Raw genomic sequence first — 144,179 nt, forward strand, 5'->3', positions numbered from 1 at the left:
TATTCAAATTTAGCGCTATATGTTATCGTTTTGGTTTCTACAGTACTGGACTAAATAAGCCCACAATATTATTCATTTAGCCTCAGAAAACATTTGTTAACCCATCTGGGTTACTTTTTTAATAGATGTGTGTTTTATTGGAACTACATGTTGGGAGCTTTAAACATAAAGCTAAAAAAAATTCGGTTGCACATTATTTTACAGTACGTGTACCTTATACATGGTAAATAAGTTGTACTTACCGACAAATGTGTGGTACTTACTTTTAGGTATCTACATGGTAATTAATTGGTATCATTACTGTACTTACCAGTACATACTTGGTAGTTATTATGTAACTCTAGGTAAGTACTGGGTAATAACATATACATACTTATAGTGTAGGTATACTGTAACTAACAAGAAACATTACTGTACTTACAAATAAATGTACAATATAAGTATTTAGTATTTACAGGCGAGTTAGGATAAATGACAGGTACTCACAGTGTACATATATGGCAACCAATATCAAACACCACTGCACCCACAAATTGTATATACATGACAAGTGTGTGGTACCTGTAGGCCATAAATTAATGACCGTCACATATATACATATGTGACTAACAAGAAACACTACTGTACTTACAAATTGTATATACACGATAAATGTACCTACAGGCAAATGTAAGTTATACTTATACCATACATATATGATAACTAAGATCAAACATTACTGATGTGCCATTTTGGTACTCATTATCTTTGTCCTTAAAACCAAGCATTAAATAAACGTATGCATTAACTACTGGGTACATTCACTAGTACGTCTATGGTAACTGCATGGAAACAGGACTGTAAAATAAAGTGTTGCTTTTTAAAACAGTTATAACATAGGACCTACCACCTAAGATATAACATCATATACATGTCACTGTCCGGCAAACCCAACTATTGACTATCATACGCATTAACCACTGGGTACAGTCACCAGTACACACTTATTGTGTATATACAATTTGTAAGTACAGAAGTGTTTGATATTAGTTATCATCAGGGTGCGATTTGTGAAAAAAACAGAGTTTTAACTTTTTTGATTGTTTTCAGTGGTTATGAAGAGCAATATGAGAGACAAATTTGGTAATTATTGTCCGACCTAAACAAAAATCCATTATAATATTATTATTTTTTTAAATATTTTTCTAATTTAAATATTTCTAATATTCAGAAATGCGCTCTCCGCTCACGAGCTCTGATCGGAACAAACCCGAACCTCACTGTCTGCTGAACTTGCGCAGAAACATAAAAATATAACCAGCTTTTCAAAATAGTTTTAAAACTAAAGATTTATACTATTTTAGCACAAATTATGAGCTTATTGACGATTTTTTATCATTCTTGACATAATGCGTCTCTGTCCACAGCACATTTCAAAACATTTTAATTCATAAAATAAATCATGAGAACATGAACTCATCACTGCATTTGCAGGAATTGTAAAATCTTTTTTCTTATTAACTCATGAAGCAGCCTAACGCAATATTTTTACTTTAATAGCTTTTTTTTCCCCACACATATTAACTGTGATCATGCACAACGAAAAAACACGCAATAATTAAATCTTGAATGGCAAAACTATATGGCACAATGTAGTGTCAACTTAAACATAAATATGAACAATGTATTGATTGCAAAGTTAAACCATTACAGTAGAAACCGTTTTAATGCTGCTTTTAAAGTAATAACATTAACTTTACACCGCGATGCTTTACAGTGATTTACATTGAAATTATAGAAAAGTCAGATGCATTATGTGTTAGTCACTTAGCCTCATTTGCGCAAACTGGACGCGCCCGCGCCTCGCTAAACGCCACATCGGCATTTATCATGTGTGTAACTTCTGCCATTCTCAATGGTGTGACTGGGACACTAACTCTGCTTGTCATCATAAACAGATAATCAGATTGTGATCTTTATTCCCGCTTTATTAATATGCGGCTGAATATGCTGCATTTCATCTTTTCGACACACAGCTCCATAACCATCTCGCAAGTGTTGATAGGCTACTCGTGAGATGTAACCTGGTCTGTAACCAATCAGATAGCGCCGTGGGCGGGACATTGATCAAGTCTTCAGAGTGGTGAATACAGAGATGCTGCGCGGCAGCTGTATCAGAGCCAGCCAAAGTAGCGCATTTTAAAACAAAATTGACTTTAATCAAACCACGGATCCGTGATAAGTTTTGTGATCCGTCTCGCCACTAGTGTAGTAGCACTGATCATTTTGAGAGGGGGATAAATTTATCCCCACCGGGGATAAAAATAATTAAGCAGAGGCAGGGATACATTGACCAGAAAGGGGGAAATCCCACGCATCCCCCCCGGCAAATCGCACCCTGGTTATCATATATGTACACAATAAATACCTGTCATCAACCCTAACTTGCCTGTAAATACTAAATACTTAAATTGTACATTTATTGGAAGTACAGTAATGTTTCTCGTTAGTTACAGTATACCTACACTATAAGTATGTATCTGTTATTACCCAGTACTAATCTAGAGTTACATAATAACTACCAAGTATGTACCACTGGTTAGTACAGTAATGATACCAGTCAATTACCATGTTGATACCTAAAAGTAAGTACCACACATTTGTCGATAAGTACAACTTATTTACCATATATGTACAAGGTAAGTACACGTCCTGTAAAATAAAGTGCTACCATTCTCTTGTGTTTAGATGAAGACATTGAATGGGGTTGAGTAAATAATAAAGCCAGTAAGGAAAATGACCTAAATGTCCTTATGATGGCTCTATTCTATGGTTTGTCGAGCATAATGATGACTTTGTAGATACAGTGGTGGCCATCATAAGGAGATTTTGGTCATTCTCCTTTCTGGCCCCCTCAAAGTCCGGACCTTAACACGATTGAGAAAATTTGTGGCGAGTTGGAAAATAAACTTCATTTGTACATTGAAAGGATAGTCTTTGAGGGCTTGAGATGCAGAAGGTATGGGGTAACATTGCTGATGAAGTTCTGAGGATTTATATTGACAATATGCCAGAGAGATGCTGTTGTGCAGTGCTGTTGTTATTGCTAAGATTAAAAGTGGATATAAACAGTACAGCTTACTTCATTTGATATTTGTTGTGCTCAGAGCAACCATCATTATGAAATGAAAACATGTTTTGAGGGCAAAAAAAGTAAATCTTTTCAGGTGTTCTGATCATTTTGGCCACCACTGTATATTCAAAATAGTATCAAATCATATTATAGTACTACTGTTTTTTATATATACCATGGGTATTTCATGGTACAACAGTGCAAAAGTATTAAATGTAACACTTATTTTACAGTGAATTTGCTACACATGTAATTACTATAGTAATAACAGTAAATTATGCATAATTACAAGTAACCCTAAGCCTATAGTAAGTACATGTTGTAAATCATTATTACTCAATACTTAATGTATAATTACACTGCATCAGTGAAACTGTAAAATAAAGTGTAACCCAATTACAATATTATGGTATCTGATACATTACTAAATCATAATACACAATAATACTTCTCTGTAAGTATTATGGTGTATTATTATAGGCCTTATCATAGAGCTGTGTAAGTATATGATCAAACCATGATACTTTGATTTATACCATGATACAAATTGTTGTATTTGATGATACTCAAATGTATTTTGAAGAATACCTTGGTAGTACTGTGGTACTTTTGATATTTTGTAAGAATTTAGAAGGTAAAATTTGTACTAAGTACCATCTATACACGTCTAGTACTTATGAAATCATAGTTACGCGAGAAGTCTTAGAATGGCAGTGTTCAAAAAAGCATTTGTACATATAATGGACAATAATAATACATATTTATTCTCTGTACCGCATCTGCCCTTAAATTTTTGTTTTGATTAATGGTCCATTTCACAACTATCCCTGATACCTGCCACAACGAATAAGACACAAAAACGATGGGTTGTGGCAGAACTAACTTAATTCTTGTCATCCGCCCCTTTGCAAGGTATGGGAAAAATAGCGTGGTCTGAAGTTTTCGGGATGAGAGAAGCATTCTGAATGGGGAAAGAGAGAAAGGAACTGAAAGGAAAAGGAACTTAGTCAATGGAAAGGGGCCGGAATGGATGAATAAACCAATACCCCCATCCACAGTGTTGATATTTCCCTCAATGGCTCCTTCTAAAGTGAGCATTTTAAGCCACCCCGACACACTAAATTTGCCCATTGTGGCAGGAGAGGCCCCTGCCTCTCGAAAGACTAGGTGAGGAGGCACTGGGGGCAGATGGAACCTGCCTATCACCTCAATGGCGCCTTTCTACCCCTGAGTCTACCCCCTATGCCTCGCTGCCATTCACTAGACCCAGTGGGAATGTCCCTGGACCCGGCTCTTTGGTAGCGGTCCCATACAATGAGTCTCTCTAGTGAGGTTGAATGTGGCCCCATTGTTGCACCCAGGGCCATTAAACCACCTCCTGGGCAAACAAGAGCGTCCCTCTTCCTTTATGAGGGCCGAAGGAGCAACAAAGAGAGGAGTCATCGAGACAGAGAAGGGCTGGCCTTTGTTTGGTGTCTTTTCTGAAGGTCTTCAATAGCCGAACTGGGAAGGGGAGGCTTCTGTTTGGTCTTTAGCCTGCCCATATTGCTGGACACTGTTGTTTGGTAAAGCGGAGATGTGAAGTTAATTGACTGAATGGCCCCTAAACGCCATGCCACAGATAATTCGAGAGGGCAGAAAAAGTATTGTGCACCAATAAGTTCCCACTTCTCTCGCATAGGAGAAATTCTAGCAGGACTCCCTATGGGTAAAGAAACATTAATGGCTGTTCAATGTGTTGAGTAATCTCCTGAAGAGTAGTTTACAGGATAATAATACCACTGTGGCTATGAAAAAGGCACTGGGATGCTATTGAAGTTTTTGTATGACAAAAATATTCTTAAATTCATTTAATAGTTTTTCCCTGACATTGCTAATGCAACATTTGTTTAAAGTTTACCAAATATGTATGTTGGAATACATAGACAGAAACAACACAATTATTGGCATATGGACTACATAACCCAGTTTTTTTATTAAGATTTTAAAAGTTGAATAAATAAGTTTTCCATTGATGTATGGTATGTTAGAATAGGACAATATGTCAAGATATATTGGCCGAGATTCAACTATTTGAAAATCTGGAATCAAAGATAAAAAAAAATCTAAATATTGGGAAAATTGCTTTTAAATTTGTCCAAATGAAGTCCTTAGCAACCCATATTACTAATGATCAATAGATTTTTAAATATTTAGGGTAGGAAATTTACAAAAACCTTCATGGAACATGACTTTGACTAATCATCCTAATGATTTTTGGTATAAAAAATCAACAATTTAGACCTATTGTTGGCTTTTGCCACAAATTTACCCGTGTGACTTATGACCGGTTTTGTGGTTCAGGGTAACTTATACAGTAGTAAATATGCAGCCCAGTCTCATGAAATTTCATTATACAGACCGTTTCATCGGACGCACGTGATACACATCTGGATCTAAACTTTACTTACGGTTTCGTTTTTTTAATTGTCTGACTAGTTGCTAAACTGATCTCTTGAACAAATGCCTCCTCGAAAATAACAAATGTTTTGGTTTCCAAGGTAATTTATGTGTTGTTTTTTTGCTTGTTATATAAATATACGTTTAAAGAACTTTGATGTTATTTATTCTTAGCGGAGTTTACCGAAAGTTACGTGCGGACCGCGACAGCCGCTTGTTTATGTTGTTACTGCTGAAACAGTCTATAGTCCTTTTAACCACAACTTCTTGTCTTGCCTTGTGATGCACCAGCGTGACATATTACGTAATCACATCGAAAGGTGATACATGACCTATGCAAAACCACTCCAGTGTTTAAACGTTTTTCCTCAAAAAAATTTATTTCTTTTCAAATGAAGAAAGAAAGACATAAACATCTTGGATAAGATGGGGGTGAGAAAGGGGGCGCGGGGCACAAACTAGAGTTAATTGTAACACAGACCCATGGGCGAGGCTAGCCCCTTTTTAGGGGTGCTTCAGCACCCCTAAAAAAGAGCTCAGCACCCCTAAAACTTGGGGCAAGAAATTTAATTATTCTAAAATGTTCGTTCGTCTTTGACCAGGTTAAATAATGTCCAAAACATACTCCGTAGTTTGTGGTTTAAAATGTATAATAAGGTAGAAAATGAAAACCTCCCCGCTTAGCAAATGGTGTCATCCTCTTCTACTTCTCTGTACCTGAATCGCTTAGCCCGTCCGTCATTCAGCGCGAAACACGCAGAGTTAAAAGTGTTGTGATGCAACTTTTTTTGTTCAAATCTTACAAAATGTTTACGTTATGTTTATAATGAGCGAGTACATCACGAATCAATCTTTCAAGCCGTGTTTTTGTCTTATAATGAATCACCATGGTACACGTATAATAAGTGTTTATTTTCGGATTATTTTAGTCCGGCGGGTACCCGCGCGCTGCGGAGTAGCAAAGTACCTGGGTGACTCGTCCATAGACTTAAACGTAGAGAAGTAGCGCCGGTTACAATGTTCTTCCGCAAGACGCATGCAGTGCGTCTCAGTGGGTAGTTGCATACGTGTGTCTCCGTTGTTAAAGTTTATTGTATGATTTATCGTTAATTTGAGAATTATTTTAACAATCGGGAGTCATGTAAACATGACATCATGTGCGTCTTTTCTGGTCAGTCGTCATGAAAACATGGCGTTTGGAACAGAGTGAAAACAAACTACATATCACTGTATACCACCAGTAGACTACCGGTAAGTTATGTGTGAAATCACTAACTGTCTGACTATCAAACTAGACAATAAATATTTTTTTAGTTTGTCACATGTAGACTAATATGAAGGGGATAACGTTTTTAACCCTTAGTGCAGGAGTCACAAGTGTTTTGTTTTAGACATATAGTAAAGGTAATGGTTCAATTAAAGGACTGTTAAAAGAAAAGCTGCAAATTAACAAACTATTAATAAGCCTCCCATATGTTGTAGGCATAAAAGTTATAAATTAGGAGATTTGTCATTTTGACGACGGCTTAGAACGATACACTGTATATTCACATAAAACCATACCCACACTGCTGCTGTAGCCCACCTTTTGTCCTGAGACTTTAATATGGCATTAATGGCAAAAATGTGCTAGCTCACCATTAATTAGAAATAAAAAGGTTGGCAAAAAAATGCATCTGAAAACTCATCAGATTGATGCTTTAAAATATGTTATTTTAAAAAAAATTCTAAGGGGGAGCATGCTCCCGGACCCTAGATGGGTAATATTCTTCTCATCTTTTTCACCCCTGACCCATTTTCATGCCTGAAAGGTCTCCAAAAAAATCTTTATTTTGGAGTTGGTTGAACCAATGTTAAAATGATAGCTATTTTACAATAGACACATTATTGGTTTCTGTAGGAAAAAAGAGCGGGTGGTGGCAGCGGAGCTCATTGGGTGCTCAGCACCCCTAAAGCTCTAACCCTAGAATCGCCTCTGCACAGACCTTTAAAATTAGTTTGTCATAATTGTGCTGCTTTTTCTCACATATTTAGACATTATCCATTTATTGTATAATTCAACTATGGTTAGATGAGGAATGAATAGTGTAGATACCTGTCTATTATAGACAGATATATAAACAATATCCACTTCAAATATACAAACAAAATAGTATTGAAATATTTGCCTGCAGACTTAATTTTTAGCAAGTGTTACAACTAACTCCCTGCCTGTTACAATGAACCCCACCTATGGGGTAAATTGTAACATTTGCACTTCTGTCATGTTTGGTGTAATTGTCCAAGAACGGTAAGTACTAGAATCAAACTTCAAATGTTCATTTGTAGCAGAGATGTGTGTGTGTTGCTTGTGTAAAAATATAATAAATCAAACTCAAATATTTTTTAATGATTGAGCCAAAACCAAAAAGCGTTAGGTTTTTTGGATTTTTTTATGAAAGTGTAGTAATCCTTTAAATTCTTACATGCATATATGCATTTGAGCTCAGAAATAAAGATTAAGTTTTAATTGTTGCTTCAAGTAAATATGAGTAAAGCTTCATACACTGTTAAGATCTCTAAAGAGGAAACATTTGAGATTGAAGTCTTTTCTCGTGAGAAAAAAACTCTCAATGAATTTTTAACTTGCTTGCTAACTTTTTGCTGTGTAAGAGAAATCATATAAAATGTCTTTCCTATAGAAAGGCTGTCATCCAAAGGAGCAATTTATCTTAAAGCATCAGTTTTAAGGTTGCAGCTATGGGTAAGTAGAAATGGAAACAGTGTTCCCCATAGGAGCAGGAGTCTCCCCGCACTGGCTCTCTGCCACCATGCCATCAAGCCCGAGGCCTAATCGAGTTATCATAACTACAAATCTCTCATCAGGGGCCCACGCCTGACATCAACAGAAAGAAAGGCCAGTCGACGACTAATTTCCAGCAGCAGGATGCTGGAGCTCGCCTGCCAGGCGGGATGAAAAATACCTGCAGACCCCAGTCGAGCGGCCCTCACCATCCCGCTGGGAGAGCACTCACGCTGGGCACCATGCTGGGGCTGTTATTCGATTAGCTGCAGCGCTAAGTGGGAAGCTCCATTCTATATCCCGCAAGAGCAGCTAGCCTCCCACAGGGCTGACGCTTCTCTCTACTATGAGGGTGAAGGCAGAGACAAGGCAAATCAAAGGAAGTGTGCAACTATAATCTGAATAAAAAGGCCGTCTGGGACTCTGTAATGAACGGGTTCTTGACACCCCGGGCTGCTCGGATGCAGCTTTAGCAATGACAGCTATACAGCAACATTAAGCCAAGAACAAGCATGTCATTCAGGACTAGACCCTCAATGTTGACAACCACAGAATTTATATGCATGAAAAATATTCAATCAGTAAGAAAAAATGATATAAATGATGCAAAAGTGCAGAGAAATTATGACGTTTTGGGGTCTTGGTAAGTCTAAAAACCGTTTAAAATATTAGCGAAATTTCTTTAGAAACTCAAGATGAGACACGCTACATTACAAGGGTTAATAATCAATAAATGTATGCATTTATTCATTTGGCAAATGCTTCTATCCAAAGCAACTTACAGTGCATTCAAGATATTTTTTATCAGTATGCGTTACTTGGGAATCAAGCCCATGACCTTTGCATTGCCAACACAATGCTCTACCAACTGAACTACATGAATACTAGATGAATTCACATATATTTAACGCAAAAGAGTTAAGAACATGAATATTGTAGAAAATAGCTACATGATCCTTAAAGTTACAAAATGCATTGCACTGGATGACCTCTCAGATAAATCTCTCCGCTCTTTCACAGCATCGGAGTACAGGTCGGTTTCTCGAAGAATGAGTGTGCGGATGGGGTGGTAAGTGGGGGCCCTCGAGTTGACCTGACACTCTTCTGCTACCTGCTGTTTCGCACAAAGGGAGCCAATCCCAGAACCCTTCACAAGAAAGCCAAGCAGATAATGAGAGCGCCACGGCTCTTGCCTCTATTCGCCCAATGACCACTTTGTGTGCCATGAATAAGATTTATACTCCGGGAGCCATTATTTGCCAGACTATTTTTCTTACGCTCACTCTTTTTGTATTTCTTTTTCTTTTTTTTACAAGTTGAATCACGGAGATGCCCGTCAAGCATTGCAAATTGATTATAGTCCTAAACATTTATTAGATTACCACGGCCGGAGCAAACAATCAAAAGGGTGAGAGCTGTCAAGTGGCCTGGAATTCCACTATAGTCTTGTCACGAGGATCTTCGTGAATCTCAACGATCCTTCCTGGCTATAGAAATGGAGGACTCTGATGCAAATGCTAAATCTCGCAAAGGCAAAATTATTAATCTTGTCCAAATTTAGACAAGCCCAGAAGAAAACAATTGTGTAGCGGTTGCTCTTTATATGCCGTGGTGATCCCAGTTATGTATCAAATGTTGTTTTTTTTTCTTAAAAAAGATATACATAATCCAATTGTTAGCATACAGTATGTCCTACTACTGTATACCTCAGATATTGATGAGAAATCATTGCATTTGTGTTGATAATTTTGAACACAGTTTGAAATATTTTTACTGAAGGTCTACATGAGGCACCAATGAAAGTCCTGTACAGAAGCTTAAAGAGTTGCATTAGCTTTGCAAAGGTCAAAGGTTTAATCCCAGGGTACACACTAACTGATAAAGAAATGTAAAGATAGTATTCATGAATATCGGCTGACGTCACTCACATCTCAAACTTTTCTTCCGCCATTTTGAGTACCTGAAGTGGTCGCAAAAGAACTAGAAGCTTTGCCTTCAATATGTTGTGTGCTATTTCTACAACACTAAGAAGGGTCGACACAACATGATACTTCGCTTGAAGTATCACCTGTGTTTCTACACGTGAACTTGAGCATTAAGAACATTGTTTGTGTACACCGAGTTTACTAAAAGAAGGTTTTGAGCAACTGACTTTGGTTGTTTTGGCGTCCGCTCGCCACCATCTTCCCAGTCAATATGTATTGATCTCCAAATGCGACGTAAGGAGGGAGGAGAGTAAAGATGGCTCCTAAAGCATAGTTCCATATAAATGCACGGATAAATCGTTGTTTTGTCGCAAGTGAAAAACAATATTAACCTTCTAGTTGAAAAAGGAGCTTATATGAGATTCATCCGCATTCGGAAATCGATTCTCTATGTCTGGCAAAGACGGCGAGCGGACACCACAACAGCCAAAGTCAGCTGCCCAAAACCTTTCTTTTTAGTAAACTCTGTGTACACAAACAATGTTCTCAACGCTCGCGTTCATGTGTAGAAATCCAGGTGATACTTCGAGCAAAGTTTCATGTTGTGTTGTGTCGCCTTACGCTGGATTTCCACCGACTGCGGAACGGCTGCAGATCAATCGGTTTCCATTCAAGTCGATGTGTGTATTTCCATTGACTGCGTTCCGAATCCGTCACAGTTCCGGCCATCTGCAGCCTTCCGGAACAATAAGCAGAGCTTCTATTTTTGCAGGGCGGAGCCATGACTATATCACGTGATCATACCGGAATTTGTGAGATATCGTGTCATGATCTGGGCTGGTCCAGCAAAACGTCATTATTTAACATCATAATGGGCGGAGACAGAACTAGATGCCGCGCGATCATCACGTGAATTTGCGAGACCTCATGGGTCCTCGTCACTTTAGCACGCAATCGCTCTGCAACAAATTCGGAACTGGTGGGTATTGGCAGACGGCGGAGTGCGGAGCCATAATGCAGAGGAGCCGATCTGCAGCCGCTCCGCAGTTGGTGGAAATCCAGCGTTAGTGTTGTAAAAATAGTGGTAGTTCGATAGCAGCGGACAGCGACTGGAAGAACACATCAATGAACGAGTAGGCATCACACCCTAACCAAGATATTTTTTTAAGTAGCGTTTCTTTTCATGACAGTCAAGGTGCGAAATGTTGTCTTTCGTAGCCATTCCCCCTTTCCGTAAAAATCATAGACAGTAAAAGATAAGAAATCCGTAAATCGTAGCAAGCTAGCCAATGCTTGTCAGTAGCCTACTGGTACTCTGTAGGTACTCAAGATGGCAGCAGGCAATTGGAATGATGTAAAAGGTCACATGACTGATATTCATGAATACACTGTAAGTCGCTTTGAATAAAAACATCTGCAAATGCATAAATCTGAGACATCTGTAAACCAGAAGACTTTTAACATGTGCCAATTGACCTCTGTTTCGTGTCATCCAGGAGCTACAAATGAGAAGAACAAACTAAGGCACAAAAAGGAGAATACAACAATAAACAAATGTAAGAGAAACAGCTCACTTGAAACCTTATACAATCAATCTCTTCCACCCAAGACCTCAAACATTTTCCTCATGCATGCCAGTGTAGCCATAGCTCTCAGCGGATTGCAGGGTGAAAAAGATTTTTCTCCCTCCATTATCCACCATTTTAATCCCATTTTCATCTCTCTCCTGTCACACAAAGAGAGCTGGCATGGCAGGAGCGTGGAGTTCAGCTCGGAGCGGGCACGCCATCAGGGTTATGATTAGAATGTCAGAGTGCCCGGGAGCAAGCCTGCTGTTTTTTGGGCGTACTAGCACACTCTGAATTTTTTTTAAACCTGCCATAAGGCGAGTACTCTAAAAGAGGCAACCATAATAAATATCTAAGAGGACCCCCACCTTACGCATTCAACCTGATTCTAAGAAACCGGGGAGCACTCAGATGTTCTCTTCTATTCAAATGTGATTCAATCACAGTCCAGGGATGCTGATGCTTGCAAATCTGCCACCTTGAAAAGGACCAAGGGAAATTGATGAAGGTCTGTTTGAAAGGAACTGCTCCATCAAAAGGTGGCACTGCCAAACCCGAGACAAGGCTCTTGGAGTTAATCCCTAATTAGCTGAATCAGCAACAAAACAAAAGCAAGCCAACAATTATTGGTTTAGAGAGTTTGTGGGAATGTGGAGCAAAGTCCAAAAAGACTCATTATACATTGACTTCGGCCCCAATGAGTCCGACATAGTTCAACGGCTTAGAAATGGAGGGACCAAAGATAATTAACCAAAGCAAACTATTAATTTAAAAAATGAGACAAGTGGGCAGACACATGAGTGATGAATGAATGGGGTGTGAATGTGAAGACTATCTGACCTGGAAAGAGTTTCCCTTTAGTTGATGGTGTACTGTGACAGTTCTTCAAGATTTACAAATCAAATTAATACAAATAAACAAAGATAGAAAAAGCAAAACATCCACAGACAGTGACTAAGTGATTGTAGTGGTGTCTGTTGAATGGCTGGGGAAAGGTTATTGTATTTGGTTTGTAGGTATGGGTAGTTTCATTAGCTAACTTTATAATAATGTTTAAACTCAATTTTGGCAACTCTAAAAATGTCAAAGATCTAATATATGTGTTAGCTGCAGAGCCAGAACAGTCAAATTGGCTTTACAAGTTACTATTTTACGTTTTTTACTTTAACACTTTATAATAAGGTTGTATTTGAAGAGTTTGGTTCCAAAACGCAATAAATCTATTTTGACTAATTTCGGTTAGAAAGTGACAAACTGTTACAAACGTTCACATAGCATCTTTAGGTAATAATAACATTAACAATTCATAATTACATAATTTGATTTTCAAAGATTTATTATAAAAACATATTATTATATTATTATATATTATGTTTTACGCAAAATGCAACAAATCCATGACAAATTTTTTTTTAAATGCTATACATTTATTTAATCAATATATAAATGTGCATTCATCTTTGCCATGTTATATTCATTTAGTATACACTGATTTAAAAAATAAACATTAATGGCATTAATCAAAACACTTAAGAACACTGTCATTGCTGCTGTCATCCTTGGGACTTCGTCGCTGAACTTTTTTGACAGCCATCCGCTGTAAAATGTTTTGGTTCTGCTCGATTTTCGTTGACTTCGAGTAAAATAATGGAAAGTTTTCCATAAGATCACCTGGAGTCAATGTGTTAGCATGACAGAAGCTTGATGCTGTCGTGTGAGAACAAGCAACAGCCAGCATTTTTCCGTCGCCCGAGGGGCTTACGTTTCTTCCCCGCCACAGAAAACCGTTTATCAATGCCATCAAAACTATTATTTTGTTTTTGTTTGTTTGTTGATCACGAAGTACAAGGTACATAAAGAAAACTAAGATTCCGTGTGTATTCAAAGCGCCGCCATTGTTGTTTACAATGCGTGGAATGGTGCGCTGTGATTTGTTGAGTGGATTTATTGCGTTTTGCAGAGAAGGAGGACAAAAAGAAAAAAGAAAGAAAAGATGACAGAATAACACGGCGGATATCGGATTTTGCGTAAAATTAAGTATTTACTTTTTAATACCGACCAGATACAATTTTGATTTTACATTAGTACATGCATTAGCTATAAACTAACAAACATCAATATAGTTTATCAGCATTTATTAATCTGTGTTAATGCCAGTACAATTGTTCATGTTAGTTGTGCGTTTACTAATATTAACAGCTTTTTTTTAAATGCATAAAATGCTGAAATTAATATGAACTAAAATGAATAAATGCTGTAAAGAAGTATTGCTCATTGTTAGTTCATGTTAACTAATGCATTAAAGGTGTAATGTGGGTTTTTTAGCGGCATCTAGTGGTGAGATTGCGAATTGCAAACCATGTCAATTTCAAAATGCAATGAGAAGCTACGATAGCTGCCACATGACAAACATGTCGTCGTCTGAGACAACGTAGGGACAAAACGCGCTCTATAAAACAGTTTGTCCATTTAGGACTACTGTAGAAACATGTAAGGAGACTCGCGGTGTATGTAGATAAATACGGCTCATTCTAAAGTAATAAAAACAATATAGTTCATTATGTTAGGTCTTTATACACCACTGATAATATAGTTACGTATATTATATTGCATTTCTTTCCAGAGATCCTTTTAAAGTTACACATTGCGCCTTTAACTAATGTCGATAAATGCAACCTTATTGTAAAGTGTTACCGTTTTACATTACTTTAACTCATCAAACACTATTTGTAATAAACCCCTGTAGCTTTCTGCATGATCATACCCTCAAACATACGTATCCATAATCAGGAAAGCATACGACACAAATACAACAGCAAACCCATCAAACACTTTTCAGACCACACGGCTGTCAACTCGAACACAAAGCTTGGAATGTGCCCTTGCCGAACGCCACTACATGGAAGGACTTCGCCCATCTCCTTCGCATTAGCGTATGTGGTAAACACGCTGGTCTGCTGCTGGTGGGAAAGCTATGCCTAGCTTGGCGTGGTGCAGGAGGGGTTGCGCGGGGGATCTTTGAGGTTTTGTATGGGAATGTGCGGTTACTCTGTGAGACTGCTTTGAATGTGAAAGAGCACCCACCTCGGAGAGACAGGCCGGGCGGCCGGCCCATGAAAGACGGCTTGGCAGCTGCACAGCACGGAACCGATGTGACTGTGAAGAGGCAGCACGGGGAGCGTGCGGTATGTGGCAGAACCCTCCTGGCACCTCACGCCAGCTCGGCTTTCCACGCCACTCACTCTCTACCCTGGGACCTCCACCAGCAACCCCCCAGACCCTGGCCCGCACCCCGAATAATCCCACAGGAAAATGGGGGCGATGCAGGTGGTCCCCTATGACAGCCCTGATTCCGACTACGCTGCGCGTCTTTAACTACCGCCACTCTATCCCGTACGGCTGAAGGGACGGTTAGATGACAGATAAAACGGTTCTTGAGAAAAGCCGTGAGGGAAACATGATGCACTACACCTCTGGGATTTCTCCTCCTCTTCAAGCTTCATTAGCACCTGATGCAGGGCTCTCTCTAAATTCGGTTGCCCTTTTGTCTCTCCAAGATCTTGTCTGAGTGGGTTTAGATGTTGAGGTTAAATAGCCATTATTCTCTCCATGCTCTCAAAGGCCTAATAAGGGTTCTCCTTTTCTGTGCAGGTCCCCCTGGTTGTAGTCTTGAGGGAATTTTAGAGCCATTGAGATCCTCTCAGCAGCCACTATCAACAAGCCCATCACACGTGATAATGTTTTTGTCACATGGCTTTAGGGATTTTTCTTCTATCCTTTTCAAAAAATTGTTGCTGATGCATATTTTTTTTCATATAACTATTACCCAAGACTTTTTAAGGCATGTTTAATGGAAATCATTTGAAGTAATTACATAAGCTCCATGGTTAAAAACCTGTTACACTGGCAACATGTTGGATAACCATGTTGTGCCACTATTGTCCAAAAAAGGAGGTGGGGAGGTGAGAGACAGTGCGCCTGCATTCAATCTTTTTTAAAGCTTCCTGTGTGAGAGACAAACTGCACGCTACAAGTGATGAAAGGGGTTCATTCTCCCAACTTAAGATCCACATGGATTCTTCGGGCTCACTTAAGCAGAACCATACACGCACATCCCTCTGTTCAACCTGACAAGATCACATTCACTAAACTGCCAGATTATCTCGCACCTGAAGCATCCACTCTAAACATCTCCCATATCTTATCCTCAGGTAGGCTGTCATCATGAACCTATGATTGCACACAAAATGGTGCAAGGGGGACATGCAAACACTGTTCATCTACACAGAAGATGCTTTAATGGTATATGTAGGTCTACACTACTTTTATTTTCTTCATTCAGAGATCTGAAGAGGCACTAAAAGCAGAGGAAGCAAACTCAATCTGTTCATGTTCCAGACTCACTTAAAGTATTATGTTAATTGTATGTACTGAAGCTAAATTGGTATACATTGGCAAAAAGTCATGGGTTCGATTCCCAGGGAACACATAAGGCATAGAGCTGGGCCGATACCACTTTTTCATGTCTGATACCGATGTTGATACCACAACCTTGAGTATCTCTATCGCCCTTTTAATCAATTAAGCTGCAAATAACACATTTGTTAGCCTTACAAACAGCTTAAACAGAGCTACAGAACTCAAACATTTTACTGTGCAACAAATGACTTTGCAAATTCAAGACTCGATGAAACAAGTCGCGCTTAACGCCAAGTTGCCATGAAAGGTCTGTGTTGGTATTGGACCAGATTGTTTTTTTTAGCTAATATCGGACTAATATCAATATTGAATATCATATCTGCCCACCCCAATATGGATATAAAACTTATAGACTGAATTCATTGTATTTGCTTTGGATTAAAGCGTCTGCCAAATACGTAAATGTAAAATGACTTATAGGCGTGTTGTTATAGACGGTTTCAGCAGTAAAATAAACAAGCAGCTTTCGTGGTCAACACGTAACTTCTGGTAAACTCTGCTAAGAATAAATAACAACAAAGTACTTTAAACGTAGTTTATTTATATAACAAGCTAAATAAGCAACACCTAGATTACCTAGGAAACCAAAACATTTGTTATTTTCGACTAGGTATTTGTTCAAGAGTTCAGTTTAGCAACTAGTCAGACCATAAAAAAACTGAAACCAGTAGTAAAGTTCGGACCAGACGCGTATCGCGTTACCACACGTGCGTCCGATGAAACCGTCTATATTTGCGCTGCCTACTGCTGTGACATCATACAAGTAAGAGCGTCATTGTACATTCCCATACATTCATTTATTTCTCAGTCCACCACAAAATTAAAATTGACCACCACAAATGCACATTGTGTTTATCACTACCTCTGTCTCACATGACAGTTTCTGTACAAACACCCGTGGCGTCGGTTGACACGCTCCGCTGAGCCTCATTTAAGTTGCATTTAAGCATATATGCGGACGTGCGCGTCACGAATGTGCCGCCATAAAATGCAAGCCTGGAAAAAACTGTTATGTGTTCCTGATTCACAACCTGTGGATGTTTTTCATCCCTAAAAGGGAGTTTGGGAACTTACAGCAGAGCACAGATGACAACATGTTTGGTCGAGACAGCACAAGCTAGCATGAAGGTAAAGCTAATCTTTTACATCATAGCGATGACGCTGGTAGGGAATAATTCTCGCAGACCAATCAGTGATCTGCAGTGTTTTCACGTCACGTTTTGGTATCAGCTCGGGTCCCTTGGAACCCTGATCGAGGTGGTACTAAAAAAGTATCGGGAACTACGTACTGCACCTATTGAAAAAGCTCTCAAAAGTAAGCTGCGTGACCCAAACTGTGGGGTATTATGCAATGGAAAAGCACCAATAGATGTACAATGTATGCTATAAGGGAGATAAGGGTATCGGCATCCAAACTATCTGACAAAAATCTAAACTTTGTAATCTGTTTGAAGAGGCCATTAAAAGACAACTGCCTGCTTGCTATTACTTTAAGATGTAGGTTACAAACCTTAAAAGCATTGATTTTTTATGAATCATTATTAAATCAAATATTATGAATTATAAAGGTTACCTCCTAAACTTAATTGCAATTGTTCTTTTTTTTATTAAAATATTAAAGGGATATTTCAGCCAAATATCAAAATGACCCCATGATTTACTCACCCTCACTCTATCGGAGATACATATGTCCACATTTGGAGTTATTTAAGTAAATGTCTTTGCTCTTCCAAGCTTTATAATGGTAATAAACATGGATCAGGAAACAACTTCTGACTTTAAACCCAAAAAAGACCATTCCTTATTCAAAGATGTGATCCACATGACTTTAATGCATTAATAATGGTCTTCTGTGGGTAATCGATGCGATTCTGTAAGAAAAATATCCATATATCGAACTTTATAATAAATAGCTTCCGGTAACAACGCCATCTTGGACTAGCACGATTCACAAGAGAGTTTTAAAGTAGTGAGTGTTAGTTGCCATAGTTAAGTTGCACATGAGTCCAAGATGACGTTGTTACCAGAAGCTAGTTTTTATAGCTTATAAAGTTTAAAATATGGATATATTTCATACTAAATTGCATTGATTATTAGCAAAAGAACTTTATGAACCCATTGGAGCCATGTGTATTACTTTGGAATAGATGGTTGCACTTTTCTGGGCTTCAAAGTCAGAAGTTGTTCCCTGATCCCTGTTTTCTACCGTTATAAGCTTGGAAGCGTTATAATGGTTGGAAGAGTATTGCTTTCATTTTCCAAAAGTGTGATGCATGACATCTAAATTCCTTTAAATATTAATTCCAGTGCATTTCTTATAGTAAGCCTGACTTTTGTCTGAGGAAAAACACTAGTATCGTACAAAAAGCAGATCTCCTTATACTCTATGTCCAAGATATCTGTGATATCTCCATTGGCCGAGACATAACATGTTCTCGTGAGTAGATCCGTCTGCAGTTATCTTCAGTTAAATGGAGGCCTGCAGAGTGAGGTCTTCAACTTGCTGAAAATGTTGTCCTTTTTTCCCAGGACATAAGAACTTGAAATATTTTTGTGCTTCCTAAGGAACAAGGCAGCAAATAACCCCTCGGGATCCTATCAGTGAAATCTACACCACAGAATGATTTCACATTCCCTCTGTGTTTTCACTGACCACCTGTTCCACTTTCTTCCGAGGTCCGACCCTTTTGTAGTACTTCAATATTCTTTACATCTATTACTGGCCAAGAAACTAAAGCCTTTTCCAATTTCCCCCAACGTTTGGTGGACCTTGACAATCATCTCACCATGGTTACATGTCTTTCTTCAACGTTCAACCAGACAAGCAGCGCAGAGGAGAGAGTCTTGTTAGATTTCTATAAGTCTGGTCTGCTGTCTCGTATAGCACAACATGCTGTCAAAAGGAGTTCTGGGAATTACAGGTTTGTTGCTGCCACGACAAAAGGTCAAGATTTACAGGGATTGTGGGGGGGTTCCACTGCAAAATGAACTGTTGCATTGAAGGGGGCTTCCGTTTTACCAGTGTGGCCTACAAGATTCCCCTAAATGAAGCAAGAAGGGTCTTTTTTATACAGCACATCTACATTTTTACTGCAGGCTGCATTGATATGCAGGACACCAGGCATACAGACAGTAGGATGTCAACAAGAGAACGTCTGTAGAGTCAAATCAATTAATTTATATAGGCAAAGAAACACTAAAAGACTGTAAAATAAAGTACACCCAAATCCTTGTACAATCTACAGTATAAGAGGATGCAACCTCTACAAATACGCAGATGTTTGTCATACTAACCTCCCAGCAGAGAAAATAGATTGAATGAATGAACATGACCACATGGTGACAAAAGGAAGTGATGAAACGCACGCATCTGTGAGCCAGTGACAGGGAAACAATCCTATCTCCCTCCATCCGAGTCAAATGACTTCTGCTTTCATCAGGCATCACGCAATTATTAGAGTTCAACGGAGATGGTAATACAACTTGACTATTATTAATATTCTCCAGAGCCTCATGCATAGAAAGCCCACCTAAATTATGTTAATAAAGGCAGATTTTGTAGACCTTAAAGGCTACCTTCTAGAGACAGGGCACCGCTCAAAGGAGGATTATAAAAACATTAGTCACAGAAACCGCAGTTCAATGACGCCACATATTTCAAGTCACTGCTTATTACTCTGACACCGTTTGTAGAGGGTTCTGGCTTTCAGGGCTAAATGGAAGCCGCGTTGCATTGAAGCACATGCATGGGAACAGGATACTCAGCCTCCCTCCGTCTGAAAACTCACCGTTTGATCATTTTTGATAATGGATATTTTTGTTTGTACCCATTTAATGTTTTGATCTATATGCACACTTTCAAAGTAAAAGCGCATATGTAGAGCAGCCTCTATAGGAATCTGAAGAATCTATTTTCAAAGACTTATTTATCCATATTGAATTATTATAAACTAGGAATGTTAATGCATTAATTAGATGAAATAATTATGGTGGTTGGTAAATAACGCATACTAATTTTTACCCCATTTAATGCACCTGATCGACCCAAAAATGTATCATTTCGCATGCTTTCAGGCCTTGCAAATGAATATTTAAGTCTATGAAGACATGAAACAGATCTAAATGCAGTACTCACACACTGTTTGAGAAGTTTTGTGTGTGCTAATGCAAATCTCGTGTACAGTATACACTGTAAAAAATGATTTGTGGGTTCAACTTAAAAAACAAACGATGTAATCATAGAGGAACCATTTCTAGCACCTATGAAGCACCTATGAAGAATCATACGGGGGTCATATAGCACCACATATGTTTCTACATAGCACATGGTTCTACACAGGTGCTAGACAGGTACTTCATCTGTGCTATATGGCACTTAAAATGGTTCCTCTATGATTACAAGCCAAGAACCACTTTTAGTGCTATTTAGCACTGTTTGTTTTTAGAGTGTACTTTTACCTGGTTGCCTTAAAACTTTGAGTTAATTCAACTTTTAAAATATTAGGTAACTCAAAAAATTGTGTAAATAAAGTCAACTAATATTTTTAAGTTGAATTAACTGTAAATAATAACTGTAATTATATTTAGTAAATTTAATCAAATTTAAGGGTAATTTTTCTATTTACATGCCAATATTTATGTGTGATTAGTTTTTGTGATATAGATGGGTGCACTTTTTTGGACTTTAAAGTCAGAAGTTGGACATTTATAAAATTATTATAAAAAGGACATTTATAACTCCAAATGTGCTCCTCTCAAAGATGATGGACATATGTATCTGAGATTGCTTGAAAGGGTAAATTTGATATTTGGCTGGAGTATTGCTTTAATTTTCCAAAGAATGTGATGCATAACATCTAAATTCCTTTATTTAATTATATTTACTAAATTTAATCAAATTTAAGGGTAATTTCTTCATGTGCATGCCAATATTTATGTAAGATGAAATGTGATTAGCTTTTGTGATAGATGGATGCACTTTGAGGTTAATTAATCGGCACATCCTGTAATTAATTAGATTTTAAAATTAATCGGTTTCTAGCCCTATATAAATATGTTTGGTCAAATCTTTTGATACATTGATTGTTTAGGATTAAAAAAAACAGCTGATGATTAGGGCCATCAAAATGGGTAGACAAACACATCAGAACTCATGCTATAAGGTTGTTTTCAGTTGGGTAACAATGACAACAGAATTGCAGTTTAGTCATTTAAAAGAGTAATAAAGCAAAACAGCATCTATCGGAAGACGCCATTCTAATCGTATGTAAGTACAGGCAAACAAATTTTGTATCAGTGCACCCCTAGTTATTTTAATAAAGTTATCTGCCCATATTTTTTCTTAAAAAAAAAAAAAACATTAACATCAACGTAACCTTTAAGTAGCACAAAGTGTTCTTCGTGCTTGAAGAGGGTTCACAAAATAAACATAAAGAGAAGATTTATTTCAGAACCCTTGAATGAAAGGTTCTCTGTGGACTCTCAGAAATAAAGGTACAAACGTTGTCACTGGGTCAGTACCCTTTCAAAAAGGTACACCTTTGTACCCAAAGAGTGCATATTAGTACTTCAAAGATACATATTGGCAGTTCAAATATACATATGTACCTAAATGGTACATATTAGTACCTTTTTTAAAGGGTACTGCCACAGTGACAGCTTTGTACCTTTACTTTTGACAGTGAAAACCCTTTATAGCACTTTATTTTTTAGTAAGTATGTAACCAATTTGACACTCTAAATCCTGTTAGCAGATATTTTTAACCCAATGCTGCTGAGTAAATATTAAACAGAACACATGTTGGGTTACAAAACAAAGCTATGCTGGGTTGTTGTTAACACAACCATGAGTTAAACCACAAACCCAGCATTGCATTAAAAAAACTCAGCATATACCCAACATGTGTTTTGTCCAATACCCAACATTGGGTTAAAAATAACCAAGCAGAATTTAGAGTGCATCTACTGTACACTATTAAAAATAGAGGTGCTTGAAAGGTTCTTCAGTTTGCTGCCATTCTTTAAAAAAATCATTTTAGTCAAAGGACCTTTAAGAAACATTTCTTTCTAATCTGAAGAACCTTTTTTACCATGCACAAAGAACCTTTGGTGAAACAGAAAGGTTTGTTTGATGTTAAAAGTGTGTAGTTGTATTTCTATGTCTATTATATATTTTAAATATAAAATACTGGGGTTTCTGTATGTCACATGACAGATTTTATACAAATAAATGTTATTGTTCTCATTTTATGTCATTTCATGAGGCACTGTAAAAAGTGAAACTTAAAAATGTACTTCAATTTGTTACACTTATAAATAAATAACAAGTTATTTCAACATAAAATTTTCACTTAAAGTGAAACTAAAGCATCGTTGTTACCAATTTAAGTAATTTATGTTAATTCTACTTTTCACAGAGTAAATAGGTATTTATTAAATAAAAATAAAGGTACAAAGCTGTCACTGGGGCAGTACCCTTTACAAAAGGTCCTAATATGTAGAATTTAGGTACAAATATGTATCTTTGAACTGCCAATATGTACCTTTGAAGTAATAATATGCACTTTTTGGGTACAAAGGTATACTTTTTTGAAAGGGGGTACTGTCCCAGTTACAACTTTTGTACCTTTATGTCTGAGAGTGTATGTTACTTGTGACTTTTTGCCCTCTGAATATTATTACAGTGATGTAGTCTGTCTTTACCCAGTTGAACTTCCATCTCAACTCAGGTGCTGAAGGTGTTCTGGAGGCCATCAAAGCTTGAGTTTCCCGTTACCCTCATACCACTGAAACAAAAACATATTTCAATAAAGACCAGGTGGGGAAGCTTGCAGTCAGAATTAGCATTTTGCACAAAAATATTCTGTAAATATATTGAACGTGTTGAAAAACTATGTATGCATGAACAGATTTACTTCAAACCCTGTCCACTAATAAGAACCATGTACAGTTTTTTTAAGTGCAGTGTGACTTGTAAGCCACCAGGGGGCATTAGTGGGAAAGAAAGAAAGAAAGAAAGAAAGAAAGAAAGAAAGAAAGAAAGAAAGAAAGAAAGAAAGAAAGAAAGAAAGAATGTAAACATTCAAATTTTGGCACATAGCATGCACACCCCCATCATAACATGCTGTCTAATGTCTGATGCAAAGAGCTGCAGTATAACAGCAGCAGTGGGTGTCACACCTTCTTGAAGTGATTGCTGGCAAGAATATAACTCTGTGGTGTATCTGAAAGACAAGAATGTAAATAAACACACAGACACTTTACACACAAAGATGGCTGTATGGCACTTTACAGGCTTGTCACACCGGTGCACTATCGCACTGCCCAGCAATGCAGCGGCCCCACCACTGGTTTTATACAAGAAAAGGGATTAAACAGTGGCCCTCGCAAGCATCGCCATGGCTTAAACGTGTGAGAGGCGGAGAGATAATGCCATTCACATCCCTGTTTAAGAAGCTCATTGAACCTTTACCATGATTGAAGCCTCTGTATGTGGTACTGAAAAGTCAATGACAATAGAGAAAAACAAATGAGATGGGGATGAAATTTCAAAATAGAGGTACCACTTATTAATTGGATATTTACCTAAAACTAACAAAATATAAACACATATTTTATGTTGTTTACTCCTAGCTTCATTACTAAACGTTGCTTTGTGTTCTGCTCATTGTAAATGTAATGCCGCAATATATTTAGTAACGTTTAGGAATAAAGTAGGAATAAAACAACAGCCACAAAACTGCAATCAACAGTTAATGACTTTCTGTCTGTCTGGATGTGTGTCAACAAACATTAGGAGCTTCCCATGACATATTTCACTCTGACCTCGAGGAAACATGTGTCCTCACACCTGCTTGAATTCTTTTATCTATTGACATTCATATCCGTCTTTCCTTGACCAAAATATAACATCTATAATGGATTCAGAATAAAGAGAAACGTGGCAGTAAATTTTGTCAGTATTCGCACAAATGCAAACCATCAGAGATGTGAAATATCCACAAAGGAAATAAGTGTTAACATTTATGCATTTCGCAGACACGTTATCCGAAGCGACATGTGTCTTTGAGCATGCAGTGTGTGTGCGAGTACTGAAACTGTTTATGTGTAAAGGCAAAAAACTTTACTGATGGATGAATCTAAACTTAATCTGTTGGTTCCTAAGCATTGTGGACTAAGTTAGCCAAAACATTAAATGACTTGCAATTAAGAAAAGTTAAGCATTACCACTTGAGAAACAAAGGTATCTGTTTTTCCGAAATATAAAGTATGTCTTTCTTGTACTCCTGTGATAAATCCCTGTGTCAGAATGATACTCACCATCTTTTCTTGGCGTAAACAATATCAGGATCATAATTTCTAACGCATTTAATCTACATCATGTTTATGTTTTCGTGCTTGCCTTTTAGCTTGTTGTGTTGCAAAGCTTTTGTTATTTCCGTCCTTCACTGTGCCAAATATGCCAGTTTGATTACTCATTGGCCACTCACATTAATCCTCATTTGCTCCTGTCAGTATGGAAATGCTTTACCGTTGGTGCTCCTGTCTGGGAACTAAAACAAGTTGTTTAGAGGCTCTCGGTGTCAAGCAAAGTTTAGCCAAATTGTAATGAACAAGACCAGTTTTAAAAAATGCAATTGGATGACAAACTTGGTAATACCACTTACTTTTGTAGTGATGCAAGACTACCAAATCTCAACTACTATACACTGTAAATAATAAAAGTTAGATCTGCTTAAAAAGATTAATTAAGTTGGTATTGGTAACACCTAAAAAATAAAAAATCGTCTCAAATCTTCTCAGTTTATGTGAAAAATTTAAGGTGAATTTTTTTTTTATTACTTCAATTGGTAACACTTAAGAAAGTGAGCTTTTATTGCAGGCAGCAATTTTTTTGGTGTCAAGCAAAGTTAAGCCTCATTGTAATGAATAAGACACATTTTAAAAATACAATTGGATGACAAACTTGGTAATATTGGGTACCACTTACTTTTGTAATGATGCAAGACTACCAAATCTTAACTACTTTACACCGTAAATAGTTAAAGTTGGATCTACTTAAAAAAGTTTACTTCAGTTGGTAACACTTAAAACAATTAATCTCAAATCTTCTCAGTTTATGTGAAAATTTTAAGGTGAAAAATGACTTCAATTGGTAACACTTAAAAAAAGTATGCTTTTTTGGAGGCGGCAATTTTTAGGTGTCACCAATTAAAGTAATTTTTAAAGGGGACATACCATTAAAATATGACTTTTTCCATGTTTAAGTGCTATAATTGGGTCCCCAGTGCTTTTAGCAACCTAGAAAATGTGATAAAGATCAACCCAGTAACTTAGTTTTGGTAAACCATTCTCCACAAGCATGTAAAAAAATAGGTCATTGAAATTTGGCTCCCTGGTGATACCACCCCTTAATCTGCACTATCCAACCACGCCACTGCCATTTAGTACAGAGACCAGCTCATTTGCATGTTAAAGGACACACCCAAAATGGCACATTTTTGCTCACACCTACAAAGTGACAATTTTAACATGTTATAATTAAAACTACACATGTGTACTCTGGGGACACCAAGGATTTATTTGACATCTTAAAAAAGTCTTGTGAAATGTCCCCTTTAAATTAATCCAACTTTCAATTTTTACAGAATCTTTCTTATCTTAACTGGCACATTAAATCCCATAAACCTCCTCACATCCACTAAAAGTTTTTAATTATAGTGTTTGTTAAAATGAGACTGTTGTATTCAAATAACTCAGTTATAAATTTAAATCTACAGTAAATTACCGACAACCCAGCTGCAATAACATTGTAATTTCTACTGAATTTTTTTAAAGTGTAGCTAAGTTCTTTGACTTTTATTTGAGTTTGTGGAACTCAAAGCAGTAAAATCTTTTAACACTGGTTTGAGGAAAGTTTATGCATTTTAAATGAGTACATTGTATGTTTGGGTTTACAGTGAATAGTTAGTTATATTATATTATAAGTTATAGAAGATCTGACAGCAACTTCAATTTTTTTTCTTTGGAAAAGAAAAAGTAAAGAGAGTGGGCACATATTTATGAATATTGTATTAAATGATACCACCTGTACCTTAAGGGCTTTGAACATGCATGAACATTATACCTGTATGACCTAACCCGTATCAAATTTCACCCCCCTCCTCATCTTGGCTAAATATATTTGCTTAACTGTTCTTTTTGTCACAGTTCAAATCTATCCCTCATCCCTGCCCTCATCCTAATGCCTTTGCTGTCTAACTACCCACATGCTGCCCCAATCAGCCCTGCTGTACCCCCCTCAGATGGGCCCTGTGTGTCAGCGCTTACTAGCAGGCAGGCGGTGGGGTGTTTGGGCAAGCAGCAGGAGAGTTGATGCGTGTGTCAGAGAGACGCTCTCCCACATTCCCCCGGCGGCTGGCAGTACGCCGGCTGTGCGAAGGGGGTTCGCCGCTTTCTCACGACCTCTCAGGTTCCTCAGCTCATCTGGGAGCTATTCATTTCCTGCCAGAAAACAGCCTTTCCCCTGCAACTGCAGGGCGAGAGAGAGAGAGAGAAGAGAAGTGAAAGAGAGAGAGAGAGAGAGACAAGGTTGGAGAGGAGAAGGGCTGCATAGGGAGTCCAGAGCTTGGTACAGCAATCCCTGTGCTTAAATCATAAATCCCAGGCTTGTCAAGGCTACAATCAAAGACAAGGCGGTAATGATGACGAGTTAAGAGAGAGAAAGCAGGAGAGAGAGCGAGAGATAGAAAGAGAAGAAGAGAAAGACACAGAGAGAGATCGCGCCATATGGTAACACTTAGGAGCCAAGAAGGAAGCAAAGAGGGGGCTTTCGTTTAGCCCTTTTGATTTTTCTCTCTTCTCAAGCCTCTTGCGTTTGCACCGAGTGTGGGAAAAGTTAAGTGACATGCATGGTGGCTAACCCCTGGTCATGTTGTGACATGTGCACGGGCGCCCCGGCACAGTGGTCAGTACGCCGGTAACCTGAGATGCTCGTAAAGCTGTCCTCCAGGAGTGGGTATGCAGCGAGGTGGGGAGGCGTGCCATTGTCGGTAGGCCCGAAGGGGGTCGGGGCGGTGACTGGATGTTGCCTGGGTTGCATGGCTCTGAATCCAGCTGTGACCCTGGAATAAACAGGAAATTATGCGTGGCCCGTCACAATATCAAGGAGCTGTTGAGATGACAGTGCTTAAAAATTTAGATGGCCAAGGCAAAAAACGTACCCCCCCACACACTGTACACTTTGTCTGCAATGCCCTCGCTTTCTTTCAACATGTGGTTTCAATCTCTATACCTTCGGCACCAGGAAAGGTGTGATGGAAATTCAAAATGATTGTACTTATCCACACTTGTGCCTCATGGCAGGTAATTGCAAACACCTGCGATGCCCCCTTCAAAGAACGGCCACACTTGAATAGCTTTAGGCAGCACACACCTGGAAAACACAGGGATGCATGAAGAAGGAAACGTTTCATCAAGTGTTTTCCCACGAAAAAAGTTATTAGAGTTGGATATAAACATTTCTGCACCCTTTGTGCTCCCACAAAGGGTCAGAGTGTATGTAACCAAAAATATAAGCATTATTATCAATAGGCTATATGTACATTTATTCATTTTGCAGACATTTCATCCAGCGATTTAGGAACGAGAGAGCATCAAGGAGACAAAAATAAACAGTATGCAAAGCTATGTTTACAAGTAGGAAAAAAGCTGATGCTGGGGAAAGATGAGGAGATTCCACTGTTTAACTTTTAAACAAAGGTAAACAGTGGGAAGTGGGTTAGTCAGCAAGCTCATTTTTGTCATTTATCAGCACACTTGGTTGACAATAATTAGATTTATGGGGTTATTTTATGTTTTAAAGTGATACTTTAATGACTGCTAAATGTCTAAATATATAATGTGAATTTCCACTGCACTTGTTTTACTAAACAAGACTAATTTACTCAAAATAGAGCGTTAACCTAGGTGGCTCTGTTGGTGTAGTTCACGCTTTGACTGCTAGAGGGCGCTAAATGGCTGTGTAATACAATTGGCAACTGTTGCCTTCGCAACTAAACTTTGCAACTGAAGCAAAACTCTTACATTCAGCTTTATTCTCTTTATAGACGTCTTTCTCGCATAACACACATACAGAGAACCGGTATAAATATGTATATTAAAATAGTTTATTTACTTTATTGTGATTAAAAACCTATCTTCTATTTTTATTGCAATATAGGCTTATGATAATGTATCAGCTATTTGTCAGATAGGAAGAAAAAGTTTCTGCCGCTAATAAAGCAAACTCTCATTTAATGATTTTGTTGTTTTAAAATAGTTTGAGGCATAGCAACTGCTAAAAGTAGGCTATAGCTTACTTTGTGGAGAATAATCAAATTGTAAAGTGTGCTTACAACGTTAATCTTACAGAGTTAAGTGTTCATCGTAAATAAGTCTAAAAGTTTGTATTACGAGTCGGCTACATGCACGAGTTAGGCAATATGACGTAACTGCAAATATGACTTGAATTGTTACCACTATCGTGATTTAACATCGGTTTCCTTACAAATTCGTATTTTCAAGATTATGTTTAAAAACGTAATACAACCAAGCTGCTTTTTAAACTACCACCATGTCATTTTGCTTATGGGCTAATCTTGCTCAGTTCTTTTTTAAGGTTACAAAATATTACCATGAAATGAAAAATTTATTACTAGAAAAAGGAATTATTAGAAAAAAACTAAACACTGAGTCGACCGTTTTGTTTTTCAATAAGTCATTTATTTGTCTTCCAAAAAGAAGAAACTTCAAAGCGCATTCAACATATCTTTGGCATCACAACGTAGAAAAGATACCGCAAATATAAAAATGCAATGAACGGAATTCAACAATTATACAAAACTTATTTCAATATGAACTTCTCTCCCTTTAGAGCTATACAAATATAGTGCATCATCTCTTTAAACACATTTTATACAAAAAGAACAAAGAAAACAAGTGTCGTTAGTCTGCAAGAGTCTTTTTAAGAGTTTTTAGTCTACCAAGGCCGCCAAACTGAGTCTGACGTAAGTGACGGCGCTCCCGGAGAAACGGCCATCGGAACCGGTGTATTGGAGTTGTTAGCATATACTGGAATAACAGGACCGTTAGAAGCAAAGGCAGCGTTTGGGATCAAAAAGGCGAATTGTCCGTCCGTTGCCGGCACGAGCTGGAAACCTCCGTATACTTTAGTGGCGTCAGAAGTCAAGTTTGAAGAAGAGCCGCTTTTGCAGGGGACTCCGTTTAGCGGCACAACGTTGCCTTGCTGAGGCGCGCTTGGGATTTGCACCATGGGCTGACTGAATGTCGGATGAGGTCCGGCGGCTATCTGGTGCTGTGTTGGATAATTCATGGCGTTGATCTGTGTCATGCAGCTGGCTAAGTGACCCAGCAGTCGGGTCCTGACCTCGGTGTTAACCCCTTCACAGGTGGACAGGAACCGGGTCACCTCGTTCATGCATTCGCTGAATCCAGCTCTGTATTTCCCAAGAACGGAGGGGTCTGTGTTTAGGGCAGCTGTTGATAAATAAAGATTTGATCAGATAACATGGAATCCCCAAACAGAATGTATCTAGTTTTCGCCGAGGAAATCTGGCGATGTATGAAAGATGTGTATTTCGGGTGCTTACCAGTCATTTGCGCCCGCTGCATGTTTCTGAGATGTTTCACTGTCATCTCCAGGATGTCTGCCTTCTCAAGTTTAGAGTGTCTGGAGCTCTGTGTTAAAATAGAGTTTGACTTAGACAGGAGTTCATATGATGCCTACATCAATATTTAACCCAGCTTTAAATGTAGGAATCGGAGTCGGATTTATAGCACTTACATCTTTTTTCAAGGCATCCAAGATCAACGTTTTCAGCTGTCCCAAGCTTTCGTTGATTCTTGCTCTTCTTCTTTTCTCCATAATGGGTTTAGAAGACTAAAAAGCAAAGAAACATGCGTCAAAATGTATCCTGCGTCTAAATACAATTCAATGGCAAGCAAAACGATGCAATGAGCGTTTGAGAATAAACGTCTCAGTCTAAATACATACCTTTCTGTGCTCGGAAGCAGTTTTGGGTTTATCGGGTGTAGTGTTCATGCTTGCCGGAGTCGCAGCCACCGGAGACGAGGAATTTTTTTCCATGATATCGGCAGGCATCTTCTCTTGGAATATCCTTAGAGGTGTTTTAAAGAAATCCTCCCTTGTAATGTCTTCTGCTATAAGTCTTAAGTACGCCGATACAGTTCCAGATATGAACGGAAATCCCGACGAAGTGTCCCGGGTTCAACTGTTGCGGCAATGATGTCACAGTCTCTGATTTCACCGTTCGCCAGCGGTCGTAGCAACTGCCTGCCTCAGCGTCGCGTTGCTCTTATTTATATCTCCGACTGCACGCGAACGGCTCGTGTGAAACTTCCCAAACTTTCTTTCCCACAGTAACTTTCTACCAATCAGCGTGAGGGACACGCGGCCCGAGGGGAGGATGGCTCGTGGTCGGCGCCCCTCCATTGGTTGTTTAGCGTTTGAGCGGGTGGCCAATGGCGCGCGGCCGGGTTTAGGGCACAACCGGGACTGCCTTCAATCATTCAGTTTACATATTAACACTTAAGAGCCAGTCTCCGGACAGAAACGGCAAACTTTGTCATTATAATTCAATACACATCTTATATCCACTAATACTAAAAAAACTAACAATAGACGGGCGTCCTAAATTAAAATTATATACAACATAAAACGTTTATATAGACATATTTCTAAATGAAAAACGTGTTAGTTGAGTTTTCAATGTAACCAAAATAAACAGTCTGGCATTAGGAATATACTATAATATAGCCTATGTGCTAAATTATAAATCATAGAAAAATTATTGTAATATATAATTTAATGTAAAATTGTATAAACGTCTGAACACATTCATAAGTTAATGTAGACAATGGATATTCATCATTTCAACTTCAAACATTTCCTTTATTAATATCAAAAAGTTTATTTGACAAGGCAGCACTGTATTTCTTTAAGCGCGTCGCTGCTGTTGGCATTTTGACATCTGTCGGCTCGCGAGTGCTATTGTGAATGTGGAGCACGTGCCAGGATGTTTTATTACCGCGGTGGTTGAGGTTTGGCTGGCGGGCTAGGGGTGGCGGTGGTGGTTTACATTAGAGGGAAGGTAAATAGCAGCTGCTGTTCTAAAAGCCTGGGAAAACCACGCCCACTGAGAGCTCGATCGGGCTTATCGGAATGCGAGCCAGTGTGAAGATATTTCAGACAGAGAGCGTGCGCGGCACGGATAGCGTCCTTGACTGCGTCTGACAGGAGCGGCTCGAATTTAGGTCATGATTTTATGATCCTTGGATTTGCCAACGGAGTGCGCAAATAAAATAATAAATAAATGTATACTTTTTTCTGCATGCACCCCGTCGTACATTTATGTAATGTTAGTAACAAAGTCGAATATTTAACACGTTTTGCATTACAAAGTGTGTTATCATTTTAGATTAAAAAAAACTATAGTAAACTGTAGTACAGTTCCAAAATATCATATAGTAATTATGAAAGTATACTACAGTAGTCTATTTACAAAAAGTGTAGCAATTACTATAAAATATTGTACACTAGGCTACAGTTTATTACTTCAGTATTTGTTCAAAGTAAACACGGGAATATACAATGCAGAATGTCGAAATGCAGTTTAGATAATCATGACAGTAAAACGATAATGTAAACATCTATTGCATATATTTACCGTCTATCATAACTAACAGACTTGTCAGTTGTTAACGGCCTGTCATAATCCACTCACAGGAAAGGCACTGGCTGGGCGTGAGTGGAATGGGTTGCCAACCCTCTGATGTGCGCATTTACAGGGGTGAGAGTCTCCAGCTGCTGCAGATCCCGCGACACGTGGCGCGCAAGCGGCGGGGGAAGGCGCTGCTGCTGCCGGCGTTAGCGCGCGCCTGCGGGACAGAGCGCCGGGGGTTCGGCTGCAGTTCACGAGCGTGATACATCATAATGACAGACTGCTGCACAATCTGCAATATTACGCGTGTGTTTTAATCACAGTTCTGTCTAATGTGGTGTAGAGTTTGCAGCACAGTAGTCCATGCATTATTTATGGTTAATTACTGTACCAGGTATAATAAAAATAATTAAAATGTATAATTGGAACAGACGATTATTATGCACATTATTGTAAAGTGACTACATTATTAAAAAGGAAGTTGATTTTAATGCTACTAAAACTACTCAGGGTCCCTATTTGTTTACACTGCGTAACCGATTCACCTTTCTCACACTTGTAAAGAGCTCGCAAAACAAATGTATTGATGTCAAGTGGACAAAGACCGGTAGATTCAGAAACCTTTCGTCTCCGCATGAGTAACTTTCTCATGCTCGTGTTGCACGAGGGATCTGGAGGGTGCATTGAATTACGGGCAGGTTACGTTGTTCCTCCCTTACCCCCCTGCGCACCTCAACGCTGCCAGTCCCGTGTGTGTTTTGCTGCAGTGTTACCTTTTGTGAGCTCATGCTTTTATTGTGTCTATGAGAAAGTAGGATCATTGTCTCTTGTGTGTAAATCACAGATGTATTGAACTTATTGATGCTTGCAGTATGAACGCAGTTATGACTCGTCATTACCATTTACATGTATGCATTTAAGCCACTTACAGTGCATTTAAGTTTTTATCATGTGTGTTCCCTAGGCATCGAACCCACAACATATGCGCCGCCAACACAATCCTAAACCAGCTGAGCTACAGAAACACCCATAAAAGTCCATAGTTTTTGCAGTACTATGTTAAAAATGGATATTTATTTCTCTCTCTCTCTCTCAAACACACTCTCTATCTCTCTCTATCTCTGTTTATCACGTAAGCACACACTTCCCTCAGCAGTCCCTTCCAGTGCAACTCCACCCCGCTGCTCTCTCCGTCAGAATCATATCTTTATCGAGGTCTCTCAACCATGGCTGTCCACACACAGCATTAATGTAATCAGGACTAAAGTACGTGAGAAAATGGGAGATAGCACGCTCCCAAACAAGCTGGACTGCAATCACAGAGCCAGTGTAAAGTTAATGTGTAAGCCACTGATGAACGCCAGCTGCCAAAAGAAATCTGCTGTTGACGGCTCATAGAGATCTCTTGAAGAGGTCGGGCGGCAGGCAGTGAGGATAACATAGTGTCAGCCTCACTTAAAGGGCTGCCGGTGTCTGAAATATGTAATATCAAAACATATATGAACCAAAAGTTGATTAACTTTGGCCTACTTAAAATACTTGCTTTTAGCATATTTACTTGTGTATCCGTGTGCCGTCTGCTTTTTTCCAGTATGAATAATATTGCCTGTAACCAAGATATTAGAAGATAACCATTTGCCGAAGCGAAAATGTGAGAGGGTGCCGAAGTTTGTTCCAGCACCAAGACCCTTCAAGTACATAGTGAGAGAGAAATGTTGAGAAATAAGAGGTGGGAGAGATGAGAGAGGGGAGTGAGAGCTGCATTGGAGACCCTCCAGCAGTCTTCCCACGAAGCAGACGTAGCAGCGCCCGCCTCCCCTAACAAGAGCAAGTGTTGGAACATAGCCGCCACAACTCGCACGCAGCATTACAGCTCTGTACAGTACAGCCTGGAGGGCCTGAGGGGATTAGAGGCAGGGGCGTGCTGAAGCGTCGATTCGTAGTGTACTTCGGGCACACACATTGCACACACCTATGTAAATTGCCTGAGATGAAAACACACCTTTAAACAGGCATGCATACACATGGATCACCCGGGGTCACCATGAGCCTCGCAGACATCGGCGCTCTGTGTTTTGTACTTAGCAGGGGCAGGGGAGGTTTTCAAACAGATGCCTGCCGCAGTGGTGATTCAAGCTTTTCCGGGCTCGCTTCGGCTCCTGCTGCTGATTCTGAGGCAGGGGAGAAGCGCGTGCCTTGGGGGGATCTTTACTAAAGCTTAGCCAAGTTCTCCATGCAGCGTTCTCCCATGGAGCAGCATACCAGGGGCTGTGGGATTGTGTGGAGGAGGCTGCAGAGTCTGGGTCATGGGTCATGACGTGAGTATGAGTATCTGGCTGCCAGGCCCAACTGGTTTGGGTGGTGAGTGAATTAAAAAGCCGGGGGCGCAATTGCTAATGACAAGCCTACCAGGAGAGACTATATCATTTTAAAATGCATCATGTAACTTTCGGTATATAATGGCATTTATTTTGTTTAGTCGTTTAACTGAGACTTTCCCAGACCACATGCATACTTTGTATTTTCACACAGTATGAAAACATTCTTTCAAGTTAAAGATAGCTGATAACTGATAGCTGTCTTTCAGTTTTGATGGTATCTACCGAACCCTGCAGATAAAGAAAAAATCTTCACACAATTGGTTTTTGTTTACGAAAAGGATCTTGATCTTGCCGCATTTGAATTAAAGGTGAAGAAACCTGCCTGTTTCCTCTTCAGTGAATCCTTTTGTTTACAGTAGATAAACTATTCAAGAGATGGGCAAACTTTAGTTGACAGTAATGTCTTGTATAATTGCCTTTAACAGGCACAGGAGGAGTGTAAATAAACAGCAGTCACTTCTGAAAAACTAACCTTTACCTTCACCTCTGATTTTACATATCAATACCTCAGTAATGATTTTATAGCCCTGTTTTGAAATCAAGGACAACGCTTTTATTAGCAATTATATTAGCTATAAAACATGCCCCACATGCGTCAAATTACCTGACCGGAAAAGTTTATTATAAAAAATCTTGTTTTAGTTTAAGGAAGATAGAATAAGAATGTGAAGACAAATGAAAGTTTAATATGTTAAATGCATTCAATGAAATGCTATCTGTCAGTATCAGCGTTTAGATACAACTCCACTAAAAAAGTTTTGTGTGGTTCACAAACTGTGTCATTTTGCGTTAAATTTCCAATCGCAAAGATGAAAACAATTGGCCAAATCTGCATAAATCATCTTTCCCATATCTAATCTCTTACTTAGCTTCTATTTTTAAACCAATACATAAATGTATCCTTTATGAAGCAGATGTTGATTTGTAAGGACCTCCGTTGCACCTCCACCTCGAGCAAGGCCAGGTCCCTAGATTATATCTCCCGGTTCATGAGCTTTGCTCCTGAAAAGCATTGTAGTTTGTCCCCCCCTTCCCTCCATCTTCATCCAGCCCAGCCACCTCCCCTCATTCCACCACCTTTCCCGTGGGAGTTTGCAAAGCCAGGATAACCTTGAGACCTCCGCTGGGTCTCTGCCAGGAACATTAAAGAGCTCTACCCCCCTCTAAACTTGCCCACTCAGTACACTTCTACCCCATTTCCAACATTAAATGCTTTTTTGTCTAGTTTTACCTTTTCTTGCACTTATTTTTAAGACTTCGAAACATCTCTTTCTTCCTCTCATGCTTACACACACACACAAATTCACACTCCCACACAAAATGCTCTCTCTCGCTCGCTTTCTCTCTCTCTCTCTCTCTCTCTCTCTCTCTCTCTCTCTCAAGTCATGAACAAAAAAGGGGGTAAAAACACTATTCACATGATCTCCTGTGTAGTGCACTATTATCTGTAGATTGTCGAGCTGCCAATTTCAATTTCGCCGCCCTATTATCAGACCTTGAAATAAACGCCTCATTTGAAAAGTAGAAATCAAACTGTCTCTACAGGAGGGATGACTGACATTGATTGCAAACTAACTATTTGGTGCCAGGCTGCACTTTGTGTGGCTTTTGTCTCTCTTTGCTTTTTCCCCCAGCTTCACGGCTGTCATATTCCTTTAGTACCAGAGAAGGTCAAGTGCCACTGTCTAAAAGATCTGAGGAACTGGAAACGACTCAGCCTCCCGCACAACGGCAACAATGCTCCTTGTGTCTCCGCCCATTTCTTGTCACAGCAAGTTTACATATTTGCTCTATTTATTTCTTTTTTTACTATATAAATCTGTTTATTAAATTTACTTTGTGGGCAATATTATAGTTACAGTTATTCTCATTTAGAGAATTGTTTGCATTGTACTTGTAGTATTTGCTCAATTTGTAGAGTATTGTGTTTAGCATAGCAACGTAAAAGTCATAGGTTCGATTCAATGCTGCATTCACACCAACCGCGGTAGAGGCTTCAAGCGCGAGTAATTTCAATGTTAAGTCAATGTGAAGACGCATTGACAGGCGTCTGGAGGCGTTAAGCGCAGCTCGGTAGACGCGATTCCGCCTCATTCGCGCAGCTAGTTCTCGTGATTGGCACGATTTGTGCGTTGCCGCGGCAATCGCGCGAGTTGAAAGATTAAATGTAAAACTTTGGCGGAAAAACACATCGCGTTAATCAATCAGGAGCTTGTTCTAGTAGTTAAGTGATTACAGGAGTCGCAGAAGCCTATGGAAGGCCCTCCCATGACGTGAATGTCTCGATGACTAGAATTTCACGCGCGGCTTTCACGCACGAATAAAGCGAGTAAACTCAAAATGTTCAAGCGGCAAACTAGATGCGGTAGACGCAATTTTGATGCCTCAAACACGGCTGGTGTGAACCCACGGTAATGCTGCGTTTACACCAGCCGCGGTAGAGGCGTCAAGCGCAAGTGATTTCAATGTTATGTCAATGAGCTTTAACCACATCTGGAGGTCTCACGGCGCGAATGAGGCGTTTAGCGCGGTACGGTAGCAGCGATTCTGCCTCATTCGCACGTCTAGTTTGCGCGATTGGTGCGAATTGAGCGGTGCCGCGGCAAATGCACGAGTTGAAAAATTTGAAAGTTGGCGGAAAACCGCGCCAGGTTAACCAATCAGGAGCTTGTTTTAGTTGTGACGTAATTACAGAAAGTGAGCCGAGTCGCAGAAGCCCCTCCCATGACATGAAATTCCACGTGAATGTCTCGATGACTAGAAGCGAGTCCATTCAAACTGTTCAAGCGGCAAACTAGGCGCGGTAGACGCGATTTTGACGCCTCAAACTTGGCTGGTGTAAACCCACGGTAAGGGGACATACATACACACATAATACATACATAACATACAAAATTATAATGCACTATAAGTCTCTTATGATACAAGCATCTGCCAAATGTGTAACTGTATCACAAAAGATCTCCAGTTTCAAATAAAGGGAAAAAGGTACTTAAATTCAGACTTCATGCTGATCTACTAACATGGATACAAAGTGTTTCAAAACATCTCCCTGTTGTCTCTCTACCCAGTAGCAACTTACAAGTTCCCATGACATCATATGCCGCCTTTGAGTTCCTGGCTTGTTGCTCATTGTAGCCTAGGCTATTCATTGCGGCCCGCAAAGAAACGCTCACACACACATGACCTCATCTCTGGCACATTCTCACCAGGTTTCACCTTGCACCTCCCAATCACATTCTCCTTTCCCTCTGGCCGTATTAACACCGAATCTGGCCTCTTGGTCTCACTCCACCCATTCATAGTCTATTGTCTCCCCCTGGACAAAGTGGGTTAGCCTCGCTGGAGCATCAACTTTCACCCTCACATTTTACAGTCTCATTCCTGGTACTAGACCCGGTGTCTGAAAGCTTACAATTGGTTTCAATTGAAGTTTCACTCTTAAGAGGAATTAAGACTAAACCGATCTGATTTACAAGCCTACAAATAATCAAAGGTACTGTGTTGTGAAATGTAATCTATGTCAATTTTATGCAAAGGCCTGTAAGACTTTCTATTACTTGCAACACAAATGTCATGGGTTTGATCCCAGGGAACACACACACAGATAAAAGCAATGTACAGTATCGATTTACTAAAGACGTGCAAAGGATTATTAGCGCTAAAAATGTGTGGTTTAGTTCTTTTTGCGACTGACCTTATTGCATATGCTTTTTTAGGAGTTTCCCTTTCAGAGGCAAAACTTTTGGGAGGAGATTATTAAAATGATTCATGCAAGAATTTTTTCGTACATTTTTTTCGATTTGCGCTTTTTAGTAAATAACCCACAGATATTACCACTCCCATTGCCGCTTTTTGGAATTGCGCTCTTATGCTAATTCGCCCTGTTTAGTTAATCTGGCTTTTGGTATGCTAACATTACAGTGGTTTCTTTACATCAGTAACTTACATACTCTTAAAAGCAGCTCTGCAGGTAAATAAAAAACTGCTTATGTTGCACAAAATATCCATCATAGTTTACAATAATGTCCAAAAACAAACCCACACACAGTGGAGTATAAAGATCCATCTCAATAACAATTTAAAAAAACAACAAAACAAAAAAATTACAAATAGCTAAAGCGTATAATAGGGTCAGAATGAGGTCAAGGGTTCAGTAGGTTGCCAGCCCAAAACTTTTGTTTTATCATCCTGTCCTGGGGCAAGACTTATAACCTATAACATTAAAGTGCATCTCTGACAGATCAGACTGGATAACAACATCTGTAACACTGGGTGCCTCTGTAGATAAGGAGATGTTCCCTATCTCAAAGACCATCACAAATCCTCTTTCCAGTCAAACACAGAACACACCCCTTGGCCTACAGGTTGCTATCGGCAATTTTCCTTTTATGTGGACTGACGTATTAAAAAAGGGTAGCATAACAGCTTTTGCAAAAAAAGTAGATGTGCTACTGGGGTTGATTTTTCCCACACATCAGCCAATTAGTCCCTTAAGGAATATAGATAATCCCGGTCCAATGTAGTCTGGTCGTCTCTTGCCAGACTGTGAAGGATTTCTTCATCCTTCCCTCCCTGTATCCATTGCTCTGTCTTTCTATCCCTCCTCACTCCTCAGCAAACCCCATCTTTTCTCCTAAGTAACTTTAATTGTCCTGGGAAAGTCATGGTTGGCCCCCCGGGCACAAAGCTCTGGTTTCTAATGAATGTTCCAGCTAGAGGATTATGAGCAGCTATTGGCAGCCTTGATGTAAGTGGTTGTGACAGAAAAGGCGTGATGCTCCTTTCTGAGTTGCGTGGTGGCGTAAAAAGCAAAGTTGAGCTCAATGTTTCAACATTTTACATTTGGTAAATGCTTTAACTAAAAGAAGTTACAGTGCTTTGAATGTAAAGGTTACATCAAGTACTCTAGGTATTACACCACTTTGGTGATGCCACTGTCCCTAACAATTCAGCTATAGGAACCCTGTGCATTTATCCATTTGGCAGACACTTTTATTTAAAGTGATTTACAGTGCATTCATGGTATTTTTTATCAGTGTGTGTAACCTGGGGCATTGAACCCACAACCTTTGCACTGCTATACCAACTAAGCGACAGTAACACTGTGCAAAAAATGTATTACCAGTCAACATGCCTTTATAATAAACATAGTATGCGTTCTATGAGCCATTTTGTTATTCTATAATGCAATAAGCTAAAGGATGTTTCATATTAAAAAAATGATCAAGCTCTACTAAGTACCCCATAATTAACTCATATAAGTTTATTAGCTTAATTGAAATGCCCTATTTTCATAAATACTTTAGTTAAAAAAGTCATTACATAGGTATTTAACAAATTTGACTGCCTTTCGCTGCAAAACCCTCTAAAATCTCCCCCTTGTAAAAAAAGTCTCCAGTAATTGTCCTTTCTGAAATCAGTGAAAAGGCTAAACAATTCTGCTCTCTTAGATAAAAGGTACAAGAAGGTACAAAAGCGGTCACTGGGGTGGTACCTTTTCAAAAAGTACACTTCTTTACCTAAAATGTGCATATTGGTACCTCATAGGTTAACATTGGTATCTTAGAGGTATATACTGGTTCCTCAAAGGTACATAGATATAGAAAGTTTGAGGCATTTCAGGTTATTTAAAGGTATTGCGGACGATTTGTCTTTTTCCGGTGGAACATCAAGACTATTGGTCCTCCTAGTTGTCAATCAGGAGTGTTGCTCAATTGCATTTTTTAAGGCGGTTCTTTTCTAGAATTCGTGAAAATCCTCCGCTAAACCTTTAACATACTGTAGTGAAATATTTAGTAATGTATACCCTGCAATGTAAATAATTCTTTGCTGATTAACAAGTCAATTTAACTTACTATTATTTCCCATGACTATAGATGAGTTGTTATAACTTATAAAATATAGTTGAAATAAGACAACTTTCTCTTAAATAAGCAACTCATCCCTTGTCAAGATAAATTACACTGAAAAAAATTATTCATTCAATTTACTCAATTTTTTAAGGTAAGTTGTCGCGATCAATTTATTTAAGCTACATTTAAACAAAAAATAGCTAAACAAAACAAAACAAAAAACTTTTGCGTAAATGTAGCTTAAAAAATTGACTAAATTGAATGAATAATTTTTTTCAGTGTAAGTTGAAATGATTAATTTAAAAAAATAAGGCAGCAAAGATTTTTTGCAGTGTATGAACTTAATGCAATCTGAATTCTTACATCCACTAAAATCAGATTGAAATCTTTCGTTTGAAATTAACTGAAAAAGTAAAAAAATTGAAGTTAAATCTGGAAAAAAAGGTTTAACATCATTTGTTTGCACATGCCATCTTTTGTTATCTATGCTATCTTCATCTGAAGCTATGATTTTACAAAGCAATTCTTTTAAATGCTTTCATTTGGTATTCAAGAGTTTTATAATGAAAAGAAAGTCCAAAACATGAAAGCAGTCATTTTCCAAACCGTCACAAGAGCTGAGCTGCACGGCCGGTCTCATCTGAATAAAAGTCTCTTTATGGCTTAACTTTAGCATCTGAATAAAAGTCTCTTTATGGCTTAACTTACGTTTAGCTTCACCTTGCCCTACTCTGAAAGTTTGAATCAAAAATCTCGAAAGCCCTGTCTGCAATTCAACACTAATCAATTTAAGCTTTACATCCACTTTGAGATAAGTGAGAAGGCCTGTTTGAAACTGATCCTGATCAGAAGTCATGTCATTGCATTGTGTTTCTATTTACATCACATGTCAGCTCTTTCAAAACATCGGATTCACGCGGCGTGCCGGTAATCTGTGATCGTTGTCGGTGCGCTTACAACATTTGTGTGTGTGCATGTGCGTTAAATGCCTTCGAGGGCAATGGAGGGATCAGATGAGGTTTGGGTTCAGGTTGGCTCTTGTCTGGTATGGAAAGAGTGCGAAACAAGTAAAAAATGAAAAGAAAGACAGACTGTCAGAGCAGAAGAAATAGTGTGGGAGAGAAACAGAGCAGAAGGAAAAGAGGGTTGTCTTGCTTCTGCAGCAAGTCAGATCAGAGATGAGATCAGCCGTGAGTAAAAGATCCTTCGTTCAATCCTGCTCTCTCCATCTTGTTCTGCGTTCAGCTTCAGACAGCCTGCAGGGTCCTTTACAAAGACAAGTAAGAGCACAACTTTATTTGTAGAAAGTATCTGCAGAAAAAGCAGACGCTTTTATACAAAATGACTTACAGTCCATACATTTTATCAAATGGGATCAAACCAATGACCTTTGCATTGCTAATACGCAATGATTTACCAGTTACGCTACATGAATATAAGCTTTGGCTTGAATGGCTGTAAATGGGTCTCTCTTTCTCTCTCTCTCTCTCTCTCTCTCTCCCCCCCTCTCGCTGTCTCTTGAATCTTGGTAATAGTCTCAATTTAGAAATTGGCCTGTTGTCACTTGACCAAGAAAAGGCTTTTGATCGAGATGGGCAAAATTATTTAAGGGATGTGTTAAAGCGGTTTGGCTTTAGTTCTGATTTTATTTCTATGGTCAAGGTTTTGTACAGTGACGTTGAGAGTGACTTTTAAAGTTTTTAGAGGTGGCAATTGAGCCATTTTTAAATAATCTAAGAACAGATTTGTATAGATTTCATATTCCACAATGTTCAAATATGTTTCAATTATCAGCATATGCTAATGATGTTGTACTTTTAATTAGCTGTCAGAAAGATGTTGATTTGCGGTTAAAATTGTTAAAAGATTTCCAAGTGTTTTCTTATAGGAAATTGGTCTAAAAATGAGGCAGTATTTTTATGTAATGAAACGATTGTACAGAGAAACTTTGAAGGGGCTGTTAAAAGAATTAAAGGTTGTGGTTAAATGGAAATGTGTGCTCAAGAAAATGTCATATAGGGGACGTTTATAAATTATAAACAATTTGCTAGCGTCCTATCCCTGGCATTGGTTGGTATGTGTGGATCCTCCACCAAACTTTAAAATTCAGTCAGTTTTGATTGATAGATTTTTTTGGGACAAACTGCACTGGGTTCCAAAAGTGGTTTTGTATTTACCCAAGGAGGAGGGTGGTCATGCACTTGCAGAGCAGGACAGCAGTCTTTCGGCTTCGATCTGTACAGAGACTTTTGAATGGACCAGCGGACTCGAATTGAAAATCCATCGTCTTCATAATTCTGCAGTCTTTTGGATGTTTGGGTCTTTGTTCTGGTTGGTCCTTAAAAAATGGACCAATTTTTATAGCATTGAGTTTTAATGGTGCAGGTACATAACTTGCTCAATTTTCTACCAATTTTCAAACGGTTTGGTTTCTTACAAACGTTATTAACGTGGCTATAATTCTGGATGCTTTAAAATGTTTCATGATTTTTTTTGTATAAGTATGCTGTGTCATAGGTACATCTTTGACGTTTATAACACACCAAACGTTTGAAAATTGGTAGAAAATTAAGCAAGTTATGGTCATTTAAAAGTACCTGCCCCATTAAAACTCAATGCTACGGGTGAGCGAGCTGCCTGTGGTAAGATGGCCGCCAAATGCGGACGTTCCACTCAATTGGCCAGCACCGTGGGCGAGACATCTAGCCTTTATACATATCTATGGACGTATTTCTGTGGGTGGAGTTTAGTCAAAAACTGTTCTACTGACGTCATTAAAGCAGGAAGTAAATGGGTCTGTATAGTCCTAACCGGCTGTTCGCTGTAGGCATTGAAAGGGGAATTCTGTTAAAGAAAATATATCGCCTGGCAGTGAACTTTGAGCTTTATAATTTTACAGATATTATTTATGCTATTATAGCATCATTACACCCTAACTAGGGTTTAAAAAATGAGATCAGAAAGAACGTGAGCTTTAAGGGCGCACTCACATTATCCAAACCAAACCAAACCATGCCCCAGCGCGATTGTCACCCCTCCCTACTCCCCCAGGTGCACGCACTCACACTGTACTTTTTATCGATCCGAGTCCAGGCGCGCTTTCGTCATTAAGATGCGATGGTTTTGAAAAAAGCAGGAAGTAAAGCTCTCTCTTAACACTGGAACCCACCGTAATAATAAGTCTGTGTTTTTCGAGTCATTTGGTGCGCAATTACAGACAGCCCTCTCACATGTCATCATAGTTGATCTGTCATGTGTGCAGCTCGGACATTCACGTAACCCTGTTGCTTGCATGAAAAGGTTTTAACGGAGGCAGATGAAGGTGAGTGGTCGCGCAACTGACGTCTTCACCTTTTGAATCGCGCTCAGGCGCGATTGCGCTCACACCACAGCCTTGAGCCCAAGTGAACTGCGCTCCGGCCCACCTCTGCAACCCGGCCGCGGCGCAATTAACCAACAGAACAGAGCGATCACACTAGTCAAACAAACCAGGCTTTGGGGGTCAAACGCGCCCGAGCGCGGTTTGGTTTGGATAGTGTATGTGCGCCCTAAGGTTTGGACCTTGTTCACTGTGCAAAGACCCTGCAGCACACGTTCTTTACACTGGTTGTGGTTCACTCATGGACATCATGGACTTGTGAGGGCCCTTGCCCTGTACTCAATGAAATCCTACTCTCTTCTAAAGTAACAACCCTCGGGCACCTACTGTACTACAGTCAGCTGGAAAAGGTTTTAAAAATGTTGACTTAGTTGCTGGTCTGCTGGGCATTCACTCAAAATGTACAGTGACTAAACTTCTTGAACAATGGAGTGCTGCTCTTACAGCTGAAGAACTCCATTTGCTGGAGGACTGTTTTGAGGGGTTAATTATTCCAAACTGCCATGATCCCTTTTCTGATTTATCGTTGGGTGTTTCTCAATATGCGTTCTTCAGCGATCTCGCGTTCTCGTGTCCTTGCTCTACGTCATCATTAACAGTCGAAGTTCATTCCAATTCTCAAGAACGCAAGTAAAGAGGACGCATAAAAATACCCGGATCTGTTCTTGATATCGAGGATGCATCGAGTGCAGACATGCGAGCTGAAATCGCTTCACGTCCCAGAAGTCATTGCCGCAAAAATATGGCGGAGGTCAGGTGACCAACAGGAAGATCGCACACATCTCAATTCTCATAAGTGCGTTCTGTGTTTTCGCAACCTTCTGAGTTTGTTCTTCCGAGGTCGCCTGGCAAGTTCGATCTACACAAGGACGCAAGTCCGTTCTTTGCGTTCTTGGAATTGAGAAACAGCCGTTATTTCCAATCTAGAAGATTGTAAGGTTGTGATGTTAATTTGGATTGAGACAGATTCTGGACAAAAAATGTAAATGCTTTAATTTCAGTTAAACCCTGATGTTGGTCATGATTGTCCATTGAGCATTTGTGTTTTGAGACTTTTTCTAATAGGATTTTTATTTGTGGTTTCAGATATGTTTGTGGAAAGCGTTTTAAATGTCAACTTGCAAACTTTTTATTAGGATAAGTTCTCTCTGTTTGTCATCTATTCATCCTCTTATGAAAATTAACCATGGTTTTACTACAGTTAAAACCAAAAACTATGGTTACTGTAGTAAAACCATGGTTACCACAAAATAACCATGGTTTTGACAACCATGGTTTTCAAAAACCATAGTTACACCATTGTTACTGTATAAAACCATGGTTTTGCTGATAGTAATCAATACACCAAAAACCATGGTTACTACACTTTTACCACAAAAAAAACATAGTTACTGTCCTGCAGCCCTTGCTACTCTTTACAAGATAACCTATCTTGTTTTTGAAGTAGTTCAGTACATGCTCAAGTACAGTTGTCGATACTGTGTAGTACATCAACACAAAGTTAAATTTCACTTTGAAAGCATGCAATTTGAACAAACTTGAATATGCACTTTACGTACTATACGTTAAAATTCAACAAGCCAAGCTTGAATGGAAAGATCCTTTTAGAGACGTTTACAGACTGATTCCCCTGCGGTGACACTTCACCATGCCACAATATTATAAAGCTTCCATTCTAAGAGAGAACTTTTGATCTCTCAGACGAGTCAGAAATATTTCTAAACTCCTCATTGATGGCAGTGGACCTAATCCTGTAAGATATGGAATTATATTCAGAAGCACAAGGAGGCGAAAAGCTGCTTTCCGGGAGAATAGGATGGAGGGGACGAACGGAGCGTTCGGAGTGGAGCTACCCTGTGGAGAGCAAAGTACACCGTATTGTGCATACAGATATGCTGTTTTGGAGAGAATGCGTATAGATGATTGAAGAGGTTTGGGTGTGGGGACTATGTCACGGCTGTCAAGTCCATGTAATGCTGACAGGCCGGGCCTTTTTCCCTCTTACCCCCATCCCCCCCCACCCTACATGCTTGACAGCGCAGCGTGCAGAGTGTGGGAAAGGGCGGCCCAGGCACGCGCCAGATAAGATCACACAACAAACTGCCGGGGCCCCTCCAGGGAGTGCCGCACATGCTTTCAGAAGCAAACAGGCTCCCGCTGGCACGCAGAGAGGGCCCCCCAGGGCCCGGACACACACACATACACACACACACACACACTGGCTCGCTGTTATAGGGGCCCTCAAAAAGAGGAACGAGTATGTCATCTCTCATTTCCCGTCCGCTCTCCCACCGTTTCCCCCCTTCACAGTGTGAGTCATTTGGGTTAGCAAGTCCAAGCATTTTTCATGTAGTGTTTCTCTTTGAATGGTTCTTTTGACTGTTACTATGTGTTGTTTTGTTGCCATTCACAGACCTCTCGTCCAACTTCCCCTCGTCTTAATCTTTTTAAATCGGTTGCCTTTTTCTTATGCCTTTGCTCTTTCTTTTTACAAAGCTTTCGGAATGACTGCAAAACAAATCGTGATGGGAAACACAGCCTTGTTTTATTGCTTACCTACTACACAGTTGGCATTTAAGTACTCAGGGTCTGTTTACTGTAATTGATGTAACTCGGTGCAGATAAGAGGCAGTGTTATGCGTAAAGTAAATTTTTAACCATGATATTGTGGTAATTTTTAACTTTATGTGATTGAATTATACTATTGTACATAACATATTATTGTGACTTCCAATACTTGTAACACTTAAAGGAATAGTCCACCCAAAATAAAAATTCTGTCATTATTTACTCACTTTCATGTTGTTACAAAGCTGTATAAATTTCTTTGTTCTGCTGAACACAAAGGAAGATATTTTGAGGAATGTTTATAACCAAATCAGAAACACCATTGACTTCCATAGTAGGAAAAAGAATACTATGGAAGTGAATGGTGCTTCTGATCGGTCGGGTTACAAACATTCCTCAAAATATCTCCATTTGTGATCATCAGAATAAAGAAATGTATACAGGTTTGTAACAACATGAGAGTAAACAATGACATGATTTTCATTTTTGGGTGACCTATGCCTTTAAATAGTTTAATCTACTAATTTCCCTGAGTTGTGTATACTTTTATATCCATGTGTGTGACATAGGGATGCATAACGATTAATCGCGATTAATCTATAGCAGAATAAATAGAATCGTGTGAACTTTGTATAATAACTTTGTATAGATAAATGTATATATTTCTATAAATATTTAAGAAATATTTACATGTGTATATACATTTGAATATTTACGTATAATTTATATTATATATAGATATAAATACTTAAAATATAAATATATATTTTTTCTTAAAATTATACATGAATGTGTGTGTATTTATATATACATAATTATTATACAAAGTTCACACACATATATGATGTAAACAAAAACTTTTATTCTGCTATAGATTAATTGCGATTAATCATTATGCATCCGACATATACAATTTTGAATTATGAATTAAAATTTTCCAAACACCATTTTGGTCCATTGCACCCACTTCCCAAATTAAAAGATCCTCATGTTGCATTGTAGCGAAGAAGATAAAACTCAAGGGGTGAAATGGATCCATCTGCCTATCCATTCTTCCATTTCTCCTCATCCACAGACTCACAACTCATATATTTTCACCCTCACATACTCACAAACGCCTTCTGCAGCTATGTGTTGTGTTACCCTGCCTCACCATCCTCCTCAAAACATGAACAGCACAGTTTGCTACATTTTACAAAACCAGATTTATGCAATTCATATTTGTGCATTTCAAACCGTATATTGTACCCCGAGTGTTTCTAGCCATCTATCTGAGAGGCAACCATAAAATGTGCATGCTGGCGAATTCGTCCCTGGCGAACGTCTAAATACTTCTCCGAAATAGAATTAGGAGGCAGAGGTCAAGAGAGATACACTTATCCCAGAGCTACACTATCTTTCTCGCTCACACTCGCTTTTCCTCTTTCATATTTTTGCGCACAGACAAGAAGCTCACTCATAAAAGAGAGTTTGAAAAGCAATTCTCCCAGGTACCCTCTCCTTACGGCAAACACTGCACACCCACACACACGCCTACTTGCGCGGATACACACAGGCCAAAATACAGACTAGCATGCACAGAGACTGACAGGCATATACCCTGGATATATATACAAGGAGTTTTGTATTATCAAATGTGAAAACTTATTCAGGGCAAACTCGCATACAATTTGAGCTTTCACACATTTGATTCTTACCGGCATATCGGAAAAGCGTTCCTTCCCTTTAACTAAATATTTACATAGGTTTGGACAGGGGTCAGATAGGTGATAAATATCTAGTTTTGTTTTTGTGAGACAGCTGCCCACATAGCCACATCGTTTAGGCATCCATATGCATCATTGACAATTACTTACTACTGTAGATTTCGAGTTATATGGTTACTACTGAACCATAAATGTGCATCTTGATGTAGAAACGGATTTAAAGGAATAGTTTACCCCCCCAAAAAAATTTCAAAACCGAACTGTTTGTGAGCCCCATTCGCTTCATCAAATCCATGTGACATCAGTGGGTCAGTTAGAATGTGTCGAAAGTACATTTTGGTCCAAAAATTAAGAAAAGTTACGACTTTGTTCAGCATTTTCTTTTCTTCTGCGTCTGCTGTGGAGCGCATGCGCGAGACTAAGGTCACGTGACTGCAGTGACGTGGATGACGTGTTATCTGGTGCGCCCCACTGATGTCACATGGACTACTTTGATGATGTTTTTATTACCTTTCTGTACATGGACACGACAGTATACCGTACGTGGATTTTCAATGAAGGGTCGGCGAGCTCTCGAACTAAATCTAAAAAGTCTTAAACTGTGTTTCGAGGATAAACGGAGGTCTTACGAGTTTGGAACGAGATGAAGGTGAGTCAATAATTACATTATTTTCATTTTAAGCTATCTCTTTAATGAAATAACAAATATCAATGTCAAATTAGTTTTAAATAAAAGACCAAAAAGCAAGACTTATCACCGACTGTCACAGTGTGGCTGGGTTTGAAAAACGTTGGGTCAGTGGAAGGTCTGCGCTAATAGGTGATCCTGTGCAGGGTAATTGGGGCCCTGCAGATCAAACAGGAACCTTCATTAGAAGAACTCAAGGGCCCACTAATCCACCATGTTCACACACACACCGGGGGAACAGAACGGATGGGGCTGATGAGGGTGTAAGTGAGCGTGTGTACATGAGAGCATGTGGAGGGGGTGCACCGCCTGGCGCCCGACTTGCCGAGCAAAACATCTCACCCATAGATCAAAGACCCTCAACATCTCTGAGCCATCCTGGGAGAAACAGGAGAAGAAAGCAGGAAGAGGAACTTGGGGATGTAATGCTTCTTGTATGACGGACACAGAGGTATCCACCTTGTGTTTAGACAAGCAATAGGGACATTAGACAGTAGCAGAAAGAGTTTCCCCATTCATGTTACTTGGTGCTTTAAAGAGGAAACTAAATAGTGGAGAAGGTCTCCTGAAACTAATGGACTATGATGACAGAAGGTCTGACTCCAAAATCAGCTCCTAATTATCCCACAAGTTACTGTGTCGGAGGTAAGAAAGGGCTCCGGCCTCTACCTCCATTTCCGGCCTTTGTTGCTGTTTAGGGGCACACAGAATAAGCACCAAGCTGATTACCAGCCCTCTATAACAATATACTCCCAGGGCCAGGCAGCCCGTTTATCTGGAGATGTTTTCATCTTGACCCTGACCGGGAGGGAGAGGAAAGTTCAGGAGCTTTCCTTAATTGCCAATTTGTGATTCGGTTGAGCCCCATTGCAGACGGGCACTCAAGTAAGAAATGATTTGGCCCCCTTTCATTAACCGCCCCACGCCGACCCGCCCTGCATTTTTCCACCCTTCCCAGTCGGGTGTCCCTTTCCAGTTACTCCTTTCCCCTCTCGCTCTTCCCTCGAGTCATCCCCTAACCCACGTTTTAAATCAAAGCTTACGGGTGGTCTGTCGTCTCCAGTTTTGCTTTCCCATGCCCTGCTTTTCCTCGCTGAGGTTCTAATTGCCAAGAGGGTGACCTCCTCGTTCCTTTAAAATCACACCATGCAGAACATTTATTTAGGAGGCACAGGGGAGAGTAAGAGGCAGGGCCACGTGGCCTTGGCCACTACTTCAAAGACCAGTCCCACAAAGGAGGAGGGAAATATGATGTACAAAGATTGAACCAGAAAAGACCAACACTGATTCAAGACAGGATCGGGTCTACTGCTTCACTGCACAACTTTCGTTTGTCTCTGAAACAAAGATGCCACAAACACATTATTAGTTTTGGTCTAAACGGTTTTGAGCAAGTGATGCTAATGATTGTGCCAGACAGCCACCTGTTTCATGGTCTTTCACAGTCAGAGAAGAGAGAAGACCGCCTTGATGTTCGTCCCAGATGAGCTTAACAGATGGAGGGGGGAAACAGCGCAGGATGTTGTAGTCACCGATCAATTGTCAAAAGGGGGTGTTACGTGACTCATTTTTGACTAAAAGAAATATTTTGTCTGTATAGGAGCTGGACGGAATATCTTGAATCCAGATCATCTATATTGCAGAAATTACATTGATTGGTGATTAAATACATAAATACAATTCAGTCGATTTCATTAGTTCCTGTAGCTCAAATTGTAAAGCATTGCATTTGCAGTGCAAAGCTTGTGGGTTCGATCCGAGGGAACACACATACTGATAAAAAGCCAAATGTGTAAAAATGTAACTGCACGTTTCTTGTAAGTACAAAGATGAATTCAAGAAGCTGAAAGAGGAATCCACAGTCATTTACTACATTTGAAGACACTTACTCAGTACAAATAAACAAGACAGCTTTAGTTTTCCTCCTACACAGGAGACAGACTTCATCCACATCATTGGATCTAAAAATACACACAGGCACGCCCGCACACACTCGGCCTGGTCTAGAGAGGGTTAAGATCACCACGTGAGTTACATACACACACATCCCTTCGTATCTCCACACCGGTGTGAGTGCCAAGGGCGGCACACTATATCCTAACACACACACTCACATCTCGTCCACCAGGCTGTGCTTCTGACACTCAGTACTGGCTCGGACCCCACCGGCCACAGGCTGTGGAATGTGTGAGAGCCATGTGTCAAATCCCCAGACTGTGGGAAAGTTCTGCTCTCTGCTGAACTCTCCCCCTCTCCTACCGCCCTCACTCTCTCTCTCTCTCGTTTTCTCCTCTGGCACTCTCCTGGCTACCGCCCTGCCCCGCGTCGGCCGCTCACAGGAAATGGAGGGGGCTGCCAAAAGCACGTCGCCTGGAACTATGACTTCCGAAGAACGTTTTCACGCCAATAACTCCCTCCCACCCGCCTTCCTCCTAAGTCTCCGTAGTGGGGACATGAACTATGCTGAGGCAGTCTCTATCGCTTTCTATTACAGTGAAATATATTCTTGTATTGTAAGATCTTTTATTGGCAACAGGAACTTGAGCACAGATATGGTGTGTGAAGTGACGGACTGTAGACTCTTCATAAAAATTGATTTAAAGAGACAGTGGAGCAGTGGCAGAGATGAGTAGTTTTATAGCGGTAATTTGTATGAAAAGTGAGCTCACAAGATTTATTGTGGTCTTTTAAGTTTCAGGCTGTGTTTAAGCTTGAGTTAGTGTCTTTTTAAAAAATCTCAATTGAAACCAAGTGGGAAACGCAACATTTCATACTTTTTCTTGTAACTCACATTTCAAAATGCTGTTGCAGGTTTGATAAAGAATTGTGGTACAGTTGTATACACTCCAAAAAAAAAATGCTTGGTTATTTTCAATTGAGCATTGGGTAAAAAAGGAACAAACCCAACCCGTTGGGTTGTAATTTAACCTGGGTTGTTTCAACCTAGAATTATGGGTTGTTTTAACCCTTTGTTGTGTCAAATATAAACATTCTATGGGTTAATTTAACCCAATGGCTGGACTTGTCCCTTTTTCACCAATTGTTTTTAGAGTGTAGTATGAAACAATGTGTTACATGCAGTGACAGGTTTCTTAGCAAAATACATAATAATCCTATAATGTTGAATTTTTAAAGAATGTTTTACATATGCTAAGTTTTAGCTCAAAATACCATATAGATAATTTATTATAACATATTAAAATTGCCACTTTGTAGGTGTGAGCAAAAATTTGCTGTTTTTGGGTGTGTCCTTTAAAATGCAAATGAGCTGATATCTGCACTAAATGGCAGCACCGTGGTTGGATAGTTCAGATAAAGGGGCGGTATTATCCCCTTCTGACATCACAAAGGGAGCTAAATTCTAATGACCTATACTTTTGCATGCTTTCAGAGAATGGTTTACCAAAACTAAGTTACTGGTTGATCTTTTCCATGTTTTCTAGGTTTATAGAAGCACCCGGGACCCAATTATAGCACTTAAACATGGAAAAAGTCAGATTTTGATGATAAAAAAGTAAGTTACCTGGTTGCCTTACAATTTTGATTTAATTCAACTTAAAATATATTAGTTAAAGGCGGAGTGCACAATGTTTGAAAAACGCTTTGGAAAAGGGAGTCGGGCCAATTACCAAAACACACTTGTAGCCAATCAGCAGTAAGGGCCGTGTCTACTAACCGACATCCTTGCCGGGGTTGCGTATGTGTGAGGCGGGTCTATCAAAAGAAAGTCCGGATTCTATTGGGGTAGGGGTGTGTATGTTTAGGTGATTTTAAATATCAACATTGGCTTTCAAACATTGTGCCCTCCGCCTTTAACTAAATAAAAAAGTTAAAATGTTGTGTCAACTAATATTTTTAAGTTGAATTAACTCAAAATTTTAAGGCAAACTTGCTTTTTACGTTTCAATGTGCCACAAACCTAACCAAAATATGTTGAAAAAGTTGAAAAAACTTAAAAAATTACTAAAAACACCAAAAGAAATGTAGATTTCTTTCAACTTTCTAAAAACGTCCACAAATATGTTTTACTTAAACATATAAGTTAAAAAACTGATTTTTTTAGGTGTTACTATTTGAAGTAACCTTTTAGGTTGATCCATTTAATCTATATATTTTTCTATATATTGCTTATGCAACAGTTCATCACATGCTGTACTTCTCAAGTCAATGAAATTAATCTAAAAAATAAGAACATTAACCCAGGCTTTAAAAATAATGTGAAAAAAGCTGTCCACTGCTCCGGGTGTGCGTTACTCATTGGATGGGTTAAATGAAGAGGTCACGTTTCGACAATCACGTCACTTTCACTTTTAATCTGTCTTTATATTCTGTCTCTTTGTATTTCGCACTTTGTATGTCATACTTTGTGCTGCGAGACGCAGTGGATCAACTTGTCAAATGCTATTCTGGATTTTGGGGTTCGCTTGTACGGCTCTGAATGACAAAACATCTCTCAAAATGCTTGCTACAAATGCAAAAAACTGAAAATTGAACATTATGACAAAAAAATATTTAGGAGGCAGCGTTTAAATGTTCTATAACGTGCAAAAATTTCAGACTGTGTGCCAAGATCTCTGTATTCCAAGAAAAAAGAAATTCTGAAAAGAAAATCATTTATATTGTTCCAACATACACACATAATTTTAACACATAATGAGTCATTTTGTCTTGATTTTGTGTTCAAGTATAACACATGTTGTGTTAAAAGTAACACAAAATGTGTTATTTCAATAATAACACAGAGATGGGTGGATTCCAGGACGACGCAGTTAGTGTGTTGTCCCAGAATCAACACTAATGTGTTGTTTTTAACACATTCGTTCTTAGAGTGTAGTGATAAATAAATGATGACAGGCATTTCATTTCAGGGGTAATTATAATGACTACTGTTTATAGATAGAAAATATGCAAAGTTTTTCTCAATGAAACCTGACTGGGACTACATGTCACACATGTGACAGTGTTTGCCTTTGTCCATTCAGAAAGCTCTGAAACCATTCTAAAAATACATCTGTACACCTGCCACAGGCCAGTCAGACCTCCCCACAATATTATACTGTCAGCTAATGACGTCAGCAGCTGCTGTATAAGCAAAGGATTTCCAAATGATTCTTCCAGTATATGTTTGTGAAGGAAAACGCACAAAACGAGTGGAGCCAACTGTTATCAATCAGTTGCAGACAAAAACAAGTGCATGCAAGTGACAAAGGTCATTTAAGGAACAAACTCTTTAAAAAGCTTTAGGTTGGAATTTGTTAAGTTTAGAAAGTTGGAGGATACTCTGATTAGACATGTCTAAGTGCTCATTATCTTTGAAAGCATTGCATGAAATAAATGTCTGAATGAACAGCAGTACTTGAATGTTGTCAATTATGAGGGAATTGTATAGCATGACAGTGAAGTATTCTGGATGGCATCCCTTCCTGTTTTGGCAGTGTGGCATTTGAAAAAGGCTTCTGAATTGGCACAATAAGAATAAACTCTCTGTATAATGTTTGAACACACAGCAGTCCAACATCAATCACTGGATTTTCTCACTGCAAAATTCAACCCCACATATTACCATGGGAAAATGCTCATACCTTTATCTACCTTTACTATTTTTTTACATGGGTCATTCTACAGAAAAGGTGGAATTCGGGTGATGGAAATCTGATTAAATGAACTTCTTTCAACATACCCAAAACGTCTTTTATAGCATTAATTAACTTGTCAAATCTATGAATCCGCAAAACGGGGAGCTTAATCTATGTTTAATTTTTAATAAATTTTAATAAAGAATCCATGAAGTTGTATCTTCAATACCTGAAAAAATGGGAATATAATAATAGGTAAGAATATGGGGCTGTTTACACTTGGTATTAAGATGTGTTTTCATCGATCGGATCACAAGTGGACGAGAGACACATTACGTTTACACCTGGTATTTAAATCCGTCTCTTTTGTCCACTTTCGAAGCGATCCGATGGACAGTGGTTTCGACCACCTCTGGATGTGGTTGAAAGTGGTCGAAAGTGGACGAGCTCAAAACGTTTTGAACACCCTTTACACCTGGCATTAACGTCGTCCACTTGTGATCCGATCGACAAAAAACACATGTTAATGCCAAGTGTAAACAGCCTCTATGATAAAACTTATAAACTGGAACATTTTCCATCTTGTTTTGTTTTTATGCTTTTATGTTGGTCAGTTAAAGGAATAGTGCTTAGAAAGTACTCATTTAGAGAAGTAACACCAATGACGGTAACACCAATGATGGTAACACCAATGACAATTTACAGGAAACATTTTTTTTAACAAAATGGCTGCCATGTGCTATTTCATCAGAGATGTAACAATCACATACTTATTCAGTATAATGTATTTTTATGTAAAGATCTTAACACTCCCAGCTATAAAAAAAGAGTAACACTAATGACATCCAAAAAATCTTATCTCAAAATTCTTAGATATATCATGATATTTTTGACAAATAAAGTAAGACATCTCACAAACCTTTTGCCTTCATCCACTGCACTTCTTCAACTGACCTTTTGACCCAGGAAAATTTTCAAAGAGCTGATGCATTGTTTTAAAATAAAAGTACTTTGGGTAGGGTAACACAAATGACATTAATTTGGGGGACAAATCTTTATTTGATATTATTCATATTAATAGTGTATTTTTACAATTTCAGTGTTGTAGTAAATGCATACAAGGTTAAATGTAAATGTAAATTAGATTTGTTTTATAAAAAACATGGTTTTAATAAGTACACAGTTCAACTATCATGTATGATCAAAGGGACAGGGCAATTTTCAGGACCAGACATTTAAAAATAAGTTTAAAAAAAGGAAAAAAAAGAAAATTAAATAAATAAACTCATCATTTGAAGGACAGTCTATATTTATTAAAGATATATCATTATTGGATTATTGGGTCAAATTAAGGGGTCTGCAAAAGCAAGGGACAAGCATTTCCACCTTTTTTGTAGAATGACCAACATATTACCTTGCCAGCTGGTTAGCTGGTTTTTTGTCCAAACACTGTCAGAAAAAATGGTCCCTAGCTTTTACTGGGGCAGTACCCTTTAAAAATGTCAGTGGCGGGTCGTGACTGCTCTTCCGAGAGGGGCAAATTCAAAATATGTGTTCGGAATGTCATGTGTGTTGCTCGTGTTTTCAAAATATGTGCTTGTTGCGCCATGTGCATCACGTGTTTGGTCAAAATAAGTGCCTGCTGCACACGCATCAAAACCGTTTATGATAAAAGAGACGCTCACGTTCACAAAATACACACAAGACACTCCCTTAACGGTAAACTCTGATTACGCATGAGATTATGCGAGTATCTGGCAAACATGAGCGTCTCTTTCATCATGAACCCTTTAGACACATCTGCAGCAGGCACTTATTTTGACAAACACGTGATGCACATAGGTTCCGAACACATATTTTAAAATGAAGAAACCACACACATGACGTGCTGCATACATGTTGTAATGAACTTCGCATCGTGCGCCCTCGAAAAAAGAAGTGACCACTAAATTGCTTAACTGTACATCATTTTAAAGCAAAGATTTGCCTGAAACCAAAACCTTTATTTATAAACCCAAATCAAAATATTGCCTATTCCATGAAATAATTATAAAAAAGCATTTTTCTCTAAAATGTACCTGTGTGGTAGTGTTTCAGGTGATTTGGGGTAAGCAGTCCCATGGTTCACTAATCCCCTGACCCTGTGATTTGTAATCCTTTTTTTTATTTAATTTAAGTTGATATAAGACATCATGTACAGTAATTGTCCCACTATTCGCTGTCAGCTTCACACTGAGGTGATTTGAAGAATTATGTTAAGGATTAGCTGACCACACTTGGATGGGCAGCGGGTCTAAGTGAAGATGATCCGCCTGTTGGAGGTCGGTCTCCAGGGTGGTAGTATTTAGGAGAAATCATAATCCAACAGGAAGCAGCTGTCCTAACCTCAAAAACATGCAATACAAATGTTCCCAATAGTTTCTGCCTTCTTGCGGCAAAGCCACTAAATGCAGGCCTGGTGTGCCATGTGGAAATCAAGCCTCTTCCATACAAACAACTGTCAATCCTTGTGGGATAGCACACAAGATGTTCGGAATATTTTGCAAAGCTGTAAAGCTTTAGATCATTTTTTTTTTTTTGGGGTGGGGTTATGTAGAGCCATGATACTATATACAGTATATATTGTAGGCTAATATTTGATTATTTAATTGATATGCACATATACTGTAAACAAGTTTTTTTCTTATTCAATTACCATTATTTTTAATCAATAAGTTAAAAAAGATTGTAAACATTCGGTGTGCCTTACTGCTTATCATTAAATATATAATACCTGACATGTAACAGTTACAAAATGTTGTTGCATTGAAACAATGGTTCTTTGGGAACCAAATCTATGACATTGAGTAGGTATACAAAAAGCAGTCCGTGAAAAAGCTATTGACCGCATCCTGTACCAAAATGCCAATGCTGGAAAACTGGCCACATTCTAATTCTAACCCCTAATCTATTCTTGCTCTTTGTTACCTGTGGCTACCATAGTTTTACTCCAAACTACCATCTGCTGTGCTAGGCTAGTGGCCAGTGAGAAGGAGGGTGAAGGGGTAACTTTGGGGCAGGCAGAGGCACAGCACGAACCCTCTTCTTGCACCCAAAAAGTTGAATAACCACCATATGCCCTGCATCGCCTGGCATCCTACCATTAGCTCTGGCCTCAGAGCTACGTGCCAACTTTCAGTTGATTTTCCCACACTCTCCCTCAGAAGAAAGGCCAGCGGGCTTTCCCACAGGTCGTCCGCCCGGCCTGCCACTGGACGTCTCCTCACCCCCGGCCTCTTGGCGTAATCCACCTTGGCACCCACAACCGGGTTCAATTCAGTCTTAGTGATTGGCTCACAATAAGGACCGGACTGGGCCGGAGACATTGGAGCGGGCGCCTGCACATTGAATCCTCTGTTGCCCAAATGCTCGCACTCGTCATACAATGGGTGAAAAAAGGAATGAAACGCTTGTCTGACGCCTTCAGTCTTCACTTTGTGAGACCTGCTGAGTATACAATGTGAGTGAATGTGTGTGTGTACGCATGCTGACAGTTTATCTGAAGCGGTGTGTCATCCGTGAGGGGACGCGCTGACCGAGCACGAGCTTGCTTCCACCTCAACCAATTTACCCATACACATATTAGCATTAGTTATATGAGTTAATAGGTGTTAAAGGAAAACACAACCATTTTTCAATATTTTACTATGTTCTTACCTCAACTTAGAAGATATTTAGAAGCCACCAAACACTTCCAGGTCAAAGTGCTACAAACTAAGTGCTCTTCTGCCATACAATATAGTTCTCATTTTTTATCCACTTAAAAATTGCCAAGTTTTATTTTGTGCCACCATACTTACTCATGTAACTACTAATGTAACAGTCTTTAAATAGGGAAAACATGGAAGTGTTTGGTGGCTTCTGGGTTCATCCCTGTTTGGATCCTATGGAATGAGTGGGGCTAGGCTAAATGCTAACACATTCACTATGTGCTGTACAAAGATTAAGTGCACGCATTAAAAAAGATAGGCATGTATAAATTAATCTAAGTTGAGGTAAGAAAACAGTGGTGTTTTCCTTTAAAATGCTCATAGTGTAAAAGTGTACTCAAGATTTTAAACTTGACTTCTAGATATGATAAATTACATCCCTACTGAAAAGTCCAGCTAAAACCAGCATACCAGCTTGCTACACCAGCAAAACCAGCTTCCTACACCAGCAAAACCAGCTTAAACCAAGCTGGGGACCAGCTAAAACCAGCTCACCAGCTTATGCTGGTCTTAGCTGGATTTTCCCTAATCTTGACATTGCTAGAATCTTGTCTTTTTACATGTTGTACATTTATCTTAAAATAATTAATTTTGTACAAGAAAACAGCCCATATTAATCATTTATTAGTAGCCTATTGTAGTGTCTCGGGAGATCGTGCTCATTGTTACATTGAGGCTACTGCACTGAAGCGGCAGATTAGGATATAAACCCAGAATTCAGCGAACGTCAAGAACAAGAAAACGGGAACAACACTCCGACCGAAACGCGGGATTTACATACACAGACCATGTTTAAATTTCGATGTGTCTGGCCCTGTTCACTTTGTCTAGTTTTAATAAGCTGCGGATTGAAGTGCTGGCTGCTCCCCGCGGTGCTGAAGACCCGCTCTCTGACGGAGTACTGGTGGCACATATGCACAGATATTTACGTGCAAAATTTGGAAAGCGTGGAGGAGTCGTTGGGTTAGTAAAATAACGAAATTATAGCTTTTAAATAGAAAAAAATATTTATGTAAAGAGATTAAAAAGTGCTTAAAAGTGCACAATTCTTCTTCAGTGGAAGTAATAAAGTAAAATAACGAATAATAATTATATAATAACGAATAATAACGAAAAATTAAAATACCCCCCACCTAACGATATCATCGTCCATCGCGATGGTTTACGTAACCATCGTCAACTGCCAATTTATGGGGACATCGCCCAACCCTAGTCAACAGCAAAATGTTCAAAACGCTACACCAATATACTAAGGCAAACCCTTGAGAGAGGGCTGTGTATCCTGGCATGATTGTCATGGGTGCTTTAAAGCCAATTAGACAATCAAAAGATTACAGTCTGTAATTACAAGTTCCTCAAAACATCCTGCTTTAAATGAACCTAAACGTCCCTACACTCACTAAAATTCTCCTAGAGAATTCTAATAAGAGTTCAAACCAAAAAAACGATCAAATATAAGTAATGTTAACCAATTTAAAAAAAAATCACTGTGACCTTTAAACTTCAGCCGAAGTGTATGCGGTTTCGGGCAAATCTATGCATCGCAACATTCTCCAACCACACGCTATACAAATCACCTGTAAAAATATGAGGAAACGTCGTGCTCTGTGTCAGGTGGCATGGGCCACTATATGTGGGATCGGTGGGCGTGGCAAGGCGCCAGGCGGCCCTTATCAGCCCCTACGGCCCAGTCGCTGCTCCCTAGAGACGGTCGGTGGGGAGAGAGGAGTCCCTTTGTTGTTCTCTCTGATCTACGACTGCTCTGTATGGCATGCTTCAGATCGCTATCACTGTGGGAAAGACAGAAACAAGGCCCAGGGAGGGCGTGCGTGTGTGTGTGTTTGTGTGTGTGCAAGATCAACCAAACAACCTCTGCCTTTGACTCACCGACAGCAATTGCAGGGCCTGCCGCCGCTGATATTGCTCATAAAGCAGCGCCCGGCCAGCTGCAGGGACGCAGGGAGACGATAAGAATGAACTTTGACCTCTTGGGCCACACTAACAACATACACGTCAATGAAGTCATGAGGTATGTTGACCCTTTAAGGGCTATACATGACAGAGTCAGGTAAAACTATGGCCGTCTTGTCATCCGAGTTGTGAAGATAATATAATAAAGCAGCAAGTGCAAATAAATGTGGACAATCAGTCAAATGAATGAAACTCTGGCTAGCTGTTGATCATCTACACTGACAGGCAATTAAGATGGTCATAAAAACAACATCGTTTCTGTGACCACCATCGCTGTTACTTGCTTAATATTTTCATCGCTGACGTACAAAAAAATTGCATTATACTGTGTATTCTATATATTTCAATTCACAAATTTGACAGGCATTTTATTCAAAGCAACTTACAGTGCATTGCAAGGTATCCATTTTTTATCTTTATGTGTGTTCCCTGGGAATCAAACCCATCACCTTTTGTGCTGCTAATGCAACGCTCTACCGACTAAGCCACAGTACCACTCACAGGAAATTATTTTTTCATATAAAAATATTGTATATTTTTCAAGTTTTTATATATATATATATATTCACTGTGCAACAATGCAAAAACTTTAATTAAATTAAAGCTGATATTGTCAACACTCATGGCAACTGGTAACTATTAAATGAAGTGGTTAATTCATATGAATTAATAAAATCTTATTTGCATGTTTAAGTATGATCTGCTTTCTGAGTATAATGGGGGGGTTAGGGGTGAGGCTTCATTTTTGCTTTTGTCTAACAATCAAACGTTTTGTACCATTCAATTTGTACAAATTCATAACCACCTTATTAAATAGTTACAAATTCACATAAGATTATAGCTTAAGCCAGGAGTATGTCTGTTTTTTACATGTATGCGAACATACGCGCACGGACGAACCCACAACCTTGCAAAGCATAGTTCATGTGACTAGTACGTGTGCACAGATGTTAGACGCAAGCATATTGCGACAAAATGCAATGCATCTCCTACTGTGGGTTCACACCAGACGCGAGTTCAACGGTTTGCGCGAGTAGATTACATACAAAGTCAATGCAAAGACGTGATCAGACGTGTCCTTGCGTGAGGCGATGCGAATGACGCAATATGGGTGGTGCGTTCGCCGCGAAAGCATGCACTATTCACTTCATACGCGTCTTCGCCCAAATTTAAAATATTCAACTCGATCGAAAAATTGGCATGACACGAAGTTAAATCCTGCGAGTAATCTATTATAGAGCGAGTAACGCGATGCCCCGCGTTTGATGTGTACGTAGCATTAGGCTTCATACTACATTCTCTTACACGCATACGCAACTTACGCGTATAAATATGTGTGGTTACAAATTATATTTATTATAAGTATTTTTATTATACCGATTTTTATGTTGACACTGGAAAAGAATGCCAGGTTATGTCCACATTACAGATAAAAATATCTAGCCATTTAGTGATGTTTTGGATTCCGCAGTCAACCTCTGACCTTTGATATGATCAATAACGCATTATTAACCTCGATATTCAAAGTTGCCTTTGGGAAATGAGACATTTAGAAGCAAATTGATTTTAATTTAAAATTTTGCTTTCCTTTGTAGAAATAAAAGCTGATGTGTCCAGACAGGAAGGCTGACCGCTCTCCTCCCAAACCATAAACATGAGCCGTCTACGGGCGTGAGGTCATCTCTTAATCTGTGGAAGGTTGGGCTGTTAGCTGAGTCATAAATGAGTTCATGCAGGTGGTGTCAGAGGGTGAGGGTAAATCACCCCTTGCTCAAATGACCCCAATACCTCCCGCACTTAATTAAAGACCTAATGAGTCACCCAGCCAACCAGGTTAGACATGCAGTAAATGAACAAGGCTGCACTGGCACCAGTGATGTCACTTGGATTTAAAAACAGATAGGGCTACAAAACAGTCAGGGCGCTGGAGACCAAGTGTAAGTAAGCTGAACTTTAACCTGCACAGAGTAGCTGATCTGGAGTTGCAGACAGGTTGTTGAAGGCTCTATTTTGATGTGTTATGGGGGTTGATGGCCACAGTCGTATGGTTGTTCATCGCCGTATTCAGACATTTAAACGATACTCGGGGGATCTTGGCTGGACCCATGAACAAAAATGATGTGTGAGTTGCGGTGGGAGGAAACAATAAGAAAATAAAAATGGTCTCATCCAACAGCAACAAAGAACTTGGTACTTTGAGTTTGTATTGGTCTTACATGCCCTGAGCAAGATGAAATGTAATTTTTATTTGGAAAGACTGCATACATTTTTATGTCAGAATGAATCATTTAAGTGTTCAAGGTTGTGGGTTCGATCCCCAGGAAACACATACAGTTAGCATAAAAACGCATTCAATAAATGCACTCCTAAGTCGCTTCGGATGAGTATGCAAATCAGGCAATCAGTTATTCAATGCATAAAAAACAAATAAATTAATAATCAATTAATAAATGTCTGAACGAACAAACAAACGTGACTATAGGGTGATGGATCTTCAGTGTGACACAATCCCCTCAGAAGCATTCAGAAACAACAACTCCCGTGTCAGCACATTCTAGTCAGCATTAGCATCAGTCTATACATTAAACTTTAACCAAAATGTCTTTCTTATATTACCCCATACAGGATGTCAGCTGTTGCATTTTGAAATTCTCGTTGAGGATGCACAAAACATACATACATTACAAAATAAGTGCTGTTGCTTAAGGCAGTGTATGGAGACCTCCCACCAGCTCAACCAGTTGCATGACAATAGCAGGACTGATCTGTCATGAGCTGCCCGTCAGGAGAGCTCACCTCCTGGGGCTCCCTCCAAATGTACGGTCGGGAGAGGCGCAGGCCCCGGGTGGACACACCCTGACCACAAAACTGCCAGCCGTTCCTCTGAACAAGGACCAAACTGTTCTTGCCTGTTGGCTGTGATCGTTAGCGATATGCTCAGAAGCAACCACAATCAAGTTTTTAAAATGGTAGGCAGTTAAAAACGCTTGATTTACTCGTTAAAAGATTGCTGGTGTGACCCAGAAAATGCATAAAAGCTGTCACTTGATTTTGTAAATGGTAAGTAAACCAGAACTAATGAGTCCCAAGTTTATACAAGTGTGCAATGAATCTACGTCCTAACTACTGACAGCATCCACTTTAGAGAGTGTTAATGTTTCACACCTTGAGGCCAAGAGCCTGTGATGAAACAGCTTCCGTTTGCAAACACTCACACCCTTCTCCCCTGGTGAGCGTTACTCAAGATTTTTTTTACTCGAGACCTGTGGCTTTCTTATTTCTCAAGCCTTTTCACACAGAGATTACGGAAAATACACGAAAAATGATTTTCCGGAATCTGTGCTTGCATTCACACACACACCGTAAAGATCCTGCACTTGGTAGTTTTTTTCCACATTGTCTGAAGTTTGCTAGTTATCTGTGACTTCTCTCAAGAAACCACACACGTGCATTTTTGTTTATGACAAGATTATAAGGTCATGTTCTCTTATGCTAGTGAATGATTTTAGCTTCAGCGCGGATAGTGCTGAGCTCCCTGATCTCTGCTTCAGTCCAGTTTCTTGTTGTGAATGTTGATCTGTGTTAAAATCCCTGTGTCAAAGAGCTGAACCATAACTTCTTGTTGTGATGAAATGCACATCCTCACTACGGCATGGCCCTTATGGGGCACAGAATGCTTTCAGTGAATGTTACAGTAAGGTCCTCTTTACGGTAGTGATCAAAGAACATTTATAGGATGTGTTTGTGTTTACACAGAAACCTCTCTGCCAATTTTATGGAAATTTTCTGGGATCAAAGTGCTGATGGGGTTTCACCAAGAAGAGCTTTAGGGCACACTCGTACTATCCAAACCAAACCGCACCCGGGTGCGTTTGACCACCAAAGCCTAGTTTGTTTGACTAGTGTGATCGCTCCATACCGTGGCAAGCGGGCGCGGTTTGGTAATCGCGCCCTGGCCGGCTTGCAGAGGTGGGCCTAAGTGCAGTTCACTAATGCTTAGGCGCGGTGATCGCAACTTTATCTACCTTCATAAAAAACATATGATGCGGGCAGGGTTACGTGAATGTCTGAGCTGCACAGGCGACAGATCAACTAAGCAATATGATAGGTATGTGAAAGGGCTGTGTGTTATTGCGCACCAAATGACTCAGATTAAAAAACGCAGACTTAACATTACAATGGGCTCCAGTGTTAAGATAATGCTTTACTTCCTGTTTTCTTCAAAACAATCGCATACTAATGACTAAAGCACGGGCTCAGACCGCTCAAAATACAGTGTGAGTGTGCAATTCTGGGGGAGTAGAGAGGGGGACAATAGGCTTTATACCCAGCTGCACTACTTCCTGAACTTCAGCCAGCTCCTTGTTTCCTGTCTGCCATTATTGGACAAACTGATTAATCCAGGTGTGTCTGATTATTGTTGTTGTGACTTCTGAGGTCAGGCTCCCCTGGATTAATCAGTTTGTCCAATAATGGCAGACAGGAAACAAGGAGCTGGCTGAAGTTCAGGAAGTAGTGCAGCTGGGCAAAAAGCCTATTGCGTTGGGGCACAGTTTGGGTGGGTTAGCCCTAGTGTAAGTGTGCTCTTAGGTGGTTGGCTGGTCCTTTGCTTAGCAATGCATCTATTTCTATTTACAGTGAATAGTAAAATTATTACACAGATAAGAAGAAATGTAAGCTAGATATTTTATAATATGTTTACACGAACAAAATCTTACTGAAAAGTGGTTATTGCAAAGAACAAATTCAGTGTTTGAGCTTACTGGATTGTCAAAATTGATGTTTATTGCCCATGGATGTGTTTCCCGAAAGCAACTATGGGCGCAGGTTCTGTTGTTACCAATAAAGTTCAATGATAACAACCATGCTTTTAAACGCACCCCATAGTCATTAAACTGAAAATGCTTTTTATGATTGTTTAAATTGGCATTTTTTAATCAAGTATTGTTTCTTGAATGACAATATTTTAATATACATGTTAAAAAATGTTTTAACAATTTTGCTAATTTTAACAATTTAACAGATTGATTATTTTGTTGATATTTCATCTTAAACATACAATACAAATGTTTGGAAACACATGACTGAAATTTTTACAAATAATTTAATCTGAATGTGTTTTTTGAAAAAAATTTAGACAAAAAATACTTGTGCCAAACATAATAATCTCTTTCAGAAAAATTTACATTTTATTTATAATTTTTTTTTTAAGTGAATGACCTAGAATGAATATTTAATTAGTGCCTTTATTTAGACACATTAGTGGAAAGTAGACAGGAAAGTGTTGGGTGAAGATTGGCAAAGGACTCCAGAGGTAAGAATCAATCTTAGGTCTCCATCAGCACACTGGTGCTATATCTGCGCACTAACAACTGGATTACAATATTGTTTAAAAGAAAAGTTCACCCAAAAATAAAAAATAAACTGTCATCATGTACTCACCTTTGTGTTGTTCTGATCCTCTTTATTCTGCTTAACACAAAAATGTTTTTTGAAAATTATATTTTGATGGTATTCCCTCAAATAGTAAAAAAAAAAAAAAAATACTATGGAAGTCAATATACCGTCAATTACCATCATTCATCAAAATATCTTATTTGGTATTCAACAGAATAAAGAAACTAATACAGATTTAAAACAATATGAGAGTGAGTAAATGATGACATAATTTTCACCTTTGGGTAAGCTATCAGTGATGCGCGGGTCAATGTATAAACAACAAAGTAGTAACTGTTTACAATAGTTAATTGGCATCTTTATTTCAAACGACCCTGACCGACCGTGACAAAATATCATTAAAAATATTTTTTGGATGACTCGTAACCATGGGTAACCGCGGGTGACCGCAGACACCCGCTCATTTTGGATCAACCCGTGCATTACTGTAAGCTATCCCTTTAAAACTCATCATAGGGTGAGACCTCAAGAAACTTGAAATGAAATGCCACGAGCATGACGCAAAGCTTCACTACACGAGAGATGATACAACATTTGAGTTTTGGTTTATTTTGAATGCTTTTAGTCACGTCATAATTCCCACAGTTACATTTGTGCCATTCCATAGATCAAAATGCTTTTAATATGTTGCAAATTCACTGCATTTTATAGATGCTAATCACCATTTCCAAACAACATTGCAACAGTCTTACAATGAAGTGCAGCCCACGTAAGAGACCAAAGCAGAGTACACATACAACTGATGAACAAACAGAAATCTTAAGTCAGATCTTGTGGAACAAGCCACACAGTCTTCATCGCCAACAAAGACATGTTGCGGTATCATTGTTGGTACGATAGAGAGAAATGGAGAGGTTTGTTGACCGAGGGGATCCGGACAGCAAACATACAGAGCAGCTTGGCCGCCGGCCCGCATCTGTCTCACGCGCTGTGTCTATTGGGCCGCAAGATTTGAGGGATTGGGCACTCTCGAGAGGGCTGAAGCCAGCCTTTATCTCCAGCGGACACAATGTGATAAAAGGTTGTAATTAGCTGTACAGCAAACATTAAAACCTGAGCTGAGGACAGTGAAACCCTGGCCATTTGGAGAATAACAGGCTTGTGTGTGTGTGTTCCATCAGCCCAGTGAGATCACTAAACTAATCCAAAATACAGAGACTTAGCATCCACAAATACCTTAAAATAGTGAGGTGTCTGTAAAGAAACCGGCCTCTGCCCCCATCCACCTCACCCTTTGATATTAGCATTTTAATGCTTTGTGTATCAATCAATAGCACTTCGTATAAGAAACAATCCTTTAGAAAACACCTGCCATCCTGCTCATAATAACTAGCTAAGCTTTTTACTGTACAACATTATTACGTAAAATCTCAAGAACAAAATTTTATTGTGGAAACATGATAAATAGCGATTCTATAGTTAGTAGATCATTACGTAAGCAGTGCAACAGGTTTAATTCCCAAGGAACAAACATTAAATTGACTTTAGATTACATTAAATATCTAATATCTATTTGAAGACACAAATTATAAAATGTATACCTTAAATTTGCTTTGGATAAAAGTCTGCCAACTTCATGAATGTAAATAACAATAAAAGTCACCAGCGGTTTCAGTGTCTACCCTTAGGTCTCTATACTGTATGTTAGGAGCTTTGTTCTTTATTTTGCTTTCTTATGTAGCCCCTTTTTAAAATGGAAATGTTGTCTTTGAAAACAACATCTAAGGTAAAAGATATCATCTAAGTAAGGTTCATGGTAAGGTTATATGTAATTCCAGCCACTGTTTTGCACTTGAATAAGATAATATCTTTGGGTATATACAGTATCATTCCTGGAGGAATATATCTGCATATTTCCTTACATGCTTTTTCTCATCTACACACTGTATGTTGAATTGTAAAAAAGCAAAACTCACAGGGAAAGAAGAACAAAAGATTACACAAAAGTGCATCCCTATACGAAATATCAAAGTTCAAAACTGTAGGTATGCTTATTTGTAAAAAAAAAAAGAAACCTGCTCACAATAGACTTTTGGTCATGTCTGAAATAACTACCCAGTCTCATGTAGATGCGTATAAATAGCACGAAGTGTGAAAATCGTGCAAAACATAAACCAAATTTCACGTATGCGTGCATATGATACGCCAGTCCTTCCCATTCACTTAAATGGTGCAACTTTTTTTGTTGTTTTATTGATTGGTTTCTCTATTTTTTTCTGTTTTTTACACCATTTTTGCTTGGGTTTAGGGTTAGATTTGAGATTTGTTTAAGGTGGTTATTTACTATACCTTTTTTTTGTCTATTTTTAAGTCATGGTCACTTGGAGTTGGGGTTAGAATTGGGGTTTGGATGTCATTTTTATATAACAAAAAGTTGTTCTAACCCTAAACCCAAGTGAAAATGGTAAAAAAAGCAAAAAAAATTGAGAAACCAATCAATAAAACGCCAAAAAAAGATGCGCTGTTTAAGTGAATGGGAAGGATTGGCCTATCATATGCACGTCAAAGTGGAATTTGGCGAATGTATTGCACGATTTTCACACTTCGCACTATTTATATGCAACTTCATGAGACTGTGTTCAAAATAATGTGGTCACTCAGAACTTTGCACATGGCAATAACCATGTCATGCCCTATATTTAAATACTACAAAAAAAAGTTCAACTCATTCTCTTATACGAGAAACAAATTGTCTTGTATTCTTTTTCTCAGGGTATATTTGCTCATTTTTGGTGCACTGAAGTGCTCACTCTCAATAGTTGGCCACTTCTTTGTAAAAAGAAGTAAAAGTGCTATCCTGAAATGAGTAAACGGCTGGAGTGGTACTCTAGCCCATGGAGGGTCCACTAGTGTACATGGCGTCTCATTGCTTTCTCTGAAGGTTTCTTGAGTAAAGGGACACCTCTTTGAAACCAACGTAACAAAAGCTTTTCTCTCTATTGCCTGATCGAAAAGTTGCCCCTTAATGGCACGCTACCACACCACAATAAACTCACATAGAAACATGGCTATTCTGGGCTAAATTAGCATTCGGACAATAGCGGGTCCACGTACATCTCAAGCTTCACACACTTTACAGTCTATCAGCCCAAACCCAAGTAGCACTCGCTTTCCCTAAAGACCCACCTCTTTACATCTCTATGGGGCAACTCATTAGCTAAGTAGAAACTCCTCTTTTCTTATTGCATCTCTGTCTTTTGTGATAATGTCGGCTTTTGTCTCCTTTAAATGATCTTAAACAAGGCCCATTTTCTGGTTAATACATATTTACAACCATGTAAGGTTTTTGTGGGCATCCTGTAGTTTTATGTCGGAGGGTGTCATTCCTTAAGCAATAAAATCATTAACAAGCTGTTGGAGGGGTAATTGTTTAGCCATTTCTAATTTTGTTTCTGCAAAGCTCAAAGAGTCTGTAACATCTGAGCAGACAGATGGCCAGACAACACTTGGGCCAACTTGAACACCCAATTATTTAACTTATAGGCTAAGAGATTTTATGAAAGCAATGACTTGACATTGGTAAGTGAAATGTAATGTTGGATTGCACAAGATTTATTGGAGATGCCCGAGTTACTATTTAGAAAATGTGACTATAAAGAGGATATGTACAGTATGTGGGTGAGATATGTGTGAGCCCAAATCTGTATCAGAAACATTGTACAGCATCCCACCAACATAAGCATATTGGAAAGGATATCACGAGTAACTTTCAGTTCACCAAGGGTCACATCAACATCTAGACACCAGCATTGTTTATGGTCGAATTAAATTGCCTTGTTATCTTCATGTTTCAGTTTCTAGCCCCCCTTACCTTTACAGTAAACTTACGGGTGAGGGGTCATCCACTGAAAGAAAAGGGCATCTGTGGTGATCCGTGAAAAGAGACGAGGAAAGAACAAAAGATGGAATCCCCTTGGTTACAAAGACAAAAGGGACAGACGCAAGGACAGAGAGATCGCCCAATCATCTCCTGTTGACAATGACAAGTTTCTAAGAACAAGCAAGGATGAGCAAGGATCGGTGGGAGATAAGCTCCGGTCCTGTGCGGAGATTTAAGCACGAGCCACTAATTCCACTACACTTAGCACGCAAATCATTTCTTTCTCCCAGCACAGCAACGCTCAGAGTTTCGGTCACAGCTTAAGTCATTAAACAGTGAAAATAAGTGTTGAACAGATGTCAGAAGAAAAAAAACTTGAATGATGGTGGGCCTACATGAAGGGACACAAGCTTCCGAAAATATTACAGATGAGATGAGATGAGAAGCATACACAATAAAGCATATTGGGTTGTTGTAACTCTTGGTTGGGTCAAATATGGACAAATCCAACAGTTGGGTTATAAATAAACCTATGCTGGGTTATTTCAACCCAAAGGGTGGAATGTTTCAACCCATGATTGGATAACAACAACCAGGGTTATTTATAACCTAACAGTTGCGTTTGACCATATTTGATCCAACCATGACTTGAAACAACTTAGTGTTTTTAGAGTGTGAAGTAGTGTATAACCAAGACCAGTTGAATTATTTTTAACCAATCTAAAAAGGGAGTCTAATTTTACAACATTTGTGTAAGATGTTTAAGCTCACTATCAGCACACCCTAATGAGCAAAATGGTAAGGCTTTACCAGCAAGTTGTTAACAAGTCTATACACTATATCCATGTAGCGTAATGATGTTACTTTTGTTGAAAATGTTTTGTTGACATGATTCGGATTTCCTGGGTCTAAATCCACGTATTGGGGCGAGGAGGAAATTCTTTCACACAAAAAGAGACAATATAGTTACCCATGCTGAAAACGATGCCCCTGCTGACTTCTACATGACAGTCAATGTAGCAAGAAGCTAATGCACCAATAGGCTTAGCCAGCAACAAAAGTATCCAACCTCTGAGAGAGTCAGACTGTATTCTTGGGCCTATTAAAGCACCTGCCGTTTGCCCCGGTAGTTCAGGAACTCCTCTTTTCCGACGGACAGCTCAGGGCCTTAGATTAGGCGCCTGCAGCGTAGACATCCTCCATGCTTCCCTTTTTTAAAAACCACCCCACAGGATATCATGTCCTGTATCTACAACCCTATAGCTACAATCAAAAACTAAGAAGATCAGTTCCTCCCCCTATTACCTCACTCTTTGGTATCTTTCGTGGGAGCTTGAAACTTAATCCTTTCTCATAAACTGACCATTAATGATTGAACAAGTGCAGAAAAATATCCTAAATTAAAGATTTAAGGATTTGGATCATCAAATTTCAACAAAACATTTAAATAAAATTGATCAGGAGCACCTAAAACCTAAAAATAGGTATTATAAACAATGGCTTACTGTCCCGTGTTCAAGACAGTGATCGGCCGCTCAGTGGCTTTTGAGTTATATTCCACAGCAAATCAATTGGCCACTGGGGTTCAGAGATAAGGGAGCGCTAGTTTGTGCCGGCCAACGCACATAACACTGCCTCCATCAATCTTTGTCCCCTGATTCTCTCACAAGGCTCTTGTTGCTTGATTCTGCTATCAAACGCTGCTCAACAAACAAAGACACCAGATGCTATCATCAGCATTCTACCAAAGACAGGTCAACTTAGGGCATAGTTCAGATCTTCAATATTAGCTTCAAACAAACACCTGAGCATTACGGTTCTAATGCAAACACTTAAATTGCCATACATAAATTTTAGGGAAAAACAATGAATCTTTTGTGTTATTTATAAAATAATATGAATACTGTGTTCCTGTAGCTCTATTGGTAGCACATTGCAGTATCCTACCCATTCTCACAAAGATGCGTACAAATAACACGCAGTGTGATTATCGTGCAATAGATACGCCAAATTCCGCTTTTGCGTGCATATGATAAGCCAGTCCTTCCCATTCACTTATATGGCGAATCGTTTCGTGTCGTTTTATTTTATTGTTTTCTCATTTGTTTTCTGTTTTTTAAACCATTTTCGCTTGGGTTTAGGGTTAGATTTCAGATTTGTTTAAGCAGCTAATTTAATTTACATGTTTTTGTCTATATTTAAGCCATGGTCGCTTGGAGTTTGGGTTAGATATGGGGTTTGGGTTAAAAAGCGGAATTTGGCATATCTATTGCACGATAATCACACTGCGTGCCATTTGTATGCTTTTTGGTGAGAAAGGGTTGCATTATTAGTGCAAAGGTCATGGCTTTGATCCCTAGGGAACACATATACATATAAAATGTATAGTTTGAATACACTATAAGTCGCTTTGGATAAAAGCATTACGTCAAATGCATAGAATGTCAATGATATTAATGCTATACATAATACACCAAATTAGAGAATTTATTTAAAAGTACATAAAAATGCATAAAAAAAAAACAAAAGCTCACAGATAAAGCATAGCTACATCAACTACAATTGAAGACTTTGGTTCCAAAATGCAATAAATACATTTTGACTAATTTTGGTAAAACAACAGCTGGAATTTTTCCTTTGCCCGAGTGCCTCTAATGTAAATTACAGTATTTGATTTTGCTGGCTTACGTTTCTTCCCTGCCACAGAAAACCACCACAGGTTTATCAATGTCAGGTTGATCACGAAGTACAAAGTAGATGAGGAAAAGTAGGATTCTTTGTTTATTCAAGGCACCGCCATTATTGTTTACAATGCGTAGAATGGTGCGTTGTGATTGGTTAAGGCAATCTTTTTAATATTTTTATGTGTTGTGTAATTTTTAAATCTCCTTCAATTCTTTTCAAAGCTGAGCTTTAGTTAATACTCCAAACATATGAATGCAACATGCATACAAAATGTTTAAAGCATCCACCTTTAATAAAATACTTATATAAAGAGAGATGTCAATTGTTATCACTGTTGGGCACCACAGTATATATAGATGGGTTGCTCGACGACGTCATAACTGCTTGCGCACGCAACCGAGAGGCAGAAAGAAGAGACGTGCCTTGTGTTGTAGGCTAGTAGCGGTGTCTGTAAGTCAAAATGCAAAGGAGTTGTTGCGTGGATAATAGTACCAACAGAGTCAGTGCTGGGTGCCTGATGTTAACATACCAGTAGATGCGACTATTAAGTTACTAGCCTAACATTATAATTCATGTATCAGAGTAACACTGCAAAAATAAAGACAAACAGAAAAACAGATCCAACTAAAATCATGTTTTATTTATATACAAACAATAAAGAACGCTTCAATAATTAAGGTTGTTGCGGTAGCGGACCAGCTAACCAATCAGGCTTTCTGCCTCCTGGATGCGCGCGCACCCTGTAATGTTTGTAAACCGGCAACCCGTCTATATAACTAACAAACTACTGTAAGTTAACAAAAACAATTTTTACTATAACTTAAACTGTTTTGCTACCCTAAAAACAAAACTCTTTCAGGTAGGTTTTGACTATTCCAACTCAAGGCTGTATGATGGACATGAAAATGTTACTGTAAAGTAACCAAAATGATTCTCAGTTATTGTTGTATAGATTCTTAGGAGGAAGAAACCTAAATTATGTGAAAATATATTATACCCAAGCAAGGCGCTGATTGTTAAACAAACAAACCCAACATCACTTCATGAATACTAATCATTGGATTCATTGTTCCCTGAGGTGTTCAGGTGTTGCATTTACATTTCCTCTGTTAACCTCATAGAGGGTGATTGTGATGTCATGGCAGGGGTTCCTCAGGTGGGTTTTGAGGGAAACACCTGCAATGATGACAGTCTCACACACACACACACACACACACACCTCAGGGCTAGAAGGTAGGGGGTGAACTGTATGGTGCCAGATTCCTGTTGGGCTATTCACAAACAGAGTAAGTTGGTAATTATGCTGCCAACCTGTAAAGCTTTTAACAACGCTCAACACTGCAGCTCATGAGTGAGGAGCACAATAGTGTTGAGCATTATCAGAGTGGTCAAATAGGCACAAATGGATTGTCTTTAGTCGACCTACTGTGAGAGAGGATTTGCTTAAATCTGTTGACATCTGTGATTGGGATTTTTGCAGAAAAAAATTACTCACTAAAGCCAAATATCAAAATTACCCCATGATGTACTCACCCTCAAATAATTTGAGATGGATATGTCCATCATCTTTCAGATGAACACAGTTGAAGTTATTTCAGTAAATGTCCTTGCTTTTCAAGCTTATAATGGGAGAAAACAGGGATCAGGGAACAACTTCTGACTTGAGGCCCAAAAAAGTGCATCCACCCTTCACAGAAGTAATCCACACGGCTCCAAGGGGTTATTAAAAGTCTTTTGCGGGTTATCAATGCAATATTGTAAGAAAATATTTTAAACTTCATAAACTATAATAACTAGCTTCCGGTAACAAAGCCAACGAACGCTAAAAATCATGCACAAATCACGTGAGTCCAAGATGGCGTCAAAGCTGGATATTACAGTTTATAAAGTTTAAAATATGGATATTTTTCTTACACAATCGCATCAATTACCAACAGAAGACCTTTATTAACCCATTAGAGACTTCTGTGAAGCATGAATGCACTTTTCTTGGGGTTTAAAGTCAGAAGTTGTTCCCTGATCCCTGTTTTCTACCATTATAAAGCTTGGAAAAGCTGGGGCCATTTACTAAAATAACTCCAAATGTGTTTGTCTGAAAGATGACGGACATATGTATATCGAATTGCATGAGGGTGAGTAAATCATGAGGTGATTTTGATATTTGGCTGGAGTATCCCTTTAACTACTCTAACGTTACACCTATTACTTAAATGTTACTTAAATTTAGTGTAAATTTTAAAATAATTTCCTATTCCTTTACTACATTTTGTTACAAAGCTTCTTCTTAAATCACCTGGAATTTTGCTGATGCGACTACCCAGTGTGAATTAGCACACATGTGCATTCAAATACAAAAGATTTTATCCTTGTGGCCTTCATGGTTAGAAAATCCCTTTAATCAATCACAAAAAATGAAACAGCAATGTGCATCATGGAAACAATAGTTTGATACAAAACCATCTCTATCTGCCAGGCTTTGGTTCGTAGATTGACCAGAGCGATGGTCAGCGTGGCAAATCCACAGCTTTCCATCATTCTGAAAGCTGTGTCCAATCGCATTCATCCAGAGCAGCAGGTAGCCCACATGCCACGGCCACCGCACTGACCATCTCCACCCATTGGCCAAAGCTCCCTGACCAGTTCATGGGTCACTGGCCTGGCCGGACACAAGCGATGCTCATGACAAATGTGAACTGGGTGGCTTGCAAAATGATTAATGACTGGTCAGATTACAGGCTGAACCTCACTACAGCACACCCGCCGGGCATCAACCTCTTAAACAGGCAAGGCCTTTGTCAAGACCCCATTCTCTCGGTTCCCCATTACACAATGTGTTATTGGCAGCCTGCATCATGATGCTCGAATTTTGCATTTCCTGCTCTTCTGTTTTGTGGATGAAAATATGGGAGAAATGTTCTGATGGTTTTTGTGGATTCCCTCGCATGCCTGTGTTAAAAGCTCAAGGCTTTCAATGCAACAAATTGTCTTTGATGTTCGAAAATCACATTTTCATTAGTTAGAGATGTTGTGACCATTTATCCAAATGCTAAATTAAGGAACAGCATCATGTCACTCATTTCTCTGGCAGTAATTCATCCGATGCCAAAACGGCTAAGTGAATCCATGGCATCTAGATACTTTAGAAGTAAAACTTTCCTTGCTCACTAAAAGAAGGCAGGGACATTTTATTGTCCTTTTGTTCATGTTACACGATTATGAACAGATGGACGTCTTTTACATCCGTTTCTTATTCTGGATGTAAATGTCAAAACTACGTGCAAACTACAAAGCAAATCTTTTTTAAATTATCTCACATAAAAACAAATTTCAAAAAATCCATTATTCCATTTGCGGTGCTGTATTGATTCGTTTTAGCTGCGTGCACGCGAAAAAACATTGTTGGCGCCTTTACGTGCTATCTTAGAGACCTATAACAACCCGGTTGTGTTGTAGATTATGTTAAATGAATATTAATAAATTGAAAACGCAGGAACTTAGTGAGTCACAGTATCGAATTGTGCAACCGATTCTAAGCTAAAGGCGCAGCTATGTGTCTTAGCGTGCTGAAAAGCTCCAGCAGCTGCCAGCTCGTGTGGGTGGACTGTTTGTCTGCTATGGACCAGGGAGACGGGGCTGGAAAGCTCCTCACCCTTTCAGCTAATTGGCCGTGGGTTGGCCCTGAAATTTATTGGCATTTGCGTGATAAACTGCCTGCATTGTATCCTTTTCCTATTGTGAATTGCAGGAAATAATGCTCTCCTTACCAGATATGAAGCCTGTTCTGGTCAAAGGACGAGGAAAGGCAGCATGGGTCCTGAGGTGACTGACCCTCACTGTGGGATGGATGTGTCCTCCTTGGCAATATCCCGCTGCTGGAAATTAGTCGTCAACAGGCCTCTCTTTCTGTTGGTGTCAGGCGTGAGCCCCTATTGAGAGATTTGTTGATATGATAACTCGATTAGACATCGGGCTCATTTAAAAGTACGGTAGTTGAGTATGGCAGCAAAACGCAAAGAGCAAATCAGTTACATTCTGTGCCAACACTTAAGGTCAAACCCCAGCCAAGCATTGATTGTCTAGATCAGGAGTTTTCAAACTTTATGATGGCAGGGACCACCACATAAATGAACATTTAGCGAGGGACCCCTTTCCTAAAATATATATGCATTTATCCATATTATACTGTGTTAGATAAATAGCTATGGTGATATTTTATACACATCAAATTGTTTATAAACTTTTTATTAAGAAATTGGCTGCACAGTACACTTTTTCTGTTTTTCATTTAGTCTTTTTTCTTTTGAATTTTTGTAGGGAAACCTTCTGGGGGACCCCTGTGGGTTCAAGGACCCCAGTTTGAAAACCCCTGGTCTAGATCATGGCTTTACATTTAAATGTAAATGGTGTGCAGGTAAACCTAAAAAATGTAAAGTTTTCTAGGAATCTGACAAATCAAATTTGTGTTGGTGGTATTCTGATGCGTGGCAATATAATGCTGCTTAAAAACACCCAGCAATGTGCTGCATAAGAACTGCATAAGATCATCATGTGCTGCAACCCTATATCACGAAATTATGTACCTATAGGCATGTATGGACCAACGTGACAATGTCCTGTTTCGCCGCGTTTGAGCGTGAGCATGTCACGCTTTTCTGTTTGTGTCACTGTCACGTATTGGTTACTCAACTTTTTTGTCCTATTTTCAAACCATTGTCGCTTCGGTTTAGAGGAAATATGATAATGTCGGTCTTGTCTACATCCCCAAATCCTAGAAAGCAAACTGTTGCCTACAATCCGTGTGTTTGTTGTAGTCCAAGATAAGAGATTTATGTTGGAGACGATAACTCGCGTCATCGTTTACTTTGGTATGTACCTTTTGCATATCATCAACATGTACTAATACACACCTACACACCAAAGGAAATGTAAAATCATAATTCGGAGCATTGGTGCTCTTTAAACAATTTACTGAATTATCAAATCTTGCAAGAAAACATATTTCATTTCTAGGTAGATATAAAACAAAGCTGTACTTGGAGATGTTGTTGGCATGCATTAGTGATATGATGGTGGTTTAGGTTTTATAAAAAGCCAATTGGAATGTAGTAATGATCTGAGTTTAAATACAAAGGTTCCAATTGGAAGTTAAAACTAAAACTAATATAAAACTGCCTTTGAAGAATTCTAATTAATTGACTAGTCTTGATCCCAGGTAGTGGAAGAGGTATTACTCAGTAAATCACAGTGGATAGCCTGTTAAGAGTTTAGATCTTCAGAGTAATTTATTTGTGTAAGTGTTGGGAATGAGTTGCATTCACCACTTTTATTCCACGTATTAAAGTGGAGTCTCAAGGTGGATTTATATCAAAAGACTGGATCCCCATAAAACGCACTGGTGCATTTAGATGGTTATTGCAGGGTCAATTGCAATTCACATGGGTATTAATTAAAGAGCAAAAACATCATGTCTGTCTCTTTACCACATCTCTAACTTTCCCATGTATTCAAACCATCATAAATAAGGCAGTCATGCTTCTCACATGACTATGGATTTAGTGTAATGTATAAATATGCAGTCTGATCAATGGGTTGTTGTCATGCTGTAGCTCAAATAGCAGAACACTGCAATAACAGCACAAAGGTCATGAGTTCAACTTCAAGTTGATACATAAAGTATATAATTGCAGATTTATTTTTTATAATTTTAATTAATAATCACAACAATCCTATCTTTTCATGTTGAACAAATTACAGGTTCAGTCTGTACATGCCTACACTGTAATTTTCTGTATTTGCTGTATTTTCTCTTTCTGAGGGTTGCTTCATTTCTTCAAAACTTTCCTCCGACCTGCGCTTTCATTTAGACAATCTGTAACGTCTGTCGTGTTTCTTGCAGCAAACCCAGGGCATTAGGCCACGTTCCAGCTGTCACAACACACGTACATGCTAACCCGACCCCACGGCCTCTAAATGTCCCAACTCGTGCATACGCCAAGGCCCAGCAGCTCCAGACAGGATGTAACACATGTACATCATATTCCAACCACCTTTTCCCACGACCCATGAGTAGGATTACATAAACAGCTGCCTTGTACAAAAGACTCGGTCTCCGTGTACTAATATTTCACACTTGTGTGGCACGCAGGCTGCAGGTGGGGATGATCGGAAGGACACTACAAGACAGTTGGTTTTCCCAAAGTGAGGTATTCAATGAGCTGATTGTTGTGCGGTCTCCCTGGTTCAGGGGATACAGGTCGACTGCCTGACCTAGGTAGGTTTATGTAGCCGGTTCAGCTTGCTCTGGGATTCAAACCCTGTATCAAGCCAGTCAACCACGCTAACAAAGACTGTGGGGGTAACACAGCTCATACCAGCTGGCATCTGTTACACTTATACAATATCACAAAATGTGTTTCTGTAGTTCAGGGAAAGAGCATTGCATAAGCAGCGCAAAAGGTTGTGGGTTCGATCCAAAGGAACAAACATAATGATAAAATGTACACCTGTAATGCACTGTAAGAGCTTTGGATAAAAGCGCAGAATGCATGAATGTAAATACACAAATCAGGGACATTTTAAGCTCTTTTAGAGATGCTTTAGATATTTAAATTAGAGAATTTGCAAGATCTTGGAAACATTGTAATCATAAATAATATTAAAGAGAGTGTTGATAAACATGAAAATCGTTCTTATGCCAACACATAAGACACACTGCTAGTCATTATTGGAAAGAGACTTAAACTGTGTAAACTGTAACTGTAACATTACGTAAATATTTAAAATCGTTTGTGTGCGAAAAATAGTCATCCAACATTAATAGTATGTTTGGAACATCAATATGCAAAAAAGTAGGCTATGTTAGGAATACCTGGATGGTCTACTGCCTCAGTCAAGATTTCTCAGGATGCAGAGAGACACTTATCGCGATGCCGCCAAATTCAAAGATTTAAAAAATGCCCGAAACTGTAAGCCTGGTGATGCTTTTCATGTTATAAGTGATCACAAATGAGACATTAGCGAGAATATAAAACGGTCTCATTCGCCAGGTGGCCGGTGACATCGTTATGAATTGTAGGCACAGCTGGTTTGTTCGACTTCCAGTTCCTGCAGCGCTGCACAGATCGATGGATATGACATCGCGAGAATGAGTCGGAAAGAGTTCTTACAACTCGCTCTCGCGGTACTTTGACGTCATAATCGTCACAACCCGTCTTCGGGAAGTCGAACTTCACCAAAACGTAAACATGATGCGCAAGCATTACAAATTCACGACGGTGCTCTGTGTTTAAAGGATTACAGAGATGAGAATGTGATACTGTACACAGACACGTGAAGAGGATAAGGTAAAATAGGAATGGGTGTGAAAAGAGACTGAAAGGCATAATATTAACCTAGCTAGCATGAATTTACAACGAACATATTTTTACAGCATTTATTCATATTTGTTAATGCAAATACAATTAGTCATTGTCTGCTCTAGTTAATTTATGGGCATAAAACCCTTAACTAAGGTAAATTGAGGTGAAATTTTTTAAAGCAGTTTAAATTTATATTAATAAATAAAAAATAATATAACATATTAATTTTATACATAAAATTCTAAAAATGTAAATATTTCACAAAAGAAATAATATAAACATGGAGCCATAAATCTTAAGTAGTTGTGATCCAAATTTCAATTTAAAATCACAAAAAAAATGAGTTTGAGTCACATGTTTTTGTTGTTTAACCAACCACGAGCCAATAGGTGTCAACGGTTTGCTGCATACTTTTGTCACAAATTAATAAATTACTGTCACTGCATTATTATTACTGCTAAAACTTTTTGAAATATGAAAACTACATTATTTGAGCTTTCCAATAATATATAGTTTGTCAACTTTTTTATAGATTTTTACTAGAATATATTGTTATTAATATATATTAATTAATATGTCTTCCTATGGGGGGTCATGTAATAAAAAAACCTGTCACTACATTATATGGACCCGTATCATTTTTTTAGAAAATGGCTCTCACTATGTCATTCCTTTCCCAAAATGCTGATGATAAATGATAACTACACTCTTAAATCTTAGAATCTCTTACTCTTAGAATTCACATGCAAAACACTGAAGTAAACGTAGGGGTCACACTGGCGGGACAGCGACATTTAGCAGGATATAAATGTTTTGAGGCAAACTCTCTTCATAAATTAATCAGTTACTCTCCCTACATAATTTACTTTATAAAGGGGCTTAGACCTTTCCAATAATATATAGTTTGTCATGGAGTAATAAATAAAAATTTACATAAAAAATATTGAAGTAAACGTAGGTGTCCTGTAATTTGAGAACGTTTAGGTTAATTCTAATTAAGATGTACTTAATTAATATTAAGATTAATATTTGTTGTATAAATATTATTTATTGTCAGTTCAGGTTAATTATTGTAATTAATTAATGTTAACACATAGTACATTATTGCATAGTGTTACTTAAATATGTTAAAGAGCACCTATTTCATTGCTAAAAAACTATGTTATTTTGTTTATTTGGTATAATACAATGTGTTCATGTGGTTTATGTTTTAAAAACACATTATTTTCCACATACCGTACATTTTTGTAGCTCCAGATTTCACTTTTCCTGAAACGCACGGATTTAATAAGCTCTTTCTCTGATTGGCCAGCTAATCTGTATGTTGTGATTGGCCTGAATACCTCTGATGTCAGCCGGAAATATGATGCTCCTTACCATGTTTGAAAGATTCGGTTGCTAACAGGAGTTAACTTAAGTCCAAAGTGGGAGGAATTATGATAATGTTGGTCTTGTCTACATCACCAATCCCAGGAAGTAAACTATTGCCTACAATCCATGTGTTTGTTGTACTCCAAGAAAAAAGATTTACGTTGGATACAATAACTCGCGTCATCGTTTACTTTGGGGTGCACCTTTTGCATATCGTTAACGTACTAATACACACCAAAGGAAATTTAAGAATGTGAATCGGACAATAGGTGCTCTTTAAGTTAGTGTAGATGTAGCTTTAAAAGTTTCATGGCCAGTAAAAATATTTATAGCTGGTAAATTTTCTATGCCATTGGCAGGTGTGGCAAAAAAGTTTTAGGTCCTGCTGTATTTGGGGTTATGTTGTAGTTGTACAAGCCTCTTGTCAGCTGCCATTTTTAAGTCACATGACCACCTGCATCCTTGTAATTAATCTATTAGCAGATACTTATAGTTAAATAGCATTACTTTATATGAACTCTGGTATGCTAAAGGACTAGTGGTAATACATTTAATACATATTAACAAGTAGACGTAGTAGAATAAACTTTAAACTTTTCTTTTGAGGTCATTGTGATTAATTGTTTTATGGGTATTGTTATAAATATATGACAAACTTAATTTTAGAAACACATACATTGTTCATTATGGCACTGCTTCAGAAATGCTTTGGACTGCACTCATTTTGGACCCATGTGCAATGGAAACCTCACAGTAATATTAATTATGTGAAACAAATAAGACAACGGCAACTTAATAGTCTTTGAGAAATTAGATCATTTTAAAATAAATACACACAGTTTTAGAGAATAAAGTGACCTGAACGTATAACGGTCCAATTTCAAAGCAATGGTATTCCCCCAGTAAGACAAATCAATAAAGCCATATTGAGACATTTTACAGTAAAGCTGTAATGTATTTAGCTGTCCATATCATTTATCAAAGCACTTTTAGAAGTGGGCAGGGAAATGTATAATGTTCACATGGAAGTCATGAGTAGGAAACCAAGCTAGCAAATAAAAGACAGCCAGCGACAGATTTTATGCCCCAGTAGCGCTTCAGGGCATTTGAAAAGCTATCAAGTTTCTTTACTAAATGAATGATAGGACTTTAACGTTTTATTAGTGTAATACATCTTGATTTCCAATGTCAAGGCAGATTTATTAATTCGTCACAAATAGACGTTGGAGCTGTGGCATTGTGTGCAGTTTGATTCCTGACTTCTGAATTTGCTTATACCCTCTCTCATTTACTCTCCTATCCCAATAATGACCTTAAAAGCAACGTTGAAAGTCCATCAAACACCATGTGAAATGTGTGTTGATGGAATAATTGGAAACAGCATGATGCAAAATGCCAAAACTGTGCAGCACATTTCTATTTACGGTTTCGGGGGGCATGCACAAGTTCTACATTGGCAGGGAATATAAATATGAATCATGGAAAATCTCTGTGAATAAACACTAAGCACAAACTCTTGCTTTTTAATTATTTTGCACCACAGTTTCTTCACAGGATACCTCTAGATGAGAGGTTAGACATGCGAAGGCTTGTCTGAATGTGGACACATGCCCTGCAAACTCCAGGCAGACCCCCTCTAAGCAATTGAGTTAAATACAAACTGTCAGAAGTCGCCCACATGCTGTCGAAACCTAAATGATGGGTAGGGCAAACAAGACGGGGTTGAGAGAAATTAGGGGACTTTCCGAGGGGCTGGCTATGCATTTAGGGTGGAGATCACTGTATACAGTTCCTCAGCATGAGGTGTGGAAGAACTCAACAGGTAGCTGTAGGCAGAAGTCAGAGTTCTCTAAACAAAAACAAAATGAGGGTGGGACAAATACTAATGTGCACATCTGGCTGTACTGCCACCCTGGAATGAAAGAAATTAATGTCAGTTTCTCGGCCATGGTGCAACACACAAGAGTTTCACATTAGGGTTCTAAATTGTCTGAGCTTCTAATGCATACTGTAGGCTGAAAATAATTCATTGATCCACGACATGTCCGTCTATTTCATTTCTAAATTTTATCTCCAAGACAGCAATGAGTTCAGATGTCTCTTCTCTATAATGATCTCGATACAGTGTCAAATGTTAGGGCATCAATCTGCATATTTTTTGGTTAAAAATACACACAAAAAACATATACTACTGTCTTGAAAAATTGATCCCTTGCTATCACTGGGCCGGTACCCTTTTTAAAAATACACATTTGCACTTAAAGAGTTCATATTAGTACATTAGAGGTACTTATTGGTACCAAATGTACCACTATATAGCTCAGTGGTAAAGCATTGGATTAGTAGCAGTGCAAAAGATTGTGGGTTTGAACAAAGGGAACACACATCCTGATAAAAAATTGAATTGCAAGTCGCTTTGGATTAATGCAAAATGCATAAATGTATATGTACTGTATCTAAATGCAGTGGCGTCTCGTGATTGCTCATTCGAAGGCCGCATATTCAAAATATGTGTTCGGAGTGTCATGTGTGTTGCTCGTGTTTTCAAAATATGTGTTTGTTGCGTCTTGTGAACCATGTGCATCGCGTGTTTTGTCAAAATAGGCGCCTGCTGCACACGTGTCAAAACCGTTTATGATAAAAGAGACGCTAACATTCACAAAATACACGCAAGACATTCACTTAACACTAAACTCTGATAACACATGAGATTATGCGAGTATCTGGCGAACGCGAGCTTCTCTTTTATCATAAACCCTTTAGACGCATCTGCAGCGGGCGCTTATTTTGACGGGACACGTGATGCACATAGGATCACTCGACGCGCAGAACATATATTTTGAAATTACAAACCACACACATTTTTTTTCAAACCACACACATGACGGGCTACATACGAACTTTGCATCAAGCACCCTTGAAAAAATAAGTCACCGGCCGACACTGTCTAAATGGTACATTGCCCCAGGTACAGCTTGGGACCATGTTTTATCCAACATGATCTCACGTAAAAGTCATGTGATAGTCACCAAAAAGTTTGATTAATTTATTCGTGTCCATGGCACGAAATTCAGCTTTTTTCGTGCCTTGAGCACAAATGTTTTTTTCTTGTCACTCGCATACATTTTTATAAATATGTTTGTGTCCGTGTCACAATTTTCTTTTTCGAGTCATTTTATGTATTGTTTTCATTTTTTTTTTCAATTTTTAAATAATTGTCGGTTGGGGTTAGATTTGGGGTTTGGGTTAGAATGTACTTTTATGTATTGGTTTCTACATGTTTTTCTTCCGCTTTTCAAACTATTCTCGCCTGGAGTTGGGGTTTGGGTTAAGATGTCTAAAAATGTAACAGAAAGTGATACCAAGCGACAATGGTAAGAAAATAGTAAAAAACCAATGAGAATACAATACATAAAATGAAACAAAAAAGAAAGTCAACGGACACAAAAAACAATTTGTAGAAATTTGTGCCACTGACACGAAAAAGACATTCGTGCTCAAGGCACGAAAAAAGCTAAAATGAATTGATAAAATTTTGCGTGCCTATAATACGACTTTCCGTGAGATCAGTCTGGTTTTGTCTGACAAAAATATCCTTAACGTACAAATGTCTTCCTTTGGAAGAAATACACAATGTTTTATATACACCTATTTATTTAATAGACATTCATGTAATCGCCAATATAAATTTATGTAAGTGTAATGTTTCAGTAGAAACATCTGGGACAAAGTTGATTCTTAAAATAAAGCTTAACTGAGACTCATTTAAATCTCATGAACCGAAATGACCTAACAAAGGCATTGATCACTCTCTCTCCTTGACAATTCTTTGAATAGATATATCGTAACAACTGTCCCAGCATTGGCTCTGTAGATAGTCATGAATGAAATATAGCCGACGTGGCCATTGTGTAAATGTTTGTCACACTGTGATGGACAGCTGTCCCACCCAGTAGACCTCTGATAGCAACACCTGCTTTGTGGCGAGAGGTTAGTGACATGTGTACCCTTTTGTGCTCCTACCCAGGACAGTCTATCCGGAGTGAGCGCTTCTGATGAGATCAGCAGAGGCGGTGTGTGAGTGACAGTGCACTTCTGGATGCTACAGAAGACAGACGAATACAAGCAACTGAAGCCCTTCACCAAAGGCCCTTTCTCAAAGCTAGCGGTGAAGTATGCATGAAATGTTCAACTTGAGAAAGTTTTTTTGTGTATCCTATGATTTATTTGATCACATACAGACACAGTCACAGGTTATAAATTGAAAATAAAGCCATAGCAACTGCTGTAAGTTTCTGATTCAAGAAGTACTGCTTCCTTTATACACTGTCAAAAAAATGGTTTAACAGCTGTTACTGGGACGGTACCCTTTATAAAGGTCCTACATGTACCTTTGGGGTACCAATATGTACCTTTGGGATACCAATTCTGCTGTTAAAGTTCCTTATTCAAAAAATTACTTCTTCCTTTATACACTGTCAGAATAAATGGTACAACAGCTGTCATTGGGACATCCTTTAAAAAGGTCCAGTATATTTGAAAGGTTCAGTATATTTGAAATACAAGTATGAACATTTAAAGGGACACTCCACTTTTTTTAAATTCCAATTTTCCAGCTCCCCAAGAGTTAAACATTTGATTTTTACCATTTTCTAATCCATTAAGCCGATCTAGGCGTCTGGCAGGACCACTTTTAGCATAGCTTAGCATTGAATCTGATTAGACCATTAGCATCGCACTTAAAAATACCCAGAGTTTCGATATTTTTTATTTAAAACTTGACTCTTCTACAGTTAAATTGTGTACTAAGACTGACGGAAAATTAAAAGTTGAGATTTTCTAGGCAGATGTGGTTAGGAACTGTACTCTCATTCTGGCGTAGTGATCGGGGACTTTGCTGCTGTGGCGTGGCTGCGGGAGGCGCAATGATGTTGCGTAGTGCCTGAAGATAGTCCCCTTGGTAACTTTCAATAGCAGGGGACTATTTCCAAGCGCTGCGTAATATCATTGCTCCATGTTACAGCAGCAAAGTCCGTGTACCATCGGTCTTAGTACACCATGTAATTACAGAAGAGTCAAGTTTTAAATTGGAAAAATATTGAAACTTTTTAGTTATTTATTTTAGATTCCAAAACGGTAAAAATCAAATGTTTTACTCTAGGGGAGCTGGAAAATGAGCATATTTTTTAATAAAAAAGTGGAGTGCCCCTTTAATATGCACCCTTTGGGTACATGGGTGTACTTTTTAAAGGGGGTGCCCCCAGTGACACAGCTTTTGTACATTTATTTCTGAGAGTGTAGTAATCACTCAAGGAGTTTTTTGGATGGGTAGGGCGTAGGGAATTCATCACTAAACAAAGAATGCAAATTACAAAATGTTAGAAAGGCTAGAGGTGAAACAGGCATTTCGGGACTGGATAAAAGAGTTGATATCAGCAGAGGTTAGAGTCACCTGTCTATTTTATAACCCTCAACAAACAAGTGTTGCTCCAAGGAAGGGAGTTTACCGTGGTGTTATAGGTAATTGGCAGTTTGAGGTAGAATGATGGAATTTGTTCTCAATCTGTCTGCTCGAAGGCCTTCAAACGCGAATGGATGTCTATACGTTTAAGTGCATTTACCCCATAAAAAGAGATCAAAAGGTTAAGATCAAACAACCAGTGGCGGGGCTGGTAATATCTTAACAGCTCCTCTAAGCACAAGCAATTTAAAGCCAACTAATTTGGTTTATTAGCATTTGATTATAATCTTTTTCTAACAAATACACTAAGAGACTCATTTAGTAACGCAAAGGGTTAAATCCCAGGGACCACATATACTAATAAAACAGACAGTAAAGTCTTAAGCCGCCACCACCACCTTGTTTTTTTAGAAGTTTTATTGTCAATCCATATTTATTTTTCACTCTATTTTATTACGATACAAACAGAAAATACAGATTATGTACAAAAAAAATTAAAATTTAATTTTCAGGACTAAATGTCTTCTTTAGGCATCGTCGGTGTGTAGTGTGTCCTCTCTTGGCACTAAACACATCTTGAGCGTTTTTGAGAAGAATGAAGTAAAAAGACTAATTTCTTTAAAATTAGAAATAAGGATTTCATTTTATTTAGGTTTAAGAGATCCTGCAGCTTCCTGCTATTGCTCAAGTGGAAGGAGAGTTTAAACCTAAAAACTTGACACATCAGTTTACATTTTTACAGTTTTTAATACTATATGCACATTAATACTATATGGCCTAAGACTTTTGCACAGACTGTTTGAATGCACAAAATTGTGTAGACAAGTGTCTAAAAATGTATAACTGTAAGTACAATATAGTTAAAAACATTGCCATTGGTGGCAGCCAATAGCCATGTGGTTTGCACTCCAACATATTGCTGTGTGCATTTTTGCTGACCCACACAGCAAAAATGCATTTCTTAGCATTTTTGTCTTGTTTTCCAGTGCAAATATCTACACATTCTTAAATCAAGATACTTTTATTAAATTACTGATTTAGTCTTGTTTAATGAAAAAAATATGTTTACACTCTATAAAATGCTGGGTTATTTTCAACCCAGTAGCCTGTTGGGTCAAAAAGGGTTAAAACATAAAAAGCACTCAATCTTTTTTTTAACACATTATGTGTAATTTTATCACATTATGTGTCATTTTGTGTTGATTTTATGTTCAAATAAAACACAAGTTGTGTTAAAAGTAACACAAAATGTGTTGTTTCAATAATAACACAGAGATTGTTGTCACAAAATCAACACTAATGTGTTGTTTTTAACACATCCGTTCTAAGTGTGAAGGGTTGTTTTAAAACATTTTCTGGGTTCATTTAACCCAACAGCTGGGTTTGTCCCTTTCTGGCTCAATGCTGGGTTGAAAAAGAAAATAAATTAAAAAGTATTATTATTATTATTTTACCCTAACGGCAGATTTTTTCGTTTTTTTAATCATGAACTAACTTAATTTTGAGGATTTTTTTAAAATCAAGACCTTATATCTTAAGCAGTGGCGGCTCATGACTACTCATTTGAGGGGCGCAAATTCAAAAAAGGTGTTCGGAGTGTCATGCGTGCTGCCCGCGCCCCCAAAACATGTGTTTGCTGCGTCATGCGAACCATGCGCACCACGTGCCCCGCCAAAACAAGTGCCCGCTGCACACGCGTCAATATTATATCGTTTATCATAAAAGAGTCGCTCACGTTCACAAAATACACGCAAAGGCATGAGATTATACGAGTATCTGGCAAATGTGAGCGTCTCTTTAATCATAAACCCTTTAGATGTGTGTGCAGCAGGCACTTATTTTGACAAGACACGTGATGCACATGGATCACTTAAAGCACAGAACACATATTTTGAAATAAGGAACCACACACGACGGGGTGCATACATGTTGTGACAAACTTCGCATTGAGCACCCACGAAAAAAGAAGACAACGGCCGCCACAGGTCATTTTGTTTCCCTAGTAAATGTATTTTGATTTAAGAATTTTTAAATATTTGAAGAGTTTCGTTGCAAAACGAGATAAATCCATTTTTTAACATTTTTGTCAAAACGTGTTTATTATGATGTTATCATGTTATTATTTTGTTTTATGGTGCTACTTAGCTGTATTTGTTAAGTTGTGAAGGTTTAAATCAAAACAAACCAACTGCAGTTGAATTGAAATTAATAGGAATGCACAACCAAAAAACGAGATTTCTGAACAATTATAAAAACGGTGTTGCAACGAAATTCTTCATTTGTACTGTAAAGCAAGACAAAAATACATAGTATTTAAGTAATCTGTTTTTGCAGTCCTGGCTTACGGCCCTTCTCTGACTACTTTCTTTCTCCTATATAATTATATTTTTAATATATATACACTCTAAAAATTGCTGGGCTGTCTCCAACCCAGGGCTGGGTCACTGTTGGACGGAGCACACTGCCGGGTTAAAATGACCCAACTGCTGGGTTGTTGTAACCCAATTGCTGGGTTATTGTCAATCAACCATCTTGAAACAACCCAGTCATTTTGGCCCGGCAGTGTGTTCTGTCCAACAGCGACCCAGCCCCGGGTCAAAAACAACCCAGCATTTTTTAGAGTGTACTAATTTATATATTTATATATATATTAATTTATATTTAATTATATAATTCCTTCACATCCAAAACAAATTTCTCCCTGGGGAGACAAATAAAGATACTTGACTTTGATCATTTTTGTCACTCTCTTCAACACCCTTTCTTAAAAAAGCCCAAAATATCTTTAAAAAAATTGTCCTTGCTTCATAGTAAACTTATCTTTACAGGTGTTGAGTGATCATCTTTGTTATTTCAATGGCGATAACGTGTTAAAACAAGAGGGGCGAGAATGTTTCTCACTTTTTCTGTCTACCATGAGACTGATAAGTAGAGAGGAGATAACAGTGAGCAATCCGCCGGCGGTCCCTTGAACTTTTCTTGTGCTCATTCATTCCCACCAGACAAGCAGCTGTTGCAATAACTCCCACTTTTGCAATTCATACTTCCCGTCGTGAAGTTAAAAAGGGCTGAGTCAAGACGCTCTGAATGATGCAGACTTCGACATGGATTATTTGGGTTTGTGTTAACAAAATAAATGGCAGCGTGGCAGCTGTAGGGACTCCCCCTGCCAGACCGCAACCATCATCCACCTCTCAGGCCCTTGAGATTATAAGACAGATCCAGGAAGGCTTGCTAAATCAGGGCTGCATGTTGTCAGATGTTTCCCACGTCTAAGCTCTGAATCAACTGACACGGCTTAGGGTGTTGAAATGATCAGTTACCTCCTTCCATCCCTCCTCCTCTGAGGGTGTAGGAGCAGTTTAACAGCTTTACAGAGAGGCACTGCCTGCATGTAGGAGTGTGAGTTACTGTATATTGGGTAGTGTGCAGTATTGGTTCATTCCGGATAACTGATGTAGCAAATTTTGGAATTTAGTGAACATTCTCACGGGCCAGTTCACTAAACAGCAGTGCCACTTTTACATGTGGTATTTCAGCGCGAAAACCTTCAGTAAACACCCACAAACCAGGTGATATCTGCAATGTGTATTTACAGTAAGTCATTTTGAGTGCAAACACACCCTTTTCTTTGCAAATAGGTTTACTATAAGTTAGGCCTGCATGATAGTGGGGGGAAACTTACACTGCAATGTTATGTTTTCTTGCGGTGTATATTGCGATATAAGAAATACTGGATGACTTCACCAGATGACTTATAAAAGCTTAGTTTAATTTACTTAATTAACTTCTGCCTTGCATTTTTTTGTATAGTATAGCTCATTGATTTCGCAGAGAGACTATTGCAGATGCACGCATTGCGATGTCGATGCTGGAACGATATTGTGCAGCACTACCTTAGGTGGGTCTAGTGCAGTGGTTCTCAAACTTTTTCTGCGGTTGGCCCCCCTTGTGTACAGCGCATCTCTTCATGGCCCCCCAAAGGTCATTTATGACATAAAACATTCCAAAACTTAAAATTTGATTTAAACAAAACATTAAATTATACAATGTAGTGCTCTTGGTTAATAGTGTTATTTTCCTGATGCTTGATTACACAGAATTTATGATAAATTAATGTATTTTATAAAATGTAATTAAACAGGGCCCCCCGTTGAGAGCCACTGGTCTAGTGTATTTGAACCTTATTCGCATTTGCTTTAATCCAAAGCATCTTGTGAAAGTGAGGAAAACAATTCATCGATTCATCAAAGGGAAGGAATGGTATTAGAAATTCCATACAAAGTTACTTTCAGTTTAGAAATTTGCAACATTTCTTATGGGCATTTCACATTTCCGGAAAACGCTTTCCTACTTCTTTCCGATGTGCTTTTCAACGCGACATTTAAAAAAAAGTTAATGTATTTTCAACTGGCTGCGTGCCTGGACAAAAGAGCGCATCGGACCTCGTGTGCTTCGCGACTGCTTTACTCTCTATTTGACGTGCTTGTTGCGCGTCTACATTCAAAATAACGTATTTGGGTGCACAAAAGATGCGAAATGTGAACCAACCCTTACCGTGGGTTTACACCAGACGCAAGTTCAACGATTTGCGTGAGTAGATTACATACAAAGTCAATGCAAAGACGCGATCAGACGTGTCCTCACGTGGGGCGATGCGAATGACGCGATATAGGCAGCGCGTTTACCACGAAAACACGCGCTATTCGCCTCAAACGTGTCTTCGCCCAAGTTAAAAATATACCACTTGAACAAAAAATTCACATGGTAGGAAGGAAGTTAAATCCCGCGAGCAATCTAGAGAGAGTAACGTGATGCCCTGCGTTTGGTGTGTACGTAGCATTAAGGTGGGTTTACACCAGACGCGAGTTCAACGATTTGCGCGAGTAGATTACATACAAAGTCAATGCAAAGACGCGATCAGACGCGTGCTCATGTGGGTCGATGCAAATCAAGCGATATAGGTGGCGCGTTTACCACGAAAACACGCGCTATTCACCTCAAACGCGTCTTCGCCCAAGTTGAAAATATTCCACTTGAACAAAAAATTCGCATGACAGGAAGGAAGTTAAATCCAGCGAGCAATCTAGAGAGAGTAACGTGATGCCCTGCGTTTGGTGTGTACGTAGCATTAAGGTGGGTTTACACCAGACGCGAGTTCAACGCGAGTAGATTACATACAAACTCAATGCAAAGACGCGATCAGACGCGTGCTCGTGTGGGGCGATGCGAATGACGCGATATGGGCGTCGCGTTTACAGGGAAAACATGCGCTATTTACCTCAAACGCATCTTCGCCCATGTTGAAAATATTCAACTTGAGCGAAAAATTCGCATGAGACAAAGTTAAATCTCGCGAGTAATCTAGAGCGAGTAACGCGATGCCCCACGTTTGGTTTGTACGTAGCATTACCATGGGTTTACACCAGACGCAAGTTCAACGATTTGTGCAAGTACATTAGATACAAAGTCAATGCAAAGGCACGATCAGACGCGTTCTCGTGTGGGGCGATGCGAATGGCGCGATATGAGCGGCGCGTTTACTGCTAAAACACGCGCTATCGCCTCAAACGCGTCTTCGTCCAAGTTGAAAATGTTCAACTCAAGCGAATAATTCGCATGACACAGGAAGGAAGTGAAATCCCGCGAGTAATCTAGACCGAGTAACATGCCCCGCGTTTGCATTATGCTACGTACACACCAAATGCGGGGCATCGCTTTACTCGCTCTAGATTCCTCGCAGGATCTTGTGTCATGCGAAATTTTAGCTTGAGTTGAATATTTTCAACTTGGGGGAAGACGCTTTTGAGGCGAATAGCGCGTGTTTTCGTGGCAATCGTGCCGCCCATATCGCAGCATTCGCATCGCCCCATGCGAGGATGCATCTGATTGCGTCTTTGCATTGACTTTGTATGTAATCTACTCGCACAAATCGTTTCATTCGCGTCTGGTGTGAACCCACAGTTAGAGACACTATACCTGTTTAGGAAGAGAGAAGGGTTTTCTTTTGTAATTACATTATGCATTTTATCCAAAGTTACGTACAGTACATTCAAGGTATACATTTGCATCAGTATGTGTGTTCTCTTATCAGTCCCAAAACTTTTGGCACTGCCACCGCATTGCTCCTCCAGAAACAAGTAAATGTTTTTAAATGGTTTTACTGAGCTATTTAATAAACACTTGTTTCATTTGCTTGTTTTAACATTTTTTGGAGCCCTGTCTCCCCGTGCTCCCCCAAACTGGACAGATGGAGAGAGGATGGCTCCTGGGCAGGTAGGCATCTCCAGAATGTGGGGGCGGCTTTAGAGCTCACAGTGGGGGCTGAATGACGCATAACTGCCTCCCACCCACACCCACGGAGAGAGGCTGGATGGGGTCATTGTCCCCAAACTTTCAGGGTCCCCTCCCCACGTCTCTGGGAGCACAGCCCACCATGCTGAGTGGGCGAATCCTGGGGGTCTAACGCCTACACACACCTGCATATTCAAATGTTCAATGCGAAAATTCCCATCCTTGTAAAATCCCAAAAGTAGTACAATGCCCTGAGCATGACAAAAACTTTAGGACAGATGTTAAGTGTGCTATTTCAAATAAGCCTATTTATTTCAGCTAAGGAAGAAAATCGGCAAAACATGTGCTGTAGCTATCAGTTCATTAGCTGCATAAAGTAGATGGAGAAAAAATATCTGATTTTATAAATTCAGTGTCATGAAAACAACATGAAGTGTTAATGTATGGCTTGTCTGGCATCCAGAATTGAACAGCTGTAGTGTAGTTTTGCTGCATGTGTGTCTACGTGTTGCAGAAAAAAGTCACTATAGTGATATTTTTGACATTATAGTATTTCTTATTTACCAGACACTTATATAGCAGAGCTGATTTTGTAATAACTTTATTTTGTTGAGACAAAACAATGACAGTGATATATTATAAGATATGGGAGTGCAAGCTGTTTTTAATTAAGACAGCTCTAACATGCATTTTAGTCTGGACTGAAGGTTTAAGCCCTGTCTGGAAAACCACCCCAAATTGTGCCTACAGGAAGATTCAGAAGTTTGAATTCCATCGATATGTTTCGCAACAGGTTGCGAAGGTATTGGGAGTGCTCTTTGCTTTTACCCATCATGAGATGTTTATTGTGTGACACCTTCGTAATGAGCCTTTTTATAGCTCATCAATTAACTAACCCAGCTGATAATAGATTGCGCATATAGGAAATATAATTACTTCCTAAAATCTTATAGATTTCAGTTGGTTTCTTGCCTTGGTGACTTGCTTTTTCTTAAAGAGGCCATGGCATGAAAATCTGACTTTTTGATGTTTAAGTGCTATAATTGGGTTGCCAGTGCTTTTATCAACTTAGAAAATGTGAAAAAGATCAACCCAGTAACTTAGTTTTTGTAAACTATTCTCTGCAAGCACGTGAACAGTTAGGTCATTGAAATTTGGCTCTCCTTATGATGTCATAAGGAGAGCCATGCATCAAGACACAATTCATCACTTAACACTTGTCAGACAATTGTCTCAATATGCTCACATTAGGTGTTGCTCGACTGAGTTGGTAAATTGTGTATGTTAAAACAGATAAATATAACATGACATTCTGTACTGTCTCATATTCACCTTTTAATGTTTAGCCTTTTTTTGACTCCACAGCAAACAGCAATTTTGCCTTTATTGTCTCAATACTTATGGAGGGCACTGTGTGACCTGCACACAAAACCTGCCACAGTGCTTTGCACCATAACCCTGTCCTCCTTCACATAATTACATAAGATGAGTACTGTGCAAAAGTCTAAGGCCACCACCACCAGACTTGTTTTAGAAGTTTTAATGTCCATACATATTTATTTTTCAATCTATTTTATTAAGATACAAAAAATAAATAATAACATTTTCAGGACTAAATGTCTTCTTTAGGCATCGTCAGTGTTTAGTGTGACCTCTCTTGGCACTAAACACATCTTGAGCGTTTTTGAGCAGGATGAAGTAAAATAGAAATTAGGATTTAAATTTTATTTAGGTTTAAGAGATCCTGCAGTTTCCTGCTATTGCTCAAGTGGAAGGGGAGTTTACCCTAAAAACTTGACACATCAGTTTACATTTTTGTAGTTTTTAATGCTGCATACACATTGCTTGTATTTGCTGGTTGTATTCTATTAAAAAAACAATTATATATAATTACTATAACATTGCAAAAACAACAAATCTAATTCTGGCATGGTGGCCTGAGACTTTTGCACAGTACTGTACAAAAAAGATTCTTATTATACTCAGTTTTTTATTGATATATTTTCATTTGCCATAGGCTCCGTCTGGCCACGGAGGCAGTTCATCTTGGCGCGGCAGACAGTGGTGTTGTGTAGGCGCTTCCCAAAAACGAGCCTTGGTAGCCGGTGTCAGGCCAGACGGAGTGAGAGAAGTGACGGGGGCGCCCACGCGTGACACACGAGTCTTGTGGAAAAATGGGAGGAAGTGAAGTGACGGCCGGTACCACCGCCAAATCCGAAACCTCCATGCCACATGTCACACGCGAGAGCAGTGAGTACAAAAGATGTCACCTCCTCCTCGCTAAAGCATATTTTACCTTAAACCTTTACAAAAATGTCAGAAGGGTATCTTTATAAATAGGGATCATTAGATTAAAGGCGCAATGTGTAACTTTTAGAAGGATCTCTTGACAGAAATGTAATATAATATATGTAACTATATTATCAGTTGTGTTTAAAAAAATGTAAATTATGAACTGTATTGTTTTTATTACCTTAGAATGAGCCACTTTTATTTACATACACTGCGGGTCTCCTTAAATGGAAGTCGCCTTTATGTTTCTATAGTAGCCCTAAATGGACAAACTGTTCTATCAATGCAAAAATAACGTGTAGTAAGAAATTTCTTAAATCAAGATTTTCTTGAAGAGCAAAATGACTAAGAAAATAAGTGTAGTTTATAGACAAAAAATATGCAATTTAAATTGAATTTGTGCTTAAAACAAGCAAAAATATCTGCCAATGGGGTGAGAAAAGTTTTCTTTAATTACACTGCAAAAATTATTTTCAAGAAAAAAATTTCTTAGTATTTTTGTCTTGTTTTCAGTAAAAATATTTAACAATTCTTAAATTAAGATGCTTTTTCTTGATGGGCAAAACGATCCAAGAAAATAAGTCTAGTTTTTAGACCAAAAATATCAAATTTAAGTGATTTTGTGCATAAAACAAGCAAAAAAATCTGCCAATGGGGTAAGCAAAAAAATCTTGAAATTTTTTGTTTAACACTTAATTCAAGAAAAATTCAAGAAAAATTTGCTTACCCCATTGGCAGATTTTTTTTGCTTGTTTTACAAAATCACTTGAATTTGATATTTTTGGTCTAAAAACTAGACTTATTCTCTTGGGTCATTTTGCTCATCAAGAAAAAGCATCTTAATTTAAGAATTTTAGATATTTTCACTGTAAACAAGACAAAAATACTAAGAATTTTTTTCTTGAAAATATTTTTTTGCAGTGTAAGTGTTTTAAGAAAAAAAGTAAACTTATTTCAAGATTTTTTTCTCTCCCCATTGGCAGATATTTTTGCTTGTTTTAAGCACAAATTCACTTAAATTGTATATTTTTTGTTTAAAAACTAGACTTATTTTCTGAGGTCATTTTGCTATTTTGCTATTTAGATATTTGTACAGATGACAACATGTTTGTCCTGTGGCAGCTACCATAGCTATCATAATTTCGAAATTGAGGTTGGTTGCAATTCGCAATCTCACCACTAAATGCCACTAAAAACCCATACTATACCTTTAACTGATAAAAAAAATGCTGAAAAACTATACATATTTTGATCATTTACATTACAAATACCATAATGAGCTGACAGTTGTTTACAGTTAAAACCATTACAAATTCCTTTATGTAGTGTGTTTGGGCCTTATTCAAGTATGATGTAATGGTGCTCTATTGGTTCCCACATTACATCCAACCAATAGATCCCAGCACATTACCCAGCGGAGACCCACAAAGACCTTTTAGTTTGGGTTTGATTCCCAAGGAACACCAAAAGTAATACTATTCCCAGACAGCAGACGACTATGGGCCGGATCCGCTCCGGATCTGTGCCGAAGTCAACAGCTCTGGCGCTGATCCGGCCCAGGGTCGTCTGCTGTCTGGGTTGTCACTAACGTCTAATTTCACTTTGTATAAAGTGCCCAGGAATGTACAATATACATATGAATGTATTTAAATAGGTCTGCAGTGGTGGTTGAAATGATTTGTATCTCAACTGTTTCTCCTAGACACTTGTAAGATAAGGGCGTCTATGTATCACAAGTTATTACAAAAGGAAAAAAAACCTTGACCGACTATTATCACACCCTTCTAGTCTCAGACGGAGGTAATACGTGTGACCCAGAACATATTACTACAGTACATCACCATCCTGATCTATACAACATGGCCCAGACCTGTGCCCTGGAGTGACGTGACAAACGGGATTATCCCCTGTTGACAAGACTCTGATCCTGGCCCGGCCAAGCTCCCACTCCTGGCCTTTTCTAATGGAACCCCTGGCCCTACCATCGCATTTCCACCCGCCCCAAACCAACAGTCTAATCCATCATGCACTGTCAAAGGCATCCCAGGATCTCCGCCTCCTCACGGGTCAGCATTATCCTAATCCAGTGGGTCTGTGGCCCGATCTCCCGGTGTCCTGTTTACCCAGCACATCTGAGTCAACAGCAACGGTGGGACCTGTAGCTCTCATCTCACTAGGTCTCGGCTGGGTGTGCCTTTGACATTTACAGGTTTGCCCCGCCGTCCTGGAGACAGGCAACATAGCAATCCAGATGGCAAATATATACAACAGAGGAAAACTATGACTGTGCTAAGATGTGATATTGTCACATGAAAGAGCTGAAAGATAAGAGTTCTGGTTAACTTCAGAATTGTTCAGTGTATGTGTCTAAACCCAAAGACAGTTTTGGCCAGTCTGTAGCTTGTTCTCCTTATTGTATTGTAATACAGGAGAATTGCAGTATTATGCTTTAGTTACTTTAAGAAGCACATCTCCAAATTTAACAGCAAGAGCGACAATGGACCTGCCAAAAACATCTGAAACCTAAAAGCATTATTTTCAAAGAAAGAATTGTAAAATGGGGTTCACAAAACCAATGACGAATTAAAATGCCCCCCCCCCTTACACACACCAAATGCCCAGAAGCAATTTGTGACACTTGTGCCATTCATAGGCCTGCAGATAAATATTGAGAACCAAGAGCACCCTCTTGTGGTCTAGATGTGTAAGACAGTTTGGTTGTGTTGTAGCAAGATTGAAAGAATAGTTGATATCAGGATCTTGCAACTTGTTACATGACTTAACATTCAAATAATGTTAAAGAATATTATGTTTTTTATATGTCAAAAAAACTGCAATCATTGCTAGTATTCTCAGACTTTTGGACCCCAAATTATCACAAAGATATTACAATAACTTCAGTATATTCCCTCATTCCACCATTTTTAGAGGCAGCGCCATTGTGTATTAATGTGAAACTATAATGTCAAGAGGTCAGATTTAAAATGAAAAGACTTTATGGCACTCTGTCTATGTTGCCCATTCAGAGTCGTGTGACAATGTAAAAAACTGCAGAAATATGAATTACCCCCTTACTCCTGACACAGAGGCAGGTAGTCACTTTGTTACACAAAATACCTGCCCTTGGGGTAGAGACCTTATACAGCCGCTAATGTTCACCTGCCCTCACAGCCCAGTTCCAGCTGCAATTTCAGTACCACCCATTATGTCGAGTCGTCCAAAGAGCCATAACCTTTCACTGGCTGCAGCAATGGAGGGGTATTTTAAACAGGACTTTCTAAGAACACTATATGGGGGAAGACGAAAAATAAAAAATATATATTTTATTATTTTTATTATTAGTAGTAGTAGTAGTAGGGGAGAGCGGGGCACAACGGTTTTTGGTTTTGGCTCAATCATTCAAATAATATTTGAGTTTATTAATTATACTTTTACACAAGCAACACACACATCTCTGCTACAACACTCACATCTCTATTACTTACTATTCTTGGACAATTACACCAAACGTGACAGAAGACGACAACAAACGTTATATCTTACCCCATAGGTGGGGGGTTAGTTGTAACACTTGCTAAAAATTAAGTTTGCAGGCAAATATTTCAATCCTATTTTGTCCTAAGTTGATATTGTTTATATATATGTCTATAATAGACAGGTATCCACATTGTATTCATTTATCCAGCCCTTTTCTAACAATAGTTAAATTATAAATGGATACAAATGTCTAAATATGTGAGAAAAAGCAGAACAATTATGACAAAACATTTTTTATATGTGACCCTGTAATAACCATACTACAGTTTCAAAATCAAATTCTGAGTTAATGAGCATCAAAGTCTGATTTTAGCCATTCATTTCATTTTGATTTTAATCTTTGACGTGACCTTGATCAATCAATATTAAAGATATGAACAAAAATAAATTTGACACACAATTTTTGATAAGACAGGCACATTTATTTTGTTGGCAGCCAGCAATCATTTGCGTGTAGCCTATTTTAAACAACGGCAAGAATTACGCAAACGTTAGCAGTTAGCATATCGCAGGTGCTGAGGGGTTAGTTGTAACACAGTGTTACAATTAACCCCGGTGGGTCAAAATATTTTCAAGCCCACCAAAAAAGTTGCTAAGAGCTGCAGACATATTTCAAAACGAAAAAAACACATGATGAAAAAATGTACTTACATGCCACCAAAGCACTCGTTCATCAATAACTGTCTGGAAAACATTATACATTTCCAAATATTTGCGGGAGATTGTCTTTTGGCAGCGTGAAGAAAATAACGAAAAAACTAAACGCTCAACCTTGTGCAACAACGTAAACAGTGCGTGTTATAACTAAGCCCACGTTATTTTTGCCCCGCGCACCCCTACTAGTAGTAGTAGTAGAACTACCGACCACTTACAATCAATAGGAGCCCAGTAGAAAGTGGACCGTTTTGATAAAGAAGGACCAGCTCTCGAGTATTCAACAACTTGCACCATTGAAAGCATCCTGACAGGTAGCATCACAACATGGTTTGTGATATAGTAATAGTTTTAAAAGAATAGTCCATTTTCTTAAAAAGGATCCAGATAATTTACTCACCACCATGTCATCCAAAATGTTGATGTCTTTTTTTGTCCGGTCGAGGGGAAATTGTGTTTTTTGAGGAGGACATTCCAGGATTTTTCTCATTTTAATGGACTTTAATGGACCCCAACACGTAACAGTTAACTCAACACTTAACAGTTTCAAAGGACTCTAAACAATCCCAAACGAGGCATAAGGGTCTTATTTAGCAAAATGATTGTCATTTTTGACACGAAAAATTAAAAATGTGCACTTTTAAACCACAACTTCTCGTCTATCTCCGGTCCTGTGAAGTGCCAGCGTGACCTCACGTAATTTGCGTAGTGACGTAGGGAGGTCACGTGTTACATATATGAAACGCACATTTGCGGACCAGTTTAAATAATAAACTGACACAAAGACATTAATTAGTATCATTCGACATGCAACAACGTCGGAACAGTCCTCTTTCTCCACACTTGTAAACACTGGGGCGTAGTTTCGGTACGTCATCCGTGACCTCTTGATGTGATGACGTATTGCGTGAGGTCGCGCTGTCGCGTCACAGGATCAGAGATAGACGAGAATATGTGGTTTAAAAGTGCATATTTTTTATTTTCTTGTCAAAATTACAATTGTTTCACTATAAGACCCTTATGCCTCGTTTGAGATCGTTTAGAGTCCTTGGTGAGTTAAGTGATAAGTGTTGGGGTCCATTAAAGTCCATTAAAATGAGAAAAATCCTGCAATGTTTTCCTCAAAAAACATAATTTCTTCTTGACTGAACAAAGAAAGACATCACCATCATATGAAATATGAAAAGGAAGATAAAAGAAGTTAAATTATACTGCTTCTGTAACCAAAAAGCTCTTGACTACCCAAATGACTCTCACTATTAACAAGTGGGACTTCCCCAGACCATCTTACAGACCTAGCCACAAAGCGACCATCACAATAAACAAAAACAAACTAAGCATGCTGTTGCTATTTGTACAGATGGACACATTTGTACTACAGATGGAGCGAAGAAGGCACAGTCATGTTGCTCAACGGATGAAACATGATGCTAATTTAAGGATGTCACTGCGCGTCCATATTTGCAATGCCTAAAGCAAGTCTTGTCAGATACTGCGCATGTGCAAAGTCGCTTCCCAGAGGATGTCATTCTTTAATCGGTTAACGATTGGCTGTTTGTATTGGAAGGCGGGACTAAAGCTGGCATACTAATCGTTGCAATCTCTCCCATTCATATCAATACAAGCTGGTAATATTAAATATCGTTGGATGCCAAAGTTATATTTTCAATTCGAGGGAATACACAAACTGATAAATGCCTTGAACAAACTTTTTTGCATTTCTCCTAAATGTTTCACCTGTTACAAACGTTCACTTTTTGACATGAATGTACAGTACATGTGTTTCTAACCTTCCTCGTATCTGAGATGAAATACTATATTGTTAGTCTCTTCCTGTGCTTGTGTACACTCTGACACAATGCCACCATAAGGAGAATGTAATTAAATATATTTATGTTCTAGTCTTCTTGTTTCTTTGACCATAAAACATACATGCAGGACGTTTTTAACTCTTTCTCTTCTCATTCTTGCAATTCAAACCGAGCCCTCTCAAATGTGCGCTACCGCTCTCCCAAGCTCATAGCCGTATAGTTCATGAGATTAACTCAATCTGTGCTCCAACATCTATTTTTATTCAGCATTGTCTCATTCTTTATGAATCATTATTGCCACTTCGAATCGAAAGCTGTTTTTAAAAGTTGGCAAAATGCTGCCCTCAGCGTGCATTCCAAAATTCCCCTTAATGGCTGCCCCTTTACTTTAGGTTCGTATTATTTTATTCTTAAAAAGAAAATGTGGTTGGTTCCTCAGTACACCCCATGTTCCCCTTCTTTTTCACTCGCTCTGTATTTCTGAAGTATCTAAGTGTCATAATCGTAGTGACCATGCTGTGTGTGCTATTTTGTAGACCTCTGAGAGTCTCTAATCCCTGAATACCTTTCCAATGAAGGTGCCCCATACAGAAGCTTCTCGTGCGCGCGTGTGTGTGTGTGTGTGTGTGTTTGAGAGACACAAACATAGAGATAGACAGAAAAAGAGAAAGGGGGTCATTTTTGATTCTACGGCAACCCCCTCGGATCCCACAAAATTAAAAGGAAAACCGTGATGTTAACTGGGGCTCCCCTATTCTTCGTTGACGACTATTCCAGTCTCGCTAAAGTCTTGTGGGAATTTGATCCCGGGAAACACAGCGTGATAGATGAAGAGCATTTCTTTGGCAGATTTTCACGAGCGAATAATTGTAATCAAAACCTCTTCGAGTTGAATGGGTAAGGATTTTCAGCCTGCCAACCTCTTTCATTATAATTTCATTAAGGATTCAGTGTCACACGTTGGCTTGAAATACCACTGCAGGAACATGTATGATCCACAACAACAGATTAAAACCCTCATGCCTAAATTGAGCTCATTTAGCTCCCATAATGAGTTAATAAGCGTCAAGAGTTATAATCTTAAAAGACAGGAATTATGAATGGTTATAACAATAGACATTACAGTGCATTTTCCATTTTAATATGCGCTGCCTTATGCATAAATAGTAGGCATATTACCTTTTTTCTAGCAGTAAACATTTAACATTTAAAGCGTACACATTCAGATGAAACGTTTTTGAAAATCATACCTTTCACAATAATTTTTAGTACATCTATATTTATAGTACAAACTTTTCTTCTGTTTGGCATAAAAGCGGCTTGATAAATAAAATTTTATGTCTGTTAAATAAAATTTAAAAAATAATGTGATGATTGAGAATAAATGTCAATGTGAATGTCAATTTGAACATCAACAGACAGGTTTGCAATGGTTTGTTTATGATCATTGTTGTTTTGTTTTGTTTTTGTCTGTGTTTGTCACATGGTTGATGTGGTGACAAGGGTAACACCTATGGATAACACTTTACAAGAAGGTTGTATATTTTAACATTAGTAATTGCATTAGCAAACATGAACTAACAGGAATTTACTGCATCAGCATTAAATAATGTGTGTTAATGTTAGGTAATGCCAATACAATGGTTTATGTTATTCAAATGTGCATTAACTAATGTTAACAGTTACAAGTTTTGATTTAAACAATAAATTTGATTAGTAAATGCATAAATTAACATGAACTATTAATAAATGCTGTACAAGAATGTTCCATTGTTAGTACATGTTAGTTAATGCATTAAGTAATTTAACAAATACAACCTTACAATTTTATGAAAATTTTAGTAAACAAGTGATTTTACAACTTCTACAAGAAGGGGCGAAGATGCCTGTTGAAAGCATTAGTTTTAATACTATTATTATTCTGCCGCCAAAATATGTCTATAGCTGCCCATGAAAGCATATGACAGAAATTTATGAAATTTGGCACATTGATAGAGGACAGCCAAAAAGTTATCATAGCAAATTTGGAAACCCACTAGTGCCACCAACAGTCCAAAGTTTTACTTACGTTTTTGCTTATAACTTGTAATGCGTGAGTAAGTCAGAAAAAAATCTTATACCCTCTGATTTCTTGGCTCAAGACGATTTGATCCTATGACATCATTTTCCGTCATGAATTTTTTTTTTTGCAATTTGACATTTTTGAAAAACATGCTTATTCGAACCCCTCCTAGAGCTTTTGTCTGATTTGCGTAAAGATGGGTGTGTAGCATCTAGAGACACTCAGGGCAAAAATGTATGGAATTCGTGTCTATTCACCAATCCTTTTTCGTAAACCGCGTCAACGAATTTTACGTAGAGCACAAAAAAACGAATTTATGGCTGTATCTTTGCCAATATTATGCCTATTGACATGACACTTGGTACATGTGATGGCAGTCATGAACTGAACGTGCATGCACAGTTTTGTCGCAGCGCCCCCTAGTGATCAGACAAATATTTTACATGCTTATAACTTTGGCTGCAGTCAACATATTTTTATGCAATTTATTTTCTTGAAGTCCTGAATCGTTGCTGAGTCAAACAATACCAAACATGCCAGGTTTCGCCTTACGCTTAGTCCTGCGCAACAAAATAGCATTTAAAAAACAAGCACAAATATATTCACGAGCGTTATTCCGATCGACTCAAAATGACCGTAGAAAATTCATTTCAATTAAATTTTATTTATATAGCGCTTTTTACAATTGGTAATTGTTTCAAAGCAGATTTACATTAATAGAAGCAGGGGAAAGCACAGAATATATATATAAACAGATAAGGGGATTAAACGGGTTCCGCTGGTGGTCGTTGGTCAGGCATCGCCTGGGCATCACGTTGAAGGACAGTAGATCAGTGTTCAGTGTGGGCCTGTTTGTCTCATTGTCCTCGGGATCGAGGACGAGATGGGGGAGAGAAACAAAATCCTATTAGTGTATGGGCCGTTCACATTGATGCAAGTGTCACACAGTGTTGTGGTTTAATATCTGCTCGGTTCCAGACAGGCTAGCTATTGCGGCATTAGTATATTATCCAGACGAGTTATGTGAATGCTTTGTTCTGTACAAGCTAACTATTGCGAGATAAGTACATTTACTAGACAAATTATGTGAATGCTTTGTTAAAGAGAAAAGTCTTAAGTTTAGACTTAAAGTGATCGACTTTAAATACAATACAATAGCTTCTGAACAAAAAACTATATTGGTGTCACTTAAAAATTTCCATTAGAAACGGTCGAAAGTTACATTCATTTTTGTGTGTTTTTAGATATAAATGGTTACAAATTCGCAACAAAATTAGATTTTTTTTCAAGAGATTTAATACGCTGATGTATCAGCAAAGTCTGAGGGCACACAAGAAGGAGGTTGCATGCACGATTTTATCATAACGCCACCTAGTGGTTTTAAGATAGGAAAATTGCTATTTTTGCTTTAAACTACTGCAAACTTTCATCTCAAATCATGAGTCATCATGGATTATTCGTTTCATGGCTTGAAGTATAATCATTGGTGGATGCCAATTCACTCCCTAGCAACCAATGAGAATATCCTAGCAACCGTTTTGCGAGCTTTATCTCTGCATCAGAACACCGTAGAGACATGGGGGTGAGCTCTTTTGACTCATTAAACTTGTTGTGACATTTTGTGTCACAAAATTTGCCACAGCAATCACCATTCACATTTTTTCTTCAGAGACCTAGTTCCAAGATTCTCAATAACTGATTGCAGTGGGCAAGAGCATAGATTATTTTTGTTAATTAATTTTGCATTTTTTCATCTGAAATCATAAGGTTTCCTTAGGTTTTTTAAACGGCTCATCCAAACTCAACTTTATTTCATTCTGTGCCATTTTTGGCTTTGGCTTACTACTATTGCTGCTCTTCTTGTTGTTAGTGGTGACGCTGATTCAAAATTGTATAAATCAGTGCATTCAATAAGAAATATTCTATGAAATTAAGGCCACTTTAAGAGCTCAACCCTGGTCATGAGAGATCAGCGAGGCCGAGCTGCCCAAGCACACATAAGAGGCGAACAAAGAAGAGGGCCACTCTTGTGAAGATTCCACTCTAGTATGGAGATTGGTGCAGAGGAGGTCCAACATGCCCATCTTTTCAACTACAGTGCTTACTTCACGTTCCTCCTCTTCAGCAACACCTGGTTTTGAGCCTGCCAACCCTACGGACCCTATGGGCCGCATAACTAATAATGCAGAAACCCAAAGACAGATCACATTTATTTTGAGATGACAGAGAGACCAGATGTGGTGACCAGCAAAACAGAGCATGGAAGAGACGAAAAAACATAAAGGGTGGGCTGCCCAACGTTTCAGAAGGGTGCCCTTTCTTTTCCCGCAACACTTCCTTTGAGAGGGTTTTCCGAGAGCCGTCTTGCTGTCTTCCCATGGCAACCTCTGAGGTGGGCCGGCAGACTTTTTTTCCACCCTTACATAAAACCCCCCTCATAGCTCAACCTCCCTGCTCTGCCTGGCTAAAGTTTCTGCTCCAATGGCCCTGGACAAGGCCACCATTAACTGCGGCCCTGTGTGGAGAGCACGTGCGACAAAGGGCCCAACACAGTATCCCGGCCCTCAGACAAGGCTGGAAACAAATGTTACAGGGCCGGCGCAGAATAGAATCATCCGGCCGATGTCACTGAATACATTTACCTACCTCAGAGCGCTTTCAGCTGCCCGCTTTTGTTTTATGTGGGTAAGAAGGGAAGCGATGAATGGTGGGTGGGAGGGGGCGGGGAAAGAGGCATGTGATGAGAAATAGCAAGGATCTCCACAGTGACCATATAGACAAAAAACATCTCAGAGTTTTGCTAAGGAGAATTCTTCACCCCCTTTTCTGTTATTTTGGAAGTTCTTTGGCTTTTCGTTTTCACACCCTGTGCTTGTTACTAATTGGCAGTTTGGACGAAGGGCTCAGGAATGATTAGTTGATGTTTGTCAACTGATCATTTCTAAGCCTAACGCTTTCTTTAGAAAGACTGAAGATGCTTTGGAAACCTTGAGAGCATTTTGTTTGCGAACAAAATGCAATACTGTGAATGTTGAAATGGCAAGCATCATATTTAAATATCACAATAAAAAGGCTAATTGAATGACTACATTAACCAAGAATTGTTATTGGATAAATAAATTATTAACAACAGACAAACATGGAAATGTCTTAAATTAGCGAAGTTTGATAGATTAAAGTCCACTTTGCATCTTGGTTTCCGCTTTGAGCTCCTTTGCTTTGATAATCTCTACAATGCGGGTTTAATTCAGTCATCTTTATAATGCCATTCTAATCCATTTGCTCTTTGAGTTTTTGTAAAAGTCACAGCTCGTGGTCGCCGTCACAATAGGAACCCGCCAGTGTATGACATTAAAGGTTTTGTGAACTCCTCCATACTTGAATGCACCCTTATATGACGCTTATGCTTGCGGGGAAGTTTACGCTATCATGTTCGCTTCCCATGTTTTCATCCTTGTTGCTATGGTGATTCTGATTTTCCTTTTGCTTTCCATCGGACCCATTTTGGATGACATGAACTCATTCTTCTGGCCTTTGTATCAGACATGACTGAATATCTACTAAAGTTGCTTCTTTCACCACCTGCGCTTTGAAATATGAACTTGGAACAGTGCGTTTTTTTTAATGTGGGAGGGTTTGACTGGGGTGAGATGCTTTATGTTTCATGGCCTGAAGAGGGGAAGGTCTAAAATATAACTCAGCAGTCACATCATAAAGCATATGTACTGTACATCAAAAGTGCCAGTAAGAGTTACACGGGCGCAGATGGGAAATGGGGCGTGATGCCATTGCAATTGTTATATTATAAAAGGTTTCTCTGGAACAAGGGACGACACACAATTTAACTGAATAGGGGGAATCCTGAACAGATATTAAATTGTCTGTATAATTATTTAATATAATGTATGCTTGCGGACATATGATACAGCATTGTCATCACAATGCTTTTGATTAATTAAATGAAAAAAATCCAAAGCTGTCACTGGGGTAGTACCTTTTAAAAAGGTCCCAATATGTACCCTTGAGGTACTAATATAAACTCTGTAGGTGCAAAGGTGTACATTTGAAAGTGTACCACCCCGCTTACAGCTAAGGACATTTTTTGACCAGTTTTCATAAGTTTTGTTTTCATCCTCTTAACAACCCCACATCCAGGACACCCGAGACACAGATATTTTTTGCAGGTTGCATATAAACTGCATGTGCAAGATTAAAATCTTCATAAATGAGATTTAAATGGAAATAATTGTAGTAAGTCTGTAGAATGCCAAAAATCTGAAAGTGGAGTCAAAAATAAGTACAAACAATTACAAAAACAGTACCAAAAAAGTTGATATGAACTGACGGATAATCTCCAATATAAAAAGTCAATAGCTGGGTTACTATACAAACGTGAAGTGAATCTTTTCCAAATTTGCAAAAAAAGAAAAACAAACAAATGCGAATTAGGTGCGTTTCCATGAAGTTGTTTGAGCGAATTACAGTGATATTGGTAACCAAGTAACCAACAGTAAACAATAAAAGGCACACTTGGAGGAAAATGGAGAGGACTCCATGTAGTCACGATGGGGTGAAGTTATAAATTTATTATTTTTAATTTATTTATTAAATTTATTATGGTAAAGATAACGACAGCCAGTGTTGCCAACTATTTTTAAAAGGAAAAAGTAGCTAAAGCCTGATTGAAAAGTCGCTTAATGTCGCTAGATTACATCATAATGTAATTAGCATATCAGTGACGTCACCATGTCGTATTGGTATTCTGACTACATTGCCATTTAAAATTCTTTTACTCTTAAAGGGCACACGAAATGCATACACATCTCAAGCTACGGCTCATTCAAAAGTCACTAGTTTTGTCGCTAGCCGTTTTTTTTTCGTAAAGGGGTCTGAAAAGTCGCTAAATCTAGCGACAAAGTCACCAAGTTGGCAATAGGGTTGGGCGATGTCCCCTAAATTGGCAGTTGATGATGGTTACGTTAAACCATCGCGATGGACGATTTCGTAATTTTTTGTTATTATTCGCTATTATATAATTATTATTCGTTATTATATAATTATTATTTGTTATTTTACTTTATTACTTCCACTTAAGAAGAGTTGTGCACTTTTTATTTGAATATATATTTTTACATAAATACTATTTTATACTTAAAAGCTATAGCCTAATTTTGTTATTTTACTAACCCAACTAATGATTCTTTCCTATAGGTTGCACATAAGGGGAAAAAGTAGCTTTTTTAAGAGTTTTTAAGCACTTTTTATCTCTTTACATATTTTTTTCTATTTAAAAGCTATAATTTTGTTATTTTACTAACCCAATGACTTTCGGTCCGCCCTTTCCAATAGGTTACCCATCACACACAAGCAACACTGACGACAGTGGAACAGCTAGATAATCAGTCCTGTGGGTTAATGCTCGCTACGTTAGAATTAATTTGGCAAATGCGTTTTCATCTCCCATTATTTTCCGCATAAATCAAAAACCACCTTAAGCAAGCGTAATTTTTTGCAAATAAAGGGATTTTATTTACTTATTACTTATTTACTTTATTTACTTATTATTTTTTTACTACATTTAAAATCCTTTTAAGTTTTAAAGTAAATGCCATTTCACATTTTGTAGTACTATGGAATGTATACCTATTGTAAAACAAGCAAAAAGAGATTTAAGCGTATATTGAAATCTGGAACAGTTATCAAATAAATAGTTTGTTGTGCACAATTCTTATTATTTAATTTATTTTTTAATAAAGGAGAGTTTAAGTGGTTTTACAAGATAAAGACATTTATAAAAGAATGACGACTATTACTGATCGAGCAACCCTGAGAAAACAATTATGGAATGACGTGATGAGCTGGGCACAGAAAACATTTAGGAATTAATCACAAATGATTTATATGTTAAATTGGACCCCTTTTGTCACCCCTGGCATGTCCCGCTATAACTGGATGCTCGCTAACTAGATTTGGTTGTAAATGTTTTCTAGCTTTCCTGGACAAAATGCATTGGACATATCCAAAGCTCCCCCTTCTATAGCCATCATTGCAGTGTCAACAAAAGGCAGACGGGACCTCGCCTCTGGTGACAGCAGACAGAGAAAGGAACATAGCATCCAACAGACGACATCCTGTCCTTGCTCAATGAGCCTGTGTCATTTATAACAAATTGGAGCCTTTAGCCAGACTACCTGCGTGGGTTCTGAATGCAGTCCCTGACTGACTTAGCTGCCTTGCCGCCTTTCTCTTTTTGTGCTTTTTCGGTCCAGCTTTCCCCTTTCACTATCTCTCAGTGTCTCTCCATCTCAAGTGGGCTGGAAGTATCCTGGGAACCTAGCTAACAGTCCAGAGCTCTTAGGACGGTTTGCGAATCAGCTCTTATTAGTCCCTTCTGACATCATGACCAGCAGCGACGTGTCAGAGCAGCTACAGCTAACAATGTCAGGCTTTTCAGCAAGGAAAGGAAAAAGGGGTGTCAGGCAGAGGAAGGCAGCAATTTGTTCGAGTAAAGAGCGTTAAATGACCCTCTCACATACAAAATTTTGACTGTGCCAAATATTCTGAGGCATTTCACAGCCCAAACTGGAAAAGAACCGCCCACTGAGACAAAAAGTGTTGAAGCGACAGGCATAAAATTGCAATTGTTTATATGCATGTATGGGTTTTAGGTAACACTCTTCTCTTTTTAGCCAACGCTCTTCACAAATGATTTTTCAGAAAACACGTAATAAAAAAGCTTGCGACCTAAAAATCATTGAAGCGCCTTGAAATGTGCAGATTTGTTTAAAGTGTTGACGTAATTTTAGTCACGTTGACGTAATTTCCACTGAAACTGAAATTAGGCAGGACATACTGAATGGCAAATGCCATTTAGAATGATGTCATTGAACTTATTGATCTGTATTGGCAAAAGTGAGAGACTGTTAGACCTGTTTATATCTTCAATATGTTAATGTTGACAGTCTTTTTAAGCACACTAGGTTACAGAGTTTCTTAAAGCTGACATATTCATACTTCAACCCAAAAAACTTCTATTTCTTTATATGGGGGATTTAAAGGGACATTCCACTTTTTTGAAAATATGCTCATTTTTCAGCTCCCCTGGAGTTGGGCATTTGATTCTTGCAGTTTTGGAGTCCATTCGGCTGGTCTCCGGGTCTGGCGCTGGCACTTTTAGCATAGCTTACAATCCATTGAATCTGATTGGACCATTAGCATTGCGCAAAAAATAACCAAAGAGTTTCGATATTTGTCCTGTTTGGAACTTGACACTTCTGTAGTTACATTGTGTCCTTAGACCGATGGAAAGTTAAAATGTGCATTTTTCTAGGCAGATATGGCTAGGAACTATACTCTCAAACTAGCGTAATAATCAAGGACTTTGCTGCTGTAACATGGTGGCAGCAGGCGTAGTGATATGACGCAGTGCCCAAAAATAGTCCCTGCTATTAAAAGTAACCAAGGGGACTATTTCGGGCAGCAAAAATATCAAAACTCTTTGGTTATTTTTTAGCGCAATGCTAATGGTCTAATCAGATTCAATGGATTATGCTAAGCTATGTCAAAAGTGCTAGCGCCAGATCCGGAGATCAGTTGAATGGATTCCAAAACGGTAAGAATCAAATATTTAACTCTAGGGGAGCTGGAAAGTAGCCCTAAACGGACAAACTGCTCTATAGAGCGCATTTTGTCATGTTTCAGACGATGACGTGTTCATCCTGTTGCGGCTACTGTAGCTACACTATGTATTTCGAAAGGGAGGGGTGAGCTGTGGACTGAGCTGTTAGTTGAAATTCACAATCTTACAACTAGCTAAAAGTCCCACATCGCACCTTTAAAGCTATAATCCGTAACTTTTGCCTCTATCCCTATCTCTGTTTGAAACATACAATTTCATGTAACTTTGCATACAGTATCTTAAGTCAAATGACGTCAAACTGACAATTCCTGTAAAATTGTATCCGGCAGCTCAAATTATAAATTATTATTATATTCTCATTATTGCGATTGGGGTAAAATAAAGAGACATTATTTTTTGCATTGCTCAGTAATTGATTTAGATTTTTTTTTACCCAAAAAGTTACAGATAGCAGCTTTAAAACATAGTACATTAAAAATGATGTGCAAAAGACAACCGTGATTTTTAGCGTTGTGTGCAATGCACATCAGCATTCATACAGAACGGAGTGTGGGCTTTCGGTGGGCTTTCCAACTAAGACGCAATGAGTTTACCATCTGATTGCATTACACCCAAAGCTTACATCTTTAAATAGTATGTCTACAAGCCAAGTTGTAATTCAGGGTAGGGCAGGCCTTAACCTCTGAGAAAATGTGCACACAATGTGGCTTCAGGTTCCAACAATCCGCCGCATCCTTGAGCACGCAGCTGCCATAAATTATAATGGTGCATAACACAGTAGTAGGCTGGACACCACCACCATACATAATTTTCTCTTACACACACATCACATTCCCATAGATCACACTTCCATTTTCCCACAATTTCTTGAGGTGCCTGATACAGGGAATGCTTGGTTTTGGCCGTCTACAATCCCACATCTCGTGTTAAGCAGCCAGGGGCCCGGAGCCAAGCCAGGCAGCTTGCTTGCCTCACTTTCGCTCATCTCCTCCTCTCAGTTATTTATTAAATCTGGGGCTTCAGAAGCAGCAGTCTGGCTGCACCCAGCATCCGCCCTCACTCCCATGAGATGCTGCTATAGCGCGGGGCAGAGTTTATTCTAATATGACTCACTGCCTAATAAACCACAACGCCTTTCACAATGATGTCATGTCATTACAAAAGACCTACAGTTATTCTGTCAATGCACACAATTCATTGCTATGATGCATCAGTGATTGTTGATGCAAAAATGCCCTAGATCGGATAAGAATATGAAACAAGTGCGCATTGATAATGAAGAGTAAAACAAGTGAAAGCAGTGGGACAGGATCACGACCTGGAAATGACATCAACATTGTGCCTACAAATATTATTTATTGTATAACACACATGTAACTACTGTATGAGAAAGAAAATTCCAACCAAATCAAAATTGTTATTTTTTGTTGCAACTTGCAATCTTAAAGGGACATTTCACAAAACTTTTTTAAGATTTCAAATAAAACTTTGGTGTCCCCAGAGTACGTAAGTGAAGTTTTAGTTCAAAATACCATATAGATAATTTATTATAGCATGTTAAAATTGGTACTTTCTAGGTGTGAGCAAAAATGTGCCGTTATGGGGGTGTCCTTTTAAATGCAAATGAGCTGATTTCTGCACTAAATTGCATTGTTGTGGTTGGATAGGGCAGATAAAGGTGCTGTATTATTACCTTCTGACATCACAGGGGAGCCAAATTTCAATTACCTATTTTTTTCGCATGCTTGCAGAGAATGGTTTACCAAAACTAAGTTACTGGGTTGATCTTTTTCACATTTTCTAGGTTAATAGAAGCACTGGGGACCCAATTATACACTCTAAAAAAACAAACGGTGCTATATAGCACCAAAACAATTGCTTTGGATCGTAACGATAGAAGAACCATTTTAGTGCCATATAGCACCGGTGAAGAACCAGTGAAGCACCAGTGAAGCACCAGTGAAGCACCAGTGTAGAACCATATAGGGGCCATATAGCACCACATATGGTTCTACATAGCACTATATGGTTCTACACTGGTGCTTCACTGGTGCTTCACTGGTGCTTCACTGGTTCTTCACCGGTGCTATATGGCACTAAAAATGGTTCTTCTATCGTTACGATCCAAAGCAACTGTTTTGGTGCTATATAGCACCGTTTGTTTTTTAGAGTGTAGCACTTAAACTTGGAAAAAGTCAGATTTTCATGATAAAATTCTATAGCAATTTATTAAGCTTCTTAAAGTATCACCATGAGATGCTTTTTAAAAGGTACAGAAGAAGTTCCCATCTATTCTGGGCTCTTAAAGAGATCATCCAAAATGAAAATTACCCCATGTTTTACTCAACGCTCAAACTTTTCTCGATGTATCTTTTTCAGACGATTACAATTAGAGTTATATTAGAAAATATCCTATCTGTTTCAAGCTTTATAATGGTAGTAATTGGTGCTTCTGATTGTGACAAATACAAAATTTGATTTCTTTATCCTGACTGGTGTTTTGTTTTGTGTTTTGCGTTCATAACAATGTCTCATATGCTACGTCTTATGTCATACGTTAAAAACGTACTCTCTCATGTATGTGCGTCGGTCACCAGAAGCTAGTTATTAACAGTGTTGGGGCTAGTTACTCAAAAAAGTAATATATTACTTATTACATATTACTCTCAAAAATAGTAATGCCTTACTTTACTTTATTACTCCCTGGAGCAAGTAACTAGTTATATTACTAGTTATATTACTAGTTACATTTTTTTTTCTGGACAAGAATGTTTATTTGGGCAAGCCACGGCCAAGAAAACATCCAAACACAAAACTCCCAAATCAATAAAAAGTTACAATTTTATTAGATTAAATTTGACAACAATTTACTCATTCAAAATACAGGGATGACAACAGGTTGCAATTCATTTTAGATGGACACCTTTAAATGGACAGCTGATGAAAGAATGACGGTTCACAATAAATTATTTCCTGATTAAGACTTCCAAGAGTTCTGTATTCTTAGCAGGGGGATACCATGATGTTAGTGCACATTATTTACCCACCCACTATACACAGCAATGCACAGCAAATTCGTCCAACACCCAAACATATAAATATATCAATTTAACACCGCAAAGTAATAAATACACAATCAATTCAATAAATATCATTAATATCACTCAAGCTAAAGACACAGCCTTCGTCAATTACGGTAAAATTGTTAAACAAAATTGATGGGATAAACAACCTGCACGCAACCCCTGTTTACATACAAACAAACAATGAAATGAGCGCCGGAGGACCGTGGCATAACCTTACATTCATCAAGGTCTCCACGGCAAGAAAACCCACCGTTAATACACCACATTTTAATACAACATAAAAATTACTGCTGGCTTCCTTACCCGCTACCGGACGTGGGGCACAGCATTCGGAGAAACATTAAAGAGTGTGCACTTCACCGTCAAGTTATTTTCCTTCCGTTGAACATAATAAAATAATGACTGAATCTCCACGCGTCGAAAGTAGCTTTCTGTTGCTGTGAACCTTCCTCTGAAAAAAAGCTTGCCTTTGTTGACGCTTCCATTTTCCCGATCTGTCTTTGAGTGTGCCGCTCTGCTGCTGGCTGCCGGGTGTCGACCAATCGGTGATGGTAAATGATACCTCGTGCCAAACTTAGACCAATCACTGTTCCATTCACGCCCTCCTCCACTTCCCTTTTGTTCTCTGTGTTGTGTGCCTTGTGTGATGAAGGTGCTACTGGCGAATGTAACGCAAGTAACTAGCTCGGGAAAACTGTAATAATATTACCATTTTCAGACGGGTAATGCGTTACACTACTAGTTACTGAAAAAAGTAATATTATTACAGTAACGCGTTACTTTGTAACGCGTTACACCCAACACTGGTTATTAATACTTACTTAATAGTTAACTATAACTATTAATTAGAAATAAAAAAAAATCTTTATTTAGTTTAAAAATATATCATTTTTTGTACAAAACCGCATCGATTGCCATCAGAAGGCCTTTATTAACCCCCTAAGGCCATGTGGATTACTACTTTGAAGGATGGATAAGCTCGTATTTTATCAGCTTAAAATATCGGCACGTTTTATTTTGTGCCAACATACTCGTGTAACTACTCATGTAACAGTCTTTAAATAGGGAAAACATGGAAGTGTTTGGTGGCTTCTAAATTTATCCCTCTTTGGATCCTAAGGAATGAATGGGGCTAGGCTAAATGCTAACACATTCACGACGCGCTGTAAAAAGATTAAGTGCACGCATTGAAAAAAGCTAAGTATGTATTCATTCGTCTAACTTGAGGTAAGAATATAGTAAAATATTCAAAAATGGTGATGTTTTCCTTTAAGTTACCTAAAATTATGAGAAACATTTTAGTATAGTGACTTTAAACCTTTGAGCGGTAGTGTATGTATTCTGCTTCAGCAATGTAAAGCTTATGGTTACCATGCAAATAAAGCTCAAATCTGTAATGTTTCCATATTATAAATGTGCTGTCTTGGATGAAAGACCTGTACATATGGAAAGCTTATGAGAAGGGATGGCTCTATGAACATAAATGACAGCATGGAATCCCAGATCTTCTCAGACCTCTCAACAGCGCCAACAGGTTGTACTGATCACACTCTGCAGCGAGATCCCTCACATCTCTGGCTCTCCCGCTTCACCATCTGCTTTAGTTTAGTGAATTCGTGTCCTTACCCTTTTCACTCTGGCCCTCTGGACACGGGCCTGGGTTCGATCACAGACCATGAACATAGCTCATCTCCATTTGCTCATCTGGACGAGCAGGAATAGACAGCAGACGTCTACTGGCAGATGAGCGTGTTTGAATTTCAAGATGTTTTAGGAGCGTATGAATTCTGTCTTGTTGAGAGTGATCTTTGGATACACAGTATCCAATAACAATATATATACAAAGAGTATATATGTGACCCTGTCTTTGAGATCCAAGATAAAGTCTCATAATCTAATTATGAGATTAGCAGCAAAATTAGATTTCAATCTTTGATTTCACATTGATTTCAATCTGTGATATGACCTTACTCAGTCACACATATAATCATTTTTTCTTTATATAAACGGATAATAGGAGTAAAGGGTGTTATGATAGACTTAAAAGCTAATTTCTATAGAATGTGAGTGCTTATCTTGAGCAGATGGAGGTTCGAGAGACCTGAATCGACTGCAGAAAAGCTTTACACAAACAGCATTGTGTAGAGCTTCTTTTCCTAACCCTCACTTGCTTCAGAAGGCAGTCGGTGGGCATCCAGCCAAATTAGGCATGAACAGCGGGGAGCACGTTCTCTCTCCTTTCACCTCTCCAACTTCTCATCTTGACCACTAGCATCCAAAGAGCTTTTGTCACTGGTCAGCAACATGAACAATACTCAGCTAGGGACCCAGAGCCACAGTCCACAGGGGGCCGATCCCAAAGATAGACCCCAGGCCTGAAGGCTCTCAGTGGGTTGTTGACACTAGGTCAGTCCCTACCCTGGAGCTCAGTGGGTCAGCACCGGTCTGGTCATAGAGGGGGGGAGGGAAATCGGTACACAGACGTCTGAGTTCTGACCACCCAAGGAAGTACAGGCCTGTGGATTTCAAGCTTATTTTAATGCTGAGACTTATTAAGCGATCCTACGTAAATTCTGGGAAGAGAAAAGTTGTGTTCATATAGACTGCAGAAGTAGCTCTAAATGCATTGGAATCTATCTAAAACTTGGAAATAAACATAGTTTTGTGATATTAAATAAAGGAAAACAATCAAATATTATTACTTAAAATGAATAGAAGTATTTAGCATACTGTACTTTTTCTTTGTCATGAATGGGGCTAGGCTAAATGCTAACACAAATGCTAAATGCGCTGTACAAAGATTAAGTGCATGCATTGAGAAAGGTATGTAACAACTCATCTAAGTTGAGGTAAGAACAAAGTAAAATATTAAAAACGGTGGTGTCTGCCCCAGGCATACATGTAAATGTAAACTAAACTTTTAGGGTTACTTAAGTATAAAATGTGTCAGATTAGTTTCCCAATTATTGTAAGCATTGATGTAAGGACTAAGCAAACCAAGCAGTAGAACATTCACTTGTGATTCAAGGTGAATCTCTAACACTACATTTTATTATTTTAAAAAGTTAAAAGATTTTTTTTCCTATCAAAAGATGAATTTGAGCCTTGCTATATAACACCTCCATTCACATCATCAGTCAAACATGTGTCTTTCCCAGACGTGTGACATCCTTCCTGTTTATCCGAGCTGGGTTTTCTCAGGACGGGGCTGATAAGTTCACTGACATGCGAAAACTGAACCTCTCTATAGTAAGGTTTAGTGCTCCAGACAAAACGGCCACATGATAAGAGTGTAGAAAGCAGCCAATTGCCTTTAGCCCCTCATCAATCCAGTCTCAATCTTTGCAAGTTGACAGCGTTTGACTGTTTCCAAACCTTTGAGGAAGCCCTGCTGGAGATAGGCCTTATCAGAACCAAGCCAAGCTGCCATTCTGCATCCATCCATCTGTCAGCTGCTCGGCGGCCTGGAATCAAACCTCAACACTTGTGATCTGGTTTACTGGTCAGGCTGGAAACAAAAACAAATGAAATCTACATTTATAACCATAAAGTGCATTCAGGGATATCGGTTTTGTCAGTCCGTGGGTTCCCTGGAATCAAATCCAAGTGTTTGCCATCACTAGTGCCCGGTGAATTACAGGAAGTCATATAAAAGCTATTTAGTAATGCTTTTGAAGTTGCTTATCTGTCTGTATCTCATAGATTGGAGTTAAGATGATTTCCTAAGTACTGGTTTCGTGCCCTAGGAGGTCTAGAAAGGTTTAAATCTCCTGAGGGGTCTCCTGAGCATTTTACTTTGTTGTTGTTGTTTTTCCTTCAATAAATGGAAAGGTGGCCTCATATATCTATATGACTTCAACTACCTGGTTCTCTCCCACCCTCCCAGCTTACAATAAAACAACTGGCCAATTAACACAGAATGGAGACATAGTTGGATCCTGATCTGTCCCAGATTAATGACTGGCCACCAGTTTCATTCCCAGCGGTCATTCATCAGGCTGCACAAGTAGGTCACTTCAGCATCAAGCATATAGTCAAGTCCACAGAGGCTCACCAAAGACTCCAATTTGATTTAATTGCTCATTTCGGGCCGTGACCTGAAAAAACCCTATTGGCAAGATTTCTGCGATTCGCTTTGCTCAGCCTTTGCTAAAGACCACTGTGTTATGAATGGTTCCAAAATGCTTTTCTGTACAGTTAAAGCATTTATTCTCATAGGTGACGTGTGCAATTTTTTTCAAACGTTATGATAGTTTCCAAGTTTAATTTGCAACAGCCGTAGTGTTTGTAAGTTTTTGAATTATAGTCTTGCGACAGACAGTAGCATTTTTTAAGGAATAATTTGTAACACTTTACAGTAAGGTTTATTAGTTAACATTAGTTAATATATTAACTAACATAAACAAACCATGAACAATACATTTGTTACAGTATTTATTCATCTTGTTAATGTTAGTTAATAGAAATAAAGCTTTTAATTGTTTGTTCATATTAGTTCACAGTGCATTAACTAAAGTTAACAAGATTTTAGTAAAAAGTGAAATTAACATAAACAAAGATTAATAAATGTTGATTAATAAATAAGTGCAGTTCATTATTAGTTTATGTTAACTGATGTAGTTAACTGATGTTAACTAATGAACCTTATTGTAAAGTGTTACCAAATAATTCATCAGAAAATTTAAATTATTTTATAATTTACTTAACCTCATGCAGCCCACATGTATCATTAATAATTTTACATTCAAATGCAGTGGCGGCCGGTGACTTCTCCTCCTAAAGGCGCAAATTCAAAATAAGTGTTGGGAGTGTCATGTGTGTTGCTTGTGTTTTCAAAATATGTGTTCGGTGCGTCAAGTGAACCTATATGCATCACGTGTCATGTCAAAATAAGTTCCTGCTGCACACGCGTCGAAATCGTTTATGATAAAAGAGACGCTCACGTTCACAAAATACTTGCAAGTGACACTCCCTTAACACTAAACTCTGATTACGCATGAGATTATGGCAGTATCTGGCAAACGCGAGCGTCTCTTTTATCATAAACCCTTTAGACGTGTCTGCAGTAGGCACTTATATTGACAAGACATGTGATGCACATAGGATCACTCGACGTGCAGAACACATATTTTGAAATTACGAACCACACACATGACTTTGCATTGTGCACCCTCGAAAAAGAAGTCACCGGCTGCCTTTTGTGGGGGCCAACACGGTGTAATTCAAAAGAATACATACATGCATCATTCAAGTAATTATTTATTTATTTATTTATTTATTATTTTTTATTTATTTATGGATAGCCCCTGGAGATGCAGCATCTCATTTTCAAGAGGGTCCAAATACACATAGACATACAAAAAAACTTGCTCAAAACAGTTGAGCTACTTGGCAGTCTACACCAGTGGTTCGCAAACCTTTTCAACGTGCGGCCCCCCTTGTGTACGGTGCATTCCTTCGCGGCCCCCCAAAGAAAATTTGTGACAAAAAACTGTTGTAAAACTCAACATTTTAATTAAAAAAAACATTAAATTATACAAAAAAGTTCTGCTTTTGGTTAGTAGCCCTTTTTTTTAGGTTTAATTACACAGAATTCATTATAAATTAATGTATTTCATAAAATGTCAAAACTGGGGCCCCCCTGGCACCATCTCGTGGCCCCCGAAAACCACTGGTCTACACCAATACCCTAAACCTAAGACACAACATAGCCCTGAAACGTTTTAACTGTCACAAAAAGCACATCGCCTTTACCACAATACACAATTGACTCAATACACAATTGGGACCCATAATATTACGATTCAGTGTAAGAAAGGTTGTCACAAAAAAAGATTAAATCCAGTCAGTTACGTCAGTTAACTAGTTACATAAAACAATTATACGCGTCACTATTCAGTCCAACATCAATAAAATGCACACACATTGTTTAGATATTGAAATAAAGATAATTTAAATCTACGGAAAGATGAGGTGGACGAGAAGTTGTGCTTTAAAAGTGGATATTTTTTATTTTTCTTGCCAAAAATGACAATCGTTTTGCTAGATAAGACCCTTATGCCTCGTTTGGGATCGTTTATAGTCCTTTGAAACTCCGTTGAAAAAAACTGTTAAGTGTTGAGTTAAGTATTAAATGTTGGGCTCTATTAAAGTCCATTAAAAATATAGCTGTAGACAGCGATACGGGGCCAAGCAACAATGGTCCTGCAACACGCAACGAAGCTGAAAGGACATGCAATTGAAGAATGCAATGTAGCAGATATGTATGGGAACTATCAGCACACTGGACTCAGAGATGAGAATGAACATAATGAAAAAATAAAAATTTTGAAGTATAATATTTATTTGCATGCTGAAAGAAGGACCGATTAGTCCAATGCTGACCTAGAAAACAATTGAACCACCAAAGCATCATACATGTTACACATGAGACTTAAACCAAAAGAGCACAAACGAAATAATACCTGTAAAAATAATAAAGTAAAATACAAATAATGAATTGAAGCTTTTGACTCTAAAGTAAGAGACTTTAATTTCTGCCCTAGCCAGGACTTGAACCCATGATCTCCAGGTTTCATGCCTGTCACTCATCTGGTTGAGCTACAGGGGAGACATACATACAGACAGCTGCTTAAGCTAGATTGCTGTAGTGACAATGTGTATGTTCAAGTTTGGGGAGATTTTTCTCAAGAACAGAATATTTTTTTAAATCCCCTGTAGGTAGTCAAACCTGTTCAAACATTTAACTATATATTTACATGATATATCATTTGTATGAACCATACTAATTGCTGCCCTACGCTGGATTTGAACCCGCAACCTCTGGATTTCATGCCCATCACGCATTTGGTTGAGCTACTGGTAAGGCATAGATTACCCCATCAAATATTCTCCATAGAAGTTTAGTTGATTAAATGGTTTAAAAGTTATTCCTATTGACAAATGTATTACTTTTGAACAAAGATAAATATCAAAATTCTGTTTGGTCATTTCTATGTGGCTCGGTCCAAAGATAATCTGAGCCAAATTGTGTAACAATTCAACAAACACTGCAAAAGTAGTAGCAAAAAAACTGAATACTGTACTTTTCAAAATGGCCGCTACTGCATTTTTGAACCGGTGATGATGCTTGGCCACCAAATTGCAAGCCGTGCAGAACATGGAAAACAGACTGGTTGAGAATAAAAGGTGAGAATAAACTCAAAACAAATATAAATAGAAAAACATAACACATGCATCAGACAGGATTCGAACCCTTAACCTCTGAGTTTTGATGCATGCGATTTAATAGACTGAGCTACACAGGCAGTGTAGCTAGCCAAGGTTTTCAGAGCTGCAAGCAATCAAATGGAGGAAGGAAGGTGCAGACATGACATTGCAGAGCAGAAATAACAAAATTACAATTTATATGAGAATCAGATAGTTTAAGTGAGAAGAGTTAAAGTTTAAGTCAAGAAAAACATGTTGTATAGGAATGCACAACATGTTATAATGCAGTCATAATAATTTAATATGACGAAGAGACAATGTCACAGGGACAGTCAACTTTGGACAGGTATTTCTCGGGAATGGCAGAGAATATAAAAAATGTGTTTGGTCATTTCTGTGCGGATTGCTCCAAAGTTTATGTGAGCAGAGCCTGACATAAAATAGACTTAATTTGCAAAAGTAGTAGCGAAAAAACTACTTCACATATGCTATGAAATAAGATATGAACAGAATGTTGAAAACTGACAAATGAGATATCGTTGCAATCGACATAAACCAGTGAATAAAAATTCACAAAGAAAATGAATATCAGACAAAGTTTTCAGAAGTTATGGGCTGTTTTATATAGTTTATGAACCCTAGGTGGCGCTGTCTTCAGATTTCCCAAGTACCTTCAGGACATCATACCGGATGCTTCCTACCGATTTTTGTGCCGATACATTATATAGAATAATAGTTATCCCAATTTAAAACAAAATTCAAAATAGTGGACAGGCGGTTTGGTCATTTCCGGCATAATATATATCGACAGATTGGTTATGAGCCAAGGAATCCATAGACACTAAGATCATAATTTTCTATCAAACATTTCAATAGTTATGGGCAAAAATGGCCATTTTTCATATCTCATGACCCATAGGTGGCGCTGTCCTCAAATTTGGCATGGTACCCCAGTTCATGGTCCTTATGAAGGGTACCAAGTTTCATTTCAATTGATCAAAGAATGACCGAGATAATGACTCAGAACGAATTTTGGGTTGACATCGCAATTATTACTTTTGAACAAAGATAAATATCAAAATTCTGTTTGGTCATTTCTATGTGGCTCGGTCCAAAGATAATCTGAGCCAAATTGTGTAACAATTCAACAAACACTGCAAAAGTAGTAGCAAAAAAACTGAATACTGTACTTTTCAAAATGGCCGCTACTGCATTTTTGAACTGGTGATGATGCTTGGCCACCAAATTGCAAGCCGTGCAGAACATGGAAAACAGACTGGTTGAGAATAATAGATGAGAATAAACTCAAAACAAATATTAATAGAAAAACATAACACATGCATCAGATGGGATTCGAACCCTTAACCTCTGAGTTTTGATGCATGCGATTTAATAGACTGAGCTACACAGGCAGTGTAGCTAGCCAAGGTTTTCAGAGCTGCAAGCATTCAAATGGAGGAAGGAAGGTGCAGACATGACATTGTAGAGCAGAAATAACAAAATTACAATTTATATGAGAATCAGATAGTTTAAGTGAGAAGAGTTAAAGTTTAATTCAAGAAAAACATGTTTGTATAGGAATGCACAACATGTTACAATACAGTCATAATAATTTAATATGACGAAGAGACAATGTCACAGGGACAGTCAACTTTGGACAGGTATTTCTTGGGAATGCCAGAGAATATCAAAAATGTGTTTGGTCATTTCTGTGTGGATTGCTCCAAAGTTTATGTGAGCAGAGCCTGGCATAAAAAAGACTTAATTTGCAAAAGTAGTAGCGAAAAAACTACTGCACATATGCTATGAAATAAGATATGAACAGAATGTTGAAAACTGACAAATGAGATATCGTTGCAATCGACATAAACCAGTGTCACAAAGAAAATGAATATCAGACAAAGTTTTCAGAAGTTATGGGCTGTTTTATATAGTTTATGAACCCTAGGTGGCGCTGTCTTCAGATTTTCCAGGTACCTTCAGGACATCATACCGATGCTTCCTACCGATTTTTGTGCCGATACATTATATAGAATAATAGTTATCCCAATTTAAAACCAAATTCAAAATAGTGGACAGGCGGTTTGGTCATTTCCGGCATAATATATATCGACAGATTGGTCATGAGCCAAGGAATCCATAGACACTAAGATCATAATTTTCTATCAAACATTTCAAGAGTTATGGGCAAAAATAGCCATTTTTCATATCTCATGACCCATAGGTGGCGCTGTCCTCAAATTTGGCATGGTACCCCAGTTCATGGTCCTTATGAAGGGTACCAAGTTTCATTTCAATTGATCAAAGAATGACCGAGATAATGACTCAGAACGAATTTTGGGTCGACATCGATAAATGTATGCAATTATTACTTTTGAACAAAGATAAAAATCAAAATTCTGTTCGGTCATTTCTCTGCGGCTCGGTCCAAAGATTCTCTGTGCCAAATTGCGTAACAATGCAATGAACGCTGCAAAAGTAGTAGCGAAAAAGCAAAATACTGTACTTTTCAAAATGGCCGCTACTGTAATGGGTGGAGTCTTAATGTAAGGTGGTCATTGTAAAGAGCGTGAGGAGAGGAATCAGATGTAGTAGGTAGAGTTTTTGTTGATCAAATGAGTCTACAGTTATAACCATTTGAATATTTAATTTTTGAAGTGTTGGTGGCGCTATAGAGTTAATGCTAGAGACCCCATAGTTGGTCACATGACTATTTAGGACCACCACTACAAGTGTGCCAAATTTGTTTCATTTTCCTATGTACGGTTCATAGGGCTGCCATAGACTCCCATTGGGGAAGAAGAAATATAATAATAATAATAATAATAATAATAATAAATATAGCTGCAAGCAGCAATTGCGGGGTCAAGCACCTTCGGCGCAATGCACACACAGCACAGCAAGCACACAAAGCACAGCAAGCACACAATGCACAGCAAGCACACAAAGCACAGCAATTACACAAATCACAGCAAGCACACAAAGCACAGCAAGCTCACAATGCACAGCAAGCACACAAAGCACAGCAATTACACAAATCACAGCAGGCACACAAAGCACAGCAAGCTCACAATGCACAGCAAGCACACAAAGCACATCAATTACACAAATCACAGCAGGCACACAAAGCACAGCAAGCTCACAAAGCACAGCAAGCACACAAAGCACAGCAAGCACACAAAGCACAACAAGCACACAAAGCATAGCAAGAACACAAAGCACAGCAATTACACAAATCACAGCCGGCACACAAAGCACAGCAAGCTCACAAAGCACAGCAAGCACACAAAGCACAGCAAGCACACAAAGCACAGCAAGCACACAAAGCACAGCAATTACACAAATCACAGCAGGCACACAAAGCACAGCAAGCTCACAAAGCACACAAAGCACAGCAAGCACACAAAGCATAGCAAGCTCACAAAGCACAGCAAGCACACAAAGCACAGCAAGCTCACAAAGCACAGCAAGAACCACCATAATGCAGAGCAACAACAGCAAACATGGAAAAATAGAACACATGTGAACTACAGACAGGTTGAGAAGAATTGATGAGGAAGAACAAAACGTCATGACTCAGGTGGGATTCGAACCCAGGAACTCAGAATCTCAATGCATGTGGTTTAACTAGATGCGCCACTCAGTTGACACAGTTTATGAGGCAGCAGACAAGAGATTAGAGAGCTGAAAGGATTGACATATGTCAATCACCAAAGATGCAGGAAAGACACAGCAGAAGCACCACAATGCAGAGCAACAACAGCACACCTGGAAAAATAGAACACATGTGAACTACAGACAGGTTGAGAAGAATTGATGAGGAAGAACAAAACGTCATGACTCAGGTGGGATTCGAACCCAGGAACTCAGAATCTCAATGCATGTGGTTTAACTAGATGCGCCACTCATTTGACACAGTTCATGAGGCAGCAGACAAGAGATTAGAGAGCTGAAAGGATTAACATGTCAATCACCAAAGATGCAGAATTGACACAGCAGAAGTAGAAATAACAGAAATACAATGTACATGAGTTCAAGTGAAATTGAAGACAAGCAGACCATTATGTATAGTGATGCTATACAATGTAATATACAGTCACATTAATTTATTACTATGACAAATAGACAACGTCACAGGCACGGTAAACTTTAGAGTGGTATTTCTAAGAAAGAGAACAGAATATCAAAAATCTGTTCGGTCACATCTGTGCGGATTGCTCCAAACATTATACGAGCAGAACCTGACATAAAATACACAAAATTTGTAAAAGGAGTAGCGAAAAAATCATTTACCATATGCCTTACAATAACACCTGAACATAATGTTGGAAAATGACAAACAAGGTATCGTTGCGATCAGCATAAAACAGTGAATACAATTTCACAAAGAAAATGTATATCAGACAATGTATTCAGAAGTTATAAGCAGTTCAATAAGAACTGTTATAGTTTATAACCCCTAGGTGGCGCTGTACTCTGACTTCCCAGGTACCTTCAGGATATCATGTCGAAGGTCCTTACCATTTTTTGCGCGGATATGTCCAATAGTTCAAAAAATATAACAATTTATTTGAAATTTCAAAATGGTGGACAGGCGGTTTGGTCAAACACGGCATAATTCACATCGACAGATGCGGCATGAAGTGAGCAATCCATAGACATCAAGATCATAATTTTCTGACAAACAGTTCAGAAGTTATGGGCAAAAATAGCCTATTTTATTATCTCATGACCCATAGGTGGCGCTGTCACCAAATTTGGCATGGACCCCAAGTTCATGGTCCACATGAAGTGTACCAAATTTCATTGCAATTGATCAAAGAATGACTGAGCTACAGCTTCAGAACCATTTTTGCGTCAACCTCGTTAAGTTTGCGCATTTATTACTTTTGAACAAAGATAAAAATCAAAATTCTGTTCGGTCATTTCTATGCGGCTCACTCGAAAGATCATCTGTGCCAAATCTCATAAGAATTGAACCACATTTGAAGGAGGAGTAGCGAAAAAACGAAATACTGTACATTTCAAAATGGCCGCTACTGTAATGGGTGGAGTCTTACTGTAAAGTATCAAATTCAATAAGCGGGATGAGAGCAATCACGTGTACTAAGTAGAATTTTCATAGATCAAATAGTTCACCAATTATAACAGTTTGAACATTGAATTTTTGGACTACTGGTGGCGCTATAGAGTTACTGCTAAAGACCCCATTTTTGGTCACATGACTATTTATGACCATCTCTACAACTGTGCCAAATTTCATCATTTTCCTATGTACGGTTCATAGGGCTGCCATAGACTCCCATTGGTGAAAAATAATAATAATAAATATAGCTGCAAGCAGCGATACGGGGCCAAGCACAATCAGCGCAATGAGCTCCCGAAGCACAGCAAGAAAGATACAACTTATCAATCACTCAGGGCGCATTGAGCACCCAAGGTGCATCAAGAACACAAGGCGCCGCAAAGAACCCATAGCGTAGCAATGACAGAGCAGAACCACCGCAGTGCAGAGCAGCAACAGAAAACATGGCAAAAATAGAACATATGTGAACTACAGACAGGTCGAGACAAATAGGTGGGAAAGAACAAAACTTTAATAGAACAAATTAACACCTGCCTCAGGCAGGATTCGAACCCATGAACTCAGGATCTCAATGCATATGACCTAACAGATACGCCACTCAGTAGACACAGCTCAAGGGGCAGCAGAAAAGAGCTTACATGCCATACAAAGAATTCAGAAGTTATAAGCAGTTCTATAAGAACTGTTATAGTTTATAACCCCTAGGTGGCGCTGTTCTCTGATTTCCTCAGGACGTAATGCCGAAGCTCCCTACCGATTTTTGCGCCGATATATCCGATACTTCAAAAGTTATAGCAATTTATCAGAAATTTCAAAATGGCGGACAGGCGGTTCGGTCAATCCCGGCATAATACATATCGACAGATGCGGCATGAGCCAAGGAATCCGTAGACACCAAGATCATAATTTTCTGACAAACGATTCAGAAGTTATGCACAAAAATAGCCTTTTTTCCTATCTCATGACCCATAGGTGGCGCTGTCACCAAATTTAACATGGACCCCCATTTCATGGTCGACATGAAGCGTACCAAATTTCATCTCGATTGATCAAAGAATGACCGAGATACAGCTTCAGAACCAATTTTGCGTCAATCTCGTTAAGTTCACGCATTAATTACTTTTGAATAAAGAAAAATATCAAAATTCTGTTCAGTCATTTCTATGCGGCTCACTCCAAAGATCACATGTGCCAAATCTCATAAGAATTGAACCAAATTTGAAGGAGGAGTAGCGAAAAAACGAAATACTGTACATTTCAAAATGGCCGATACTGTAATGGGAGGAGTCTTACTGTAAAGTATCAAATTCAATAAGCGGGATGAGAGCAATCATGTGTACTAAGTAGAATTTTCATAGATCCAATGAATCACGAGTTATAACCATTTGAACATTGAAATTTTGAGATGATGGTGGCGCTATAGAGTTACTGCTAGAGACCCCATTTTTGGCCAAATGACTATTTATGACCACCACTACAACTGTGCCAAATTTCATCATTTTCCTATATACGGTTCATAGGGCTGCCATAGACTCCCATTGGGGAAGATTAAGATTAAGATTAAGATTAAGATTAAGATTAAGATTAAGAAGAAATATAGCTGCAAGCAGCGATACGGGGCCAAGCACCATCAGCGCAATGAGCACCAAAAGCACAGCAAGAAACATACAACGTATCAATCACCCAGGGCGCATTGAGCACCCAAGATGCATCAAGAACACAAGGCTCAGCAAAGAACCCAAACAGTAGCAATGACAGAGCAGAACCACCGCAGTGCAGAGCAGCAACAGAAAACATGGCAAAAATAGAACATATGTGAACTACAGACAGGTCGAGACAAATAGGTGGGAAAGAACAAAACTTTAATAGAAGAAATTAACACCTGGCTCAGGTTGGATTCAAACCCATGAACTCATGATCTCTTTGCATGCGACTTAACAGATGCACCACTCAGTAGACACATCTCAAGGAACAGCAGAAAAGAGCTTACATGCCATACAAAGAATTCAGAAGTTATAAGCAGTTCTATAAGAACTGTTATAGTTTATACCCCTAGGTGGCGCTGTTCTCTGATTTCCTCAGGACGTCATGCCGAAGCTCCCTACCGATTTTTGCGCCGATATATCCGATACTTCAAAAGTTATAGCAATTTATCACAGATTTCAAAATGGCGGACAGGCGGTTCGGTCAATCCTGGCATAATACATATCGACAGATGCGGCATGAGCCAAGGAATCCGTAGACACCAAGATCATAATTTTCTGACAAACGATTCGCACGTGTGGAAAACCAGACAGGTTGAGAAGAATAGGTGAGAAAGAAAAAACGTTAATAGAAGAAATTAACACTTGCCTTAGGCGGGATTCGATCCCTAGAAGAAATTAACACTTGCCTTAGGCAGGATTCGATCCCAAGAATTCAGAATCTCGTTGCGTGTGACTTACCAGTTGTGCCACTCAGTTGACACAGTTCAAGGGGCAGCAGAAAAGTGGTTTTAGAGATGCAAGGATTGACATATGCTAATCACCAAAGATGCAAAAATGACACAGCAGAGCAGAAATAACAGAAATACAATGTATATGAGAATCAAAAAGCTCAAGTGAGATTGAAAACAAGAAGAACATTATGTACAGTGATGCTATAAAATGTAGCATACAGTAATTAACTATGACAAATAGACAACGTCACAGTCACAGTCAACTTTAAAGAGATTTTTCTCAAAAAAATTCCTAGGTGCCAAAAAAATCTGTTCAGTCATTTCTGTGCGGATTGCTCCAAACATTATACGAGCAGAGCCTGGCATAAAATAAACAAAATTTGTAAAAGGAGTAGCGAAAAAATCGTTTACCATATTCCTTACAATAACATATGAACAGAATGATGGGAAATGACAAATGTGGTATCGTTGCGATCGGCATAAACCAGTGAATACAATTTCACAAAGAAAATGAATTTCAGACAAAGTATTCAGAAGTTATAAGCAGTTCTATAAGAACTGTTACGGTTTATAACCCCTAGGTGGCGCCATACTCTGACTTCCCAGGTACCCTAAGGACAACATGTCGAAGCTCCCTACCTTTTTTTGCGCCGATATATCCGATACTTCAAAAGTTATAGCAATTTATCAGAGATTTCAAAATGGCAGACAGGCGGTTCGGTCAATCCCGGCATAATACATATCGGCAGATGCGGCATGAGCCAAGGAATCCCTAGACACCAAGATCATAATTTTCTGACAAACGATTCAGAAGTTATGCGCAAAAATAGCCTTTTTTCCTATCTCATGACCCATAGGTGGCGCTGTCACCAAATTTGGCATGGACCCCAAGTTCATGGTCGACATGAAGCGTACCAAATTTCATCTCGATTGATCAAAGAATGACCGAGATACAGCTTCAGAACCAATTTTGCGTCAATCTCGTTAAGTTCACGCATTACTTACTTTTGAATAAAGAAAAATATCAAAATTCTGTTCAGTCATTTCTATGCGGCTCACTCCAAAGATCACATGTGCCAAATCTCATAAGAATTGAACCAAATTTGAAGGAGGAGTAGCGAAAAAACGAAATACTGTACATTTCAAAATGGCCGCTACTGTAATGGGTGGAGTCTTACTGTAAAGTATCAAATTCAATAAGCGGGAGGAGAGCAATCACGTGTACTAAGTAGAATTCTCATAGATCTAATGGATCACGAGTTATAACCATTTGAACATTGAATTTTTGAGATGATGGTGGCGCTATAGAGTTACTGCTAGAGACCCCATTTTTGGCCAAATGACTATTTATGACCACCACTACAACTGTGCCAAATTTCATCATTTTCCTACATACGGTTCATAGGGCTGCCATAGACTCCCATTGGGGAAGATTAAGATTAAGAAGAAAAATTCTAACAGAAACAATAGGTGCCACAGCACCATAGGTGCTTGGCCCCTAATAATAATAATACTAACAGAAACAATAGGTGCCACAGCACCATAGGTGCTTGGCCCCTAATAAATATAGCTGCAGGCAGCGATACGGGGCCAAGCACAATCAGCGCAATGAGCACCCAAAGCCCAGCAAGAAACATACAACGTATCAATGACCCAGGGCGCATTGAGCACCCAAGGTGCATCAAGAACACAAAGCGCCGCAAAGAACCCAAAGCATAGCAATGACAGAGCAGAACCACCGGAGTGCAAAGCAGCAACAGAAAACATGGCAAAAATAGAACATATGTGAACTACAGACAGGTCAAGAAGAATAGGTAGGAAAGAACAAAACTTTAATAGAAGAAATTAACACCTGCCTCAGGCAGGATTCGAACCCATGAACTTAGGATCTCTATGCATACGACTTAGCAGGTGCGCCACTCAGTAGACACAGCTCAAGGGGCAGCAGAAAAGAGCTTACATGCCATAAAAAGAATTCAGAAGTTATAAGCAGTTCTATAAGAACTGTTATAGTTTATACCCCTAGGTGGCGCTGTTCTCTGATTTCCTCAGGACGTCATGCCGAAGCTCCCTACCGATTTTTGCGCCGATATATCCGATACTTCAAAAGTTATAGCAATTTATCACAGATTTCAAAATGGCGGACAGGCGGTTCAGTCAATCCCGGCATAATACATATCGGCAGATGCGGCATGAGCCAAGGAATCCGTAGACACCAAGATCATAATTTTCTGACAAACGATTCAGAAGTTATGCGCAAAAATAGCCTTTTTTCCTATCTCATGACCCATAGGTGGCGCTGTCACCAAATTTGGCATGGACCCCCATTTCATGGTCGACATGAAGCGTACCAAATTTCATCTCGATTGATCAAAGAATGACCGAGATACAGCCTCAGAACCAATTTTGCGTCAATCTCGTTAAGTTCACGCATTAATTACTTTTGAATAAAGAAAAATATCAAAATTCTGTTCAGTCATTTCTATGCGGCTCACTCCAAAGATCACATGTGCCAAATCTCATAAGAATTGAACCAAATTTGAAGGAGGAGTAGCGAAAAAACGAAATACTGTACATTTCAAAATGGCCAATACTGTAATGGGTGGAGTCTTACTGTAAGGTATTAAAAACAATAAGCATGAGGAGAGCAATCATGTGTACTAAGTAGAATTTTCATAGAGCAAATGGATCACGAGTTATAACCATTTGAACATTGAATTTTTGAGATGATGGTGGCGCTATAGAGTTACTGCTAGAGACCCCATTTTTGGACAAATGACTATTTATGACCACCACTACAACTGTGCCAAATTTCATCATTTTCCTATATACGGTTCATAGGGCTGCCATAGACTCCCATTGGGGAAGATTAAGATTAAGAAGATTAAGAAGAATAATAAATATAGCTGCAAGCAGCAATTGCGGGGCCAAGCACCTTCAGCGCAATGAGCACCCAAAGCACAGCAAAAACCACACGACGCAGCAAATGTGCAAAGCGCAGAAAGTGCGCAATACAGAGCCCGAACCCGAAGCAAAGCAAATGCAGAGCAGGACCTCTGCAGTGCGGAGCGACAACAGTAAAGATGGCAAAAATATAACACGTGTGGAAAACCAGACAGGTCGAGAAGAACGTGTTAAAGGAAACGCAAAAGGAAATCTCAATAAGTGAAAGTAAGAGCTGGGATTCGAACCCATGACTTCAGGCTCCCAAAACACAGCACTTACAGCATGCGCCACTGAGTAAATGATTAAACCACTGAGTTGGTGTGTCCAAGCTATAGAATAGAGATTTAGAGCTGTAAACATTGATATCCAGCAATTACCAAAAGTGCAGAAATGACAACAGAGAGCACAAATAACTGAAATACAATGTATAGTATGAAAATAACAAAACTTAAGTGAGAAAAAAAGTGAAGACAAAAAACACCGCACATGGGATTCGAACCCATGAACTCAGGTTCCCATAGCACAGCAGTTACCACATGCGCCACTGAGGAAACAATTAAAGAACTGAGTTGGTGTGTCCAAGCTATAGAATAGAGATTTAGAGCTGTAAACATTGATATCCAGCAATTACCAAACGTGCAGAAATGACAACAAAGAGCACAAATAACTGAAATACAATGTATTGTATGAAAATCACAAAACTTAAGTGAGAAAAAAGTTAAGACAAAATATCACTGCACATGGGATTCGAACCCATGACCTCAGAATATCATGGCATGTGGTTAACCAGATGCGCAACTCAGTTAACACAGCTCAAAGGGCAGCAAAAAACAGCTTAGGTGCTGCAAGGACTGACATATGCCAATCAACACAGATGCAGAACTGACAGTGCAGAGCAGAACTAACAGAAATACAATGTATATGAGAATCAAAAAGCTCAAGTGAGATTGAAGACAAGAGGATCATTCTGTATAGTAATGCTATACAATATAATATATAGTCACATTAATTTACTATGACAAATAGACAATGTCACAGGCACGGTCAACTTTGGAGTGGTATTTCTAAGAAAGAGAACAGAATATCAAAAATCTGTTCGGTCATTTCTGTGCGGATTGCTCCAAACATTATACGAGCAGTACTTGGCATAAAATAAACAAAATTTGTAAAAAGAGTAGCGAAAAAATCATCTACCATATGCTTTACAATAACACATGAACAGAATGTTGGAAAATGACAAACGAGGTATCGTTGCAATCGGCATAAACCAGTGAATACAATTTCACAAAGAAATTCATATCAGACAAAGTATTCAGAAGTTATAAGCAGTTCCATAAGAACTGTTATAGTTTATAACCCCTAGGTGGCGCTGTACTCTGAGTTCCCAGGTACCTTCAGGACATCATGTCGAAGCTCCCTACTATTTTTTGCGCGGATATGTCCAATAGTTAAACAAATATAACAAATTATCTAAAATTTCAAAATGGCGGACAGGCGGTTCGTTCAAACCCGGCATAATACACATCGACAGATGCGGCATGATGTAAGCAATCCATAGACATCAAGATCATAATTTTCTGACAAACAGTTCAGAAGTTATGGGCAAAAATAGCCTATTTTCATATCTCATGACCCATAGGTGGCGCTGTCACCAAATTTGGGATGGACCCCAACTTCATGGTCCACATGAAGTGTACCGAATTTCATTTCAATTGATCAAAGAATGACCAAGCTACAGCTTCAGAACCATTTTTGCGTCAACCTCGTTAAGTTTGCGCATTTATTACTTTTGAATAAAGATAAATATCAAAATTCTGTTCGGTCATTTCTGTGCGGCTCACTCCAAAGTTCACCTGTGACAAATTTAAAAACAATTGAACCAAATTTGAAGAAGGAGTAGCGAATAAACGGAATACTGTACATTTTAAAATGGCCACTACTGTAATGGGTGGAGTTTTACTGTAAGGTATTAAAAACAATAAGCATGAGCAGAGCAATCACGTGTACTAAGTAGAATTTTCATAGATCAAGCGGATCAGCAGTTATAACCATATGAACATTGAATATTTGCACTGCTGGTGGCGCTATAAAGTTAGTACTAGAGACCCCATTTTTGGTCACATGACTTTTTAAGACCACCACTACAACTGTGCCAAATTTCATCATTTTCCTATGTACGGTTCATAGGGCTGCCATAGACGCCTATGGCTAAGAAGAAGAAGACGCAGAATAATAATAATAATACTAACAATTCCAATAGGTGTCACAGCACCTTCGGTGCTTGACCCCTAAATATAGCTGCAAGCAGCAATTGCGGGGTCAAGCACCTTCAGCGCAATGAGGACCCAAAGCACAGCAAAAACCACACGACGCAGCAAATGCGCAAAGCGCAGAAAGCGCGCAATACAGAGCCCGAACCCGAAGCAAAGCAAATGCAGAGCAGAACCACTGCAGTGCGGAGCAACAACAGAAAAGATGGCAAAAATATAACACGTGTGGAAAACCAGACAGGTCGAGAAGAACGTGTTAAAGGGAACACAAAAGGAAATCTCAATAAGTGAAAGTAAGAGCTGGGATTCGAAACCCATAACCTCATGTTCCCAAAGCACAGCACTAACCGCATGCGCCACTGAGTAAACATTTAAACTACTGAGTTGGTGTGTCCAAGCTATAGAATACAGCTTTACAGCTATAAACATTGATATCCAGCAATTACCAAACGTGCAGAAATGACAACAGAGCGCACAAATAACTGAAATACAATGTATTGTAAGAAAATCACAAAACTTAAGTGAGAAAAAAAAGTTAAGACAAAAACCCCGGCACATTGGATTTGAACCCATGAACTCAGGTTACCACAGCACAGCAGTTACCGCATGTGCCACTGAGTAACCGATTAAACACCTGAGTTGGTGTGTCCAAGCTATAGAATAGAGATTTAGAGCTGTAAACATTGATATCCAGCAATTACCAAAAGTGCAGAAATGACAAGAGAGAGCACAAATAACTGAAATACAATGTATTGTATGAAAATCACAAAACTTAAGTGAGAAAAAAGTTAAGACAAAATATCACTGTACATGGGATTCGAACCCATGACCTCAGGATCTCATGGCATCTGGTTAACCAGATGCGCAACTCAGTTAACACAGCCCAAAGGGCAGCAAAAAACAGCTTAGGTGCTGCAAGGATTGACATCAACACAGATGCAGAACTGACAGTGCAGAGCAGAACTAACAGAAATACAATGTATATGAGAATCAAAAAGCTCAAGTGAGATTGAAGACAAGCAGATCATTCTGTATAGTGATGCTATACAATGTAATATACAGTCACATTCATTTACTATGACAAATAGACAACGGCACAGGCACAGTCAACTTTGGAGTGGTATTTCTAAGAAAGAGAACAGAATATCAAAAATCTGTGCGGTCACATCTGTGCGGATTGCTCCAAACATTATACGAGCAGAACCTGACATAAAATAAACAAAATTTGTAAAAGGAGTAGCGAAAAAATCATTTACCATATGCCTTACAATAACACATGAACAGAATGTTGGAAAATGACAAACGAGGTATCGTTGCGATCGGCATAAAACAGTGAATCTAATTTCACAAAGAAAATTTATATCAGACTAAGTATTCAGAAGTTATAAGAAGTTCCATAAGAACTGTTATAGTTTATAACCCCTAGGTGGCGCTGTGCTCTGACTTCCCAGGTACCTTCAGGACATCATGTCGAAGCTCCTTACTAATTTTTGCGCGGATATGTCCAATAAAAAATAGAACAAATTATGTGAAATTTCAAAATGGCGGACAAGCGGTTCGGTCAAACCCGGCATAATACACATCGACAGATGCGGGATGAGGTAAGCAATCCATAGACATCAAGATCATAATTTTCTGAAAAACAGTTCAGAAGTTATGGGAAAAAATAGCCTATTTTCAAATATCATGACCCATAGGTGGCGTTGTCACCAAATTTGGCATGAACCCCAAGTTCATGGTCCACATGAAGTGTACCAAATTTCATTTCAATTGATCAAAGAATGACCGAGCTACAGCTTCAGAACCATTTTTGCGTCAACCTCATTAAGTTTGCGCATTTATTACTTTTGAACAAAGATAAATATCAAAATTCTGTTTGGTCATTTCTGTGCGGCTCACTCCAAAGTTCACCTGTGCCAAATTTCATAACAATTGAACCAAATTTGAAGGAGGAGTAGCGAATAAACGGAATACTGTACATTTAAAAATGGCCACTACTGTAATGGGTGGAGTTTTACTGTAAGGTATTAAAAACAACAAGCATGAGGAGAGCAATCAGGTGTACTAAGTAGAATTTTCATAGATCAAGCGGATCAGCAGTTATAACCATTTGAACATTGAATATTTGCACTGCTGGTGGCGCTATAGAGTTAGTACTAGAGACCCCATTTTTGGCCACGTGACTTTTTAAGACCACCACTACAACTGTGCCAAATTTCATCATTTTCCTATGTACGGTTCATAGGGCTGCCATAGACGCCTATGGCTAAGAAGAAGAAGACGCAGAATAATAATAATAATACTAACAATTCCAATAGGTGTCACAGCACCTTCGGTGCTTGACCCCTAAATATAGCTGCAAGCAGCAACACGGGGTCAAGCACCTTCGGCGCAATGCACACACAGCACAGCAAGCACACAAAGCACAGCAAGCTCACAATGCACAGCAGGCACACAAAGCACAGCAATTACACAAATCACAGCAGGCACACAAAGCACAGCAAGCTCACAAAGCACAGCAAGCACACAAAGCACAGCAAGCTCACAAGGCACAGCAAGCACACAAAGCACAGCAATTACACAAATCACAGCAGGCACACAAAGCACAGCAAGCTCACAAAGCACAGCAAGCACACAAAGCACAGCAAGCACACAAAGCACAACAAGCACACAAAGCATAGCAAGAACACAAAGCACAGCAATTACACAAATCACAGCCGGCACACAAAGCACAGCAAGCTCACAAAGCACAGCAAGCGCACAAAGCACAGCAAGCACACAAAGCACAGCAAGCACAGCAATTACACAAATCACAGCAGGCACACAAAGCACAGCAAGCTCACAAAGCACACAAAGCACAGCAAGCACACAAAGCATAGCAAGCTCACAAAGCACAGCAAGCACACAAAGCACAGCAAGCTCACAAAGCACAGCAAGAACCACCATAATGCAGAGCAACAACAGCAAACATGGAAAAATAGAACACATGTGAACTACAGACAGGTTGAGAAGAATTGATGAGGAAGAACAAAACGCCATGACTCAGGTGGGATTTGAACCCAGAAACTCAGAATCTCAATGCATATGATTAACTAGATGCGCCACTCAGTTGACACAGTTCATGAAGCAGCAGACAAGACATTAGAGAGCTGAAAGGATTAACATATGTCAATCACCAAAGATGCAGGAAAGACACAGCAGAAGCACCACAATGCAGAGCAACAACAGCAAACATGGAAAAATAGAACACATGTGAACTACAGACAGGTTGAGAAGAATTGATGAGGAAGAACAAAACATCATGACTCAGGTGGGATTTGAACCCAGGAACTTAGAATCTAAATGCAATTGGTTAACTAGATGCGCCACTCAGTTTACACAGTTCATGAGGCAGCAGACAAGAGATTAGAGAGCTGAAAGAATTAACATGTCAATCACCAAAGATGCAGAATTGACACAGCAGAAGTAGAAATAACAGAAATACAATGTACATTAGTTCAAGTGAAATTGAAGACAAGCAGATCATTATGTATAGTGATGCTATACAATGTAATATACAGTCACATTAATTTATTACTATGACAAATAGACAACGTCACAGGCACGGTAAACTTTAGAGTGGTATTTCTAAGAAAGAGAACAGAATATCAAAAATCTGTTCGGTCACATCTGTGCGGATTGCTCCAAACACTATACGAGCAGAACCTGACATAAAATACACAAAATTTGTAAAAGAAGTAGCGAAAAAATCATTTACCATATGCCTTACAATAACACCTGAACATAATGTTGGAAAATGACAAACAAGGTATCGTTGCGATCGGCATAAAACAGTGAAAACAATTTCACAAAGAAAATGTATATCAGACAATGTATTCAGAAGTTATAAGCAGTTCAATAAGAACTGTTATAGTTTAAAACCCCTAGGTGGCGCTGTACTCTGACTTCCCATGTTCCTTCAGGACATCATGTCGAAGCTCCTTACCATTTTTTGCGCGGATATGTCCAATAGTTCAAAAAATATAACAATTTATTTGAAATTACAAAATGGTGGACAGGCGGTTTGGTCAAACCCGGCATAATTCACATCGACAGATGCGGCATGAGGTAAGCAATCCATAGACATCAAGATCATAATTTTCTGACAAACAGTTCAGAAGTTATGGGCAATAATAGCCTATTTTTCTATCTCATGACCCATAGGTGGCGCTGTCACCAAATTTGGCATGGACCCCAAGTTCATGGTCCACATGAAGTGTACCAAATTTCATTTCAATTGATCAAAGACTGACTGAGCTACAGCTTCAGAACCATTTTTGCGTCAACCTCGTTAAGTTTGCGCATTTATTACTTTTGAACAAAGATCAATATCAAAATTCTGTTCGGTCATTTCTATGCGGCTCACTCCAAAGATCATCTGTGCCAAATCTCATAAGAATTGAACCGCATTTGAAGGAGGAGTAGCGAAAAAACGAAATACTGTACATTTCAAAATGGCCGCTACTGTAATGGGTGGAGTCTTACTGTAAAGTATCAAATTCAATAAGCACGATGAGAGCAATCACGTGTACTAAGTAGAATTTTCATAGATCAAATGGTTCACCAATTATAACAGTTTGAACATTGATTTTTTGGACTACTGGTGGCGCTATAGAGTTACTGCTAAAGACCCCATTTTTGGTCACATGACTATTTATGACCACCTCTACATCTGTGCCAAATTTCATCATTTTCCTATGTACGGTTCATAGGGCTGCCATATACTCCCATTGGGGAAAAATAATAATAATAATAATAAATATAGCTGCAAGCAGCGATACGGGGCCAAGCACCATCAGCGCAATGAGCACCCGAAGCACAGCAAAAACCGCACGACGCAGCAAATGCGCAAAGCGCAGAAAGCGCGCAATATAGAGCCCGAACCCGAAGCAAAGCAAATGCAGAGCAGAAGCACTGCAGTGCGGAGCAACAGCAGTAAAGATGGCAAAAATATAATATCAGACAAAATATTCAGAAGTTATAAGCAGTTCCATAAGAACTGTTATAGTTTATAACCCCTAGGTGGTGCTGTACTCTGACTTCCCAGGTACCTTCAGGACATCATGTCGAAGCTCCTTACTAATTTTTGCGTGGACATGTCCAATAGTTAAAAAAAATATCAAATTATGTGAAATTTCAAAATGGCGGACAGGCGGTTTGGTCAAACCCGGCATAATACACATCGACAGATGCGGCATGAGGTAAGCAATCCATAGAAATCAAGATCATAATTTTCTGACAAACAGTTCAGAAGTTATGGGCAAAAATAGCCTATTTTATTATGTCATGACCCATAGGTGGCGCTGTCACCAAATTTGGCATGGACCCCAAGTTCATGGTCCACATGAAGTGTACCAAATTTCATTTCAATTGATCAAAGAATGACTGAGCTACAGCTTCAGAACCATTTTTGCGTCAACCTCGTTAAGTTTGCGCATTTATTACTTTTGAACAAAGATAAAAATCAAAATTCTGATCGGTCATTTCTATGCGGCTCACTCCAAACATCATCTGTGCCAAATCTCATAAGAATTGAACCATATTTGAAGGAGGAGTAGCAAAAAAACGGAATACTGTACATTTCAAAATGGCCGCTACTGTAATTGGTGGAGTTTTACTGTAAGGTATTAAAAACAACAAGCATGAGGAGAGCAATCACGTGTACTAAGTAGAATTTTCATAGATCAAGCGGATCAGCAGTTATAACCATTTGAACATTGAATTTTTGAGCTGATGGTGGCGCTATAGAGTTACTGCTAGAGACCCCATTTTCGGTCACTTGACTTTTCAGGACCACCTCTACAACTGTGCCAAATTTCATCATTTTCCTATGTACGGTTCATAGGGCTGCCATAGACACCAATGGATAAGAAGAGGAAGCAGAATAATAATAAATATAGCTGCAAGCAGCGATACGGGGCCAAGCACCATCAGCGCAATAAGCACCCAAAGCACAGCAAGAAACATACAACGTATCAATCACCCAGGGCGCATTGAGCACCCAAGGTGCATCAAGAACACAAGGCGCCGCAAAGAACCCAAAGCGTAGCAATGACAGAGCAGAACCACCACAGTGCAGAGCAGCAACAGAAAACATGGCAAAAATAGAACATATGTGAACTACAGACAGGTCAAGAAGAATAGGTGGGAAAGAACAAAACTTTAATAGAAGAAATTAACATCTGCCTCAGGCAGGATTCGAACCCATGAACTCAGGATCTCTATGCATACGACTTAGCAGGTGCGCCATTCAGTAGACACAGCTCAAGGGGCAGCAGAAAAGAGCTTACATGCCATACAAAGAATTCAGAAGTTATAAGCAGTTCTATAAGAACTGTTATAGTTTATAACCCCTAGGTGGCGCTGTTCTCTGATTTCCTCAGGACATCATGCCGAAGCTCCCTACCGATTTTTGTGCCGATATATCCGATACTTCAAAAGTTATAGCAAATTATCAGAAATTTCAAAATGGCGGACAGACGGATCGGTCAATCCCGGCATAATACATATCGACAGATGTGGCATGAGCCAAGGAATCCGTAGACACCAAGATCATAATTTTCTGACAAACGATTCAGAAGTTATGCACAAAAATAGCCTTTTTTCCTATCTCATGACCCATAGGTGGCGCTGTCACCAAATTTGGCATGGACCCCCATTTCATGGTCGACATGAAGCGTACCAAATTTCATCTTGATTGATCAAAGAATGACCGAGATACAGCCTCAGAACCAATTTTGCGTCAATCCCGTTAAGTTCGCGCATTAATTACTTTTGAATAAAGAAAAATACCAAAATTCTGTTCAGTCATTTCTATGCGGCTCACTCCAAAGATCACATGTGCCAAATCTCATAAAAATTTAACCAAATTTGAAGGAGGAGTAGCGAAAAAACGAAATACTGTACATTTCAAAATGGCCGCTACTGTAATGGGTGGAGTCTTACTGTAAGGAATTAAAAACAATACGCATGAGGAGAGCAATCACGTGTACTAAGTAGAATTTTCATAGAGCAAATGGATCACGAGTTATAACCATTTGAACATTGAATTTTTGAGATGATGGTGGCGCTATAGAGTTACTGCTAGAGGCCCCATTTTTGGCCAAATGACTATTTATGACCACCACTACAACTGTGCCAAATTTCATAATTTTCCTATATACGGTTCATAGGGCTGCCATAGACTCCCATTGGGGAAGATTAAGATTAAGATTAAGATTAAGAAGAATAATAATACTAACAGAAACAATAGGTGCCACAGCACCATAGGTGCTTGGCCCCTAATAATAAATATAGCTGCAAGCAGCGATACGGGGCCAAGCACCATCAGAGCAATGGAAACACAGCACAGCAAGCACACAAAGCACAGCAAGGTCACAATGCACAGCAAGCTCACAAAGCACAGAAAGCACCCAAAGCACAGCAAGCACACAAAGCACAGCAAGTACTCAAAGCACAGCAAGCACACAAAGAACATTAAGCACCCAAAGCACAGCAAGAAACATACAACGTATCAATCACCCAGGGCGCATTGAGCACCCAAGGTGCATCAAGAACACAAGGCGCTGCAAAGAACCCAAAGCGTAGCAATCACAGAGCAGAACCACGGCAGTGCCAAGAAGCAACCGAAAACATGGCAAAAACTGAACATATGTGAACTACAGACAGGTCGAGAAGAATAGGTGAGAAAGAACAAAATGTAATAGAAGCGATGAACACTTGCCTCAGGCTGGATTCGAACCCAAGAACTCAGAATCTCATTGCGTGTGCCTTACCCGCCACGCCACTCAGTTGACAGAGTTAAAGGAACAGCAGAAAAGAAATTACAGAGATGCAAGGATTGACATATGCCAATTACCAAAGATGTAGAAATGACACTGCAGAGCAGAAATAACAGAAATAGAATGTATATGAGAATCAAAAAGCTCAAGTGAGATTGAAGACAAGAAAAACATTCTGTAGAGCAACGCTATAAAATGTAATATACAGTAATTAACTATGACAAATAGACAGCATCACAGGCACGATCAACTTTACAGAGGTATTTCTCAAAAAAATGCCTAGGTGCCAGAAAAATCTGTTCAGTCATTTCTGTGCGGATTGCTCCAAAGAACCTACGAGCAGAACCTGGCATAAAATAAACAAAATTTGTAAAAGGAGTAGCGAAAAGATAATTTACCATATGCCTTACAATAACACATTAATAGAATGTTGGAAAATGACAAATGAGGTATCGTTGCAATCGGCATAAACCAGTGAATTTAATTTCACAAAGAAAATTTATATCAGACAAAGTATTCAGAAGTTATAGGCAGTTCTATAAGAACTGTTATTGTTTATAACCCCTAGGTGGCGCCATACTCTGACTTCCCAGGTACCTTCAGGACATCATGCCGAAGCTCCCTACCGATTTTTTCGCCGATATAGCCAATACTTCAAAAGTTATAGCAATTTATGACTCATTTCAAAATGGCAGACAAGCGGTCCTGTCAATCCCTGCATAATACACATCCACAGATGCGGCATGAGCCAAGGAATCCGTAGACACCACAATCATAGTTTTCTGACAAACAATTCAGTAGTTATGGGCAAAAATAGCCTTTTTTCATATCTCATGACCCATAGGTGGCGCTGTCACCAGATTCGGCATGGTCCCCCAGTTTATGCTTGACATGACGTGTACCAAATTTCATTTCGATTGATAAAATAATGACCGAGATACAGCTTCAAAACCATTTTTGCATCAACCTCGTTAAGTTTGTGCATTTATTACTTTTAAACAAAGATAAATATCAAAATTCTGTTCGGTCATTTCTATGCGGCTCACTCCAAAGATCACCTGTGCCAAATTTCATAACAATTGCACCAAATTTGAAGGAGGAGTAGCGAAAAAACAAAATACTGTACATTTCAAAATGACTGCTACTGTAATGGGTGGAGTCTTACTGTAAGGTATTAAAAACAATAAGCATGATGAGAGCAATCACGTGTGCCAAGTAGAATTTTCATAGATCAAACAGATCTGCAGTTATAACCATTTGAACATTGAATTTTTGCAATGCTGGTGGCGCTATAGAGTTACTGCTAGAGACCCCATTTTTGGCCACCTGACTATTTATGACCACCACTACAACTGTGCCAAATTTCATCATTTTCCTACATACGGTTCATAGGGCTGCCATAGACACCAATGGCTAAGAAGAAGAAAAAAGTACAATTCCAATAGGTGTCTCAGCACCTTCGGTGCTTGACCCCTAAATATAGCTGCAAGCAGCAATTGCGGGGCCAAGCACCTTCAGCGCAATGAGCACCCAAAGCACAGCAAAAACCACACGAAGCAGCAAATGCGCAAAGCGCAGAAAGCGCGCAATACAAAGGCCGAACCCAAAAGCAAAGCAAATGCAGAGCAGAACCACTGCAGTGCGGAGCAACAACAGTAAAGATGGCAAAAATATAACACCTGTGGAAAACCAGACAGGTCGAGAAGAACGTGTTAAAGTGAACACAAAAGGAAATCTCAATAAGTGAAAGTAAGAGCTGGGATTCGAACCCATGACCTCAGGTTCCAAAAGCAACGCAGAGACCGCATGTGCCACTGAGTAAACGATTAAACCACTGAGTTGGTGTGTCCAAGCTATAGAATAGAGATTTAGAGCTGTAAACATTGATATCCAGCAATTACCAAATGTGCAGAAATGACAACAGAGAGCACAAATAACTGAAATACAATGTATAGTATGAGATTCACAAAACTTAAGTGAGAAAAAAGTTAAGACAAAATATCACTGCACATGGGATTCGAACCCATGACCTCAGAATCTCATGGCATGTGGTTAACCAGATGTACAATTCAGTTAACACAGCTCAAAGGGCAGCAAAAAAACAGCTTAGGTGCTGCAAGGATTGACATGTGCCAATCAACACAGATGCAGAACTGACAGTGCAGAGCAGAACTAACAGAAATACAATGTATATGAGAATCAAAAAGCTCAAGTGAGATTGAAGACAAGAAGATCATTCTGCATAGTAATGCTATACAATGTAATATACAGTCACATTAATTTACTATGACAAATAGACAATGTCACAGGCACGGTCAACTTTGGAGTGGTATTTCTAAGAAAGAGAATAGAATATCAAAAATCTGTTCGGTCATTTCTGTGTGGATTGCTCCAAACATTATATGAGCAGTACCTGGCATAAAATAAACAAAATTTGTAAAAGGAGTAGCGAAAAAATCATCTACCATATGCTTCACAATAACACATGAACAGAATGTTGGAAAATGACAAACGAGGTATCGTTGCAATCGGCATAAACCAGTGAATACAATTTCACAAAGAAATTAATATCAGACAAAGTATTCAGAAGTTATAAGCAGTTCCATAAGAACTGTTATAGTTTATAACCCCTAGGTGGCGCTGTACTCTGACTTCCCAGGTACCTTCAGGACATCATGTCGAAGCTCCTTACTAATTTTTGCGCGGATATGTCCAATAGTTCAAAAAATATAACAAATTATGTGAAATTTCAAAATGGCGGACAGGCGGTTCGGTCAAACCCGGCATAATACACATCAGCAGATGCGGCATGAGGTAAGCAATCCATAGACATCAAGATCATAATTTTCTGACAAACAGTTCAGAAGTTATGGGCAAAAATAGCCTATTTTCATATCTCATGACCCATAGGTGGCGCTGTCACCAAATTTGGCATGAACCCCAAGTTCATGGTCCAAATGAAGTGT

At 38.8% G+C, this 144,179-nt stretch overlaps 1 protein-coding gene and 2 long non-coding RNA genes across 6 annotated transcripts; 1 reads left to right on the forward strand and 2 right to left on the reverse strand.

The window, feature by feature from the left end:
• Nucleotides 1-23,012: 23,012 nt before the first annotated feature.
• Nucleotides 23,013-78,998, reverse strand: LOC129450735 (uncharacterized). 3 transcript variants are annotated; one of them, XR_012370728.1, is made up of 3 exons: nucleotides 78,749-78,998; nucleotides 75,645-75,806; nucleotides 23,013-23,090 (listed from the first exon to the last, which is right to left on the reverse strand). It is a non-coding gene; the product is annotated as an uncharacterized lncRNA (long non-coding RNA). The 3 variants fall into 3 exon arrangements; XR_008646416.2 differs by lacking the exon at nucleotides 23,013-23,090 and adding an exon at nucleotides 27,423-27,739; XR_008646415.2 differs by lacking the exon at nucleotides 23,013-23,090 and adding an exon at nucleotides 40,759-41,547 and having other exon boundaries at nucleotides 78,749-78,994.
• Nucleotides 29,046-30,786, reverse strand: her6 (hairy-related 6). Its single transcript, XM_055213706.2, has 4 exons — nucleotides 30,359-30,786; nucleotides 30,149-30,244; nucleotides 29,955-30,042; nucleotides 29,046-29,841 (listed from the first exon to the last, which is right to left on the reverse strand). Exons 1-4 carry the CDS (start codon nucleotides 30,464-30,466, stop codon nucleotides 29,324-29,326), a joined length of 810 nt encoding a protein of 269 aa, XP_055069681.1. The 5' UTR covers nucleotides 30,467-30,786; the 3' UTR covers nucleotides 29,046-29,323.
• A 91-nt stretch (nucleotides 78,999-79,089) lies between the features above and the next one.
• On the forward strand, nucleotides 79,090-108,192 carry LOC129450734 (uncharacterized). Of its 2 annotated transcripts, none has more exons than XR_008646414.2 (5): nucleotides 79,090-79,223; nucleotides 84,637-84,782; nucleotides 92,288-92,346; nucleotides 94,382-94,614; nucleotides 108,070-108,192. It is a non-coding gene; the product is annotated as an uncharacterized lncRNA (long non-coding RNA). The 2 variants fall into 2 exon arrangements; XR_008646413.2 differs by lacking the exon at nucleotides 108,070-108,192 and adding an exon at nucleotides 96,445-97,232.
• Nucleotides 108,193-144,179: the final 35,987 nt, after the last annotated feature.

Source organism: Misgurnus anguillicaudatus, chromosome 8, assembly GCF_027580225.2.
Source record: "Misgurnus anguillicaudatus chromosome 8, ASM2758022v2, whole genome shotgun sequence".
NCBI lineage: Eukaryota > Metazoa > Chordata > Actinopteri > Cypriniformes > Cobitidae > Misgurnus > Misgurnus anguillicaudatus.

Excerpts from the sequence above, each read along its gene's own strand:
- her6 (XM_055213706.2), bottom strand. The coding sequence starts at position 30,466 with ATGCCTGCCGATATCATGGAAAAAAATTCCTCGTCTCCGGTGGCTGCG. Across the intron at positions 30,043-30,148 it reads TGGATGCCTTGAAAAAAGAT|AGCTCCAGACACTCTAAACT; the intron begins GTAAGTGCTATA and ends ATTTTAACACAG. Across the intron at positions 29,842-29,954 it reads GCAGCGGGCGCAAATGACTG|CTGCCCTAAACACAGACCCC; the intron begins GTAAGCACCCGA and ends ATTTATCAACAG.